The sequence below is a fragment of the Giraffa tippelskirchi genome, chromosome 2, assembly GCF_054371585.1.
Source record: "Giraffa tippelskirchi isolate mGirTip1 chromosome 2, T2T-mGirTip1v1.2.pri, whole genome shotgun sequence".
In the NCBI taxonomy this organism is placed as follows: domain Eukaryota; kingdom Metazoa; phylum Chordata; class Mammalia; order Artiodactyla; family Giraffidae; genus Giraffa; species Giraffa tippelskirchi.
This window is the reverse complement of record NC_137276.1, coordinates 53,936,586-54,077,588: the sequence shown is the minus strand read 5'-3', so window position 1 is coordinate 54,077,588 and position 141,003 is coordinate 53,936,586. Positions and strand designations below refer to the sequence as shown.

At 46.2% G+C, this 141,003-nt stretch overlaps 6 protein-coding genes, 1 long non-coding RNA gene and 1 other non-coding gene across 17 annotated transcripts; 5 read left to right on the top strand and 3 right to left on the bottom strand.

Annotated features, from left to right (window-relative positions):
- Positions 1-17,754: 17,754 nt before the first annotated feature.
- Positions 17,755-20,342, bottom strand: LOC145535107 (uncharacterized). Its single transcript, XR_014075274.1, has 2 exons — positions 20,194-20,342; positions 17,755-18,833 (listed from the first exon to the last, which is right to left on the bottom strand). It is a non-coding gene; the product is annotated as an uncharacterized LOC145535107 (long non-coding RNA).
- Positions 20,343-20,463: 121 nt separating this feature from the next.
- On the top strand, positions 20,464-34,279 carry GHITM (growth hormone inducible transmembrane protein). 5 transcript variants are annotated; one of them, XM_081563514.1, is made up of 9 exons: positions 20,464-20,497; positions 22,151-22,315; positions 23,317-23,416; positions 24,925-25,036; positions 25,453-25,594; positions 28,632-28,740; positions 30,234-30,422; positions 30,858-31,029; positions 32,920-34,279. In XM_081563514.1, the coding sequence occupies exons 2-9, from the start codon at positions 22,187-22,189 to the stop codon at positions 33,002-33,004; spliced, it is 1,038 nt and encodes a 345-aa protein (XP_081419640.1). In that variant the 5' UTR covers positions 20,464-20,497; positions 22,151-22,186; the 3' UTR covers positions 33,005-34,279. The 5 variants fall into 5 exon arrangements, with proteins under 5 accessions (XP_081419640.1, XP_081419637.1, XP_081419641.1 ...); XM_081563511.1 differs by having other exon boundaries at positions 20,490-20,583; XM_081563515.1 differs by having other exon boundaries at positions 20,490-20,606.
- Positions 34,280-43,857: 9,578 nt separating this feature from the next.
- GPR15LG (G protein-coupled receptor 15 ligand) lies at positions 43,858-52,375 on the top strand. Its single transcript, XM_081563510.1, has 3 exons — positions 43,858-43,927; positions 45,746-45,835; positions 51,485-52,375. The coding sequence occupies exons 1-3, from the start codon at positions 43,858-43,860 to the stop codon at positions 51,568-51,570; spliced, it is 246 nt and encodes an 81-aa protein (XP_081419636.1). The 3' UTR covers positions 51,571-52,375.
- Positions 52,376-60,576: 8,201 nt separating this feature from the next.
- CDHR1 (cadherin related family member 1) lies at positions 60,577-83,504 on the top strand. Its single transcript, XM_081573726.1, has 17 exons — positions 60,577-60,631; positions 61,162-61,257; positions 62,030-62,175; positions 62,957-63,007; positions 64,173-64,262; positions 65,624-65,710; positions 67,265-67,381; positions 68,432-68,575; positions 70,305-70,383; positions 71,647-71,747; positions 74,581-74,784; positions 75,411-75,563; positions 77,227-77,391; positions 77,813-77,880; positions 78,420-78,648; positions 80,236-80,493; positions 81,086-83,504. The coding sequence occupies exons 1-17, from the start codon at positions 60,577-60,579 to the stop codon at positions 81,644-81,646; spliced, it is 2,604 nt and encodes an 867-aa protein (XP_081429852.1). The 3' UTR covers positions 81,647-83,504.
- Positions 83,505-90,072: 6,568 nt separating this feature from the next.
- On the bottom strand, positions 90,073-94,460 carry LRIT2 (leucine rich repeat, Ig-like and transmembrane domains 2). Its single transcript, XM_081573622.1, has 3 exons — positions 94,351-94,460; positions 93,277-94,058; positions 90,073-90,866 (listed from the first exon to the last, which is right to left on the bottom strand). Exons 1-3 carry the CDS (start codon positions 94,458-94,460, stop codon positions 90,073-90,075), a joined length of 1,686 nt encoding a protein of 561 aa, XP_081429748.1.
- Positions 94,461-98,635: 4,175 nt separating this feature from the next.
- Positions 98,636-121,291, bottom strand: LRIT1 (leucine rich repeat, Ig-like and transmembrane domains 1). Of its 2 annotated transcripts, none has more exons than XM_081563488.1 (4): positions 121,165-121,291; positions 107,512-107,978; positions 103,771-104,076; positions 98,636-102,309 (listed from the first exon to the last, which is right to left on the bottom strand). In XM_081563488.1, exons 1-4 carry the CDS (start codon positions 121,176-121,178, stop codon positions 101,336-101,338), a joined length of 1,761 nt encoding a protein of 586 aa, XP_081419614.1. In that variant the 5' UTR covers positions 121,179-121,291; the 3' UTR covers positions 98,636-101,335. The 2 variants fall into 2 exon arrangements, with proteins under 2 accessions (XP_081419614.1, XP_081419606.1); XM_081563480.1 differs by lacking the exon at positions 121,165-121,291 and adding an exon at positions 111,473-111,594.
- Positions 101,537-127,621, top strand: RGR (retinal G protein coupled receptor). 5 transcript variants are annotated; one of them, XM_081563508.1, is made up of 9 exons: positions 101,759-101,884; positions 102,802-102,965; positions 108,228-108,350; positions 119,246-119,352; positions 120,358-120,479; positions 121,958-122,111; positions 123,727-123,844; positions 126,383-126,496; positions 126,974-127,621. In XM_081563508.1, the coding sequence occupies exons 3-9, from the start codon at positions 108,252-108,254 to the stop codon at positions 127,103-127,105; spliced, it is 846 nt and encodes a 281-aa protein (XP_081419634.1). In that variant the 5' UTR covers positions 101,759-101,884; positions 102,802-102,965; positions 108,228-108,251; the 3' UTR covers positions 127,106-127,621. The 5 variants fall into 5 exon arrangements, with proteins under 5 accessions (XP_081419630.1, XP_081419634.1, XP_081419633.1 ...); XM_081563504.1 differs by lacking the exon at positions 108,228-108,350 and having other exon boundaries at positions 101,537-101,884; positions 119,196-119,352; XM_081563507.1 differs by lacking the exons at positions 101,759-101,884; positions 102,802-102,965; positions 108,228-108,350 and adding an exon at positions 117,411-117,489 and having other exon boundaries at positions 119,196-119,352.
- A 6,808-nt stretch (positions 127,622-134,429) lies between these two features.
- TRNAG-UCC (transfer RNA glycine (anticodon UCC)) lies at positions 134,430-134,502 on the top strand. Its single transcript has one exon. It is a non-coding gene; the product is annotated as a tRNA-Gly (tRNA).
- Positions 134,503-141,003: the final 6,501 nt, after the last annotated feature.

The window sequence follows — 141,003 nt, the reverse complement described above, 5'->3', positions numbered from 1 at the left end:
CAGAGTGCAGGCTCTAGGCACATGGGCTTCAGTAGTTGTAGTGCAGGGGCTTAGTTGCCTTGTGGCACGTGAGAACTTCCTGGAGCAGGGACTGAACCCATGTCCCCTGCACTGGCAGGTGGGTTCTCAATCACTGGACCACCAGGGAAACCCCAGTGCTTGTTCTCTTTAATGAACTCGTTCTCTACCCAAGGTTTCAGGATGGTGGTTTCCTGTATCCTCATTCCCATAATATAGCCAAGAAAAGTCACTGGTTTTCAGGTTGTCCAGTTTTTCTTGTTGTAAGGATAGGAGTGACAGATTCCAAGCTGTTCACATTTGGAAGCTGAATTGAAAGTCCTTTTTTAAAAAAATATTTGGGCCTCACGCCACAGCATGTGGGACTTTAGTTCCCTGACCAGGGATTGAACCCATGCCCCCTGCATTGGAAGGCAGAGTCTTAACTGCTGGACCACCAGGGAAGTCCCTGGAAATCTTTTCAATGTTAATCTAAACATCATAGTTTCATAAAGGAAACTTATCAACAGAAATAAAAACAGATTCATGTGTCATTTCAAAACCAAAGACCATCCATGCCACTTCCTCAAGCATCTCCCTCAGGACTTCTGTTGAAAAACAGAACTAAGATGAAAACTTGTGTAACCAAGCAGGACCCTATGAGGCCTTCCCAGAATAGGCCCCCACCCATGTCCTCCACCCGCCTTTTGTCTGCAGAAAACTTTAGTCAAAGAATAACCTTAATCAGAGAAGTGAGAAAATGCAAAAACAGTCAAGCAGGACAAAATAATAATACTTTAGCCATTAAACAAAGTTAAGGGCCTTTAGTTCTCCCTCAAGGACTATGCTGTCCTCATTAGTATAGTGATAAGTATCCCCACCTGTCACTCGGGAGGCCAGGGTTTGACTTCCTGACAGGGAGGCAACATGTCCTCTGGGCTTCCCAGGTGGCGCTACTGGTAAAGAACCTGCCTGCCAATGTAGGAGATGTAAGAACCACAGGTTCGATCTCTGGGTTGGGAAGATCCCCTAGAGGAGGGCATTGGCAGCCCACTGCAGTATTCTCGCCTGGAGAATCCCATGGACAGAGGAGTCTGGAGGGCTACTGTGCACAGGGTCGCAAAGTCAGACATGACTGAAGCGACTTAGCACACAGGCATGCAAGAGCTATAGATAATATTCTGAGCCATGTCCTTTGAGCTATTTTACAGATACCAAAACCCCTACCAGGTGAAAGAAGTTAACTGTATGCTGCTCACTAGCACGTAGACCCCAGGCTAGTTGGAACCGGAAAGCTAACGATGCTGACTCCCAATTACCTCACCACCAGCCAATCAGAAGAATGTCCATGAGCTGATCACACCCTGCTCCTCAATACCCTCTGTGGGGCAAGGCACAGTCTTGAGGGCATTAGCCCACTGTGGCACCCTTTGCCTGGCAAACCAATCAATAAAGGCATTTCTTTCTACTTCATCTGAAGCTCTATGGGATTTAATCCAGCACCAGTGTATAGAGACAGAATTTTGGCCACGTTTGGATGTGGTATTTCTGCTCAAGACATCCACAGCCTTCTCGTAGAAGATCCTGGTTTCATCCTTAGTTCACTGCACTCCAAAGACAATTTTTTCTTACCTATGCACAATATAATCCTATGCACAATGTGGCCAGGACACTGGAATAATAAGCCTTAACTGTGTTCCTTTTCATTTCTAAATATGAAACATTTATGATAAATCATAGCCATAATCTAGGACAGTAGTCCCCAACTTTTGGGTACCAGGGACCAAGTTTCGTGGAAAACAATTTTTCCATGGAATGAGAAGGTGGGGGGTGGTTTTGGTATGATTCAAGAGCATTACATGTATTGTGTACTTTATTTCTATTATTATTACATCAGCTCCACCTCAGATTATCAGGCATTAGATCCCAGAGGTTGGGGACCCTTGATCTAGGAAGTTTTGGTGTTAGGCAAACATTCCCGAATTTGAATAGTCGAATGCCATCACTTAGTTTTGTGCTGACTCAGTGTCAATTTAGAATATGCTCACCTCCTTGTCTGTGGCTACTTTTTTCAGATATGTAAGTGACCCTTTTGTTCTCTTTCCAATTCTTTTGTTTTAAATTTTTTTTATTAATTTCAAAGAAAATAGCAATTTTATATCATTTAGAAAATGCCAAAGTGTAGGGTGTAAAGAATTATTCATTTTCTTACCATGTAAAGGCAACTGTTAACATTTCAAAAACTTTCTTCTACCTTTTTATGAAAACCCTTTGACAGTTTAACAGCAGTTGCTGAGTACCATAAAAGTGAAATAAGGGAACTCCCTGGTGGTCCAGTGGTTAAGACTCCACCTTGCAATGCAGGGGGCAGAGGGTCAGTGATCTAAGGTGAACTGGTCAGTGAACTGAGGTCCCATATGCCATAGCATGCAGCCAAAAAAAATTTTTTTTTAAGTGAAATAAAACAATGCTGATGTCCTTCTAGCAGTGGGGATATCAAATGGTTAAATAAATATTATTACTATTACTGTATGAAGTAATCCCTCTTCCCAGTCCTTAAATTACAAGTGTCTTATTCAAATATCGAGCATGACTTGAAACCCAAGAAATATAAATAGAAAGAAGAATGAGGTATATTAATACCCAGAGTGTGTTTATAAAATTTGAAACGTCAGCAGAGTGGACAGCATGGTGGGGCAAAGGAAAAAAGCATTAGATCCCCTGACAGCTGACCACTGTGCCTCTTAGGACAGTCACTGGCCAGCTCACCTCTCAGCCTTGCCATTGTCATCTGAATGGGAACAGTCATACCACGTGTTCATGCTGTTCAGTCAGTTGAGTTCAGTCGCGTCTGACTCTTTGTGGCCCCATGGACTGCACGGCTTCCCTGTCCATCACCAACTCCCATCCAAACTCATGTCCATCGAGTCGGTGATGCCATCCAACCATCTCATCCTCTGCCGTCCCCTTCTCCTCCTGCCTTCAATCTTTCCTAGCATCAGGATCTCTTCCAATGAGTCAGTTCTTCGCATCATGTGGCCAAAGTTCACGCTGTAATGAAAATGAAATGAAACTTAAAGTATCCATTAGACAGTAAAAATCGACTTTTAATTATTGCTGAGTCCAGTGTCGCTGTGTGTGTCTGAAACACTTCCTGTGAGTTGACACATACACAACCAACACAGGCTTCAAACCTTGTACTTTACCCTGCCCACCCCGCCCTCTTGGCTTTTTCTGCCCCACTGCTTCTTCAATCTTTTAAGTCTCCATCAGATTTTTGACCTTTTCTTTTTTTTTTTTAACTTCCTATTTCCTTTTATTCCTCCTACTTACAATTCTACCTCTGACTTGACGTTCACAGCAGAATTTCAGCTTCACTAAGTTTTACTGTCAGCAAATCCCTAGATGGAACTTTCAGTGCCCTGCAATCTCTTTCCACATGGGAGAATCATTCTACCTGACCCTGCTCTAGCCTTTTGGACCATATAATCAAAGCTATGGTTTTTCCAGTAGTCATGTACAGATGTGAGACTTGGACCTTAAAGAAGGTTAAGCACCAAAGAATTGATGCTTTCGAACTGTGGTGCTGGAGAAGGCTCTTGGGAGTCCTTTGGGCTGCAGGGAGATCAAACCAGTCAATCCTAAAGGAAATCAACCCTGAATATTCATTGGAAGGACTGATGCTGGAGCTGAAGCTCCAATACTTTGGCCACATGATGCAAAGAGCAAACTCATTGGAAAAGATCTGATGCTGGGAAAGATTGAGGGCAGGAGAAGTGGGCAACAGAGGATGAGATGGTTGGATGGCATCACCGACTCAATAGAGTTTGAGCAAACTCTGGGAGATAGTGAAAGACAGGGGAACCTGGTGTGCTGCTGTCCATGGGGTTGCAAAAAGTCAGACACAACTGAACAACTGAACAACAACATCAACCCACTTAGCAAACTTTAATTGGTGATGTCATAATCAGTAAGCTCTTTTAAAAGGCAATATGGAAATAAATATGAAGTTTAAATGTTCATCCTCTGTGACGCAGTAATACCACTTTTGAAAATATAACCTACAACACAATACAAAATATAGGGATAAAGTCACACATACAAAATATTTTTCAATACAGCCTTACTTATGACAGTGATAAATTAGAAACAGACTAAATGTCCTATAGTAGAGGAATGTTTAATTAACTTATGGCCTATATATTCCATGGAATATTATGCAATCATTTAAAAAGAATAATTATAAAGGCTACTTAGCAACTTAGAACAATGCTTGAGTCAACCAAAAATTAGTTAATTTATATATAAAACTATATATATATAATCTGTATGATTGTAATTATGCAAAAATATGAGTGCATATAGAAAAAATATAGAAATACTCAAAAAGGATAGTAACTATGCTAATAAGATTAGCAGTGGTTCTCTTTTCTTCTTTTAACTTTGTTATATTATTACATTGTTTTTACAATCAAGAGAAGTTTCTTACAAATGTTAATAAATAGCTACAAGGCCAAACTCAGCTTCCAGAATATCTTGTGCTTTTAGCTTAAATGATTCATATTCCAGGGTTAATTTCTCATGTTCGAAGGCTGTTCTAGAGGCAAATATTTTTCTTTCCAGAGAGAATAAAGGAAGTAATTGAGTTTACTGAGGAAAATTTGACCTCTATGTTGAAGTAATGTTATACAAAGATAATGCTTTTGCTCCTCTGTGAGCAGGGCATACGTTTTGAATTGCTTTTTCCCTCGTGGGGATAGATTTGAGCTGAACCATCCTTTCTCCTTTCACCTTGCTCTCTGTTCAGCTGATGATGACACATTTATAAAGCTGGGGACAGGAGGGCACTCAGGAGCCTGGCCAAGCAAAGCAAATTGACCCATCCACTGAGTACACTGAGACCTTGGCCAAATACTCAATCCAAACACACTGAAATGAGATACAATAATGAAATGCTTGTAGGTAATTCTGTGCCAGTCAAGTGAAGCACAGTCACTCAGTGAAATGATGAATTATCTAGAATGCCACCAGATACTAATGTGTGTGTGTGTGTGTGTGTTTATGTGTATGTGTATTTTAATGTAAAGCACCCAGAGAGGGAATTTTTTGGCAGTCTAGTGGTTTGGAATTGGCGCTTTTACTACCAGCGCCTGGGGTTCGATCTCTGGTGAGGGAATAAAGATCCTGAAAGCTGAGCGGTGAGCCCGTCCTCCCCCCCTCAAAAGCACTCAGAAAAATGAGGGGAATGGCCCATGCTAAAGAATAAAAAATAAATATACTTACGGTCATAACTTACGAGTGTGAGAAGGGCAGAGTATGTAATAATAATCTCTCACCATTGTGCTGAAACTGCTCTGATGAAATGCACTCAGAGCTGCCATGTTGTTTCGGTCTTTTTCTTACTTGACTTCTCTGTAACCCGGATGGTGGCGAAGCATTCCTTCCTCCATGCGACTTTTCCTCACTTGGCCTGCATTTTCCCACTGTGTTGCTTTTCCTCCTACTGTTCTAGGTGCCCAATTTCATTTTGTCTGTGTGAATTCCTTTCCTTCTTCCCGTCTTTACTTTGGTGATCCTTAGCCTGCTAGGATTTTTCTGTTTCCACATTCTTTTCCTAGACAATGTCGTGCATTTCCATGGATTCTCACTCCCAGCAACCTACTGATGACTTTCAGCTCTTTATTTTTGTGCCAGACCTCTCTTCTAAATTCCAGCCTTCTGTATGACCAACTTACTACACAACCCTCTGTGGATGTTTCATAAAGGTTCCTCCACTCTGCATGTCCATACTTAAATATACCTTAGCTCTTTTCTTCTGAAATCACCTTTTCCTCCAATATTCCTTATCTCCAAAAAAGAAACCTGTTGCCATACTTGATGCCTGCCTGCCTTCCTTGCTCACATCTAACAAGTCATGTTCAGACAATAGTTGCCTCTGAAATAGGTCTCATATTAATTACCTACTTGCATTGCACTTGCCTCAGTTCATGCTCTTGTCATCTTTCCTAAATTATTTTAACAGTCTCCTAACTTATAGTCTCCCTGCCTCCAGTCTTTCTTCTTTCCAATCTATCATCCACATACTAGCATCATGGTAATCATTCCTCAAAATAATGCCAAGGCTCTTCTTTACAGGAGATTCCTATTAATAAATGCAGCAGAAATAATGGAAATAGAAAACCACCACTCAAACACTACAATAATACTGGCTCCGTGGATAAATGCCATAATTAGTGGGCAGAAAATTAAGAAGCAGGACATTTGCACTGTGTCAAAGAATGTCCTCCCAAAATATTTAATAATCACAAAGAAAAAAAAATAATTTCACAGTGGATGAACCTGGCATACTTCACCTTAAGCCAAATGAATGATGCTGAAATCACCAATGATAACATATCAACATCAAGTACCATCTGCTATGAGGCACCTAGAAGGGCAACTTCTGCACTATTCTTGCCAAAAAAGCATAACCTCAATCTAATCCTCAGGAAACTTCAGACAAACCTAAATTGAGGGACAGCCACAAATCACCTGCTCAGCACATGGCAGACATGCGAAGGTGCGAAGGTCAGGAAAGACAAAGTCTGCAAAACAATCACAGATAAGAAAAGACTGAAGAGGCATGGCAATCCAATGCAGTGTGGTATTCTGGATTGGATCTTAGAACAGAAGAAAAAAATTAGTGGGAAAACTCATAAAAATCTAAATGAAGTCTATAATTTAGTTATTAGTATTGTACCAATGAAAATGTCTCAGTTTTGTTTCTTTGTTTTAGCAGAAAGAGCAGCGAGGAGGTCAGGCCGCAAGCCAAGCAGCTCGGCTGGGCCACCTGTTCAAAGCTGGTGAAGCACCAAGGGCGGCGGCACAGGAAGTGGGCCCACTGGCCGTCAGTGGCGCCCAGCTGGGCCAGGAGTACCAGCACTGTGGCTGCTGTCAGCGCCACCAGCAGCCACCGAGCCCAGGTCCCAGCCCACGTGGCAGGCACGCCCCTCCCTGCGACCGGCGCGCACCTCGGCCGCAGAGAAGTACAGGGCAAACAGCAACAGGCTCCTCTCAGTTTTGACAAATGAGTCATTGACATTAGAGGAAGCTAGGTAAATAGCATATGGGACTTTGTACTATCTTTGCAACTCTCAAATTATTTCAAATTAAAAAAAAAAAACTCTTTTTAATGTGTTTCCCTAGCATTTATAAAATTCATTTTCTTTAGCATGGTATATAATGTGTCCCTTATGATCTGACCTCCTGGTAAACCTCTATCTTCTACCACTACTCATAACATACCCAATATTTCAGCTATGCTAAATGTCTTAATTTGTACCATTTTTATAAACATACACACAAATCTACATACTCATACACACATTCATACACATTCACACACCCAAAACACACGAGGCCCACTGATAATTGCCTAATTTTATTATAAACGGACATGGGACTAAAATCCAGGTTTCCTGACTCCTAAACTGCTAGTCTTTACTGAATCAATATAATTCCAATCCGTTCACCAGGACACCCAAGTTGTGACATATCACATATCATAACTAAGCCAAGGTAATCAACTTAATTTTACCACCAGCGTAACTGAACTTTTTTGATGGGGAGTAATACCCTATAATGGTGTATGTCACACATAGAATTGAAGACTCTGAACTCATTCATCTTGAATGCAAACACTGCAATCAATTGTCATGAAGACAAAAATGGGCACAATTAACACACATTTCAAAGTGTATAGTTCTGCTTTTATCAGTCCCATTACAATCCTGTCTAAATTCTAAAGTGAAAATGAATGTCACAGTGAAAAAATTACTGGTGCGTATGAAACAGCCTGGTCTAACTTTTTAATATATTCACAAACAGGGATTTGATTCTTTTATTAATAGTTAGAAAAGGCTGCATTAATATTCAGTAGTTAAAATGTACTGTTCTAAATTTTTTATAATTTCCCAAGGGGGAGTAATTTTTTGGAAAATATTCCCAGTAGGTGAATGACTTTAATAACACTGTGTCTGTGAAGATGGCAAATAAAATGGTTCATAGATCTATGCTTTGGCAAACAGTTGAAATAGCTATTCTTTATAGAAAAGTGTTAGCTGTGCTTATTTCAGGTTTATTGAGATTGGTTAGCTTCTGTGTATAAGTATGTTGACAATTCTTTGAGTCCTATTGACTTTTTGGGTCCCAAAATCCTTTCCTGAGAACTTTAAAAGCTAAAGCCTTACTAAAGATAGCAGAGAGTGCAGACAGATGGGCCTAGCCATAAGTAAAGGGTTCTGAAATATAAGAAATGAAGACAGCAACTGGTCTCTATTTCTCAATCTTGCTTTTTCCTTTCTCTCTTGGTTGCAGAGGTACAGGATTACCAATCTATATATATATATATATATTTTTTTTTTTTTTTAAGAATATCAGCTTGAAGTAGCAGAAGGGGAAAGTTCTTATTCAAGTGATGGAAAGAGCTACTAGAAGCCACAGGAGCAGACAAGCAATCATTGTGGGTCAGAAAGGACTGCAGTGCCACTGAAAGCTTTTTTCCCTGGGGTGCTGAAGAGCACTGTGGATCACACTGTAATCCCAGCAGAACCAGACAAAATTGCCTGGACAGAGTGAATCACAGCAACTACGCCCAAGGCTAGTGATGTACTCCACTCTAGAAATTGTTCACAATCAGGTAAATACCACTTTTCAAAACTTGAGAGTGCCATGTCTGAGGATGCCAACCTTTCGAGACAGCAGTTCCTTTTCTGTTGTGCAAAGTTCTGAGGTAGATTTGTAGACATGGATGTCAGGGACTGGCAGTTCCCAAGCAGGCTGACATTCATGGGCAAACACTTCAGACATAGCAGCGAAGGGATGAAGGGAAGATTTGGGCACCCCTGACAAATCTCTCAGTAAAGAATCGGCCTGCAGTGCGGGAGACCCGGGTTCAATCTCTGGGTCGGGAAGATCCCCTGGAGAAGGAAATGGCTACCCACTCCAGTATTCTTGCCTACAGAATTCCATGGACAGAGGAGCCAGGCGAACTACAGTTCATGGAGTCACAAAGAGTTGGACCAGACTGAAGCAACTAATGCTTTCACTTTCAAAAACACTGAATCTCTTCTCTGAGGGAGAGGACAACAGAGCAATCGAAAATAGTTATGTTGCTAAAAGCAGCAAATTGACCTTATAGATATATATATTATCAGTCAGTCAGTTCAGTGGCTCAGTCATGTTTCACTCTTTGCGACCCCTGGACTGCAGCACACCAGGCTTCCCTGTCCATCACCAACTACCGGAACTTGCTCAAATTCATGTCCATTGAGTCAGTGATGTCATCCGACCATCTCATCCTCTGTCATCCCCTTCTCCTCCCACCTTCAATCTTTCCCAGCATCAGGGTCTTTTCCAGTGAGTCAGTTCTTCACATCAGGTGGCCAAAGCATTGGAGTTTCAGCTTCAACATCAGTCTTTCCAATGAATAATTCAGGATTGATTTCCTTCAGGATTGACTGGTTTGATCTCCTTGCAGGCCAAGAGACTCTCAAGAGTCTTCTCCAACACCACAGTTCAAAAGCATCAATTCTTTGGTGTTCAGCTTTCCTTATAGACCAACTCTCACATCCATACATGAGTACTGGAAAAACCATAGCTTTGACTAGATGGACCTTTTTTGGCAAAGTAATGTCTCTGCTTTTTAATATGCTATCTTGGTTGGTCATAGCTTTTCTTCCAAGGAGCAAGCGTCTTCTAATTCATGCCTGCAGTCACCATATGCAGTGATTTTGAAGCCCCCCAAAATAAAGTCTGTCACTGTTTCCATTGTTTCCCCATCTATTTGCCATGAAGTGATGGGACCAGATGCCATGATCTTAGTTTTTGAATGTTGAGTTTTAAGCCAACTTTTTCACTCTCCATGTATACAAATTTTATATATATATATATATATATATATATATATATATATATATATATATATATATATATCCTATGTATACATATATATCCTACATATATAGGTGGATCAGGAAAATATTATAGATCCTTGAAAGAGATAGATGGATACACCAGCAGTGATTACATTCATAGAAAAGGTTCTAGAAGTACATAACTGTTGCATTAACAGTGTTTACAGGGACTTTCCTGGTGATCCAGTGGTTAAGACTGTGCTTTCAATCCCTGGTTGGGGAACTAAGATCCCATGGTGGTGCAGCCAAAAACAAAAACAAAAACAAAAGAGTGTTTACCTCTGACCACTGGGATTATGGGTTGTTTTGTTTTTCTTATGTTTAATCTGTAGAGCACTTGCTTTTTTGTGTGTGGTATAACTGACACCAAAAAATTGCATATATTTTGAAGTATGATTGATGTACAGAAACTGCACAATATTTAAAGTGCACAATCTGGAATTTTTTGATGTATGGACATACATGAAATCATCACCATAATCAAGACAAAAACATAGCTGGTACTCAAGAAGTTTCTTTAGGCCCCTTTGCTGTAATCCCTTCCTCTCACCTCTCCCTGCCTCCACCCTCTCCAGGCAACCACTGATTGGCTTTCTGTCACTTTGGAGTAGTCCACATTTTCTAGAGTTTTATATAAAAGGAATCATATTGTCATGTATATCATAGTTTTGTTGTTGTTTTGCTGGGTATTTACTTTTTACAAGTCTCTAGGATAACCTTGGAGAAGGAAATGGCAACCCACTCCAGTATTCTTGCCTGGAGAATCCCAGGGACGGAGGAGCCTGGTGGGCTGCCATCTATGGGGTCACACAGAGTCGGACACGACTGAAGTACTTAGCATTAGCAGGATAACCTTGGTCATTCATTGGAAGCCCCTGCTCTAGGCAGCATCCTTTCTAGGAAAAAGATTAAGCCAAAATATTCCTCCTGGACCTAGGAATTTGTCACAGAGAACTAAAGAGGGGACAAAGAAAATCAAAGGGATCTGAGTACTTTGATCTGAGTACTTTCTTTTATTGAAAACAATAATAAACTTTAACATATATTTCTATAGAAATGTTGATTTTACCTGACAGCTCTCAAATATTTCCATAGTTCCTTGGAAAATGGAAGACAATAAAAATGAGACTATAAAACTTTCAAATAAATTGCTTTACTATAGGAACAGCATTATATCTTATATTTATAAAACACTAAATTAGGAAGAAAATATTAACCCTAGTTTTTATTTCAGATGCTTGTTAACTTACCCCTGAAATTAACTGTAGTTGACACTTTTTCCAAGTTGCTTTTTCTGATCGCAAACTTTTAAAAATGTATAATAAATATGGAAATGTCTTGCAGAAATGGGAAGATAAAGAACTGCTCTGTGGTAAAATTCTTCAGAAATCTGATTCCTCAGTGTGGGTGTCACTAAGGACTTCTGAACAAAAAGCCCAACTCGACCACTCAGAGGTGCTGACTCTTAGGTAATCACATATTAGCAACAGCAAGCAAACGCTATATCCCCGCTATCTTAATAATTCAAATTTTATGGCAAAGGTGAAAACTGTTTGGCTCGTCTCTGCTATAGGGAACTTGATAGTACTTTTTAAAAAATAATTTTATGCAATTATTTATTTATTTTTGGCTGTGTTGTGTCTTCGTTGCTGTGCAGGCTTTTCTCTAGTTGTAGCAAGCAGGGGCTACTCTTCATTGTGGTGCGTGGGCTTCTCATTGTAGTGGCCCCTCTTGCTGCAGAGCACAGGCTTCAGCAGTTGCGGTTCCTGGGCTCTAGAGCACAAACTCAATAGCTGTGGTGCACAGGCTTAGTTGCTCTGGGGCACATGAGATCCTCCTGGGCCAGGGATCGAACCCATGTCTCCTACACTGGCAGGCAGATTCTTTACCACTGAGACAGCAGGAAAGCCCAGAAACTTGATAGTTCTCTAACATGTGATGATGTCCTTCCTTGAAATTAGCCTCAAAGGAAGTTGTATATTTCAGGTGGACACTAATAAACCTACAGCATTAAACAAATTCTTTTCTTCCTCTGAAAGGGTCATGCTGCTGCTGCTGCTGCTGCTGCTAAGTCGCTTTAGTCGTGTCCAATTCTGTGCGTCCTCATAGATGGCAGCCCACCAGGCTCCCCCGTCCCTGGGATTCTCCAGGCAAGAGTACTCGAATGGGTTGCCAGTGCCTTCTCCAAAGGGCCATGCTAGAAAATGTTAAAACCTCTTTAGCTCCAACTGTCAATGGCCTCAACATTAGAGTCTTTGTCCAGTATAAACCTGCAAGCTTCAAATTCATATTCATTTCTAAATCAAGAACCAAGAATAAATGGTAAATGGAGAATGAATGAATGAGTACATGCTGAACATAAATTCTTCTACATAAAAAAGAATTTGAATCTAAATGTTATTTTAGTTTCTTTTGAAGTCAAGGGTCAGGAACCCCAATATGCTAAATGTTTAGGTGTGTTCTCAGAAACTCTGCTCCCTAGTCCGTGGTGATATGAGTGCTCCCTCCATTTGTCCCTGCTGAAATGTGTACTGCAAAGGCTAGAACAGAGAAGATGCTCTTATTAACTAGATACCATAATATAAATATAAGCAGCTGCAATAAATAAGCCCCTGAAACCCTTTGCAGTGTAAGGAGAATCCAGACCAGGAGGCAAAGCCATGGTATGCTCAGATTTCCCCCCAGATCTAATTTTTAAAACTTCAGTGCAAGCTCACTCCAAGGAGAAATTGTATTAAGCACAGACTCATTTATTTTCTGCATAAGCAAGTGAACAGCTGATAAAAGCCATCTCTTTCTGCAAAAGGATATCAGCACTATAGCTATGAGTTTCAGTTTCAAAGTTCAAAACAACCCTATTTGCTAATGCAAATGTGTCGCCATTGCACTAGACTAAATATATAGGTGACTTAGTTCTGTCTTCTTTTATCGTCTTCCTTAGCAAGATTGGCAAGGAAACATGCTCCATCTACCAGAAAAAAAAAAAACATATTTCAGACATCCATTCAGGAAATGAATGCAATGAGAGATGATAGCAATATTTCTGGAAAAGTATCGAAAATTCTTAATTTAAGAAAGTTCTCAGCATGAGAATGCTGACTGCATGTTTTGAAATCTGGGTAAGGAAGGCTAATTGCAGAGTTTTCAGCTGCCATATGCTTATGGATCCACAGAGACAGCTCCCCCGTAGCCGACTAACAATGACCAGTGCTGGGGCTATTTCTAGGGAATCTTGTTGATTCGCCATTTCATTCAATCTCAAAGCTGTGAAGATAGTCACACAGGTTTATGACGCCTATTACAAATTCTCCTCTCTGACCCTGCAACTGTTTTTAAAGCTATTAAGCCTAAAGACAGGACTGCATCTGTGATGTGGGAGGTCCAAGGCAAGATGTAGTTCTTAATAATTTTTTAATGCTTTCAAGAGAGTAATAGCAGAACATTAAAACAAGCACTGAATTTTTCTAAGCACATAGCTCTGCCTGACTGTACAGATCACAGGCCCATGAAGACATCCTTGCCTACAGAAATGTTATTCACCTTCTCCTGCAATTAGTGCCCTAAAGACTAGCCACACTTCCCTCCATGATTTCATTGTGATTTTCCTGATGTTGCTCCTCTCTCATTAAGCTAGTGTAGTCAACTTTTTACACGCAGACAATGTGTGTTCATGCACATATGTGTGTGTGACTCTCATTAACTCAATCTCAATGAGCTCACTGCTAGATTTCTTCAGACCTTAGAATCATGGGCCAAAGCATAAGATGCTCACCTTTAAATCCTTGCTGTAAATTATTTTTCAAACAGAAAATATTGCTTTCAGCATAATAACATCAAATGCTCACATTCATAATATAAAAAGAATATTGAAAGGAGAAGTGTCAGCATTATTACTTATGGGTATAATAAAAAGGCTGCAGGGAGGTTAGGCATAGAAATATTATCAAGTATGAAATGCTAGGAATATTTCCATTAATGCTAATAAATTAGCATTCTGTATTTAGCTAGGCATGATTAAGTACATGATTTGTTTAAATTAATGCTATAGCATAATAGATTCAGAATCACTATAAATAACTTAGGTTGTTTTTATTATTAATGTTTTCCTTAAAACCTGAATTACCCAAAGGTGTTGAAGATGACCCCAATCTGATTAATGGACCTGGTTTTAATGACCTGTCTGAGAGCAGCATCTCCAGAACATTGCTTATGGAAATTTTCTAAGAGTAAATAAATACAAAGAAGCAAGAAGCTTGGGAGGAAGAATGAAAAGCAAATGGACATTCAGTTATTTCTGAACAAGATTAATTTTCACCCCAGTTTGTGGCTTTAACACACACAGCTAGCGCCACCTATGGAAACAAAAGTGAAAAATTGTGCTGACAGCAAACAGGCTGTTTCTGCAAAAACTGAACTAGATCAAACATCATAAAGGAATGAGTCAGCATTTTAGTGAAAAACAGTGGTCTTTGTGCAGTAAACAAAAAGGCTTTACTCTAATAAGCTTCAGCATGGAGCTACTAAAGGGTTATTAGAAATGGAAAATGTGGTTTATTATCAAGGCTGTTTCTGAGTCTTACCCCAGCCTATTACAAAAGAAAAACAAAAATTGAAACAAGCACAACACAGGGGGAAAGCATTGAGCTTTTTATTTTAACTAAGGTATCACATTGCTCATCCTTTACTTCTCTGACTCGTTAATACACATTCAAAACATTTTCGGAAACATCTACTTTCTGCCAGATACTTGAAAATAAAATACTCTGTCCTCCAGAAGCATCCAACCTAATTGGAAAAATATATACATCTGTACAGAAATAACAGAATACAGCATAGGAAGTATTCAATATTGTAAAATTCTTCACAGCACAAATGAAAACTGTGGTATGCAGAGGAGGTACTTCTAGCTGAAAGATCAGATCAAGTTAAGATAGAAAAGTGGTGTGTGAGCTGGACTTTGAAGAAAAGTTTGATTTGGAAATGAAGAGAAAAAAAGGGAAAAGTGGGAAAACACAGTTTATGTATGAAGAGTAGCAAACAGTTCAAAAAGAAAGTAGAAAGGGAGGCACATTTGAAAGGGTATCATGGAGCCAGATCATAAAGAATCTGTGACAGCAAAGTAATAAAATATAATAGAAAACACTTGAATAGTGTCTGCAGTGTGCCAGGTTCCAGTCCACAAGTTTTCTGTAGATTAACTCATGTCATCCTCAGAACAGTCATGAAGAGGTGGGTCCTATATTTAATATCTCAACTTCACAGGTAAGAAATTGAAGTATAGTAAGGTCATATAACTTGATTGAGATCACATAGCCAGTAAGATTTCAACCATGCTCAGAACCACCACCCACTATTGGCTCTTGGTAATAAGAAGTTTGGGCTTAATTCTCCACAGGATGAAGAAAAGTGGAACACTTGCTTTTTTTTTTTTTAAGTAAACAACTGCTTCCATAGAAAAGTAAATAGAAATCATACAGATAACTCAAAGGATAAAGCAAAAAGAAGGGAGGAAATACAATTTTACTTCCCAGAGATAAATGTTGTTAACTTTTTTCTCTTTCGTGGACGTGTGTGTGCTAAGTCACTTCAGTCATGTACGACTTTTTGCAACCCTATGGACTGCTTGTCCACGGGATTCTCCAGGCAAAAATACTGCAGTAGATTGCCATGCCCTCCTCCAGGGAATCTTCTCCACCCAGGGATCAAACCTGTGTCTCTTATGTCTCCTGCGTTTGCAGGCAGGTTCTTTACCACTAGCCCCACCTGGGAAGCCCTTCTCTTTCATTCCAACATGTTTTAAAACCTCATGGACACAAATTAAAGAATAAAAGAGAGCTGAGGGTGGAAAGCAACATAGCCTGCCCCAATCTACCCCTATAATCCCTGCTCCCAGCCCCCACCCCAGAACAGCCTCTCTTGAGCTGACACCTGGAGGAAGTATTTATAGAAACCAGGTATGCTACTCCTCCATCTCATAACGTCTGACAATTGCAATTCTGCTCATAAGTCTACTATTGGTTTTCTTAATTATTTCAAATTATATAGTCATCCTCTACTTATTCTATCAATTTTAGAATTCTTTCATTCACAAAGTGGGAATATTAATGCCTCGTACTTCCCTTCAATTTTCTTCCCTTGACCTTCTGCAACTGCACTTTTGCTTATAGTACCAAGGTTGTTAACATTTACATTCTCTGCTGCAATCACAGCTGAGTTCTCTATTCTTTGTATTTAGGTTGACTTTAAGAGCTAAAAAAAGCAATAAACAGCATTTACATTAATATGACTCAATATTTTCTACTGCAAAGCCAAATAGAATGCTATGATTATATACCTTTTCTTTACAAGCCCAATGTCACAGCCTCAGGCCATAGCAGGAAGAATGCTCCTTGCATCAAGGTGAAATGAGTTTTCTTATATTCTATCAATTATGCTTAAAATCATTGCATATTTTATTTTGCTTCATGTTTGGATCACACAGCTTGTGGCCTTACATAGATTTTATTTTGGAAATAGATTTGAAATGGCCTTTTTTGGAGCCCTCTGAACTCCTACTTCAAGGTGACGTGTTTGTGCTGTAGGCCTGTGGCACAGTTCTTATCCTGGTTTTCCCTCGCTGCTCTCTAGAACTGGATCCACTGTTTCCTCTTGTCCTCTTGGAGTGGATCCAGCCTCTTTCTTGAATTCTTCCCTTGCTTTTTATCATCATAAAACTTCCTAAGAAGGATTGTGCCAGAGATAAACTTTTCGAATCCATGAATTTTCAAAAGAATAACTTTATATTGCTATTATATCATTTTATTGCACTTTACTGCACTTTGAAGCTATACTACATCTTTTAAAAATTGAAGGTCTGTGGCAACCTTGCAGTGAGCAAGTCTATCAGTGCCATTTTTCCAATGGCATTTGTTTATTTTGTGTGTATGACACATTTTGGTAATTCTCAGAACATTTCCAATTTTTTCAGTAATATTGTATTTGTTATGGTGATCTGTGATCAGTGAACTTTGATGTTACTAGTATGACTGAAGACTCAGATGATGGTTTGTATTTTTTAGCAATAAAACATTTTTTAATTAAGATATATAATTGTTTTTTCAGACATAATGCTATTATTGCACACTTAATAGAGTACAGCATAGCGTAAACATAACTTTTACATGCATTGGGAAATCAAAATATTTGTGCAACTCGCTTTAATGAGACAGTTTATGTTGTAGCCCAGAATCAAACCCACAATATCTCTAAAGTCCGTTCGTGTATAAAGATTTTTTCACCCCTTTAGAACCAGTTTTTACGTTCATTTGGGAATGTACATTGTAGACCCAGATCCACCATTATCTTGTTAGGTTTTCTTAAGCTTACGATCATTTCTGGATCTTAGTTTACTCCTTACAATCTGATCAGGAAGTATGAGACAAATTCTCAGGATTTCTCCAATATTCTGCGCCTCCATGGATACTATTCCATTAATGGTCTTCCCCTTTGACCCATATATAGTATTTGGTTGCATCTCTGTGTGAGGTAGACACTGAAAAGTTGGCAGTAAAATGAGAACGAAAATGAGCTACATTTTCCCTTAGTCTGGCATCAATGTTGCTTTTGAGTCCTCAGTCAGTCTAAAGCAGATCGTTTAGTTTATTCCATTCTGGGTAGCTCAGGATAGTTTGATAATTTGCCAGCCCAGATTTAGAACCCATCATCAACCTTGGAGTTCAAACCATTTTCTCCTCTCCTGGGTCCCATGTGGATTAGAACATCCACATTATTCAGTTCTTCTGCCCATTTTTTAATTGTGTTGCTGTTTTTGTTTTGTTTTTGATGTTGAGTTGTATGAGCTGTTTATATATGTTGAGTATTAATCCCTTGCATCATTTGCATATATTTTTTCCCTTTGAGTAAGTTAGGGCTTCCCTGGTGGCTCAGATGGTAAAGAATCTGCCTGCAATGCAGGAGACCCAGGTTCAATCCCTGGGTCGGGAAGATCCCCTGAATGGCAACCCACTCCAGTATTCTTGCCTGGAGAATTCCACTGACAAAGGAAGGGCCTGGTGGGCTACAGTCCATGGGGTCATAAAGAGCTGGACACTACTGAGCGACTAACACACACCACACATACATTAAGTTACCTGTTTTGTCCATAGTTTCCTTTACTATGCAAAAGCTTTTAAGTTTAATTAGGTCCCACTTTAATATTTTTGCTTTTGTTTCCTTTACTTTAGGAGATAAATCCAAAAAATATTACTGTGATTTATGTCAAATGGTGTTCTGCCTGTTTTCCTCTAGTATCTAGTAGTCTTATATTTAGGTCTTTAATCCATTTTGAGTTCATTTTTGTGTATGGTGTTAGAGAATGTTCTAATTTAATTCTTTTACATGTAGCTGCCCAGTTTCCCCATTTTTCCAGAGGAACTGCAGATGGCCAATAGGCACCTGAAAAGATGCTCAACATTGCTAATCATCAGGGAAAGGCAAAATCAAACCCACAATGAGATGTCACCTCCCACCCGTCAGAGTGTCTATCACTAAAAAGAAGACAAACAACAGATGTTGGCAAGGATGTGGGGAAAAAGTGAACTCTCATACTGTTGGTGGGAATGGAAACTGGTGTAGCCACTGTGGAAAACAGAATGGAGGTTTCTCAAAAAAACTAACAAAGGACTACTATATGACCCAGAATTTTCACTCCTTGGAAGATTTGAAAAACAAAAAAAAACAGAAACGCTGATTTGAAAAGATACATACACCCCAGTGTTCATAGCAGCATTACTTACAATTGCCAAAGTATGGACCCCTCCATCAACAGATGAACGGCAACCCGCTCCAAGTCTTGCCCGGAAAAGTCCATGGACAGAGGAGTCTGGCAGGCTACAGTCTATGGGGCTGCAAAGAGTGGGACACGCTGAGCACAGTGTACCTACATTAGGATTAGTGATTAATGACTCTTCCTGTTACCTGTCCTACAGCACCAAGGTCTTAGAATCAGAGAACTTAAAATGGAACACTTCATACTGAGTTTTATCTACATCCCCCACATTTGTAGCTCTTCCTGTATCCTACCTCTCAATTAATGGTGCAATTATCCAGCCGATCTCACTCCATTCAGTACAGACGGATTATGTTGAGTGCCTCCCTCATTCTTATCAGCTACATTCAATCAGTCATTAAAACATGTAAATTCCTCCTTATTCTTTTACCTCTGTCATAAACCCCCTTTCTGTCGCTCTACTGCCTTAATTCCAACGTTGGGTCACTTTTTGCTTAAACAATTGCAGTAGATTCCTAACTGGTTTCTAAGTCAATGAAACCTCTCCCACTCCACACTAAGCATATCTTCCCAGTGATGTGACAAGGTAACTTGCCTTCCTTAAAACACTTAACATCTGTGGAAACAAACTAGCCTAAAGTAAGCTTAATCATGATCTGTTCACAATCTCAAGTGACAGATTTCTCTACAGTATTTTCCTGCCATTTTCAGAGTAAAGAAACAAGAACGGTGTGTGAGCTGCCAGTTTTATTACCCACATAAAACGCCAATCTTTGTGTCAAGATTTACATGGTTAGAGGATTATCATAAATCACAATTAACAATAGCTTAGACAAGGTTCATGAATCTTACATGTTGTTAATCACCTTTATTGAAATACCGCCCCTCTAGTGTTTTACATAGCTTTATTTTTCTTTTTAGTACTTATCACTAACAAATATTTTGTCAATTTTTCGTCTCCACCAGAGTAAATGCCACAGTATCTTTGTTTTGCCAAAACAACGGTATAACGTTATCTTTTATTTGTATGTATCCTTAGTACAGAGCTTGGTACAAAGTTAGCCTCAGTAAATATTTAATAAGTAAATAAGATAGGAGAAAAAAGTCTTCCTCGCGTAACCAAAAAAAGCTTTTTCAATTTACAAATTATCTGAATAGGAGCAGTTCTCAGAACAACCCTGGGTAAGAGGCAGAGCCTGTTGTATCAACCTATTATTCGCTGAACCTTGAACATATGTCGCGGGTAAGTCACAAAACAATGAAATAAACTTCTAAAAATCTGCCTGTTGGCTCTCCGACCTTGTGTGACTCACACTCTTTTGTAGATTTCACATCTTACCAAAGAAACCGGTTGATTCCGGTCTGAAACTCCCAATTTGGCACGCTATCTCGCAATACGTTCTTGAGAAGGCGCAAAAAGGCAACAAGAAGAAAGAAACGGGGCGAAAGAATAATTTTTAGTTCTCATATTATCACCTTGCAATTTTAAAATAATTTTTGTAATCCCTGCCGTTGAGACAAGAACGAAAGAACGTTCCGTTGTCTTCAGCAAAGACGGCCAAAAATACCTTCTCTGCCACACTCACAATGGACGTTGACTGTGACGCTCTCAACCGTGCTCCACTGGCCCCGCCCCCAACTCGGAACCCCGCCTTTCTACTATGCCCACCCTTCCGTTAGGGCTCCACTCATGATTGGCTGTCCGTCATAGTGTTTGCGGCTTCTCCGGATGTTGCGTCACGCAGTGAGCTAAAGAGACTGCGCGCACAGTCAGTAAGAGGTGGGCGGAGGGAGCGGGAGGTTCGGGTGCTTGAGGTTCACCGGCCCGGAAGGGGAACTGCTCGCTTGAGGTGTCCAGGGACTGAGGTACGGCTCCCCCGGGCCAACCGGTACCGCGATACTCTGTACTACTGACTGTCGGCCCTCTGGGGCCGCTGCCGACGTGTGGGGAAGGTCGGAGGCTGCGGCGCTGCAGACTGCGTCACGGCCTGGCGGTCCGTCAGTTTTCTCCTGCAGGTGACCCTGTGGAGGGGGCGGCGGCTGCGGGACCTGGGGTAGGCGGGCAGGGGCTCGTCCTTTCTGCCCTCTTCTTGGGCAGCGAGGTGCTGATTCATCTCCGCGGCCGGGCGGCCTAGCCGCCGCCCTAGTAGATAAGGGGATGCCGAGTCGGGTGTGTTGTAGAGTGGTGCGAGTTTTGCTGCCTGGCTCTCATCCGAGTCTTGTGATAAAGGTGAACTTTCTCTGAGGACCAAGCGCCTGAGCTCATGAATGTGCACGGAAGCGTAAGGGCTCGGTAGCATCATCCATTCTGTAGCTAAGGCACCTGAGTTTCAGAGAACAAACCTATGCACGAGGCCTCTTTTTTCTTACGGTAGAAGCAGAATTCCCACCTTGGAGGCTGCTGAACTGGCGTTCCTCTGTAGGTGTGTTGAGAACTAAGATGCACAGCAGCTTTAGGCTGAGATGATGTAATGGCGTGAAAGTGCTAGAATGACATGGTATTTTCCCAAAGGATATTTGTCAGTGTTGTGCACCTCGCAGATCCCGTGACAGATCTGGAAATACACTTAGATATTTAAAAGCAAGGATTCTTAGCTTTTGAGGTGCCTGTTAAAATACATATAACTTGTATCTTTCTTCTTGGGGTTAAATCATTAGAACAGGAGTTAGACCTAGAAATCTACATTTTTAAGATATATCCCAGGTGGTTTCAATACCTTGAATATTTTCATGTTTTGTTTTGAAGGGAAGTAATACTTAGCATGGGCTTCCCAGGTGGCTCAGTGATGAAGTATCTGCCTACCAGTGCAGGAACCTCAGGTTCAGTCTCTGGGTGGGGAGGATACTCTGGAGAAGGATATGGCAGCCTACTCCAGTATTCTTGCCTGGGAAATCCAGGACAGAGGAGCCTAGCATGCTGCAGTCCATGGGGTTGAAAAGAGTCCCTCGGACTTAACCAACTAAACAACAACACTTGGCATGTTTGGTTTCCACTGATGTTTTTTATAGCCTTGAAAAGTAATATGACTTTGAAGAGTTAATCATTTCTTGTTTGGATGACATTATTTCCTCTGCTCAAAGTTATTATTAGCCCTCTTTTAAAATTTCCCACTGAATACTGATAAAAATCTTCAGCCAAAACCACGTTTATAAAATCCATCACACACCCTTTTAATACTCTATTAGCCACATAACTCAACCAAGTTATTTCTCTTGTTACTGTTCCGGTTGAGATTTAAGCCCATTTTGGTGATCTATCTCAAACTTTTTGTGGGATGGATTTCTTGAACTAACAAGAGACAAGCAGAGTATTTATTATTATTGTTTTAAAACGTTACTTTACTTGATCTTTTCCACTAGGAAGTGACTGACTTTTATCTCTTATACGTCCTTCCTTCAGTTGGTTAATGGGTTATTTTTTGTCTGTCTCTAGCATTTCAGATCTGCTTGGTAAACCTGGTGCACCACCATGCTGGCCGCAAGACTTGTGTGTCTCCGAGCACTACCTTCCAGGGTTTTCCACCCAACTTTCACCAAGGCCTCCCCTGTTGTGAAGAATTCCATCACCAAGAATCAATGGCTTTTAACACCCAGCAGGGTAAAGATAATATTTTTATATTGTCTCTCTCTATGCTCCTGGGACCTTTTTTTTTTTGACAAAGCATGAAGCTCCCTACTCTTATCATTAGTGATTAACTGCAACAGCCCTGAAAAAGCCCCAAATCAGCACTTTCTCCCTGTTGGTTTCTTATCATTCTGTTCCATCCTTATCACATATGAAAAAGAACTCCTGTAACTTCTCCTTTACTTACAGCTCTTGGAGTTTCTCATTCAGAGAATTTAGAGTAATTTGTGAAGGATTGAGAGCTGTATTCTCAACAAATAAACAAAGAAATTGTGGTTCAACAAAGAAATCATGGATCCTTTTGTCAAAAGCTTAAGACCTTGGAATATTACCAGCTGGTCAGTTGCTAAGCATGTCATTTCAGCTCTTGCTTAGAGAGTGGTAAAATAAAATCTGTCAGGTTAGAGAGAAACCCATTTCCTTTTTATACTAGATTTCTGCTCTAGCATTCAGATTAGGAGTATAAATTTTAAAATGTGAGGTAGACGGAAATGTACAGAAGCTAAAAGACAACTTTTTTCTTCTTAAATTAACTGCTTCACTGTTGAAAAAGCTGAAATACAGGTAGAAGTCCTCTCTCCTTTTGGCTTTGTGTTGAGGGAAGAACTGAGCCCATTTCCCAGAAGAGAAATGTAGTTAATAGTTACTGAATGCATATCTTTTAAAAGTTAGTGTTTAAAATGATAAGTCTAGAGATACAAATAAAATTCATAAGTTTATGAAATGAGTAATTCTGAAACTTGAACTCAGAAGTTAGATTGTAATGAATTAGTGAATCACTTCAAAGCTAGAGTACAGGTAGGGTCTACATTTAATTTTTTAAAGATGGGCTAACCTTCATTCATAGTGAAGTTACATGCATAGAAAGTATCAGGTTACTTTTTACCGAGTTATCTAGAGTGTTGAGATCCTCTGTTTTATTGTTAACATTCTTTTATGTGGGTGGTATGTGTCTTTGTTTTCATTTATGTCAGGAATATGCCACCAAGACAAGAATTGGGATTCGACGTGGAAAAACAACCCAAGAACTCAAGGAGGCAGCTTTGGAACCATCAGTGGAAAAAATATTTAAAAGTAAGTGGCAACCTTTAGTAAACTCTTAAGAGGCCCATGAACAACCTCCTTAAAATGTATGCAAACTTGTATATATGTGCATCTTGTGAGAAGGGCAGTCATTCTCAGGGATCTGATGACCCTGGAAAGATTGCTACTTGGCTCTGGGCTCAGTGATTCCGTCAGATTTCTTCCAGAAAAAAATTTTACTTTCACCATTTTTTTAAAGGATTATTAGTTAGTATGCTATAATCTGAAAGTTATAATCTGTTAATGAAGTTCATTTGAAGTTGTGTAGACTCTTACTCAGACATAATATTTGTATATGTTTCAGGCCAAGAGTAAATCACCAAAACATAGGTGTTAGTGAAAGCCTGGTTGTTCAAGAAGGGCCCATTTAGGGCCTCTCAGGAAGCAATACCTTAATGAAGTCAGCTTAGTTCACAGTTTGGCTTTCAGCTTTGCAACCTCAGAATCTTGAATGGTCATCTACCCAAAGTCAAAGAACACTACTTAACACCCTTTCAAAAGGTTAATACCTATCTTCCCTAACTTAAAATGGGGTTACATCTTGATAAACCCATCATAAGTTGAGGATGTTCTAAAGTTCAGGATACACTTAATATACCTAATCTTCCTAATATCATAGCTTATTGTAGCCTACCTTAAATGTGTTGAGAATACATAACATTTGCCTAAAGTTGGGCAAAACTATTTTATAAAATGTTGACTCCTTCCTGTGATTTGTTGAATCCTGAAGGTGAAAACCAGACTTGTTGGGTGAGTACAGAATGGTTATAAGCATACTGGTTGTTTACCCGCACAATCAACTGGCTGACTGGGCTCTGTGGCTTACTATCACTGCCCTGCATCACATGAAACTATCATATTGCCTATCAGTAACCCAGGAAAAGATCAAGATTAAAAATTTAAAGTGCAGTTTCTACTTGAATGCATATTGTTTTTGCATCTTTGTAAAGTTGAAAAATCTTAAGTTGGGGACCATCTGTATGCAAATGAGAGAGAGAGCCCTACTTGACATTCCTTAGGGCATTTCTATTGGTCAGTTGGCCCTAGAAACCTAATTATATGAGTCATCCCAGCGCATAGTAACATTCTTAGCAGACTTTGACTAAAGGGAGTAAGAGGCTCTTTGTGAATATCACCGTCCAGTTAAGAGTTGATAAATTGTTTCTTTCTCAGTACTCTTGAAAACAAGACCACCCTCTCCCTTGATTCAGCTGCATAAACATTAATTACATTTTTCTTTGGTTCTCTTTTTCTTGATCATCTTTGTTAGTAGCACTGTATAACATTTGACTGAACATGTTCTCATCTTTACTTTCTAAGAGTGCCATGAGAATATACATCTCTTATGAATAAAGTAGCGTGTATCACAGGAGTACCCCTGCATCTGCAGGTAACACTGCGTCCTCAAATTTTGTTAGAGTGAAATTACAGATTAATTAAGTCTGATCATTTTAGTCAAGACAACAGTATTAATGTGCATCTCCTCCTGTGTTCTGCAGTTGATCAGATGGGAAGATGGTTTATTGCTGGAGGGGCTGCAGTTGGTCTTGGCGCTTTGTGCTACTATGGATTGGGAATGTCTAATGAGATCGGAGCTATTGAAAAAGCTGTGTAAGTAAATGTTCCCAAACAATTCTAGCCTTAAAGTTTCCAGTTTTCTTCTCATCTTTATCTTTTGCCACTTTTGCAGTCTTTTATGTCCAGTGTTCCAACTGTGTGGAGATACACATGAATAAAAACAATCTGTTTCCTTGGCACCTATTTATTCAAAGGAAATAGAAATCTTTACCACGGTTATATGTGTTTAAGCAAGGAGAAAATGTGTTGTTTTGTATATGTGCCAAGTGCTTATATGTATTTTGTTACTTTTCATCGTGACTCCAACATACATCGTTATTTCCTTGATAATGGAATAAAATTTAGAGCAATAAAATGCTCTAAATTATCCAGGTCTCCCAGCCAGTAAATGATTCAACCAAGATTCACATTCATAATCCTGTAAATTAATCATGTTGTGTTTCTTACAGAATTTGGCCTCAGTATGTGAAGGATAGAATTCATTCCACTTACATGTACTTAGCAGGAAGTATTGGCTTAACAGCTTTGTCTGCCGTGGCAGTGAGCAGAACTCCTGCTCTCATGAACTTCATGATGAGAGGCTCTTGGATAGTAAGTCGGCTTGTTTTTGTTTTCCTTTCCCACTAAATAGCAAAAGATTAAATGAAAACTATTGGAGGAGGGGTATTAAGTGGAAAGAATACCTTACTATGTTAAATATGTTTTTATTCAGGTAATGTATGAATTGTTGGTGCAGCTGAAACAAAGTAGGATATCCATTCTTAGGCAAGGCAGGTATTATTCCATGTTGAACATGTATTTTAGTAGCAATAAAGGTGTTGGAACTTAAACTTACAGGGAACATCCTACTTATCTAGTAGCAGATTTAAAACAGCTCTATTTTGTAGGAGTTCACTAAAAAATAAGGCAGATGAAAATCCATCTTAGAGATCAAGGAAAACAGCTGTCACAAAAACCCAAGCACTCTATACTTTTAAGAGTAGAATAATACTGTTACTGTTACTCTGAATTCTCCTTGAACCTGTATAAGGCTTTATATTCAATGAGAGTTTCATTGCAGAGGACAGAGTAGTCCAGTTTTGTAGAACAGTTTGGATAGAGGAGAGAAGGTAGTCACTACAAGTGACTTTATAATCCCATTCAAGTGAAGTTTGAGTATTTGAGGTCTGGAGTATAAAGAAGACACAATTAGAAAGGATGTGTTTGATTGCCGAGCTAAGGAGATTGCCTAACAGAGGCCATTGCAGATGCTGGAACAGCAAAAGTATGATGTGTATTTGAGCTTTAAGAGCTAATGTGGAAGAGATGAGAAGCAAGTGTACCAGCTGTGTGTCTCTGAGGTCTGAAACGAGGGATGATGAGAGCACAAACTAAAGCAGTAGTGTGAGACTGGAAAGGAAGGGGAGATGGGAAAGTTTATCTAATATACTTACAGACTTCTCATGGCAAATTCCCACTGATTCTTTCCATTCTTCTCTTGGCAACTCAGATGCCCATGACTTCCAAATCTGTAGTATTTCCACTATACTGTACTTTCCAAAAGGAGAACCATTTGCAGTTATATAGCCATTTGGACGCTTGAGCATTAGGGTCTTGCTTCTCAAATCTGTAGTATTTCCACTATACTGTACTTTCCAAAAGGAGAACCATTTGCAGTTATATAGCCATTTGGACACTTGAGCATTAGGGTCTTGCTTCTCAGATGGGTGTAAGGATCTCCCAGCCTCGAGGTTATTGAAGGCACAGAATCGGCTTGTTGCATTCTCATCAAGTATGTCAGTTTTAATGAAGTAAACAGTTTAAAGCAGTGCTTTTATAATAAAGCAAACATGAAAGATTAAAATGTACAAAAGAGTTTAACCCCTAAAATAAGACATCAAGGAAGTTTTATGCTTGAACCATTTTCTCACCTGCTGTTAGGGCTGCTTAAGTAAAATAGTTTAGAAAGCCAGACACGCTAAAGAGAAGAAGAAGCCTTTGGAAGGTGACAGGCATACACACGATGTCAAAGTACCAAGTACAAAGTTTGTGCTTTTGAAACAGTAGAGACATCTGACACTTTATAACAGCCATGGTACCTACTAAGAAAACTTTCTCAAGGAAGTAATCCTTGAATATGTCAGCCAGATAGGAAGAGAGGTATTTTTTGGCCTAATAAACAGAATTAAAGAGGCATGAAACTGGGATATGTTTGCAGTATACCAGTTCAGTGTAGCTGAAGTGTAGAGTATGGGAAGGTAAAAGGCAAAAAATGGACCTGTGTCATGAAGGATTTTAAAAGAAAAATACACAATTGTGTTAAAATATCCTGAAAATGCAGAGGTCCACGAAGTAACTTTTAGTAGTTGTTTCTCCATTGGAAGATGTTGGGGTAGAATCCAGTGTGCTATTCTGTATTATCAGTGAAAGCTTTCCCATTCTCAGCAAAAATAGCTGTTACGTTTACCTGTAGTTTACCACAGGGGTTGACCATTCAGGTGTCCTTGGTTCAGACAGATAAGGCAGATGAGGGAGGCAGGCCTGGTATGTTACACAGGATTATTGGCATCTAGAGAAAGCCTTCCCAGCTAGATGAGTTCACTTTTGTTTGTTTGAATAGTTGGCCAGACAAAATGTCTGCTGCCTAATCTTGCCAAAGGGCTGCAGGTGTGCAGTTTCTGCCTTAAATTTCCTGAAGATTATCGTCTTTCTTGCATTACAAACATTTCTTTCTTGTGCCCACAGACTGTATAAATTATAACAGTGGAAATCTAACATAGGCAAAGAAGAGGGATGAGGGCCAATTCAGCCAAAAAACTGGGAGGATAGAAACCAAGACTCTTTATTTCTCACCTTTTTTATGTGCTCATATTTTTCAAGTTTTCATTTAGAGAATAGAGTTTAAGGCAGTGTGCCATATATGTTCTAATTGGTATATCATGACTAACTGTTTTTAATGTTAGTGCTATGCCAAAATAAATAAAATCTAAAATAATTGTTCTGGGATTTTTAAAGTGGTTTTGTTGCACCTCTGTCTAACAAGAATAAAATTTTTTAAAGATTTATTTTTACATATTTATTTATTTGACTGTGGTGGGTCCTCGTTGCTGCCCATGGGCTCTCTAGTTGCATGGCTCTCTAATTGCGGCATGGAGCCCACTCTCCAGTTGTGGTGTGTGACCTCTCATTGCTATGGCTTTTCTTGTTCTGGAGCACAGGCTCTAGGCATGTGGGTTCAGTGGTTGTGGCTCCTGGGCCCTAGAACACAGGCACAGCAGTTGTGGTGCACAGGCCTAGTTACCTCGTGGCATGTGGAATACTCCCGGTCCAGGGATCAAATAGGTGTCCCCTAGCATTGCAGGGTGGATTCCTAACCACTGGACCACCAGGGAAGCCCAGAATAAAAACTTATTTAGTTAAAGTTGTCTGCAAAACTTTATGTATGACAGTAGGGGGCGCTCTTGCTAATTTGATCAAACTGAAGTAAGCACAAGGCCTTTTAATGTGCTAAAAAAATAAAGGATTCTGTTTATTATTCTTCATCTTTTTAAGCATAGTCTATTGGAAGGACTAACTGAACTTGGAACGTGTGGGTTCTACTTTGTTGTTGTGTAAGGATCAGTTTTTTTTAGTAATACATGTCTTTCAGACCATTGGTGCAACCTTTGCGGCCATGATTGGAGCTGGAATTCTGGTACAGTCAATATCATATGAGCAGAGTCCAGGCCCAAAGCACCTTGCTTGGTTACTACATTCTGGTATGTTGTTTTAAAATTGTTATTGAATAGTCTAAAATACTACCTTTTTTGGTGGCTCTTCACAGTCGTAAATGATACACGCACAATTTAATTAAGCCTTATGTCTACTAAACACTTCGAGTTTCCTGCACTTATTCCTGGTTGTATTATTGCCAGAGCTCCATTCTGAGAAATTAATGTTTCTGATACTAAGACCGTGGACAGCCGCAGTGTTACACTAGTCTCTGGTAATAGCCTAGATAGGCAGAGGTTTCTTTTTATGTATTTTGTCTAATACCAGGAGGATTTCAGATCTAGTACACATCACTTGAGAATTGTTCTTACTGTGTATCTTTCGGAAAATAAGAAACTGAAGATCTCCACCAGGGAAAGAGGAGGTAAAGATAAGAGCAGAGGTTTTTGCAGTGGAATATAGGGAAGAAAGCAATCAAAAAGATCTTTGAAAATGTACTTCTAATTAGCTGTACTTCTGTACAGCTAATGTGACACCATTAGCTGGATTGATATTTAGATAGTTCTTGACACAAAGTTACTGTGGGCAAGGCAGAGGCTGTCCAACACTGGTATTCTGAAACAGTTTTAATATTCTTTGAGGTATTTGTAATAGTCTCCTTAATTATGGAATGACACATGCTTGTTTGCATAAAGTATTTTCCATGGCAAGTATCTGCCTCTAGGTTGAGTAAAGAGCCAGCCAGGTGCAAACAAAAATGCTTCTTAGATGTATGTTCCCTACCACAAAATAAGACAAATTCTATAAGTATTTCTGTGAAACTTTCAGGGAGAGAGACTGAAATGTTTTTAACATGGGTTAGTACATGGAAATTAGGCTTTGGGCACCCAGTATGATGAATTTCCAATGTGAAATACATCATTTATATTCATGTGCTGTCTTTGTTTGGGTGAATATGAGACAGCATGACTTCCCAACCGTGGCTTTCAAGTCGCTCTCCCGTTAGGTCTTAGATAATTCAACCATAGGTATTTTCCATGGACCTTTACAGGACAGAACTTTAGTGGATGGGAGAGCAGTGATCCCAGTATTTTCTTTTAATACCAGTATCCTGCTTTTAAGAAGAAAATTATTTATAACATAGTTTGCATTTGCTTTTTTAAAAAAGTTATTTTGAGCCTTTTCTTCATCTCATATCTTCCAAATGTGAATGTTATTATAAAGACTTGGTAGACTCAGATCCAAATAATGAGCTACATTGAATTTGACAAAGTTACTTAAAAATCTAGACTAGTGTTTATACTTGTGAGTGTTGACTATTTGGCTAGAAATGGTGTTACTGTTGTGATTTAGAATTTGGATAGTTATAAGTTTTAGCTTAGGAGTTTTGGGGCTACTGTTAGCTAAATAAGGAGAAGACGTTGTACTCCTATTGTTTAACAGTAAGCTCTAATATGTTCAAAAGACAGGTTAGTTAGAAGCATTTTCCTTTTGGTTGTTTTGTAGTAAATGCTTAAGTGCCTATTTGCTCTTTCTCCAGGTGTGATGGGTGCTGTGGTGGCTCCTCTCACGATATTAGGGGGGCCTCTTCTTGTCAGAGCTGCATGGTACACAGCTGGCATTGTGGGAGGTCTCTCCACCGTGGCCATGTGTGCGCCCAGTGAGAAGTTTCTGAACATGGGGGCACCCCTGGGTGTGGGCCTCGGTGTCGTCTTTGTGTCCTCACTAGGTAAGCCACTATGCTTTGACATTTGGTTCTTGATGTCCTGAAATCATCTAACATACCCTGGTATTCTAATGGAGAGAATGTAATAACTGTCATTTTTTAAAGTTGATTAAAAGATATATGCCAGTTTGACTGGATTTACTCATCTGGCATAATGGCAAACCATTATTACTGATTTTACCAAATACATCTAAAATGAGAAAGTTGGTCTGGAGAACATGAAAATTGCTCTGATGCAGGACCCTTCCTATTATGTGGGCAAGTGACCCATTGCAGGAATGAGTATAATGGGTTTTGAACTAAATGTATGTAAAGTTAGACAGTGCGCTTACTCAGATGTGTCCTTACCTGTGCAGTGTACCAAAGAAAAAGTTCTGTGAGTAATCTCAGTTACAGAAAAATCCTTGCAAAAAAATTTTTTTCCCATTTTGATTTCAGGATCAATGTTTCTTCCACCTTCCACTGTGGCTGGTGCCACTCTGTACTCAGTGGCAGTTTATGGTGGATTAGTTCTTTTCAGCATGTTTCTTCTGTATGATACACAGAAAGTAATCAAACGTGCAGAAGTAGTACCAATGTATGGAGTTCAGAAATTTGATCCCATCAATTCGTAAGTACCCTTGAATGTCTTTTCTTTGTTGCATAAGGACGTTTGTGTTGGTTTGGCCTATTTTGTTTTATGACTATTAGTTTCCAAGGTCTGCTGTAGCAAAGTATATAAACTGGGTGATTCACAACAACAGAAGTTTATTCTGTTCCAGAGTCCAGAAGTGTGACATCAGGGCTGGTACCTTCTGAGGGTTCCAGGGGAGCATCTGGTCCATGCCTCTCTCCTAGCTTCTTGTCGTGACCAGCCATTCTTGGCATTCTTTAGCTTCTGTCGCTCTGACCTCTGCTCCTGTGTTCATGTGATGTTCTCCCTATATCTCTCTCTCTCATCAGTTCAGTTCAGTCACTCAGTCGTGTCCAACTCTTTGCAACCCCATGGACGGCAACACGCCAGGCTTCCCTGTCCATCACCAACTCCCGGAGCTTGTTCAAACTCATGTCCATTGAGTCGGTGATGCCATGCAACCACCTCATCCTCTGTCATCCCCTTCTCCTCCTGCCTTCAATCTTTCCCAGCATATTATGTCTCTCATAATGATGCCATATTAGACTAAGGTTCACCCTTCTCCAGTATTACCTCTTCTTAATTCACATCTTAACTACGTTCACAAAGACCCGAAAATAAGGTCACATTCACAGATAACATAGGTTAGGACTTGAGCATTTCTTTTGAGTTCAGCCTGCAACAGTGACTTTGTTGAATTTTAGTATTTTATCGCTATTATTGTTTGGTCTGGTCTCTCTCCTTAGTAAGCTATATGTACACAGAACATTTGATTATATTGCAACTAAGTGTGATAATTAGGTGTGTATTCAGTTGATTCAGAGTATTGTGCCTATTTTTGTTAATTAGCCTTATAAAACTCTTGTCAGTAAATTATTTTTGTAGTTTATATTTAACAGAGTTTAAAAGTGAACAAAAGATGTATTAGTCAAGTGTTGTTTTTGGAAAGTGTACATAATTGACTTAATTTTTGATAGAAAAACCTATTTTATTAAAAATTGAGAACACTTCAGTTTTTAATTTTTTATTAAAAGTTGAAAATTCCATTCAACTGTGTAGCTGATGTTAAGTGTTGTATAATGATGGTGTTTCCTTTCCTTGGTGTCTCCACCAAAGTAAGTTATTTTATTTAAGTAATTTCCGTGAGTTTCGTAGTGTCTATGACATTTCTAAAAGTAACTTATTTTTCTTTAAAACTTAATATAATGATTTTTTTTAAGTGTTCCTATAATGCTTACAGATTTGTAGCAAGTTTCTCTGGAGGTGATGCGGGGAGGCAATGAGGAAATATATTATATTTTAAAATGCCAGACTTGTGTCTAACACATTTTTGTAAAGGTGTTTCTTTGGTCTTGTTTAGATTAGTTCATTGTCTATCACCCTTTGTTTTCTTCTCTTTTTTTTTTTAACAAAATAACTATACTCAGAGTACCAGAAAATATAAAGATTTTTTTTAAACTGCCCTTCAACAAAGATTAATCTGCCAAGAGAAAATCCTGACAGTTTTCTAGTCTAGGACTTCCTTTTTGTTTAGTCACTAGGTAGTATCCCTACTCTTTTGCAGCCCCACCAACTATAGCCTGCCAGGCTCCTCTCTCACTGGGATATCCCAGGCAAGAATACTAGAGTGGGTTGCCATTTCCTTCTCTAGGGAATCTTCCAGACCCAAGGATCAAACCCACATCTCCTGCATTAGCAGACAGATTCTTTACCATTGAGCCACCAGGGAAGCCCAGGACTTCGTTAGTTGACATCTTTTTTTAAATTTCCATTTCATATACCTAGGACATACAATCAGTATTGCTCTTTCTCTGCTTCATTAAGGAATAGTTTTTGTCATTGTTATAAGAACTACATCATATTTAATGGACATAATTTCTTTTCTAGGATGCTGGGAATCTACATGGATACATTAAACATATTTATGCGTGTTGCCAGTATTCTAGCAACTGGAGGCAACAGGAAGAAGTGAAGTGACTCAGCTTCTGACTTCCTTAATACATCAGATATCTGGCTTGTTTAATAGGGGCAGATATTCATTAAATAGTTTGTACAAGCAGCTTTTGTTGAAGTTTAGAAGATAAGAACTTGTCATCATGTTTCAAACGTTCCAGTAATGTGATGCTTCAGGTCTGCTTTTCTCCTGGAGAATAAATTCAGTAGTTCTCTTCCAGATAGTACATGCAGTTTCAATTCTCATGTCTGAATAATTCTAAAATGTTCTAATGATTGTGAAAACCAAGGTTTATTTTGCAGGAATTTGAGTGTTTTATCTATTTTAAAATTTATTTGGTTTAGTGAAAGTTCACAAACTTGTGTACCTGCAATTTTCTTTTTGGAATGTGGAATATTAACAAGTAATGTCGTAAGGGATGAAAGGATTTGGTAAAGGGACCAGAGAGAAGTAAAGGGTCACCTGCAGTTTTTCTTTGAATACTCAGTGCTTAGGTAATGGTGGTGGGTAAGTAAGGGAGTCTGGTCATTTGGAAACAAGTCATGGCTGTATCTCTGCTGAACCTACCAGACACATTGAGCATATAACAAAGACAGATGATTCTCCAGGCTCTCCTTACAATACAGATAGGATCATGTTTGACTTCCTATTGTCTCACACTGTTAGGAGAGTTCAAAATGCTAACCACATGGAGGATTCCTGTTGTAACCTGTATGTTGTAAGTCTTACTTTTGAATCACCTGGAACAAATAAAAACGTCAAACACTCAGGAAAAAATACTCAAAGCATGAATGTTATTGCATTTTAAGTATACAAACAATATGTGCATAATTGCTGAAAATTTTTGCAAGTTTATTGAGATGCTTAAAGGAATGCATGCTTGCCTTTCTCATTTCTTCAAGCTTGAAAGCTTTTATCAGAAAAACCTGTTTGATTTATACTTGAGATTATGAAAGTTATTCTCTTTGCTTTGATTTCTTGCATTCAAAAAGGAGGGCAAAGTGAGGCTTTTTTCATGAACTATATCAATCAAAGATGTAATGGAGAAAATACTTCATTAGAGTTTCCCCCGCCAGAATTTTCCTTCTCCATAGACCATTATCTTGTTCCGTTTGTAAGTTTTTTGATACAGAAAAGTTATTTTTGGAAGTTCTTAGGAATGAAATAAGTGTATGATTATTGAGGTGATGTATCGGCAAATATTTATTGCAGTAATCCAGAGAAAAACTATTCTAACCACCTCACTTCAGGATGTTTATTTCTGAAATAATAAAGGTTCTAGTCAGATGGTGATTGGTCTATAATTTTTCCAACTGAACCATATGCATACCACTGAATAGGGGTTTTGTTCGAGAAAGCAACTGACTCTCTTACTGACGTAGAAAATAGAGTAGTAGTTGTTGTTTAGTTGCTGAATCATGTCCAACTCTTTGTGGCCCCATAGACTGTTGGTCACCAGGCTCCCCCATCCCTGGGATTCTCCAGGCAAGAACACTGGAGTGGGTTGCCATTTCCTTCTCCAAAGCATGAAAGTGAAAAGTGAAAGTGAAGTCGATGAGTCGTGTCTGACTCAGCGACCCCATGGACTGAAGCCTACCAGGCTACTCCATCCATGGGATTTTCAAGGCAAAAGAGGACTAGAGTGGGGTGCCATTCCCTTCTCCATTTGAACCCTAGCTCTTCTATTTATTCCTTTTGTGACTGCAGACAAATTATTTCACCTCTCCCCTCGTTTCCTCATCTGTAAAATGAAGATGACAACAGAATTACCTCATAGGGTTAAGGTGAAATGTACGGGCACTTAGTAAACACTGTCTAAGCTTTACCTGCTGTTGCTGGCTGGTTTTGAAGGGTTTTTTTCCCTTAAGAAAGATCTGTGAAACATCTGTATTTGTTTTCCCTTGTCTACCTTAGTCTTGGTCTTAAAGTGTAATCTTACAGGTCCTGTTGTCAGTCATGTTTTAGAATTCAGTTTATATCCTTATGTTTGCATGGTATCATACACAATGCAAAATGATTGCAAAATGATGTAATCTCAACACTGGGTATCAGGCAAAGGCTTATCTAGAAAATCAGGGAGGGGGTTCATTTTATTGTCGATAAGACAGTGAAGACTTTTCATTATAAAGTGAGTGATATAAAATATGAATACTTACAAATTAAAATATTATAGTAGGTCTAAATAGAAAATCTGTAGTTCTCTGGCTCCTGTTAACATAGCATTGGGTTTTTGGGTTTTTTTCCCCTTCACATGACTCACAGGGAAGAATGGAGACCTACTGATTGATAGGCTTTAGGGGAGAAAAAATCTGTTTCTCATTTTCTAAAACATCTGAAGTGTTAAAGGATAACTGAGATATGTGATTTTAAAAAAATCACACAATAAAGGCCTGTTTGGTTTGCTTAGAATGGTATCTAATGAACATTCAGAGGGCATGAGTATAGCAGACACCATGCTAACTGGACCCAGGGGAGACAAGAATGAGTAGAAATTGCCTTCTAAAGCACAGGAACCTTGTGTAAACACAACCATAGTCTATTGTGATGAGTGTCATAAGAGAAATGAACAAAGTGTGTTTCTAAGATGTCCAAGGAGGAAGTAACATACAGCACATAAAAAAGGTAGGGCATTTTACACAGCAGCAATACAATGGAGTCAGGGCAGAGACATGGGGGAAGATGGTAAGATGTGAAGCCCAATTTCCTGCTCACAGCTGGTGGTGTGTGCTGGGCCAAGAGCCCTGGACTTCTGAGTATTCTATGTGCATTTTAATTGTTAGGCTCTGGGAAGAAAAGCAGGCATGTTTTCCTTAAAATTGTTCATCTGTGTAGGATGTGTCCCATTTAAAGTCCCTGAAATTGAATACACCCAAGATCTGTATCATTCGAATAGGGTAGGAGGATCCAGGTATGTTGTTAATAGCTAATGACTGAATTGAAATTTTTCCATGTTGTATGCTATCCTTTGTGTGATTATAACATTCCTTTGAGCCAAGCACTGCTTGCCCCATTTTGTGGAGGGGTAAACCAAAGCCCACAGGTTCAGTCTTTGCACAAGGTCATAGCTGGGAAAAATAAAGTGGTAGAGTTAACCAGTTATACTGGTAAGTTTGTGATGAATGCCATAGAGCTGAAGTCCTATTTGAGAATCAAAAACTCTGTACTAATTAAATAGGTTGAGGTTTAGCTGAAAAGACTAATACTTGCTGCTGCTGCTAAGTCGCTTCAGTCGTGTCCGACTCTGTGCAACCCCATAGACGGCAGCCCACCAGGCTCCCCCATCCCTGGGATTCTCCAGGCAAGGATACTGGAGTGGGATGCCATTTCCTTCTCCGATGCATGGAAGTGAAAAGTGAAAGTGAAGTTCAGTCATGTCTGACTCTTATCGACCCCATGGACTGCAGCCTACCAGGCTCCTCCGTCCATGGGATTTTCCAGGCAAGAGTAGTGGAGTGGGTTACATTGCCTTCTCTGAACGTTAGAATTTTAGTGTTTATCAAAAGGCATTGATATCATTGAAGGGTAAATGGATGTTAATCAATGTTTTACTTCCTAGATCCTATTATATAGAGGACCAGAAACTCTTTTGTATTGCCCAGTCCACTTGGAGCTACAAAGCAAGCCGTTTATTTAAGATTGATGTAATCAGTAAGATGAAATCCTCCTTAAATGTACTCAGTTTAGCTAGCACTCAAAATGGAAGCCATTTTCAGGAAAAGATGAAAGTTATGGTCTTGAGGAGTTTGTGTTTTTTGAAACAGTTTAGGAAGATGGAGAAAGTTCTCTCAGTATTACTAACACTTGAAAATAGCAAAAGGAACGTTTTGTGTCTGTAGCAAAGATGAACTAAGTGAAAAGTCTGATGGGGGAAGGAGGTTGATACTCTTAGCTGATACTACACAGGGCGGCTGCCAGTTAGCACAATGGCAGGGCCAGCACAGTGTCTTTCCTTCAGCCTCAGCATTCCACTCCGCGGTGCTCATAGCTTGTGTTGCTTCCTCCCCTTATGGAATATCAGCCCTCCAAAGGGGCCTCTCAGTCCTCTGCCTTCAACTGAGAAGTTGTGTTGCAACCTTGCAAGCTACAGTTGGAAGTCTTTGGCTGGGGGAGGGGAGGGTCTCTGTAACTACACCCAGAAATAGAGGATTGATTTTTTTCTGGCAGGACCAACCTGACACAACTGGGCAAATTCAGACAATTTTTAAATATTTAAAACAAATGCTTTCCACTAAGCACTTGTTAAAATCTGACTAATCACCAGTAAATGTGGTGTCAGGTAACCATCCTTCCGGCCTAACCTTCCGTGTGCCTGGAAAAGGTGGACTGCGCACCTGTGCACCCCAGGGCAGTTTTACATAGCATCACAGGGCTTGGTAACCAGAGGTTCTAATGATGATCTCCTAGGAAGGGTGTCACGTCTTGATACGTTAGCTTGTTAGTCATGCTACCTGTTCTCAGATGCAGTATTTTTCACACTTCATTTCTGAAACATGTATTTGATTTTGTAACTTTTTCCCCCACAAAACCAAACAGCTTATCATTAAATCAGTGGCATCTTAGAATTGAAGAAATAATGGTAGTTCTCAATGATTTGTTTTCTATTTCTCATAGTTCATTGTCCTGTAAGAACAGGGATCTGATGATTCAGAGGGAATCTTCCACAAGAAAAGAACAACCTAGCCCCACCCAGTCATGTACTTAACACAGGCTGAATGGACTGATTTCCCAGCAAAGCAGAATGACTTCTGAACAGAAAGGCCAGTGGTGGCTGAGAAAGAAAGCTTTTGTGCTTTGGTATGATCTGTTCATAAGGAGAGTAGGGAATTAACAAGTTGGTTCAGTTTGGTACTCCTTGAAGGAACGAACTCCTAGCACCAACTGTGGAAACGAACCAGGATGAAGGAGACCCTTTTGTGCCCTCCTGTCAAAGTCTGGCTGGAAACTTGTCAGCTAGAAGACAGCACCAGATGGGCAGAGGCAATGGGTGGTGGCCAGAAGAGCTCCCGAAGTGAGAGACAGCCGCTGGCCCTGGCCCTGGTGACCTTTGAGCAGGGAATGCTGGAGACAAACCTTTACCATTGGTGGGAAATTTCGGGGCTGTACACAACAGCATTACACGTCACTTTTTTAAGAAGTCAGGTGAAGAGATAGTCACTCTATTTGGTAGCAAGTTGTTAAAATAGAAATGGCAACAAACATCCAAGGTAATTGTGAAGTAATTATTAAGAAACTACAGAAGCATCCAGACTAATCCCTCCAGGAGTTCAGAGAAAGGGAGCAATTATGTAAGTGCTCACAGAAACACAGATGTCCTGCGTACCACAGAAGGGTTGGTAGCTGGAGGGGACTTCCAGCTTTGATGGGAAGGGGTATGTCTGGGGCAGCCTCCACACAAGGAATCATGGCAAGTATCCTAATCTACTTTACAGAGAACCCAGCCTCTGCCTGCAAACCAAATGTGTTTGTGCCTAATTGTGTGCTCACCTGTTATGTCACCATTGTACTGGGTGCTTTAGAAAAGACAGAAGTGTGATCACCTACCTCATTTAAGTAGAAGAAGCATTTAAAAAGAAGTTAGGGTCTTCTCTGGCAGTGTAGTGATTAGGACTGTGAGCTTCCACTGCATGGGGCATAGGTTTAATCCCTGGTTAGGGAACTAAGATCCTGCATGCCCTGAGGCATAACAAAAAAAAGTTGGAGAAATTATGACAAGATTTTTATTCTTGTTAATCGAGTGGCAGAAAAATGGGCATTTGGAAGGGAAATGGGGTGTTCAGTATCTTTTTCATTATATTATATCTGCCCCTAAATAGTTTTGGGGGGGCTTCCCTGGTGGCTCAGTGGTAAAGAATCCGCCTGCCAATGGAGGAGACATGGGTTTGATCCCTGGGTCGGGTAGATTCCCTTGATAAAGTGCCAACCGACTCCAGTATTCTTGCCTGGGAAATCCCATGGACAGAGGAGCCTGGAGGGCTACAGTCCATGGGGTCACCAATAGTCGGATGTGACTTAGCAACTAAATATCACAACAAATAGTTTTTTAGAAAGGAAAAGTCCATAGGGAGAGAAAATACATTGAAACACTTAAGCTTTTCAGATTTTAGAACCTCTCTCCACCCTGTGGCCTTTGGCACCATCTTGCCTGAGTGGGACTGAACCCAGAGCCTTCAAGGCCCTTGAAGTGCCGATGTGCTGTGTCTGCAGTGATGTCAGGGTTGAAGTTTAGCCCAGGGCACAGAGCTCTTGCCGCACCTTACGCATCCACCTGGTCCTGGTGATGCTAGGTGTGGGGGTGAGAGTAAGAGAAGATGACACCTCTCTTCTGGGAAGCCTGCTGCCAAACTTGCAAAGCACAGAAGAGATGCTGACAAACAGGATCCATCCCAACCCTACCTGCAATTCTCCAGCTCTGAGCGCTGGCAAAAGTGGAAAATCTTAGCATCCTCCTCCTCCCTACTGCCCAAGTTAATGGCACTTGTTCTGCTGGTCCTTTCACCCTTCTCCATTAAGGTCCTTATTCGTGAGTGGGTCTGCTATCATTCATTTTGACCTGAATTTCAGTGTGCTTATTTTTTCTTTGCCCTGAATCATGGCAAGAAAAGACAGTCATTGTTTCGCATTGAAGCATAGTACATTCTTGAACACAAGTGGGAGGTTGGTATTTCTTCGAGACAGGTTGCTATTGAAAAAGGAAGGGAAAGCTTTTCACTCCACTGCTGGGAGCTGACTGCCTAATGGAACAAAAACTTCTTTTCATATAACACGATGCTTTACCATCCCACTTTCATCAAAGAGATCTCTTCCTCTCCAACTTCAACTACTGTTTTACAGAGGAGCAGAGAAACTGAGGAGTTGAGCAACTTGTCCAGAGTCATACAGCTTAAACACGGCAGGGCTCCCCTTAGAGCCTGGATCACGCGGCTGTACAGCCTGGGCTTTTCACAAGTGTAGGGGAAGGCAGGGAGACAGCGATGGCAAGTGTCCTGAGTCCCCTACTCCACACTAAACCCATGTGCTGGGTGTGAAGGGGTGGAGGCGAGAGGTCAGGAACTCCAGTTAGAAAGCAGAAAGCCAAGGGACTAGTCCCATTAGAGACTCAAGATGGTGGCTTCACAGGTGCTACAGCACCAGCATGGAGTGGCCATAGGATAGAAAAGACAGTGCCTTCTAGTCTCCTCAGGTGGCTTCATAGTGTGGGAAAAGAGATCATTTTCTGGCATGTGCCCATGGAGGAGCCCACAGGTCTGCTAGCAGCCACCATGGTGAGGCAGGGTAGCCCACAGCCGTGACTGTGGTTAGGCAGCGGGAGGGAGGCAAGAGTAGTAGTGGGAGGATTCACAGCACCATTGAGAACCGAGGGGACCAGTGAGGGCAAAGGTGGAGGCGGCAGACCCTGGATTTACCAGTCTTGACCCCAGCAGCAGAACAACCCAGAGGCAGGCAAGATCTGGTGGGTTAGAGGCTCATGAGGAAGTTCAGGTTAGCTGTAAAAAATAGAGAAAGTATCAGGTTTGGGTGCAGTTTGAGGATGGCATGTAAGCTAAACATTAACATTGTGGATTATTTCCAACTAACGAGTTCTTGTGGAACCAAGTCAGGAAAGAACCTCAGCTTTGGAGGCACAAGACCTGGTTCCAAGTGAGAAGTTACCATAACATGTTTGGGTGAAAGAAAACTTCCCTTTCCCTTGTTGCAAGATGGAAATGAAATGCCTGCATCCCTAAGGTGGGAAGAGAATTAAATTAGAAGACAATTGAAGGACCACACCAGATGCTGACCCCTCCCTGTATTATAAGCTGACCTGCAATTTGCTGGGCAAATAAAAGAGGGAGAGTCATTTCTGATCAATCACGGGGTCCATAAAGTATCCTTGAAGAAAAGCGTGATGGCCAAGAGTGAAGTGAGGGACATGAGCCAGAATGTTCTTACCATAAAGGGCTTCAGGCATTTTCCTAATTGACCTCAGAAATCACAGACTTAACTTGAAAATATTTTCTTCCTTGTAAATTCCCCTGTGTGTTAGGTGTGTCTCCGGAGACTTATTTCTCAGGAAGGCTGCCAAGTGTTCCAATTCATTTTTGGAAAGGATTCAAAGCCTCAAATTTGATTATTTTTGTACCCAAACTTCATGTGCTTAAAAACTAACAGGTGTTCCTGTTAAAATGCTTCTCATTTTCACCTCTCTCAGTCCGACATGAGATTTCAGATATTCTAAAGAGCCAGAGGTGTTTCTTCCTTTTTTAAAGAAGTTGACAGCTATCTTTGAAATGTTAAAAAAGCAGGTGAAAAATCTGTGAACAGGAATTGTCTCTGGGGAGTGGGATTTCAGATGGTATTTATACTTAATACCCTGTGTTATTCAAATGAATGCATCAGAGATTGCCTCAGTAATTTTTTAGAAGCATTTAAAAAGGAGGTGGAATTCTGACTTCTGAATCTACTCTTCTCTTTAAACATATGGTCTGTGAATCGTATGTGTGAGTGTGTAAGTAACAGTCTCCTGAGATTGCCAGTTCTTGCTCTTAACTGTTCAGTGCCCCCATGGCTCTGTTCTATGGTGACAGAAAAGCCATACTGAAAACCTAATGTCTATTTCTGACTCTCTGGCTGAGTGGCTGAGGGTTCTGGAAAAATTACCCAAGTCCTAGCTTTAGTAGAGTGTGAATCTCAACAAATCTCTTCACTAGCCTGGGTTGTTGTCCAGTCGCTCAGTCACGTCTGACTCTCTGCGACCCCATGGACTGCTGCACGCTAGGCTTCCCTATCCTCCACTATCTCCCAAAGTTGCTCAGATTCATATCCATTGAGTCGGTGATACTATCTAACCATCTCATCCTCTGTTGCCCCCTTCTCCTTTTGCCTTCACTCTTTCCCAGCACCAGAGTTGTTTCCAGTGAGTTGGCTCTTCCCATCAGGTGGCCAAAGTATTGGAGCCTCAGCTTCAGCATCAGTTCTTCCAATGAATATTCAGGGTTGACTCTCTCCTAACTTCTGCCCCACTGCTAAGCAGTGAGAGTTCAGCTTGGCCAGGCTCTACTCCCTCTGCCAAGTAGCTGGTTCCTTTCTCCTCTGATGATGGCCTGCCAAAAGGAAAAAGGAACCATGCCAATGCAGAGAGTGCCTGTTTCAACAGGTAACGGGTGGGTGGCAGCCAAAGGTATGCTGTTGCCCAGAGAACTCAGTGACACTCCAAGTAACCCCAGATAAAAATTAGATAAAATAGTGGTAAAGTGCTTGACATGGGTCATGGATGTAATCTCAATCTTAGGAAGCATCTTCAGGAAACTTCGCTGAGTTTAGGAACCTATAACAAGCAATCTAAGAGAGAACAATGTGCAGGCTGATGGATGCAGCCTCAAGGCCAGCCCCATCCTCTTTTGGACTCTCCTCCCTACAATGGCTCTCCTGGGCACCAGCTCTGAAGCCACCCTTGGTAGACCCCTTGGGTCTTTCTGATCACACCCTCTGCCACTGCCCACCCAGCACAGCCAGCAGGATTCAGAACACAAGCTGGAAAGGGAATCAGGCAGGGGCTAGGCAAGTGACTAACATAGTATGACATTTGGCCCTTAAGCCCAGTGGCTAGTTTCCTTGTGTGGACTGGTTTTAAAGGTTTTGAAAACACATCAAAGCATACAGGCTGACTGTCAGAAATCCCCTGGCCAATTTGTTCAGGAAGCTGTCTGAGAATGTGATCTAAATTGAATCTCTAATCTCTAGCAAGAGAAGAGGGCCAGTCCCAGGCAATGGGGATTGTCTGAACTGACTGCCAGAAACCAAGGCGATCCTAGCGAGTTGAACCTGATACTACCATCTCTCCACATGCCCTTCAACGCTGGGAACCAGAGCCAGCTCTTTGGTTAGAAGGGCACACTTATTAAGGCAAAGGACAGATAGACATGACATCACAAGGGCAAATGCAAATTCTGTGTGTCTGCATGACTGCCTCCACCAACAGAAGCTCCCTGAGACCAGCCAGGCACAGTGTCTTCTGTGTCCCTGGGCCCAGGTACACAGCCGAGCCCATGATACGTATCCAATGAGTAGGTGACTCTCAAGCCACCTGTACCATTGACCAACTTTCCCCCATGCTTCCTGTCATAGGATGTTCTTTCTTCACCTCTTTTCTCACACTGATCCTTAACCTGCAAGTTCTTTTGTTTCATTACTATCTTAAATACCTGTCAAGGTGCAGCCACCAATCCGTCTCCTTTCCAGCCGTACAAGCATCTCCCGTGTTTCAGGTGGCTCCTCACACATGTCCTTGTTCAGGTTTGTGGGAAAGAGAGCACTGTACCCATTTCACAGGTAGGAAGCAGACTCAAAGACATTTGATGGCAAGTTCAAGGACACACCATGGATATGTGGCAGACCAAGGACTCAAACCCAGGCTGTCTGATTCCTCGCCCTGTGCTCCCTATCTTTCACTTACTGCTCAAGACTCTTCCCCTGAGATTTTGCAAAGGGTTTTATGGTCCTCCCTGCCACATCTAAGGAATAAACAGGAAAATCTGTGTTTGATAGAATGATTACTGACACTAAAAGTTAATGTTCAACCCTGGGAAATGACTCTTCCCTCCCAGGAGCTCTCTGAAGCCAGGGCTGGGAGCTCCCTCCTGGGGCTGGGCATTTATAGCTTTGCGTGTTACAGTTCATGAAATGCTCTCAACTTCTCGAAAAGCTGGTTTGGGTTTTTTTTTCCTCTTGGGAGGTGCTGACTCTACCCTTTATGAGAATTCCAAGGCTGCTGGTGCCCTGCCCACTGGGAAACACCTCTGTCTCTGCTGCTCTATAAAGTTCCCAGGTGGCCCTAAGGGAGGACTTCTGCAGCACAGCAGCCTCTCCAGGGCGTGAGTTCCTGCCCCGCCACCATGAGGTTTCTAGCCCTCACCAGCCTGCTCTGCATCCTGCTTCTCTGCTTGTCTGTCTTCTCCGCAGAAGGTAGGACTCTCCCCTGTCCCCGCCCAGGGTGCCAGTCCCTGAGCAGGGATTCCCTGGTCCGGGATGGTGGGAATCAGGAAATGTTGGAGGACAGGCAGTCCTGGGCCCTGAAAGACGTCACCCCTGAACCCATATGGCACCTCTATTCACAGCAGCAGCACCAGAGGGAGGCTCAGAAACCTTATACCCTGCAGTCAGTCCACAGCCCCAGCTCCCCAAACACACACACACTAAGTAGAAGGAAAAGGTTTTGTGTCTGTGTGGTAAGCACACTGCTTTTACTGCACCTAATTCCTACCTCACTGGAAGTTTTGGAACCACTCTGATACACATGCATAATACAGTCAATTTGTGTTGAAGGAGTGAATAAATTAATTAGTAGACCATCTGGGTCTGAACACCCCCAGATCTCATGCACAGGAAACACCTGTGGCAGCTGGGATTAGAACGTGGTGGGGAGGCATGTTCATTTAGAACTGGGGCACATGGTCCTTGCACCTTTATGGATATGAGTGTTTAGCTCTCCTGTCTTTCTCAATTCAGATTGCTGAATATTTTGAACTTTTTCTCTTGCCTAACCCTCTAAAACCTGCTTACTGTCTTTTTTTTTTTTTAACAGTTATGGTTATTTTAACATTTATCTGAATTTGAGGATATAGAAATAAATACCAGGGTGAAAAACACCCATAATTTCATTACTCAAGAATGGCCATGTTCAACATTTTGTTTATTTCTTTTCAGTATGCTTAAAAGCATCTTTGTAATGAATATCTCTCTGTATGTTTGATCTTATATCTGTTTTTATTTATCACTGTATTATTATAGTCACAAAAAATATTTACGATTGAAATCTGGAAGCATTTACACCAGAATGTCAACAGCAACCATCTCTGTCTGAGCAATAGGATTATCGAAAGTATTCACTTTCTAAAGTTTCTGCAATGAACATTGCCACATATACAACATGGAAAACAGTGATTAGAGTTCCTCATAAACACAGCCCATAGCAACATGATTTATCAGACCTCTTCTGCTGGACATGTTAGAGATTACCAATGCTACGTTAATGACAATTCAGTGAAGGTGAATGTCTTTGCTAATTAAGTTTCCTATCCTAGGAGTGTCTCTACCAGATTCCCCAAAATGATGTTGTTTAACTAATAATTTTAGGTATAACTTGCCACTACGTGAATGTACTGTGATGAGTTTACATATTTAAATGTTTCACAACTTTGAGCTATTTTAAGTATACAGTAAAAAGCATGGGTCTACATAAAACATTTCCTATATTTTGGCTAATTTTCCTAGATTGCTGAGAGGAGAGAATTACTATGTCAAAGGGCATAGACAATTCTTAAAAAAACATTTACTTTTTTAGTTTGGCTGCACCAGGTCTTAGTTGCCACCTGCAAACTCTTAGCTGCAACATGAGGGGTCTCGTTCTTTGACCAGCGATGGAACCTGGGCCCTCTACATTGAGAGCACAGAATCTTAGTCACTGGACCACCAAGGAAGTCCCAGGGGCATAGATACTTCTGAGTTGTGGTGCTGAATTGTTTCTTGGGCAGGAAGATGAGGAAGACATATTCTGAGGGCAGAGCATCTCCCCACATTGTCTTTGTTATTTATGGGAAAGAGATAGCCTGAAGGCCCACTCTTTCCCTGGATCCTCCTGTAGCCTGACCCATCCTGAGTTTCCCTGAATAAATATTCCCAAACTTGGGGGCTGAAGTTCGCTCCTGTCACCCTGCACAGACCCTTTCCCCAGTGTCCCCAAGCATGCTAAGGGAGGGACTCTGTTCCTGTGTCCCCTCTCAGGGAGAAGGCACCCAAGGCATCATGCCAAGCCCGGGAAAGGCAAGCCCTGCTGTCCCCGAATTCCTGGCCCTGACCTGATGAACCAGAAAGGTAAGCACCGCACAACTGCCCGGGTGTAAGGAAAGGCTCTGGGGAGGCCGTGGGACAGGCTGTGTACGCGTCCCCTGCCCTCCCGCCCTCCATTCCTGGCATCGGGCCCTTTTGTGGAGAAGCCATGAGCAGACGTGATCTTGGCCTCATGGATCTTTCTAGTCTAGTGGGGGAAGCTGACCTGCACTCCACCCCCCCCCCAAAAGTCAACAGATTAATCACCTTGAACTGAATACATTTCCTCAAGAGAAAGAACAGGATGCAATTAGAAAATGGGATGGAGAAGGTCCTTACCCTGGGTGGGAGGCATCAGAAGGGCCAACCTTTGTGAGACACTAAAGAAGACCAAGTAACTGGCAGGAGGAATGTGGAAGGGACGGTGCCGGAGGGGAAACAGCAGGTGTGAATGCAGAGCAGGTGGGGAGTCGTGAGGTGCTCAGAGAAGCTACGAACCAAGGCAGGGCTGGCCTGGTGAGTGAGTTGGCCCACGAGGTGGGGTGACCAGAGGGGATAGGGCGCACAGGTCCAAGGAGTCCCGAACTGCAGGCAGGCAGCTCCTGTCCCAGGCGTTAGGCTAGGGGTGTAGAGCTGGACTCCTTGCCAGGGTGAGGCCTTGAAGAGCAAGGCTGCCCTCTCCTACAAGGCCTGGGGGGGGCAGGAGGATTGAGGGGTGAGGGAGACAGGCCAACAGAGGGCTACAGGCACCCAGCTCCCAGTACTGGGCCACCAGGCCAGGGCAGGCTGATGCATGGGAGTTGCCTAACCCAGGATGCAAGGTTGGGACCGCTGAACCTTGGCTGGCCTTTGGTAGAAGGTCCTAGGGCCTGGGGCAGGCAAAGTCTCCCGGGGAAAAGCCAGCCAAGTCTAACACAAACCCAGGGTTCCTGTCCCCCATCCCCCACTTAGTCTCTGCAGCCTAAGGAAGGCCCCATCTCAGGGGTCTAAGAAAGCCCAGCTCTGGTGACTCCTCTGGGGCCATAGCTCAGGGAGGCTGTGACCAGAGCTGGAGCCTCCACAAGCCTCCTGGTTATCAAGAGTTCTGTGTGCCAAGGGGAGGCCTGGGTGTGAAGCAGAGGGAGGGGGCAGGCTGCACAGCTCAGCCTCGGGCCACTTCTCTGGAGAAGCTGACAGCCCCCCTTTCCAGAGTGGCATCACATCCCACTGGGGCTGTGTAAAAATAACCAGTTCTCACACCCTGAACCCAAGTGTAAGGCCCCCACCCGGGCTGGCTGGCTGGCTGCAGCCCGGCTCTCCCTGGAGGTCCCAGCCTGGCAGAGGAGGGCTGTTTCCCTGAGTCCCTCCCCACCGGGAGGCCAAGCTGGGCTCGGACCCTGCAACACCCTCCCCAGGATGGACTTGCTCAGGAGCACTTATCAATGAAAATAATTAATAAGCAATCAAGAGCAAGAATAGAAAAGAGTTGTATTTGAGCCAAACTGAAGACTAGCCAGAAGCCTGCTTCCCAGTTGACTCTGAGAAACTGCCCAAGAGAAGCAGAGTTTTCACCAGTTTCATATCTTGTCAGAATAAGACCATTAAACAAGTCAGGGTCACATTTCTTCAAGGTTTTTTTTAGGGGAAAAAAAAGAAAAACAGACCAACCTGTACACAGCAAGTCAATATGGCCTTGGTACCTGGGAAGTGAGTCTTATCATCTGAGGATTAGCATTGGTGTCCTAGGAAGGGGAACATTTAATCTACACTTTAAACATGGACATTCTTTACTTCTGGTCAATGTGCCCTTTTTTAAAATATTCAAAACAGATGTACAATGTACGTTTGATAGGCACACAAAGACTATTTAGCGTAAAATTTAAGTTAACTCATGTATAAACCAGAATGACTTCCCTCAACACTGAAAGCCCAGAATCCTAACCACTAAGCCACCAGGGAATTCCCTGTGAAAATGTTTTTTATTACAATAAAGAAAAGAGAAGTTGAAGATGTATGTGCATACACGCACACACAATTGATAGGAAACACAGCAGGGTTAAGTCCTTGTGCACAGTACAAGGGCAGCTCTTTGTTTTTTAGCCACAAAATACTTCAGAATAATCTAAGTGTGTGGCTCCCATGCTGAGTCTGGATTTCTATTAGTGTACATAGCTTTTAAATTCCATTGCAGGGATTTGCAAACAACTTAGAACAAGAAGGGCAAAGCAAGCAATTTTACTAGGTCCCTATCATGCAGTCTTATTTAAATCCTTGGAACCACCTCAGGGCAGCATGGTCCATTTTACAGATCTGAAACTGAGGCTCAGAAAGGTTATGAGGCAGAGCCAGAAACCTGGGTCTGTCCATCTCTTTCCATCGCAACAACTGCCTCCTGCAAAGAAAGGAGTTTCCTCATCACATTCATGAAGACACACACACACAGGTGCCCAAGGGAGACTGTAGACTTCCTGGAAGTGAAGCTCTGTCTGGGTTGCTCAGCTCCACCCCCAGCTAGATATGCGTCCTTGAGCAGGTCCTTCAGCTCTGCTAAGCCTCAGTCTTCTCCCCTGTGAATGGGTATAACAATAGACTCTATGAACATAGTCTATTACCCCATAGTGAGGTTGTGACTCACCAGGCATTGACTGTGACTAAAGCCAGGCATTGGCTTGGCACCGGCTATCTGGTAAACTTGCTCTGCTGTGGCTGCAGAGGAAGTCTGAGCATGCCCAGGTGTAGTGGTTCCACCCCCCTTACACCGTCTTCTGGGGCTGACCCTGGGGCTCACGCAGCACTGTGGAATAAACAGCAGGGGCGCCGGGTGTGCCAAGCTCTGGGAATTTGGCCTCTGTACCCTGGTTCACTGACATAGGAGTGCCTGTGCACTGTCTGCCGAAAGAGAAAGTTGCCTAGGGCTGCCTGGAGGATGTCCCTGAGCTGATGTCACCAGCTGTGACACACACAGGCCAATATCGCCTACTGTCCAATCTAAGATGTCTTTCCGGAGCATGGCTTTGCCTAAGTGCTATGCTAGGCCCGTGGCAGTGACATGAAGTGGCAAGCATGGGACTCTGGGTTAATTCTACAAAACCATCATCAAAAATCAATATGTTGAGTGGCCAGTTTGCTGAACTTACCACAATTGGTAAATTGTTTACCAATTTACTTAAAAAAGGGGCTTTCTCTAAAGCATTTGAAAAGTTGGTAACCATCTAAACGGCAGCATTGTTTTAAAGGAATGTTCAATTCTGTTGGGACCTGAGGGGTCTCATGTTTAGGCTGTGGTCAGACAGACAGCTGTCTATGCCTCACCAGCTGGGAAAATCTGTGACACTGAGCCTCTGTCAGGCTGCCTTCCTTCCATAGATCCTGAGGCTGTAGGCGAGGGGACTCCTGGGGAGGGTTGGAGAGGCCTTATGGGAGGGTCTTTGGGGTCTGAGAAAGTGCCTGTCCATCCTGCAGGCTTCCTAGGGCCTGAGAGCTCCATGCCACCTTCCCCACTTTGAAGCCCCACAAAATGACTTGAACTATAGTGGGAGACAGGAGCTGAAAGGGACATAGATATTCCTCCCCACCATGGGGTTGTCCCTGTCTTCAGAAAGGAGCCTAGACTACAGGGACAAAGATTATCCACTGAGGACCTTGAGTGTGATGACGTGAGGGTTTTGGCAACTTTGGAAGGTAGCAAGGTGGACACCAGGGCTCAGTGCAACAGATGCAGGAGGTGGAGAGGGTACCCATCCTGCCCAGTGGACCCATCAGAGGGGCTCAGAGGCTCAGATTAACGGTCTTGTTCCTTGTAATTATACCTGTCAGCCACGGCTGCATAATAAAACACCTCCAGCTTCAGTGGCCGAAAACAATACGTAGTTATCATTTGCTATGAGTCTACAGGTCAGCTGAACTGTTCTTCCAGTCTTGGATGGGCTCATTCATTTTTCCAAGGGTTTGGATAGGTACTTCTGCTGAGCCTAGCCGGGCTCTCTCACATGTTTGGGGGGTCAGTGGGATGAAGCTAGGATGATGTCAGGTGAGCAACTGAACTCTCTTCCACATGGTGTGGAACAGTCATCCTCTGATGGGCTAACTCAGGTTTATTCACCTAGGGACTGCAGGGCTCCACCTACAGAGCGGAAGTACCGAAGGCCTCTTTAGGCCTCAGAACTGGTCCACCTTCATTTCCACTTCATTCTCTGGGCTAAAGCAAGTCACCAGACCAGATTCAAGGAGCAGGGAAATAGACCCCTTGTTGTGATGGGAGAAGATGCAAAGTCACACTGCAAAGGAAGGGTGGAGAACTCTATCCTTACTTGCACTCAGTTAACCACATTATTTATTGTAGGAACCAGAGAAGAGAGTCTTGGGGCCAGAGGGTGGGGACTGGGGGTAGAGGGGAAGCAGTGGTCAGGAAATCATGGTTCTCCATCAGAAATGCTAGTAGAAAACTCTCACAATACAATATTATCAGAAAGGAGTAGTTAACACTGTATATTACTATGATTATCACTATGGGAAGGCAAAGGCACTTTCAAATAGGAAAAAAAGAAAATTACACCAGTATTAGCACTTAATTATGATTAAGACATGAAGCTATGGAAGAATTATGATAATTAAATTTATTTTTTGTATAGCTAGTAATTATATAGCAACTACTGTGCAGCACTTACATCTGCTAACTCATTTAACCCTCACAGTAATCCAAAGAGTTAAATACTATTGCTATTCTTATTATTACAGACAAGGCACCAAAGTACAGAGAAGTTTAGTCAGCTGTTGAAGGTCACCCAGCTAGTAAGTAAGGGATAGAGCTGGGTTTTGAATCCAAGTAATCTGGCTCCAGATTCTATGTTCTTAACTAGCATACCACCTTGCATGTAGTAATAATCCAGAAACTAAAACAGAAAAAAGAACCTTATTACAATAATTTAATAACCATCTTCATTCATATTTCCTTTTTTCATGCAAACATGTTTACCTAGCTTTATTTTTACTATACCTTTTTTTTTTAATTTTTAAAATTAACATGTCATTGTATGCATTTTTCTTCAAGGCACTGTACAGTCTTCATAGCCACAGGGCTTTATCACTGTTAAATATTTTTTTCATCATGACATACCATTTAGTAATTAACCATTTCTCTACCAAGGATATTCAGACTGTTTCCAGAATTTTTTTCTGCTGCTAAAAACAAAACTGTGAAAACTAGCTTAAGGCATGCAGGTTTTTCTTTCCTTATGGATTATGCCTCCCACAAATGGGACTGGTTCATCAAAAGATACAAACCAAGCTTTGAGACACACATTACCTGAGACAGAGGAGACAGCTGAGGGTTCAAGGGTCTGCAAGTAGGTGTGGGTGAACCCTCTCACTACCACCATCAAAAACAGACCTTCCAGACCCCTCAATTTTAGTGGACTCTGCTCTTGACAGAGACGGTTGAACAGATAAATTACCTTCCCTCCATCTTCCGGTAATAAATCAGATTTCTCCCCGATGGGATAGAAATAGCCTGGGCTGGTCATGTTTACAATGAAAGACCCCCTCTGGGCATCCCAGAAGGAGGGTAAGATCTGACACTTGCCTTGATTTTTTTAAAACATATCTTCATATCTAAAAATTAATTGTATTTCTCCTTTTCCCCCACCTTGACTCTGTCTGCCTCTCTGCCTCTTGTCTGATCTTGTCTGTTCTTGTCTGCCCACTGCTCCTTCCTAGGACACCATATGAGAAACTGCAGACCGTGCAAACTCAAGCCAAAGCCCCGCTTTTGGGTGGTGCCTGGGGCACTCCCACAGGTGTAGGAGCCCCCAAACAGGCTCCATACCACTGAGACTCTCACGCTTAATTCTTGAGGCACCCAGAAGCCTTAGCTTCCCCCAGGATGCTCCCCTCAAAGTCAGGACTGATGACAAAGCCTCTGCCCATGAACCTGAGCTTCCTTTCTTAAAGACACACCATTGCTTGCCTACCATATTGGACTGTGCTCATGATTTTTTTAGAAAAGCCTGAACCAGAATCTTCTGAAAACCACAACGTGAATTCAAAAGTTCAAGCTCTGGAATGCCTGTTTCTTGCTGTATGCTCTTGGGCAAGTAACTGGGCTCACGCTGGCTTCAGAGATACAAACTCCAGTGAGAGAAGACATCTAAGGAAGGCACCAACGAGCTTCACTTACCCCTTTCAAGCCTCATGGCAGTGAGCTAGGGTGTTGGAGGGCTTCATCTCAGGCAGCAAAGTCCCTGGCATAGTTCCAGAACTCCAAATCCTCCAAATCAATCATGCCACCAGCCTTCAGAGTCATTGTGAGCCAGGTTCAGCCCACCCAGCCTCAGTCTCCATCTGGCCCCTTGCGCACAGATAGTCAAGACTCCATCATGACCTGAAGAGTTACAAATCCAGAGACTTCTCAGCATGCTAGGGTGAAGGGTAACAGGGACCCAAGAATGGCCAATGTAGAGGCTCAGCTGACCCGAGACACACCTAAGCTCCTAACTGTCCCACATCCCATGGCCCCTGCAGGAACCCCTGCCTGATTTTCTGATGTGAGTCTGCTATAAAGAGCATGCAATGAAACAAACTGTAAATAAATAAACAAAACACATGGCACATGGTTGTTTGAGAAAACCGGAGGTAGGACCTTCGGTAGGACCTTGGGCTTCCCTGGTAGCTCAGATGATAAAGAATCTGCCTGCAATGTGGGAGACCTGGGTTCAACCCCTGGTTTGGGAAGATCCCCTGGAGGAGGGCATTGCAACTCACTCCAGTCTTCTTGCCTGGAGAATTCCATGGACAGAGGAGCCTGGCGGGCTACAGTCTGTGGGGTCACAAAGAGTCGGACACGACTGAGCGACTAAGCACAGAACAGCACAGGAAGTAGGACCTGAGTCACAGCTGTCTGCTACAGGAAACCCACTCCCTGAGGCCTCTCCTGCAGGCAACACCTTCATCACAGCACAATGTAACCATGAAAGGGGGCGGGGTGGGGGTGGGGAGTGAGGAACAGCAACGGGAGCAAGGGTCTCGGTCTGACACACCAGCACTCCCCAGGATTTTCATGTGATCTGGTCAAGTCAGTTCCCGTTTCTGTAAAATGGAGAGTCCAAGACCTATTCAGAGAAGCTAACGTGAGACCCGACAAGTAAACAGACGTAAAGTGCCCACAAGGGGCCTGGCACAAACAGAGGAGTTTGGTTCCAGAAAGCCCCTGCCTTCCCTGCCCCCATCCTGGAGAGAATGTTTATGTTTCCAAGTGAACACACAACTGTGGAGAGGAGGCTCAGAGGGAACAGATGGCCCATGTCTAAGAGGCTTATCCCTCAATAAATTTCCTTCTAATCTGCTTCTCCCAGCAAGGTGAGAAGCCCCTCCCTACGTCATCCTACAGCTGTCTTGAGAACGCCAGACCCACCAGGTGTGAGGCTGATGAGCACATGTTCCCTGGCACCCGGCAATGGGGACAGTGGTCCCAGGGCAAGCCCAAGGTTCTCACCTTGTCCTAGGCCAGACCTTTCCGTTCCTTCCAGAAACTTCATTTGCAAGCTCATCCACTCACTCACTCAGTCTCCCATCCCTGGGGTAGGTAATGGTCAGAATGTGCTAGTTCCAAGGCTCAGAGATGAGCAGATACAGTCCTTGCGGGCTGAGAAGTCATCATTGCTCTGCACAGTCGTGAGGTAAGAACAGAGGACTGGGCACAGGAGTGGACATGAAAAGAGGAAGAGCTGAGGCTCGTGCTGAGTTTTGGGAGAGTTCTAGCTGGAGAAGAAACGGATATATGTGTGTATGTGTGTGTGTGTGTGTGTGTGCTGGGGTAAAGCAGGTGTGAGACTTGAGTGTTTGAGAGGAATCCAGCAACTGGACAGCAAAATGGGGAACAATGGGGAGGTTTCAGTCTGGGACCATAAGAGCACCCAAAAGTTATCAGGTATTTAGAGCTTATCCTGAGGACAATGGAGCAGGAGAAAACGCAGGTAGGAAGAACCATTAGGAGGAGATGGAATGAGGTAGAACTAAGGCAGGGCAGCGGAGGAAGATACAGAGGCGAAGGATTCAAGGTATTGAGTGGACAGGGAGAGTCTTATGAATAACGCTATTCAAGGCTCTCAGGGGACTTCCCTGGTGGTCCAGTGGTTAAGATTCCATGCTTCTAATGCAGACAGTGTGTGTTTGATCCCTGCTCAGGGAACGAAGATCCCACATACCACAGGCATGGCCAAAAAAGTGGAAAAAAAAAAAGGCTCTTGGGGACCTAAGAGGATACAAAGAAAACCAAACATCTGGAAGTGACTTTGCATTACAGAACTGGAATTCTTTTATCTCCTTAATGATCTCCTTGAAGAATCTTAACATATTGGCGGGTTACAGTAGTGTCACTAGAGAGAGTGTGCAATCTCCATGGCAACCAAAGGGGCCCACGTGCCCTGACTGGGTAGGGCCCCACTGCAATTGATAAGGCACAGATTTCTCAGACAGATTTGGGTTCAAATGATGACTCTGTCATGTGTCCTCCGTCATGTGACATCAGGAAGTTCAGACGACCTCTCAGAGTCTCAGGTTTCCCATCTGGAAATGAGGCTAAGGCTGCCTATCACAGAGGCCCATGAGGGAGAGGAAATCAAGAAGTAAAGAATGTCTGGCTCTGAAATAGTAGCCTCACTTGCTTCCACTAAACTGAACTCATCCAGAACTCTCCACCTCTCCACCTCCACCCAAGACTAGGTCCTCTGGGACCAATTCCATCCCCAGCTATGGCAGAATGTCCTGTTGGAAACCACACACACTTTACAGCCCTGTGTGCCCACTCACTCTGCTGATTCACCTGAGCTTATCTCTGGGCAGAACCACTTTCTGGAGTCCCGGCTGGTTAATGTTCACGCTGGACCCCACATGTGACTCCCCTGACTGTGCAGCCACTTGCTCAGTCATGGAAGCATCATAAAACTTCTAGAATCTGGGTGTGTCTAGGTATATAGTCTGGTCTCCCAAGTGGTGGCTGGACCTTGCCTGTTTACAAGCAGTCTAGTAACGTGTGGCCAGCTCCAGAGACAGGCTTGTTATCAACAGCTCCATCTCTGCATAAGGTCTTTGGCTTATCTGCTGTTCAATCTGTCCAATTGCTCTGCCCCTCAGGATTTTCAAAGTATGAGCCAGAGAGTGGCAATTATCAAATTACAAGCTGTCAGACTGAACAGTTCCTTACGCACATCAAAATGCAACTCTTTCACTTGTTCAACTCAGGGCTTAAATATGCTCTGGATATGGGCGCTTATATGTGTGCAATAGTCCCCTACAAGTGTTTCCCTCAACTATTTCACACTTTTCCATGTCCCGCCTGGCTCAGCAGCCATTTCATTGTATCCCCTTTGGTTACTCCACTCTACCAGTTTATGGATGCATGGAGGGGTCGGAGCATTTCAAAGGCCTGCAGAGTGTCAGCTGTTGACTAGGACCAGGAACCAAGACTTAAGATACTCTCAAGTGTCTCTTCATTGATTCATGTACTCAGTCATCAGTCAACAACTGCTCACTGAGGACCTACTGAGGGACAGGTCCTGTGTGGATACTAAAGCAACCTATGCATAAAACATGGTTGCTCCCCTAAATGATTCATGGCACCCTGGGGAAGACACCAAAGCAGACAGATTACACACTGGCTTCTTTTAAGGGCCCTGTCAAGGTCCTAAGGAGGGACCAGTTCTGTCTGGGGGCAGAAGCATACCAGGGGAAGAAAAAGAAAGCTTTCTGGAGGAGAAGACATTCTTGGGAGTGTCCCTCCCAGGCTCAGCCACATGGCAGGCTGAGAGAACAATGGAGACTGCTATAAGGTGAAAGCAGGTGACGTCAGGGCTGGAGCTTCTGCCCACCTGTGTGGATGCCACAGTGACCAAGAGCCAGCATTACAACACAGGATCCCAGCCAGTGGGTACTAGTTCCAGCTAAATGGGGACCGGGGATCTGGGCATCCCCAGATTCCTGCCCCCTAGAGAAGGAAATGGCAACCTACTCCAGTACTCTTGCCTGGAGAACCCCATGGACGGAGGAGTCTGGTGCAGGCTACAGTTCATGCGGTTGCAAAGAGTTGGACACAACTGAGCGACTTCACCTTCACTTTCACTTTCACTTTCTTTCCAGATTCCTGCAGAGTCTCTCCGTTAGGGGAACAAGTCAGGCTTTAGACAGATAAGAGGAGGAATGCCGTCTCCATGTCAGAAGAAACTGAGGCAGCCACCCTATACCTGGCCTAGACACAGCAAGGGGACAGAGGGTGGCCACATTTCAGAGCAAATATTCAGAACTCCCCAGCCCTGCAGAACCCACTACTGTGGGAAGCAACTCCCCAGTTTCAGCCAGGTGAGTACACCTGGTCCAGACCTTAGAGGACTGTCCTCAGGACTTCACCTGAGCTGAGATAGGTGGAGCCTCACAGTCATGTTCAAAGCAGGTTCATCCCCTGATTCTATGTCTTCATCCTCAGGACCAAATCCTACCTTGGACCACAGCTTCCCGGTCATGAGCGGTCATTTTGTTGGAACTCAGCAACTGGACAGAAGAGCTCAGGATGCCAAGTACCAAGGGCAGATGTCCGTCTCTAGATGGTCTCATACCAGACAGCTGGGGTAGTAGCAGGGTGCTGGAGACCTACCCTTCCCCCTTCTAGAGCAGGGTCATTAGGAAGATGAGCCTGGAAGCAGGCATCTGCTTCTCACCACAGCGTCAACATCAGAAGCTGGGAGAGGTTTTTAACCAACATCTCCTGGTGCACGTGTGCATGTATGACCTGGGCATGCATGCTTACATGAGGAGACATGAGCGATGCACTGGTGTATGGGTGTGCACATGTGGGTGTGCACATATGTGTGCACAAATGGGACTAGAACTCACATGTGTTTGGGGGAAGCTGTGTGAATATGTGTGAGTACGGGGGAAGGCACTCAGACCAGATATGAGCAAAGAGGTCATAAAAGCCTAACCTGGCATATTGGCAGACAGGGCTACAACACACATGCGTGCCCAGGCTGGCAGCTGGCACTCAAATTCCCACTAACTAACAGCTGGACCAACTGTTGTACATCTACCTGAGGAAGAGCTCTTGGAACCTGCCCTAGAGATGACTGATGAGGTATTTCACAGCAAGTGTCGTGGCGGGGAGGCCCAGAGGAGAGGGAACATGTCACCCTGCATGGGGTGACGGGCGTGTAGAGGACAAGGTGACGGGTGTGCCGAGACTGCCCAGGGTATTTGGGTGAGCACCAAGCCACCTGTCTCAGGGCAGGTGGGACCTTTCTTCCCAGCTATGAGAAACTGAGCTCTCCAGGCCGTTCCCAGACCCTCGGTACCACAAGATCAAGATCAGAGTCCAGGGTGAGAATCTCCATCAAGAGCTGCTGTTTTCCTTGGTTCTCAGGAGCTTTGTTTGAGGACAGGGGCCAGCCCAGAGTGACCAACTCTTTCCAGTTTACCTTAAATCTTACTGGTTCTAGCACTGAAAACCCCATATCCCTGGAAATCCCTTCAGTCCCAGGCAAACCAGGCTGCTATTCACTCTAGCAGATCTAAACAGGTACAACTGAAGGGGGACAGTCTTTTTAAGAAAAGGAATACAAATTACAAATACAAAGTTGGGCTATGGAAGGACCAAGTGTGAGCAAGGGGCTCAAGAACTGAAGCGTCAGGAGCTTCATGGCGATTGTCCTCTGCCATGGAAAGAGTTTCAACTATTTTTGCAGCCAGGCTAAACTGGGCATGGATCCACACTCTTTCTCTCACTGGCTGTGTGAGCCTGGGCAAGTGACTTACCCTCTCTGTGCTTTAACTTCTTCCATTTAAAAGCAGGGACACTCATACTACACACACACACAGCATGTGGAGTATTCCTCTATCCCTCTCTAGTACAAGTCTGTTGACTGGCATTGTCCCAGCATTTTGTAACACAAAAGTTGCAGAATGTCTGTGCAATTTAAAGTGCATCTTTTCAGCAGACTCACAGATATAGAGAATAAATTAGTAGTTACCAGTGGGGAAAGAGGAGGGGGTAGGCAATGTAGCATCAGGAAATTAAGAGGTATAAACTATTACATATAAAATAAGCTACAAGGATATATTGTACAACACAAGGAAAATAGCCAATATTTTCTAATAACTATAAATAACTTTAAAAATTGTGACTCACTATATTGTACACCTATCAGTTCAGTTCAGTCAGTTGTGTCGGACTCTTTGCAACCCCATGAACTGCAGCACGCCAGACTTCCCTGTCCATTGCCAATTCCCGGAGTTTATTCAAACTCATGTCCATCCAGTCAGTGATGCCATCCAACCATCTCATCCTCTGTTGTACCCTTCTCCTGCCTTCAATCTTTCCCAGCATCAGGGTCTTTTCAAATGAGTCAGTTCTTCGCATCAGGTGGCCAAAGTATTGGAGTTTCAGCTTTAGCATCAGTCCTTCCAATGAATATTCAGGACTGATTTCCTTTAGGATGGACTGGTTGGATCTCCTTGCAGTCCAAGGGACTCTCAAGAGTCTTCTCCACACAGTTCAAAAGCATCAATTCTTTGGCACTCAGCTTTCTTTATAGTCCAATTCTTATATCCAAACATGACTACTGGAAAAACCACAGCTTTGACTAGATGGACCTTTGTTGGCAAAGTAATGTCTCTGCTTTTTATATCCTGTCTAGGTTTGTCTTAGCTTCTCTTCCAAGGAGCAAGCGTCTTTTAATTTCATGGCTGCAGTCACCATCTGCAGTGATTTTAGAGGCCAAAAAAATAAAGTTAGCCACTGTTTCCACTGTTTCCCCATCTATTTCCCATGAAGTGATGGGACCAGATGCCATGATCTTAGCTTTCTGAATGTTGAGTTTTAAGCCAACTTTTTCACTCTCCTCTTTCACTTTCATCAAGTGGGTCTTTAGTTCTTCTTCACTTTCTGCCATAAGGGTCGTGTCATCTCATATCTGAGGTTATTGAAATTTCTCCCAGCAATCTTGATTCCAGCTTGTGCTTCTTCCAGCCCAGCATTTCTCATGATGTACTCTGCATATAAGTTAAATAAGCAGGGTAACAATATACAGCCTTGAAGTACTCCTTTCCCTATTTGGAGCCAGTACACCTATACCTTATATAATATTATATATCAACTATATGTCAATAAAATAAAAATAACTGTTATAACTTTTCAAAAAATAAATAAAGTGCATCTTTCCAGCCAAAGGGCCAAGCTTGAAGGGGTTGAACAAAACCTTTCGGTTTTGGTTAATGGGGCCTAAAAATTGCCCAACACTCTAGGACTGCTCATTAACCTTTTCCTTGGCCTGAATCCCTAACTCTTGCTAACAGTAGGTGGAGGAGGGCTGCTACAGGGGGATGGAGGAGGGATGGTCTGCTCCTGTGAAGGCCCTCAAGGAAGAACTGTTGAGACCCCAGCCAGGAGGCCTTACCAGCGAGGACACAAAGTGGTCTCTTCTGTCTGTGGACACACCCCTCCAAGGGCATCCTGGAGAGTGACCAAGCCTGGGACTGAAGTGTCCGCCCTGCATACCCTGTGAATGTAAGGGAAACAGGCTGCTTCTTCAACCAGAGTCTACTGTCAGAGCAAGAAAAAAAGTGTCCATCCCAAGGAAACTTATCAGCAACCAGGAAGGCTCCTGAGAGTGTTTCTCCCAGTCGTCAGCATCCAGGGCCCCCACAGCAGTGCCTTGCTTTGCCCAAACATCTTCCAGGGACAGAGAGCTCACCCCTCCTGGGACAGTCCACACCTGTGCTGGCCAACTCTGTTAGCAAGTCTGTCCCAGAGTGGGGTTCCAACCTGCCTTCAAACAGTTCACCCCTCCTTGCAAGGCTTTCCTGGCTTTGCTGCTTCTGCTATGACTGAGCACAGGGGATGGGGAGGGAGGCTAGACTGTTGCCTGGCAATATCTGCCTCCCAGCTTAGTAGAGATTTGAAGGCCCTCTCTGCCGTCCACCACACATGCGGACCCCTGCTAGTGACCAGACCAGTAATCAGACCCTCGGGAGAGCTGGCCTGGCTTGGGGGGCAGAACAGGAATGGGTTGAGATCTCAGAGAGGTGGTCCTGATAACCCCTCACCATCTCCCCCCTTTTCCTACCACAACCCTCCTCTTTGTCTTTTAATCTCCTCCCCCTTCCCCACCCAAGACTTCAGAGACACATCCTTGGAATCTATTTGGGTTTTTAAGGCCATGCCCTTCACAAGTCCATGCACCCCTTTGTCTCCCCTGCTCTCATTTCTTTTAGAGTCTAGCGGGCAGCATCCTTCCATGCTGAGGGTGGGCTATTTCCCTGCCATTGTTTGACAGTCGGGCTCCAAGAAAATGACAAACTCCCTGAAAGTCACAGAGGAAGTTCATAAAAAAGGAAAACTCCAGTGGAGCTCGGCCCTGCCAGGACTTGGCGACCCAGGAAAAAGCCCCCCGTTTTCCACTGCCCTGCGGTCCTGGGGTCCCCTCGGCTCCCGCGCTGCAGACGTGGGGACAGAGGTAGCAATAGCAGAGAGGAGCACTCCCCCCCCCTTCCCCGTTTGCCGTCCCCCTACCCTCGCCCCCTGCTGGGAGCCGGTTCCCCTCAGCTCTGCACCCACTAATTGGTCTCATTAGGAGGCGGGCGGGAGGCTCCAGCGGAGCGGATCCGAGCGGTGTCATCCGCTTAGCGCCCTCGCACTCCCGCCCGCGCCCCCTCCCGCCGCCGCCGCCCCCATCGTCAGCTCTGCACTCTTCGTGAGCCCAGGGCATGCTCCGCGCTCCGGAGCCCAGCCTCGGCTGCGGGGAGCCGCACCACCAGCCCGCAGAGACATGGGGCGCGGCCCGCCGGCCGTCCTGGCCCTGTGGATGCTGTTCCTCAGTCTGGGTGAGTGGCCGCAGGGTCCTGCGGGCCCCGATGGGGACGAAGAATGGGTGCCAGCTCCATCCGAGTGGATCCAGGGACAGTGCTGGACGGTTCGCTTCCAGAGCTGGGCTGGGGACGGGGGACGTGGACAGGGACTGGGCAGGGGGAACAGGGAACCCTCGCTGTTCTTTGCTTCTTCAGAAGCAGCTTTGGCGGCTGCACTGGGGGCTGTGGGAGGGTGTCCCCACTCCCCGTGTGACCTTGGCCAGGGCCCTGTCCCTCTCTTGGTCGCGGTTTCCCAGTCTACCCACCGATGAGGCTGAAATCGGCCGCTGCCTAGGTCCCAAGCACCCTAGATGGTGCGTGTTCCTGACAAGTCCAGCCCAGTCCGAGCCCACGGGAAGCGGTAGCCGCGGGACCTAGTGGGTGCGCTGGGATCGGGGAGCGGAGTACCCGCCTGCCCGCTTGTGGGGCCAGACAGCGGGATTACGCGGGTGCGAAGCTGTCCCTCCGCGTTTCCAGCTGTCCTCTGTTCTGTGTTCTCTCCCTAGCTCAGGCCAACTTCGCCCCCCACTTCTTCGACAACGGGGCGGGCAGCACCAACGGAAACATGGCCCTGTTCAGCCTCCCGGAGGACACCCCGGTGGGTGAGTAGCCCGGCGCCTGCCCCGCATAGTCTCCCAGAGGAGCGGCCCACGTTCCCCTGGACACAGGGACCGAACCCGTGACTCCTCCGAACCTATCGAGAGGCCAAGCCCCAGGCGGCAGGCGTTCCCGCGGCGCCCTGTTTGCGCTCTGAATCCCCCAGGGCTGTAGCGGGAAAGGTCTCCACGCGGAGACCCGAGCCCGGGCAGTTCTAGAGATCCAGCCGCAAGCCCAGAGACACGACCAGCCCCAAGAGGCAGGAGGAGGTCCCCAGATCCGGGGCTCCCGACCCTCGGTATTTATGACCTTGAGCAAAGCACTTACTCCCAGAGCCCTAGGGCTCTAGGCTTTCAAATGGCCCAAGAACAATGAATTCACTGGGATCTGCAGAGATGGGGGAGGAGGAGGGAGATTCGCACTTCGTCTCCTTCACTGGATGGGCAGAACCCTGAGAATAAGGACAAGGGCCGCGAAAAAGGAGCACCTGCTGAGAATTCTCTGAAGAACTAGTCCTAGCATGTGGAGCAGTGCTGCAGCTGGCTCTCCCCTCTACCTTAATGACTCCTCCCTTTTCCTTCCTCCCCCATCTCCAGTCTTGACTCCAGGCAGAGACCCTAGAGTTAAACCCAGCAGCCCTGAACCCCTCTGTAATCTATATTCTAGATTACAACCTGTAAAGTGGTGGATACTAACTGCTAACTCATAGTCGCGAAGAATAAAGAGGAAGAGAGGGAAGTAGCCAGTGCTCAGCGTGTCCCCTCTGTCTTCTTCCAGGCTCTCATGTGTACACCCTGAATGGAACAGACCCCGAGGGAGACCCTGTCTCCTACCACATCAGCTTTAACCCTAGCGCTAGAAGAGTCTTTTCAGTTGACGCCAATTTGGGAAACGTCACCCTGATTGAAGAGTTGGACAGAGAGGTATGGGAACCTGGGAGGAGCATTGCCTGCCAGGTGTGCAGACGGACCTCTGTGGGCTGGAAGTTTCCCTCAAGAGCACCCTTGGAGAGGTCTCATAAGCCACAGAAAATTCAGCCAGCAGATCAGGGCTGGAAAGACTGGTTTTAAGGGCAGGTCTGACTTGGGTAAAACTACATCCCTCTGTGCCCTCTGTGACAGGCTGTGTTTCCCTTGTGAGACCCCATACCAGGCTGGTGAACCAGCTACCCGGACCCCAGCTGTGGGGTGCTGCCAGCAGACTCCACCAGCCCAGAGAAAGGAAACGGTGGGTCTCAGATGCAGCTGTGGGGACACAGCAAAGGAGGTGTGACTGTGCTGCCCCTGCCTGTCAACCCAGGGGAGGACCGAGGGACCTTGACACCCTTCCTCACTGAGGTCCCACCATGTCCTGGAGAGGGTTTGAGACACCACAGACCTGGATCTCTGAGGAACCGTAGGGAGAAAGGGAAATTTTTTAAAAGGATGAAAAACCTCTTCCTGCGTCCTCCAGCACACCAGTTAGCATCTCTCCTCATTCTAGCAGGAGGGTGCATATTCTGTTGGCACCCAAGCCCTCTGAGTTTATGAGAACTCCTGATGGGTTCAACCCCAAACCAGGTCTCAAGCATGAGCGTGGCCAGAGGTAGCGGAGGAAGGTTTTGGCCACCCTGCCCTGTTCCAGGGCCCCTCTGATGTGTCCAGCTTCAAGGGTCCTCAGGGCACTCCGACTCCCAGACCCTCACTCTGCCCTTGTGCTTCACAGAGGGAAGATGAGATTGAAGCCATTATCAGCATTTCCGATGGGCTGAACCTGGTGAGTGCACACTGCAGCCAGCGCCCCCAGCCTCTCCCTGGGTCTGAGCACTATTCCCTCCCCCAGGGGCTGGGGGTGGGGGCTCCCAGCTGAAGTCCAACAAGTTCGGCCCCAGTGAGCTCATAGGAGAGAGGGGACAGAAGGGAGAGAGCGGGAAGAGACAAGACCTGTCCGCTGCCCTTCTGACGGAGCACCCCCACATTGCTCAAGCAGCATCTCCTCGATCCCGCCCTCCCCTCCCTCTCCTCCGACCTGGCTCTTGGCTCCAGCCTCATCACACAAGCTGAATACCTGGGCACGCATCCCTGCTCTCTCGCCTCTTCCTACACAGCCTCCACTTTCACCAATCCCTCTTCAGTGCGTCTCAGATAATCCCAGGGGCTCCCCTCCCTCCAAGGCTCCCAGACCCCAATCTGGAGCTATCACTGTGCAACACAATCCTGCCTGGCCACAGTCCCCCAGCTCAGAAGATGCTACCAGCTGCTCCCCACTACCCTCAGGATGGAATCTTAGTTTCAGACTGGCATTCAGAACACCCTCAGCCTCACCCACCTTCTCTCCCACATTCACCCTACTAGCTATCTAGCCCTAAATCTGCTTCCATTCTGTTCTCTGAACTCACCAGGCCTTTTACTTTGCCTTTGCCCGTGCTGCTGCTTCTTCCGGACATACCTTCCACACCCTTTTCCCTCTCACCCGACAAATGGCTTACTTCCCAGGCCTTCCTGGTGTCCTCCACCAGGCTGGGTCAGATGCCTCTCCTCCGGGCCTCTGGATGCAGCCACCTAGACTGGTGCCTTTACCTAGTTGGGGTGCACAGTGCCCCCAGAGTCGTGCAGTGCAAGCCCTTGCCCTCAGCACCCAGCATGTTGCTGTTGTCAGGCTGAATGATAACATACTTGTACATGCTGACCTTTGCCCACCACTCCACCCTGCAAAGTTCACACCATCAGACAGAACACAGGGCTTGGCATCAAGTAGTTGCTTAATAATAATATGTGCTTCATGAATGACCAAAAGAGGGAAGGAAGAAGGGAGGAAGGGAAGGAAGGAGGGAAGGGGAGAAGGGGGCAGAAGACTACACCTGGGGTGTTAGAGGACATTGTTCGTTTATCACCCAGAAGGTCTCACTGTCCCAACTCCTGTCCCCTTTGCCTCTTTTCAGGTGGCAGAAAAAGTCATAATCCTAGTTACTGATGCCAATGATGAGGCGCCCAGGTTTATCCAGGAGCCCTACATTGTCCAGGTTCCCGAGGTGAGCGAGGGGCCCCCAAGCATTGTTGATGCACTCCCATCCAGACCTGTGGCCTGTCCTCTGGACTGACCTGTGACCTGGCCAAGGGCGACTGGGCACTGGAGTGAAGAGCCCCCTCCATCACTCACTAACCTCTGGAGAACCCTCCCCTCTGTGTCCTCCCCCCCACCTCCATTTCCATCCCCTCATACATTCATTATTATTCCAAAGGAATGTTTATTTACCATTTTCCATTAGAATTTTAGTGTACTCTTATCGTGGAAGTGTGAAATATACAGAAAAGTAGAATAAAGAGTTTAAAAAGCCACTCTTAATCCCTCCAGCTTGAGACAACATTGTTAAATTTGGGGATATTTCCTTCTCATCAGCTTTGTGATTATAGGTTCTTGTTTTCTGTTTGTTTTACATAGTTGTGACTACTAAACATATGCTTTCTGTAGTCTCTTTTTGACTGAAGTTATAACATAAGCGTGAAGTTGTAACCGTGAAGTTGGGGTAACTAACATTTTAATAGCTTCCCTTTAATAGCACATTCCAGCATTTACTGAACTGTTCCTTTATGTATGGATATTAAAGGTGCTTTAAATTGTTGTCATCGTAAGAAACATCAAACTCTGAACTTAAAAGTTCCTTTTCTCTAATGGGAATGATTTGAAATTTGCTAGGTCAAAGCATGGGTACATGTGAGGCGTTGTCAAATTGATTTTCCAGAATGGCACCTGTTTGCCTTTACCCTGGAATGTGGGAAAGGATATGTCTCCTGGTTCCGGGCCCACACTGGGGATTCTTGCAGTTTTGCTGCTAAGTGCTGCTAAGTCGCTTCAGTCGTGTCTGACTCTGTGCGACTCGATAGACGGCAGCCCACTAGGCTCCACTGTCCCTGGGATTCTCCAGGCAAGAACACTGGAGTGGGTTGCCATTTTCTTCTCCAATGCATGACAGTGAAATTAAATGTCTGCTAATTCAGTAGGAGAAAGCTATTCTTTTTGGCTCTAAGCTGCACATGTGTGATCCCTGGTGATACTAAATATGCCCTTGTTTATTAACTGTTTCCAATCATTTCATATTTAAACCCTTTGTTGGGAGCCCTAGATTTTTCTTTGCTCTTTCCCTGAAGCTGTTTTTAGAAGGAAGATGTCTGTTTGTTCCCCCTTTCCTCTCCCTTTCCTGATTCACTTTGACTACAGTGTCTCCTCTATCAAGGCCCCTCCTCCTGTTCATGCTCCCTGGGTCAATGACCACCTTTCACCTCTTTTTAGCCCTCACTCCCCTGACCCCACCTTTCCATGCCCCCACACCCCAGCTCCCTGAGCACCTGTCGCTGCTCCTGGGACTGACCCTCTGTGGCTGTGACCCCTCAGGACACACCTTCTGGGACCAGTATCGCCAGGGTCCATGCAGTCGACAAGGACACAGGTTCTGGAGGGAGCGTCACCTACTTCCTGAAGGTAAGGTGGGGCGCTCAGGAAATAACCAGGGGCCTGGGCTGGGGGGGATACCTGGATGGCCTCTACCTACCTCCCTAAGGCCCTCAGGTCAGTGCCTCAGCGATTCCCAGAGATTATCAGAGATGGTGCGTCCGATTCCAACGAGGTCTCAGTAAACTCAGATGTGGGACCAACAAGTGGGGACATGAGACTGGAATGAGCAGAAGCCATCTTCTGCTGACTGGCACATCCTGGCTCCCACTAAGTTGACCTGCCTACCTTTCCCCAGATTTCAGGACCCTCACCTCACCACCAGCCAATCCCTTCCCCAGGAGATGACCTGGGCATTTGGTATCCACACAGAATAAAAGAAACCTGTCTGGGCCTAGAATTGTCAAGAGGAAAAAGGGAAGGGGAGGCAGCTCTCAGGAGGAGCAGAGCTGTGACACCCCCTCCCCGCCCTTGTCCATTCAATCCACTCTGTTAAAGGCAGAGACCCCACCCCATATCTCCTGCCTCTCCTCCAGCTCCTCCAGAACATACTGCCCTCCCTCCCACGGCTGCTGTTTCCACAGCTCCTCCTCTTCTCTCCACATTTAATCTCTTGCTTTCACAATTTTCAAGGCAGTACAGTTCAATGGTTAGAAACCCTGGAAACACCCCTGGGCTCCACTGGTTCTAGAGAGATCCCACCACTTTCCCCGCACAGGGGTGCAACCGTTATGTGACTTTCCCTGCTCAGTTTTCTCATGCATCGAGTGGGAAAGATGAAAGCACATCCTCATTGGATTGTGAGGGTTGTATGTGTACGTGCTAAGTCGCTTCAGTTGTGTCCGACTCTGTGCAATCCCGTGGGCTGTAGCCCGCCAGGATCCTCTGTCCATGGGATTCCCCAGACAAGAATACTGGAGTGGGTTGCCATGCCCTCCTCCAGGGGATCTTCCTGAGCCAAGGATCGAACCTGTGTCTCTCATATCTCCTGCATTGGCAGGTGGATTTTTTAGCACTAGTGCCACCTGCGAAGCCCATTGTGAGGATTAAACCCATGAAAAGCTCCAGCAACAGCTCTTGACCCACAGTGACCCCTCTTCAAACCAAAGATCATCTCCTGTCCCCACCTGACCTCCCCCACTCCCACCCAGATGCGGCCCGACTGACCCACAGTCACTTAATGGTGGGGTTGGAAGACCCTGAAGGTTCTCTTTGTCTCCATGGCTTTCAGTCCACACCTCCTCTAGGTTAGAGCATGCTGCTGACATTTCCACCTAGGAACTCTGGGCCAGAGTTTAGCCCCGAGCTGGGCCCTGTTGTTTTCTCACTGAGGCCTAGAGAAAAGCTGAAGCCCTGCTGGAAGGGAACATCTTGATTGGATTGAGGGCCGGGGGAGCCCTGAACTGCAGGAAGGGGGACTCTGGAGACAGGAAAGCCTGAGTGCCCTGAAGTTGCACCTCAGCCCCTAGGTCGGAGTTCCTGTGACAAAGGATGGTGAAGACTCCCTTTCAGTAAGCAGAGCGGGTGTTTCTGGGGCCGGCCTGAGTCCCGCCCCAAGGCCCAGCCTGCCCCTCGCTCTTACAGAATCCGCACTCCTCCAAGTTCTCCATGGACCGCCACAGCGGTGTGCTGCGGCTCCAGGCCGGGGCCACCCTGGACTATGAGAAGGCCCGGGCCCACTTCGTCACTGTGGTTGCCAAGGTAACAGAGAGGGAGGAATGGGAGCATCCAAGCTGTCCTCAGCGTCCATCGGGGGAAGCTTCCCTTGGATGGGAGCAGTTAGGTTCTACGATGGAGGGGACAGAAGGCACCATGGGGGCGGGAATGGGGCTGCCGCAGCTCGGGATCTGTGTTGAGTGGACCCTGCCAGACACGGACATATTCTTCAAGGGTGCTGGTGTCTGTGGGCCAGAGAGGACATATTCCCTCCTGGGAGAGGGCGTCCGCCCCCTCAGGACTGACAGGCCAGCTTCCCCTCTGCAGGCCCAGGGTCCATGCCCTCACATCCCACACAGCCTGGCCTCTGGGCACCTCCGTTTCTCTGCCCAGGCTTTCCCATCCTGCCTCTTCCTCTCTGTGTGACCAGTTACCCACTCTGAGCCTTAGTTTCCTCATATTTCTAAAGTTTGTGGTGTAGGGTTTGCCTCTCAGCAAGTGCTCAAATGAAGTGACTGCTCTTGCCCTCGAGGGCAGGAAACCCCAGCCTTCCTTCTAAGCCCCCGGTTTTCTTTTCCAGGAAAGTCCCTGCTGGTCACATAGGCCACAGGGCACCCCCCTCAGTCTATGTCGGGAGGCCTGAGCCAACCCTGCCTGCCAGTTACCTCGTGAGGGCTGGCTTGGTGGGTGCACGCTTCCATGATGTACCCTCAGGTGTGGGTCCACCTCACATTCTTTGAAGAGTCTCAGGAGACTTTGTGGCTGGGCTCCTGGCTGGGAGGAGAGATTTTGGCTCTGACCCCCTCCTCCTCTGCTACTCTTCAGAGATGATTTCCCTGGAGAGAAACCTAACCTTCTTTCCAAAGGAACGCTTTTGAGCACCTACTGTGCACTGGCTGAAGACCTTCATGCATTATCTCATGTAATTTTCCTAATACCCGTAGGAGGGGGGAAATTATCTCTAAGTGGCATAGAAGCAAACAGAAACAGGGCAGGCAGCTGGCCTCAAGGCCAGTCAGTGGCAGGAGGCAGATTCCACAGGAGTCTGCTCGATTCTGGAGCCCAGTGTCTCTTCTCTCTCTGATTCTTCTGCAGGATGGCGGGGGAAAGCTGCGAGGGGCCGACGTGGTGCTCTCGGCCACCACCATGGTCACGGTCAATGTGGAGGATGTGCAGGACATGGCCCCTGTCTTCGTGGGCACGCCCTACTATGGCTATGTGTATGAGGACACACTTCCGGTGGGTGGCTGCACCCCTCAACCCATGTCACCTCCAGACACCTCCTGCCCTGTCCTTTGCGCTGCCCGAGGGTACTCCTGGTAGAGATGGTTAGGTCAGCCGGGGCTCGCTCGCCTCACATGGAGGCCAGTTTTGGATTCACTGACTCAGGCACACACGGGTCATTTTGCATTGGGAAGTAAAAGGGGGAAGAAGAAGCTGCTCATGTGTGGAGCACCTATTGGGTGCCAGGGCTGTGCCAGGCATGTCTTCACTCATCCACACTTACCCCAGCCTGGCTACAAGTGTTAGGCCTTCAAAAGGGCTGCGAAGAGAGGCTGGGAGGAGAGCTGATGGCTTGGTTTAGAGGGGGCCTTTCCTACACTTACAGGAGGTGAGGTGCCAAAATTTTGCTTCCTTTCCGCCAAGCCTGTAGCCTGAGGCCCCTCAGGCCAGTAGTTCCCCCACAGTCTGCTGCTGAATCACCATGACCCTTGTCAGACATCACACAGGCCCAGCACAAAGGCTGTCTTCAGCCTCTGCCCCCTTTTGGCCTCTCAATTTCCAGTCCTGGGCCTGGCATCCGAGGGCTGGCCTACCCTCCACCCAGGAGTCGGCACTATCCTTTACTAAGCCCAGTCCGTCTCCCCACCGCACCCTTTCCCCTTTGCCTGACATGTGCCCATGGGCATAATGCCCCTCGTCTTTCTCAACTCAGCCCAGGTGCCACTTTCCCCTCATGGTGCACCCATGTATTACTATGCCCCCCAACCAGACTATGAGCTCCCAGCCAGCAGGGGCCAGGCTGGAGTCAACCTTTACATGGCTGGCCACAGTTCCAGAACTCTCCGTGGAATGGAATTGCATTCTCTAGTCTCACTCCCCCAGTTTCTGATTATTACCAACTTTGTAAAGCAATGAAAACACTTGCTGAGCACCACTCATGTGCTAGGCCCAAGTTGAGAAACTACCTTTCCAGAAGTTGGCAGTTGAGTGGTGGAGATGGACAAAGAGTGAGGGAGAGAGAAAGGCCGGGCTTCCCCCATGGGGGCCATAGGGCAGAGCAAGGGGAGGCCCAGATGGTCCTGAGGAGCTAAGGGGGAAAGAGGTGCCGGGAATGGGGGGAGAGGACAGTCAGGAAGCAGCCATGAGGACGGACGGGTAGGCCTCTGGGGTGAAGGATCTGCATAGGGAGGTCAGGAGAGGGTGGCAGGCAGGGCTTGCGCAGGGCTTGTCAGTTGGGGCAGCTTCCCAAACCCTTTGAGCAGCCCCTGCAGCCACAGGACAAAATCCTAGTTCCTGGACTTTGTATTGGACCCCCTCTGTCTGGCCCCTCTCCCTCCTCTCCCTTCAGGCACCTTTGAAGGCCAAAGACAGATGAGGGAGCAGGTGTGAGGCTGGAGGGTAGGCAGGAGAGGCAAGGCTTGAGGGTGGTGTGTGGGGATGGAGGCACGTAAGAGGTGTGAAGAGGAGACCCGTGCAGGAGCCCTGAGTGTCCCTGTGCAGCTATGTGCCAACCCACGTGGGGTGCAAGCAGCAGGGCTCAGGCCGTCCCTCCAGCCCCGGGAGGCCAGTGGGCTGTGAGCTCCCTGTGGAGCAAGGATGGGGCCTCGCAGAGGCTTGACTCTCGGGTGGGGCGGCACCCCCCCTCTGTGATGGGGGCAGTATCTGGGGAAGGGAGAACCCCAGCACCCGCCCCCCCCCCGCCCCCTCCACATTGGCCTCAGGCAGCTGCTCCTGTTCCTCCCAGGGCTCAGAGGTCTTGATGGTGGTTGCCATGGATGGAGATCGGGGCAAACCCAACCGTGTTCTCTACAGTCTGGTGAATGGTGAGTCTGGTGCTCATTACTGGGCTGTAGGTACAAATCCCTGGGTGAGCAGAGTGAGATCCCCAGTTTCTCTGGGTCCCAGTTTCCTCACCTATAGGCCAGAAGTACAAGGTGCATGGAAAGAAAAGGCTGGGTCCCTCCAGGAGGTGGCACGTCTCCTTGAGCATCTGCTCTGGGCCCTGCTTGTCATTATGTCCAGTAACAGGGAGAGACGCATTGAGTGGGGAGGGGCAGTGGCGTTACTGAGAGCAGCACAGATGGTGTCAGTTCATGTTCCTACACGCTCGTGGGCATATGCTCATTGATAGGAAGGGGTGGCAAGCTTTCTTACACTCTTCAAATTGCTATGGTTTTTTCTCATTCCTTTAAATGTTTTGGCTTAGAGCATATAATTGAATTAAGTGAGTTAAATACAGTGATGATTCAGGGTGTCCCTAATACTCACTCAGTGTATGGATGAGAAAACTGAGGCTCAGAGAAGTGAAATCATCCCAAGTTCCCATTGGGTTTGAGTCTGCTGCCTCCTTCCACAATTGGGCAACAACTGAGCAGGAGGAGCCAGCTCAGGGAGGGCTCTTTAGCCCTCAATAGCTGGTCCCCTCCAGGGGCCACCACACCTGTTGCCTGGTCCCACACACATGCACACGTCTCCATGCTCTCACTCAGATACCATCACTTCCTCTGACCCTGTCCCTGGGACATGTCTGGTGCACACTCCCCTTCCAGCAGCTCACACACGTGCAAACGTGCCCACTGTCACAGACAGGCTTCTCTCCCAGACACGCAGACCCCTGACTGCCTTCCCTCCCCTCCACAGCTGCAAGCCTTCACACACCTACCAAGCACCCAGCACACCCCGTCTCCTCTCCCATCTTCTTGCCTCTCCCTCTACTCCTTCTCCTCCTCCAGTCTTTTTCTTCCTTCTTTCCATTATTTTGTCTCCTCCCTCCCCCTTTTCTTATCTCCCTCCCTTTGTACCTCTTTATTTCTTCTTTCTCTTTCCATCACACCTACGCACACACCACACATGCATGCATGAGAGAAGCAAAAATACTAGGGAACCTAGGAGCCGGAAAGTAGTGACTTGAAGTCCCAGCTCTGCACTCACTGTGTAACCTAAGACAAGTTACTGAGCCCCTCTGAGTTCAGCTTCCTCACTGGCAAGACCCAGGAGACTTGAATGAAATACCCTGTGAAGCTTGGCACAACTCCCCTGCGCCACCGTGTGGCCCTGTCCATAACTGCAGGGCACATCTCTCACAGGGAGTGATGGAGCCTTTGAAATTAATGAGACGTCTGGAGCCATCTCCGTGATGCAGAGCCCTTCCCAGCTCCGGAAAGAGGTGTATGAGCTGCATGTACAGGTACCTGCCTCGATCTTGGCCTTCTCCACCAAAGGTGATGAGACCCTAGCCGCCCCCCCTTACCCCTCAGGGCCCACAGTCAGGGGGAGGATCTAGGTGTAGGGAACACCTACAAGGGGTGGCACCTGGTGTGGGGAGCTGAGACAAGGCAGAGAAGGTAGGATGGGAGCAGCAATGCCTTGAACATGGGTAAGACCCGAGAAGCAGAGAGGTGTGGGGAGCATTGGTTGGTTGGGGCAGGTGGAGGCATTGAAAGCGAGAGAAGCCTAGTGAGCCAAGGCTGGGAGTGAAAGCACATGATATACCAGGGGGACAATGGGGAACAAGTGGGACTTGAGCCAAGAATCCACATCAGCCTGTAATGGAAAACGAGTTGGACCCCAAGTTGGGGAACAGAGGAGCAAAGGCTCTGAATACAAGGTATGGATTTTTCCTGCAACAGGGCCAGCTTTGTGGCCATGCGACCTGTGTGATTACATAGGGACCACAATTAGAAGCGTCCCGTGCTGGGCTTAATGCTTTGCTCTTGCTGTCTTGAAATTCTTAGCAATTTTCTAACAAGGGGCCAGCTATTTTCATTTTTCACTGAGCCTGCAAACTACGTAGCTAGTCCTGCCCAAGAGCAGTGAAGAGCCATGGAAAGGTTTTGAACAGGTTTGGAGTCTTGTAAAAACTCACTCTGACTGCTCACTAAACTAGAGGAATTCTCAGATTCAGAGAGCTTGGCAAACAAAGATTTCCAGGGCCCACTCCTGGGGATAGGAATATAGTGTGTCTGGGGGAAACCCAGGACTCTGCATGTTTCAAGCTCCCAGGTGATTCTGGCACTAGTCTCAGCCTGGCATCTGAAAACCCTGGTCCCAAATCAAGTTTGAAGGGAATCAGATGAGGGGCAGGGCAGCAGAGCCATCAGCCCAGGTTATAGATGGTGAGGGCCCATGGGGGTGAGGGGAGGTGGGATGGGAAAAATGGACAGGCTGCAAACTATGAAGGAGGCGGACACCACAGAACGTGGCTGTGAGGGGTCAGGGAGAGGAGAGGGAGGGAAGAAGCCAGTGTGGATTCACACCCTCAGAAACACAGGAGGGGAGGCAAGTTGAATAGGACAGGCATGATGCGTTTTGGTGCCTTGGGGACATTCAAGTTGAAACATCCAAACCTGAGTGTACAGGTTTAGGCTTCAGGGGAGACAACGTCCACATGCAGGTAGCTGTGAAAGGCTAGGAGGGAACGAGACCACTCAGAGGAGGGCTGGGGGACAGAGGAGCCACTAGCTGAGAGCACCACTGCTGGAGCATCCCGACTAAGAGGGGCGGAAGGGGAGGAGCAGGTGAAGGAGATCGGGGTCAACGCCAACCTGCAATGTGGAGTCACATTAGCTGAGGGGACAGAGCACTCTGGAGGGTGAGGGAGAGTGGCCGTGCCACACGCAGTGTGGGAATCGGCGTGAAGCGTCTGAGTTGGGGACAGGTCGACAGTTGAGTGGGAGGAAAGACAAGGAGGCAGAGAATATAAGTTCTAGAAAAGAAGAGTGGGGCTTCCCTGCTGGTCCAGTGGTTGGGACTCCACCCTTCGCGTGCAGGGGTCATGGGTTCCATCCCTGGTCAGGGAAGTTCTGAATGCCTTGGGATGTGGCCAAAAATAAATAAATAAATAAATCAAAAGTTTTAAAAATCAAAAAGAAGAGTTATGAAGCAGCTAGTGTATGACAGAGTGGAATCCAGGAGGGTAATTAGAGGACAGTAATTTGAAGACCAGAGCCTGCTTATAGGAAAGGGGGAGGAAGCCCTTCCAGGGCCTCACGTGATATTTGCCACATGTCCATGGGGTGCCTGTGGACACTCAGGCTGTATTAGTCATCCACTGCTGCATCACCACACCTGCCCTCCCTGCAGCCTCCCCCTGGCAAGGGGACACAAGAGCAGAATACGGCAAAGCTAGGGTTTGAACCTATGTCTGGCTACAAGAAGAGGGCGGTATGATGCAGTGGACAGAGCACTGACTAAAGAATCAGACACATCTTCCTTCTTCTAGTCCAACTGTGTGACCCCGGTGACCACCTCTCACCTCATCTGTAAAACAGGACTAGTAATAGCACTATACTAGTTTCCTAGGACTGTTGTAACATATTACCACAAACTTATTGTCTTAAAACAACACACATTTAAACATTGCAGTTGCTGTGGGCAGGAGTCTAGGGTCAGCTTAGCTGGGTCCTCAGTTTCAAGGTCTCTCACATGGCTGCCAACAGATACTCAGCCAAGACCGGGTTCTCATCTGAAGGCACAACTAGGAAGGATGAGCTTCTGGGCTTATATGGTTATTGGCGGGATTTACTTCCTCTCCGGCTGTTGGACTAAGAACCGCGGTTCCTCTCCAGCTGTTGACTGGAGATCACCATTAGTTCCTTGAAACATCAGAGAAGCTGTCAACAGAGCTGTCTGCTTTGCTAGAAGACAGAAGTTATGATCTAATCTAATCACAAAATGATATTTCATCACCTCTGCTATATTCTATCAATTTGAAGCAGGTCCCTAGGCCAAGCCACACTCAAAAAGAGGAGATTACAGGGACTTCCCTGCTGGTCCAGTGGCTAAGAGTCCATGCTCCCAATGCAGGGGGCCCAGGGTTCAATCGCTGGTCAGGGAACTAGATCCCACATGCATTGACTGTGGGGTACAACTGTGGGGTACAAGACCTGGTACAACCAAATAAATTTTCTTTTTTTAAGAAAAGAGATTACATAAGGGCATAGATACTAAGAAGCAGGGATCACTGGGGCCCTGTTGGAGTCAGCCTGCCACACAGCCATAGCCACCTGTCCCCCATCCAGGTGACTGAGGTCAGCTCTGCAGGGACTCTAGCCGCCCAGGCCATGGTGCCAGTCACCATCCGGATCGTGGACCTCAACAACCATCCACCAACTTTCTATGGGGAGAGTGGACCCCAGAACAGATTTGAGCTGTCCATGTATGAGCACCCGCCCCAGGGGGAGATCCTTCGGGGCCTCAAGATCACCGTCAATGACTCAGACCAGGTATGTAGTCCTGCCCTCCACCTGTCTTCCTGCAAACCGCTGAGGACCAAGGCCCAAAGCTGTCTGCCTGAGCCTTTCCTGCTGATGTCACTGGGGCTGGAGGGTCACAAAATGAGTGAGGCACGAGAGGGTAACCAAGAGAGAGAGGAAGGAAGGTAGATAATCAGAGACTAGCTGCATGGCCTAAAGACATTCACGATCAATTAAAAAGAAAAAGCCAGTTGGAAAAAAAACACCTCTGGAAATTTCCGGATAGCCTAGTGGTTAGGATTCCCGACTTTCAGTGCCATCGCCCAGGATTCAACCCCTGGCTGGGCGATGAAATCCTGCAAGCCATGCATGAGGCCTTAAAAACTGAAAAATAAAAGCACCTCTGTGTCTGACCCTCCAGACCCTGAATGTGTCCTGTTGCTTCCTGTGCCCAGCGCGGGGCTGGGCTTTCTCAGCTTGTTTTTTCCGCTTAGTCCTCATAGTTCACTCAACTTTTCTGATTCTTGATCACCTCTGCTAATAATACTTACCTCCCAGGGTCAAGGGCATGCGAAGTCTCCTTGCGCAGCACGACTCTGTAATGAGGTCCATTCTCATTCATCTTCCCTGTTTCTTCTCTCCAAACGGTTGCCCAGGGAGCCAATGCCAAGTTCAACCTGCAGCTGGTGGGACCCGGGGGCATCTTCCGAGTGGTTCCACAGACGGTCCTGAATGAAGCTCAAGTCACGATCATTGTGGAGAACTCAGCCGCCATTGACTTTGAAAAGTTCAAAGTGTTGACCTTTAAGGTAAGTGATGCTGCGCACTACCTTGAACAGGGGGAGGGGTGTCGCAGTAGTACATAGATTCATCCTTGAGCGGTCTCTTGTCACCCCCTACCCCTCCTAGCCCTACTCTTTTCCTCTGTTCCTCCTTCTGACTTGGGGAGCAGTGAGGAGAGGAGAAGTATGATACGAGAACTCTCCTCTACTCCACAGCCTCACTGAGCTCCAGTGTCTAACTACAACTCTCCCCAGGAATGCAAGGAGGAGGGTGGTCCAAAGAAAAACCACCCATGTAATGTGCCATGTGAATAGACTGAGAGAAAAAACACTTTGATCATCAGGAGAGATGTATTCTTGTTTGCACTCGACGTGCCAATTGTTCTGTTAAAAACTTTAGCAAAGGATGAGAAAAGTTCCTTTGTATTTGGAATTATTCAAAATGATAAACACATAAAAATAATGTATATTTACATAAATATGTAAATAAATATGGGGGTTGACCCAAAAGTTCATTTGGAATTTTCCATAAGATGTTGGATGTTGTGGAAAAATGCAAACAAACTTTTAGACCAACCCAATATTAATAAAAAGAAAAAATACTTTGCAGATATTAATTTAAATTGTTATAATTATTTATAATGAATTATATATGCATACATACTGACAGCTAGCATCATACTTAAAAGTGAAATTCTATACAACATTGTTAATCAACTATACTTCAATCAATCAACCAATGAAAGTGAAATTTTAAAAGCATTCTTTGAAGTCATGAACAAAACGTAGATACCTGCTCTTACCAATATTGTTTAACACTGTTCCTAGAATTAAACATTATTCCTAAATAAGAAAGGAAATAAAAGGTACAATCATTAGAAAGGAAGAGATAAAGTTATTATTTTTAGAAGATGTGATTGCTTGCTTAGAAAAATCTAAAAGAAATGATCAAAACGTTGTTAGATACTGCAAAGTTGCTAACATGATGGATTACAAAGTTAGTACACAAAATCTAATAATTTTCCTGCATACAAAAAAATAGCAATGAGTATAATGGAATTAGAGATCACTTTTATAATAACAACTAATAGATAAAATTCCTAAGAGTTACCATAACAAGATTGGAGCATATAAATAACAAAAAATGTACAAATTTAACAAAAAGATAAAAGAAGGTGAGAAATATAAAGACAAACCCTGTTCAAAAATGCAAATTCTCATCAGGTTAACAAAGAATCCAATGCCACTTCAATTAAGTCTTACCCAAAATTTCCTTAGGGGAGGATGTAGGGAACTTGACACAATTATATTGGCTTTTATCTGGAGAAACAAACCGATAATAGGGAATTTGGGAAAAAAAAGAGTATGAGGCAAGAATTTCCTCTAACGGATATTAAATTATATTATGAAGCAAAGTTGTTTTAAATTGGAAGCAAAAAAGAAAGTAATATGCAAACCAATGGAGCAAAAGAAACCGGTCCCAATGCAAATGCCAACTATAAGGAACCAGGCATTGTGGTCAGTTGCAAGGGGATGATTTGCCTTAGAGGTGCCCCCTTCAGGTGGCGGCAGGAATAGCTGGCTGGAGACAAGGCAGGTGGGTGCAGGGGTGATACTGAGACAGGATGTGACAGACTCTCTACAGAGCGACTGCCATCCAGACACATCTTCCTTTTCCTTCCTTCCCCAGCTCCTGGCCATTGAAGTGAACACCCCAGAGAAGTTCAGCTCCACGGCAGATGTCATGATCCAGCTCCTGGATACCAACGACAACGTCCCCAAGTTCACCTCCCACTACTACATTGCCAGGATCCCTGAGAATGCCCCTGGGGGCTCCAACGTGTTGGCTGTTACAGTGGGTTGGGGGCTGCCCTAGGGACTGGGGTTGGGGTTGGGAGCCCCACTGAAGGGGGGCCTTGTGAAGTCAGACAAACCTGGGCTCCTGTTTGAATCGATAAACCCACATTCACTGGCTGTGTCCTTGGACAACCTATGTGCCCTCTCTGAGCCTCAGTTTTCCTTCTGTACAATGGGCATAACAGCACCTCACAGCATGATAATGAGGACATGTAATGAGAAGTAGAAGGCTTTCCAGATCTGGTTCCTCCAACGCTTGAGACCTGAAGTGAAACTAGGGCTCCAGAGCAGGCCTCCAGCTCTCCCCAGCTGGGCAATCCTCCCACCCCAACCAAACCCTTGTGTGGCCATTGAAAGCAAGAGCTGCCAACGTGCCCCAACAAAGGGACTGGGGCCACTGGGAGCTTTCTCTCTTCCAGGCCGTGGATCCAGACACAGGTCCCTGGGGTGAAGTCAAATACTCCATTTATGGATCTGGGGCAGACCTGTGAGTAGATCCAGAAACCCAGTCAGGGCCTTGGGCAAGGGATTTGGGAGGCTGAGGGTGGAGGAGGATCTGTGCTGAAGGCAGGAGGAGCCTGGGCTGAACAGGACCTGGGCTGGGGAGGTGAGCCTGGGAGTCGGGAATGAAGGGCAGCTGTAGAGAGCCTGATGCAGAGGTGTAGGGACACACCTGATGAGGTGAGTCTGAGAGAAGTAAGGTCATCACCACAACCTGGAGCTGGGGCTCGTGGCCTCCGGGGCCAGGCAAGCAGTGCTGGGCTAGGGAGAGGCAGGTCATCGGAGGATAGGGAAGGGCTATGACTCAGGTGAAGTTCAACATTGATAGTAAGTAGATGAGTGGTCCTTCCTCTCTGAGTGAGACCGTGAGGATGTGGAGAGGAAAAGGCGAGATGCTCAGAGAAGCTGCCCAGTGCATCGCCGCTTCTTCTTGGAGGCGGCTCCTTACTGCAGGCACATGTGTGCACATGTGTGTACGTGTGCGTGCTTCTGCACACCCTTGCCTGCACTTTCTGTGCCCGGCAGCTTCCTGATCCACCCATCCTCTGGGATCATCTACACTCAGCCCTGGGCCAGCTTGGATGCTGAGGCCACTGCCAGGTACAACTTCTATGTGAAGGCGGAGGACATGGAGGGCAAGTACAGCCTGGCCGAGGTGTTCATCACGCTGCTGGATGTCAATGACCACTACCCTCAGTTTGGAAAGAGCGTTCAGGAGAAGACAATGGTGCTGGGGACCCCGGTGAAAATTGAGGTGAGCTTCAAAGGTATCCGAGCTGTCTTCATGGCTTGGTCACTGTGTACTTAGCCAACTCAAGGGCCCATGGAGCCTGTCCTCTCCCTGCCCTGCCCTAGTGGGCTTAGGTAGCTTCCTGCCTTAGTATCTCGGGCCCATTGCAGGAGCCAGCCACCCGTCCAGTATTGTCCGAGAGGATCTGTGGCCCTGATGCTGGCAGCTTGTGTGTGCTTCTGGCTAGAGCCCCCTGGGGACCCTCCCTTTAGGCTTTGCAGGAGTGACTGGCCTGGGGAAGCAGGGTCCCATGGCGTTTCCCCATGTGAGGATCCAACAGGCTAGAAGCCACGACTTAGCTCTGCAGGCGGCCCAGCGTCCAGCTGTTGTATCCAGGAGCTGCTAGCCAGATGCCCAGAATCTGGCTGGAGATGCTGCTGCCTGCCGGGCCCCTCCACCCTCTCACCACGGACTGAAGGCTGGCCTCGCCCCTCTGTGGGCACCAACCACATGACGATGACAGGCTCTGTGTGAGCCCCTGACTGGTCGTCCTGGACCTGGCACTTTTGGAGTCACTGTGGCTAACTCTTCCCTGCTCCCCCAAGCAGCCACCAGCAACCCCTACACCAGCAGCCTGGCTGGTGCCCCTGCAATGCCCACTCCCTTCCTCTCTGTCCTTGCTCTGCCCACCCCTGGTATGGCACTAGCCAGGTGTGAGCCTTGCGCCAGTGTCTAAATGTCCATCATTCTTAGACCAAAAAAAAGTTTTGTTCCTGCAGCTGCAAGTGGCGCTATGGCTTAAGAATTTCTTTTCAAATATCTTGGACTCCTGAAATAGGCAATGATTTTTAATATATTTTATATACCCCTAGTGGCTCAGATAGTAAAGAATTTGCCTGCAGTGGAGGAGATCTGGGTTTGATCCCTGGGTTAAGAAGATCCCCTGGAGAAGGGAATGGCACCCCACTCCACTATTCTTGCCTGGAGAATTCTATGGACAGAGGAGCCTGGCAGGCTACAGTCCATGGGACCGCAAAGAATGGACATGGATCACAAAGAATTGGACACGACTTAGAGATTAACACTTTCACTTTTCACTGTATACCCCCATCCCCACCTCTGCCCAGAATTAACCTCTGAGAAAGAAGATATTATTGTCACTTTACAGATTAAAAAATGGAGGCTCAGGCAGGTTGCATGTTTGATTGGCCTGAGTTCACACAGCTGTCTGCCTGCTTTCACAGCACTGCTTCTCCACTGCTCTGCCTTCCCAATATGGGAAAAGCATGAACCCCGAAACCCAACAGGCTTGACTCTGGACCCCAGCTCCCCTCCTACCTCTCCATCCTCAGGCAAGACACTCAGCCTCCAGACTCTTCGCTTCTTACCAGCACTGACTTGACTAGGCTTGTTCTGAGATTGACAGCATACGTAAATAGCCAAGCACAGACCTCGGCTCATTCAGTTCCTCTCTCCCAGCTCCATTCACTCAAAATAGGATTAGGACCATTTCCCATCAACCCAGCAAGTTACATATGACCTGTTGGTTTAGCCAGGGCACACAAATATGACCCTCAAAGTCCAGCTCCGCCTATCCCTCCCTGTACACAGGCCACAGACCAGGACGCAGAAGAGCCCAACAACCTGCTGGACTATTCCATCACCCACGCAGAGCCGGCCAACGTGTTCGACATTGACGCACACACGGGGGAGATCTGGCTCAAGAACTCCATCCGATCCCTGGATGCCCTGCACAACATCACACACAACAGGGACCGCACGTGGTCCCTAGAGGTGCAGGCCAGGGACCGTGGTTCCCCGTCCTTCAGCACCACGGCCTTGCTCAAGATTGACATTGTAGACACTGAGGTGAGTATGAAGCCCACGTGGAGGGTTGGTCAGAAGCCAGCTCAGGCCTCCCTGCAACATGGCCAGAGAAAGACCACCTTCCTCCAAAGACACCCACCCAGTGCTCACAGAGACTACCTGTGCCATCCAATGCACAGGATTTGACATCAGGTTGAAATACCAGTTTCAATACTTTGTAGTAGTGTGACTTTGCTAAGTCTTTCCCCTTCCTGTGAAATGGTACTCATGATGCCTCCTTCACATGCGTGTTGAAAGGCAGAAGTAAAATCATGTGTGGTTCTCAGTTCAGTGTCTGGCAGGAAGTCATCCCTTAAGAGGTTCCTGGTACACTTGGGCAGATATGACCCCCACCCCCACCCCCATCAAAGGAAAGCAGTGCCAGCTAATACAGGAGTTCTTCATCCAATCCAGCCTGCATTGTATTTTTTCTGTGTGTTTTTTTTTCTGGAATGAAGCCCATAGTTCTCATCAGATTCTCTAGGGGATGACTGACCCCAGAAAGCTTAAAAACCACCTGGCCTAAGGGAGCTCAGAGCCCCTGCTCTGTCCTCTGGGGACCAGGCAGGAGCGGCTGAATGCACGTCTCTTCCAGATGCTGTCCCGAAGCCCCATGGCTGCCTTCCTGATGCAGACCAAAGACAACCCCATGAAGGCTGTGGGCGTGCTGGCTGGCATCATGGCCATCATTGTGGCCATAACCGTCCTCATCTCCACCGCCACCTTCTGGCGCAACAAGAAGTCCAACAAGGTCCAGCCAGTGCGGCGAGTTCTCCGCAAGCGGCCCAGCCCTGCACCCCGCAGCATCCGCATCGAGTGGCTTAAGTTCCGAAGGACCAAGGCTGCTGACAAGTTTGTGCTCAAAGAGGCTCCTCCCAATGAGAACTGCAACAACAACAGCCGGGGAAGCACACACCCCCCTCAAGCCCCCGCTCCCCCTCCACCCCCCAGCACGGCACCCATCATGGGCCAGGCCCCCTGGACGGTGCCTACCATCTCTGGCTCGCTTGCCCCTCAGCAACCCCAACAACCATCACCAAAACCCAGGGCCGTGGCAAAACGCAAGGCCGTGGGAAGCCCCATCCAGTCAGCTCTGGTCTCTGAGCTCAGGCAAAAGTTCGAGAAGAAGAATGTACATAGCAAAGCTTACTTCTAGAGTGTGTCCTGTGGCCCTTCTCTCCCCACTCCAGTTGCCCTGATGCCTGGGCCACGCTCCTCAACTCTGCTCCTTAGGATCACCCCTGTTTTGTACAATGGTGTAACCCCCATAACCAGGGCTCTGGACAATGCCTTGGGGATTTATTCCTCTGGTTACGACTGTAATTGGGAAATACTTCCCCGTCACCCAGCTCCTCGGCACATGTGCAACACTCCCCGTGCAGCAGAGGCTGGGCAGTAACAAGAAGCCAGATTGATGTCTTCTACTCTCCAACTCCAGACCTCACAGTGTTGCTTGGGTCCTGCTGCGGCCCCAGCTTTCTTAGTTTGGGAGCAGAGCCCTGGCCACATGTGACAAGGTTGACTAGCACCTGGATCCTGAAGCCTCCAGCTAAGAGCAGGAGCAGAAAAAGGAGGTTCAGGGGCTGACTAAGGCTGAGAATCAGCGAACCTTGCAGGCGGTATGAAACCAAACGCAGCTAGAGAGGGCGAGGATGCACTGAAAACTCTTGCCGACTGTGGGCCTGTGCCTAAAAGCCATTGGAAGGTGGAGGATGGGATCTGGGCAGAGACTGTGAGCCCCTGCTGTGCCCACTCGGGACCAGGGACACAGAGGTATAAGATGGACTCTGTGAGAGTGAGAGCAGCTGCCCCAGCCAGGGCTGCCCTGGGCCCAGAGATGGCTGGGGCATGCTGGTTGCCCCAGAGACATCCGCAGGAGCAACAGGTACCCTTAGGAGCTGTCCCACAAGAAGTCCTTGAGGAGACCGAGCAGGGCTGAGATCTGGGGAGACTTCTGTTTTTATCCAGCTTTCTGCTCATGTGTGATAACCTTGGGAAAGCTCATCCTCTTTCTCATCGGGAAAATGAAGAAAGTGAAACAGCCTTATTCACAGGTCTGGGGTGAGGATCAAAACAAGTAGTAGTGATGAAGGCTTTAACCAAGTGCAAAACAGCACTAATAGGAAGTATTTTTCCCCTGGCCAGTTCTCCAGGGTGCAGCTCTTCCACCAAGTTATTAGGAGCCTCCCAGCTGTTCTGCCAAGCACCCCCAGGAGGCGCTGTGCTAGGGGTAGGGTGCTGCCACTGATCCAAGATGGCTGGAGCAGGACCATGGCATAGCTTCCCTTCCATGTCTCCTCCCCACCCCCACCTCCCCCCAACTACATCCCCCATGCAGCCCAAGCCAGCCATTGTCAGAAAGGACCAGAGCTGGGCCTCACAGCCAGCCGAAGCTCCATCTTGCCAAGATGACAAAAATGAGTTCCCAAGAAGGGGAGTGATCGCCAGAGGTCACAGCAGTTTGACGGCAGGAACCTGGTTTGAGGGCTCTGGGCTCTTTAGCATGTCTCTTTAGTCGGGCCACACCTCCTCGGCTTGTGACCACCGCCCCCAGCAGAGACGACTACGTGCAAGCTTCTATTAATGCAAAGAAGTTCCATCTGACTTTAAGGACACTTGCCAAGAAGAAATACAGATATGTACCTAGACAGAGAAACAGAACAGTTCTTTGCATTTCACTCCACTCACTAATAACCCCCTCTAGGATATGTCTGTGAATTTAACCACAGATTGTATGCATATGTGGTTTTCTTGATTTCTGAGTTGGTGTTTGGAGGTGTTACTCAGAGGTGCTGGTGTGCAGGCTCCTTGCTTGGGTTTCTGTGGTCCACAACCCAGGGTGTATTAACAGCTGGGCTCTAACAAATTAGGAGTCCAGGCTGAACAAATGGGTATGGGTTTCAAGACTAGGTTGGATCATGTTTGCCCTTCACAGGGAATGCAGCATCCTTACAACTTGCATGCAGTCAACCTTTTTTGTAAATGATCAATAAAATCTGTTAACCAAAAGCCAACCTGACCTTCAGCTCCCTGCCTTCTTAAAAAAAATTCTGCCACTCTTGCAGCATGCAGGATTTTAGTTTCCCAACCAGAGATCAAACTTGTGCCCCCTGCATGAGAGCACAGAGGCTCTAGGCTTAAACACTAGACCACCAGGGAAGTCCCTCTGGATCCCTGCTCAACATCACTGTTAGCTGACTTGTAGAGGCCAATCTTCCTGACAGCCAAGATCAGCCTGCCGCCTGGTTCGTTTAACGGATCCATCCCCCAACCCCCAGATCTGACTGTGGGAGGCTGCAAAAGTTTGTCCAAATTATCGTGCATACATCTCCAATGACAACACATTTGTGGGGCTTGTCTACCTGAGTAGATCATGGCCTGGGTGGGGCTTTTCTCCCAAGCAGAACAATCCCCAGCATGGCTGCCTGGGGAGGAATAGGGTCTGGCTGCTGCTGCTAAGTCGCTTCAGTCGTGTCCGACTCTGTGCGACCCCAGAGACAGCAGCCCACCAGGCTCCCCCATCCCTGGGATTCTCCAGGCAAGAACACTGGAGTGGGTTGCCATTTCCTTCTCCAATGCATGAAAGTGAAAAGTGAAAGTGAAGTTGCTCAGTCGTGTCCGACTCTTAGCGACCCCACGGACTGCAGCCCACCAGGCTCCTCCGTCCATGGGATTTTCCAGGCAAGAGTACTGGAGTGGGGTGCCATTGCCTTCTCTGATAGGGTCTGGAGCTAGAACTAATTATCCCAGCCCAGCCCAGAGAGGGCAGATGTGGGCATAGAAGCCCAAAACATGGAATCAGTGTTGTCTCTGGGACGGTGGCACTGGGTTGGAAGCTCAGGAGAGCATCAGGGCCCAAGGGTGGACATTGAGAGCTCCAGGACAAGCCCAGGAATTTGAGCCAGGGTGGAGACAATCTTGGAAACTAAGCACATGAGCAACTCTTGTGCTGGGAAGAATGGGGAGAGTGCCTCATTGCCAGCACAAGTCATGTTGAGAAAGAGGAAAAAGATATGGCAGACCCTAAGGGACCAGCGTAGGTGGTGGCACTGGAGGAGACCACAGGCCAGTGGGGTGAGCCTGTGCCAAGTGCCACTGAAGGGAATGGGGTGGGGGCAGGGGCAAGGGAGTGCCTGACCAGTCACACTGGGACAAGCACAATGTTACACCTCAAGGTAAAGAGCTGGGAGGCAGGGGTGACAGATGGGGCAGGCTGTCCCACTCCTGGGTCTCCAAGGAGTCTGTAGAACAGTGTGTATTTTTTCCTCTGGTTGAGCTCAGATTTTCCAATTATATGAAATAACATTGTGCTTTACAGTCTGACAGCCCTGAGTCTGAATCCTGGTTCTGCCACCTAAGTGTGACTTGGGGCCAGACACTAAAGCCTCCATGGACCTCATTTTCCTCATCAATACATGGTGCAAAAAATCACTGCTATGAGGATGACAAGAGATAATCTATGCAAAGCACCTGCCACCAGCTTTGTTTCTGCTGATGCGAGCTCAGGATGCAGGTGCTATTCTTAGCTGTGCATGAGGGCATTTGAGGACGGCTGACAGTCCCCATGCTAGAGCATCATACCCGGAGGAGAGGGCTCCTTCTACTCATCCTTACTTCCAGGATGTTTCTACCCTCTGATGGGCCTGGAAGCCTCTCCTGGGTACTAGGAGAAGAGAGCAGAGTGGACCAGGAGGAAGTGGGGGAGGGTGGGGCAGACTCCACAACATCTGTGACATTTTCAGCCCTGCAGCCTGCATTTGAGCATCTACCTTCCCAGGGAGTTAGGAATTGATGAGAATGCCCCTAAGAGAACCTGTGGGACTCTGTACTCAATGGCTGCCCCCAGAGTCCAACTGGTCAAGCATGGCAAGAACTAGGGAAGAGTCACAGTCCCTCAGTTCTCTGGGGGCTGCAGGAATTCTGTTACTCTGAGGAATGGAAGCTTTTTTTAAAAATTATTATTAATTTTTATTGGAGTATAGTTGATTTACACTGCTGTGTTAGGTTCTGCTATACAGCAAAGTGAGTCAGTTATACACATACATAAATGCATGTATGTGTATGTATAATTTTTTTTTTTAGATTCTTTTCCCATATGGGTCGTTATTGAGTATTGATTAGAGTTCTCTTGTGCTATATGGTAGATCCTTATGAGTTACTTACTTTATATATAGTAGTGTGTATATGTCAACACCGATCTCCCAGTTTATCCCTCCCCCACCATGAAGACTAGAAGCTTTAAGAAAATTCAGGTCAGGTCAGCCCACCCAGCATGAATGTTGGCAGGCAGTCATGCTTCCCCAACAGTCTTCCAAGGCCCCGAGCACAGGAGGATGGACAGGGAGGACGGGGAGGATGCCATGTGAAGACTAAGGCTAATCACTGCCAAGTGGACCCAGGGAGGATCCCTTAGAAGATTCATAGAAATAACTGGGGAGGGGCAGTGCTCAGAAGGTCTTAGTTTCTAGAATGAAGTAGCAATGGCTTAAGTAACCATAAATTAAACAATAAAGTAAGTGACCTTACTTTATATCAATAGTCTAGTGATGTTGGTGATATTATAAAATTGTACAACTGCACCTCTTTGGCTTAGTGAGGTCCAGTCATTCATTTATTAATCAATAATTTACTGAATCCTTCTTTTAGTAACACAGTGTCTGAATATACATATTATCTGTCTCAGGCCCTCTTCTAGGTGTTAGGGATACAGGCTCTAACAAGCAAAAATAAAAGAGAAAAAGGACAAAACACTTCTCTCAGGTTGCTAACTACATATACCTAAGACTAGCAATGGCTTCACTCTAAAAGCAAGTAGACCTGCTTACAAATGTCTCCTGAATCAAAGGCACTTACCTTAAAATGACACGTCTAAGCTCTAAACAAATTCCCAAGAGCGTGACAACTGAGTCTAAAACTGCATCTTTGAAACATTATTTATACAGAACACTAATTAAACATTCATTAAACAGAATGTGAATTAAATTAAAAGATGCTTACTCCTGGGAAGGAAAGCTATGACAAACCTAGACAGCATATTAAGAAGCATAGATGTCACTTTGCCAACGGAGGTCCATATAGTCAAAGTTATGGTTTTTCCAGTAGTCATGTACAGATGTGAGAGTTTGACCATAAAGAAAGCTGAGTGCTGAAGAATTGATGCTTTTGAACTGTGGTGCTGGAGAAGACTCTTGAGAGTCACTTGGACTGTAAGGAGATCAAACCAGTCAATCCTAAGGGAAATCAGTCCTGAATATTCATTGAAAGGACTGTTGCTGAAGCTGAAACTCCAATACTTTGGCCACCTGATGAGAAGAGCTGACTGGTCAGAAAACATCTGGATGCTGGGGAAGATGGAAGGCAAAAGGAGAAGGGGACGACAGAGGATGAGATGGCTAGATAGCATCACCAACTCAATGGACATGAGTTTAATCAAACTTCATGAAACACTGGAAGTCAGAGGAGCCCGGCGTGCTGCAGTCCACGGGGTCACAAAGAATTGAACGTGACTTATTGACGGAACAACAGAATGTGAAGGATATTCGCATAGATATTCTGTCATTATGTGTATACCAGTACAGTTCTGCCGCTCAGTCGTGTTTGACTCTGCGACCCCATGGACTGCAGCACGCCATGCTTCCCTGTCCATCACCAACTCCTGGAGACTACTCAAACTAATGTCCATCGTGTCGGTGATGCCATCCAATCATCTCATCCTCTGTCATCCCCCTCTCCTCCTGCCTTCAATCTTTCCCAGCATCAGGGTCTTTTCCAATGAGTCAGTTCTTCACATCAGCTGGCCAAAGTATTGGAGTTTCAGCTTTAGCATCAGTCCTTCCAATGAATATTCAGGACTGAATATATATACTGTGTATCTATATGTATCTCTATATATGTGTATTTCTACATATACACACATATGTAAACCTAGTAAGATCTGATGTTCCTAATGACGAATGTCTGCTGAGTCAGTTAAAGAAAGCACAAATGGACATGGATGCCTTAAATGGTGATAACATTTATTGGGGCTTACTATGTGCCAGACATTGTTCTGAGAGCTTTACATGTAAAAATTCATATAATCATCAGGACAACTCTATGCAGTAGTTACTATTATTATCTCCATTTTACAGATGAGGAAATTAAGGCACAAGGAAATAGAGTCACAAAGCCAGTAAGAAGCAAAGCCAAAATTTAAGCCCAGGAAACTGGGCTGCAGGGTCAAGGCTATTGACTAACCGTATTGCCTAATCAGTCTGAGTAACATGCATCTTTACTCTAGATGGGGAAAGTTTAAGGGACAGATTCTCAGAACTCCTCCTTGGATTGTGTTCCCTTGCCCTAAATTTCCAAGTTCACAGATGCAGCTGAACATGACCCCTGCTCAGGACATGCTCCTGATTCTCCCTTCCTACACTTCTCTTCTACTCCCCCTTCCCTCCTCCTGCCCCTCTGTCCACACCCACCACGAAGTTTTCATTGCCAGAAATGGAGGCCACAGCATCCACTCCTGCCTTCACTTTAGCCCCAGGCCCCTTCATGAAGGCTACAACAGCCACCCACCAAGAACTGTGGATGACCTTTGATCCTATGGAATGAAGTACCTGGAGGCCAGTGGAAGTACATTCTTGTCCTGCTCCAACCACTTTATCATGGGAAATTTCTCATAATCAAATTCTCTGTTATATGACATACATGTGCATGTTGTTTGTATACATATGTGCATATATATATACATATATATATAAAACTATATACATATCATTCAAAAATGGATGTTCTTTGGTGTGATAATGGCATTGTGATTGTGTCTTTTTGAAACTTCTTTATTGGTTAGAGATAAAACTAAAATATTCACAGGTAAGCTGTGAAGCTTTGTATCTGCCACAAACACTCCAGTTTAAAAAAACTGTTGAGGGTCGTCCCTGGTGGTCCAGTGGTTAAGACTTCACCTTCCAATGCAGGGGGTGCGGGTTCGATCCGTGGTTAGGGAGCTAAGATCCCACATGCCTTGTGGCCAAAAAAAACAAAACAAAACCCAAAACATAAAACAGAAGCAATATTGTAACAAATTCAATAAAGATTTTTAAAATGGTCCACATCCAAAACAACAGCAACTGTTGAGAGCAAGGACTAGATGAATTAAGACTGGAAAATGTTTTTAAAAAAAATTGGTAGCTTACTGAAGGGGAGGAACAAGAATATCTCTACTTTTGGTATGACTGAAATTTTCCATCAAAAACTTCTTGCTCAGAAGAAAGTCAATGAGAATTAATGGAACAATTTGTTTGATATGAGAGCTGTCTTCAATTTCTAAAAATTCATTACAACCAATATTGATTATCAACACAGTCCAGGGGTTGGATGCATCCAGTAGGTTCAGCAAGAAAGGTCAGTCTCTGCCTCAAGGGCTTGCAAGCAACAAAAACATCGCACATTCTGTTCTATTCCTTATTTCTTTTCCATTGAAATGGAAAGTCCAAGAAGGCTACTTGGAGGAAGGACATGATACATGAGATGGATCTGGAAGGAACTGGGAAGGAAGGTGGGAAGGAGGGAGGGAGAAAATATTTCTGGAGAAGTCACAAGAAGGCCAGCTTACCCTTGAACCTTCAGGTTTTCCTGTGGCAAGTCGGAGAAGCTGTGAAGACACAGACGTGGGTTTAAAGCCTGGGAAAGACCTCCATCAATAGAGCTGCTTAGAGGGACAGAGAGCCATCCCTGGGTTTCATGGGGACCCCCACTCCATGTGAGCATAGATAAGAGGAAGCAGTCACCTCTCAGGAGTTTAATAGGAAGGCTTGAAACATTAACTGGAAACAGGAGTAGGCATTATATCCTTATTCGTGTGAAAAACATTTGTCATACTCAGCACTGAGATACTAGGAAGACAGGGCTGAACAAATAAGCCTGAATCTCACAGTCTCAAGAAAATAGGTGGGAATCAGGATCATGTAATAGTAACAACAATAATAATAGTCATATGATTTTATAGAGATTCTTTTCCTTCCGGATATGGCTCCCGGAAGCCATATGACTCCGGTTTCCAACAATCACTAGACATGAGCCCCGGGCTGCAGCCGGTCCCCTGTTTCTTAGTGCTGGCGATGCCAGGCTCTCAGGAGCATCAAGGACTGCTCTGCGGGACACAGACACCCACACATGGAGACTCACATCACCCACCAGCTCTCATTTCACCCCAAAAGGCAGCTTTTTCAGAACATCAGACTCAGGTGGTTATAACTTCCTGAACTTCTGCTTCTTCACCTGTAACAAGGGGTAGAAGCCTACCTTTCTCCAGTGGGATAACATATGTGAAAGGTATTATGTGTTAATGTTCCATGTAAACATATAAATGTTATACAGTTAATTACATAGAAAATAACATGTATTAATCTCCAGTCACCATGGATAATAAAATGATTAATTGGACGAAGCTCCTTTGGCATCAGTTCCACGAAGGTAAGAAAGACTGTGTCTCCAGGACCGTTGTGTGAAGTTCAGAGCCTGGAACTGAGTCGGTGCTCAATAAATACTTGCTGAACAAATGCGTCGAGCCAAGTTAAGCCGCCACAGAGAATTAGTTTAAGGGCTGGAGGTCCACACCAGTCCTCCCCGGTGGTCGTCTCCCTCTCCGGCTCTCTGCTCCTCCGCCTCCCGCTCACCACCTCCGGGCCCCAGGCCGTCCTCACAGACGACTGTGTGGTCTCTGTAGGAGTCGTCCCTGTGCTCTGGGACCGCCAGGGGGCACCTGGGGGCTTTCCTGCGGTGCAGACACCAGCGCTGGCCCCACCGCCGGCAGCTGCAGGGGGCCTGGGCCGCCCAGGCGTAGGCGCCCACAGGCACCGCCAGCAGCACCGCGCACAGGATCACCGTGGTGTGCAGCAGGCGCTCTCGTCCCTCCAGCCCGCCGTCGTCTCGGCCGGTCACAAAGACCACACACCGGCCCTGGCGTGGGGGCTGGCTCCCCAGGCTAAGGCAAACTTCGTATTTTGTGCCAGGGAGGAGATCATCCACGGTGTACGTGTTGATTCCCGGGCCGACGTGGACCACCTCCTTCCTGAGGGCTTCATCCGACGCGATATAGAGCGTGAACCACTTCTCAGGAGTGTCCGCCGCAGCAAACCACTCCAGCAGGATCCCGTGCACCGTCTGCTTGACCACCCGCAGGTCAACATAGGCACTGCTCTCCGAGGGGGAGAGAAGAGAATGGGGTGCCAGCAGGGCCTGGGCGGGCTGGACGCGGAGGGAGATGACCACGGTACTCATGCCAATGGAGTTGGAGGCAACGCAGGTATAATTGCCTCTGTCTACCAGGTGGGCAGCAGGTATGACCAGCTCAGACAGAGTAGCATCTTCTGTAGTAAACGAGGTCAACACTGGGCGGAGAGAGAACAAAACAACTCCGGTAGACATTTCTCTGATAAACAGTCAGCTGGAGAGTGTCCAGCAATGCTAGTTTCTTTTTGGGGGACGGTGTTGTTGTTTTTAAAGTGGTGGTGACCATTTATTAAGCATGTGTTTGGTGCAGGTTTTTGCCTCTTGGGCTTCCTTTGTGGCTCAGTGGGTAAAGAATCTGCCTGCAATGCAGGAGACCTGGGTTTAATTCCTGGTTTGGGAAGATCCCCTGGAGAAGGGAAAGGTTACCCACTCTATCCTAGAGAATTCTAGCCTAGAGAATTCCATGGACTGTGTAGTCCATGGGGTCGTAAAGAGTCAGACACAACTGAGCGGCTTTCACTCACTCACTCTTTTGCCTCTCAGCAACCCTGTAAGGTAAGTATCCAATTTTTACACATGGGAAGTTGAGGACTAGAGTGATTAAGCAAGTTGTCCATAATTAGAATTGTTCAGAGTCATCAATTGTTCTGGAACCTTGTTCTTCTGTCTATGAAGACCACACTGTTTCAGCTTCACTAGCTCCTCCTACCAACCGACTTTAGCCTTGCCAAGCTATCCCCTGGTTTCTAGATCTCTAACAGCAGTGTGTTTGTACAATATCATGAGCTTCAGAAAATGCCTTTTTTACTTTGCAGAGGTAGAGTGGCTCAGAGCCTGGAGCCAAATGCCTGGAATCTATCCCTTACTAAGTAAGGTCTTGCATTTACTTAGTAAATTAGTAAAATCCATATACTAAGTAAGTAGAGTTGCTTAGATTTTCTTGACTTCAATTTCCTCACCAGTAAAATGGGATGATAATAGTACTCACTCCGTAAGTTTGACAGTAAGTGCTCAGTAAGTGTTAGCTGTTACTATTATTGAGAGAATGGATTGAACATGATACCAAAGAGACTGATAATAAAGCATCACAAAGACAACATCTGGATGTACCTCACCATTCTCAAAGAAGCTACAACAACAAATGTTATATTTCTTCTTCACTGGTATTTAACCTTGAGCCAATAAGATGTAATCAAAATGATAGGACAAAGTCAAAATTTCAGTTAATTAGGTATTTTTTCTAGAGTTTTGCCACCATGTATAATATCTGAGTGACTGTATTTCTCTGGTTTTACTTAGATATTCCCAGCTGTCTTCTAGATAGTGTCAAGATGCTTCTAGAAAGGCCATTCCTGGCTTCGTGATGTGCTTCAAACCTGTAGCTGCTGCTGCTGCTGCTGCTAAGTCGCTTCAGTTGTGTCCGACTCTGTGCGACCCCATAGACAGCAGCCCACCAGGCTCCGCCGTCCCTAGGATTCTCCAGGCAAGAATACTGGAATGGGTTGCCATTTCCTTCTCCAGTGCATGAAAGGGAAAAGTGAAAGTGAAGTCGCTCAGTTGTGTCCGACTCTCAGCGACCTCATGGACTGTAGCCTACCAGGCTCCTCCATCCATGGGATTTTCCAGGCAAGAGTACTGGAGTGGGGTGCCATTGTCTTCTCTGCCAAACCTGTAGGGTCAACATTAAAGATGACTTCTGCTGAGGTATGAAAGCAGAGGCTGAACTTCAGGAAATGAAAGACAGGTTCAAATCCCAGCAGTGGGACCCCTGGAGGTCTCTCCCTGGGTCCCAGTATTGCAACTTCAAGCCAATAAGTTCTGATCAACATAGTTGTAGGAAGTGTAAAATTCACTCAATATCTAGGACTTGCCAACTTTGCCTGGTAAAAGCTAGCTGGAGGTTAGGGAATGGGAGAGTGAGGAAACACTTGTTAAAATAAATGCTCTCAGGGTCTCCCCTGGTCTAACTGAATCAAATCTCCAAGGAGAGGTCTGAAAATTTTATTTCAAACAAGAACCTCAGGTGAGTTTGCTCAGAAAAGTTTAAGAAATAAGTAATAAGTTATCTCTAGACTCAGTTCTAGGCAGAAATTCTATGATTTAAAAATAGTATAGTATTTTGCATCTAGAAGGCTTTCAAGGAATATATGTGTTCATATACAATACTATTATATTTATACAGTGTGTTAAGTCAACTAATATATATTTACGTCTTATGTACTATATGCAACATATATATATGTAAGCAACAAATACATATGTAATATATATATATTTACACCTTACATCTCATAGAGATCTATATGCAACAAATATATAAATATATTAGTATATAGTATTTATATCATACGTCCTATAGAGATCTGTATGCAACCATTTAAAATAATGCCAATAGTGGGGCACTATCTTGGCATGCTTTCTGTCATGGTGAGTATACTTCAGGCCTGTCCCAATCTTACTTGCACCTCTCCTTCATGATTGACCCAGTTTAGAACTTCTCTTCTGAGAACAGGGTTGCTACAGAACTCCCCAGCCCCCCAGATATATGGAGAGGGTGCTTGCACTTACCATCAAATTCCCTCCATGTGCTCAGAGGATAAGTCCAGGCAATAGTTGGTGAGGGGCTAGCCTGTACCAAGCATCGCAGGGTCACATTCTGTCCCACCTGGACGCTGACATTGGCACTGGGGGTTGAGATCTGAGGCTTCGTGCAAACACTGAGCTCTGTTTCATGAAAAAGTTGCCCTGCCTTGAAGAGAGGACCTCGGCACATGAGATAGGGATTCACCAGGATGACTGGAAGGCTGATGGACTTGATAAACTGGACAAGTCCCCTTAGGCGACAATCACACAACCAAGGATTGTCGTGTAGTGCCAGCACCATGCTGGAGAGAATCTCGGTCTCATGGCCAGTCTGCTGGTGTTTCTGGTAGGCTGGCCAGTTCAAGAAGACATTCTTGGATACAACTGTCAGTCTATTGGAGGATAGGTCAAGGTAGGTCAGGTTGACCAAGAACTGAAGAGCCAGTTCAGGGAATGCATCAATCCTGTTGTGTTTGAGGTCCAAGACCCTCAGGAGCGGGGTGGCACGGAATGCTGTCCACGGTACTGAACAGAGTTTGTTCCCCTCCAGTCTCAGCTCTTTCAGTTCTGACAGGTGCTCCAGGGCTCCTAGATGGATCACAGTGACATTGTTAAAATTGAGCCAAAGGTACTCCAAAGTGCTCATGTTGATGAAAAACCCTCGGGGCAGTTCAAATATGGGTGAGTTTTCAATTCTCACTTGCTTGAACTCTTCAGGAAGGTTCCTTGGAATCTCTCCCCAAGAGGTAGATATGCACTTCAGAGTCCTGTACAAAAAAAACAGAACAGCTTTGAGATGAACATCAAGAAACTGGGAAGTAGGATCAGGGTCCTCCTGGTATTAGACGTATGAATTAGAAGGAAAAAAAATGCAGTTCACTTGAGTTAGACCCATTCTGGTAAAAATGCAGAGTTTATCAAACTTCAGCACCAACTAGAGTGAGTTTCAGAGAGATTTTGCTGATTTCCTGCCAAATCTTGGCCTGTTCCCACACCACATCATCCCCAAAGAAAACCCACTCCCCTACAACCTTCTGAGATCTTGCTAGCCCAGCGCACCTGCCGAAACTCTCCTCTGAGCAGGCACATCCTGGCAGACAGGATGGCTGAGCCGCATGTGAATCCAGAAAGACCAGAACTAGCAGGAAATAGTGAAGAACTGAAGCCATAGCCTTCTGTAAGAAACTACCTTATGAGTTTTTAAAATAAGTACAGTCCAAGCCTCCAAGTGGCAAATCCTATTATTGGTAATCCATAATGATGTAGGTCAGCACAGCAACAGCAAAGGCCTTGGATGCCCTGAGGTCTGTTATGGCCCAGATCACAAGCTCAGTAAGTGTCAGGAAACATTTAACAGGAAGCTTCCTGTGTGCTGTTTTCGATCTTGCATAAATCCTATGTTCCTTATCAGCCCCTGAATGCAGGTGTGAGAGGGGCTGGCAAGCCAGCTCCCAGGAATAATAGGAATTTATATATCTCATTCGTATGGAAAGTAGCCTTTCTATACGGTGAAAAGTAGCCATTTACAACTCTCTTCCCTTCTGATATGGAAAGCAACTTTTGCAATCCCCTCTCTAGAGAATGACTCTATCCTCAGGCTTCCTGGATAACTTATAAGATTTTTTGATCCCTATCTCTGCTGAAAAAGCAATCTTGTAAGACAGTATATATATGCCCACAATATGTTGAATAAACGCCCTGTTCCATCAGAACATCGGCCCCCGTGTCTTTCTTCATTTCTCTCTCTCTCTCTCTCTCTCTCTCTCTCTCTCTCTCCCCCTTTCAGGCTGCTTCCATGGAGCGCAGGTGTCCACTGTGTCTATTTACTTGCCCGGGCTTTCAAGACCTCCTCGAGAGGGCGCCCTGTGCCTACGTAGACAGTGCTAACTCTTTGTCTAGAGTTATATTGACATACGGTGTAAACCAGGGAATATCAGCCTCTTTTTTCTTGCTTCTTTCTTTCTGATCATCGACTCTGTACCACCAGGTTCCGGTCCATTAAAAGACTCCAACAAGTAAGAACCCAGAAGAGGGAGCTATTTCTCCTAACTCGATCGAAAATTCACTCTTTTTCTGGCTCTTGAGTCCAGAGATTGAACTATCAGGCAGATGTCTGATTCAATCCTGATACTGCCTCCCCTCAGTCTCATATGTAAAGATCAGAGAAACAAGCAAGTAATGCTGTTCCGAGCACCATGGTTCAGGTAATTTGGCCAGAATCCATCTAATACTTCATCAGTCACAATTGGCTCCTGAAACCCAGAACTTTCAACCAGTCTCTAAATGCAAATTCAGATGATGGTTGACAAAGTAATTTTAGAACCACTCTTATCAGTGGCAATATCTCCAGCATGTGGTGGATTCATTTTTCTTCTGAGTTAAGACAGCTTCACCTGCTGCTTGGATGACCAAAATCAGAGAAGCATCATGGTACAGAGGTTAAACCACAAGATTGTGCTTTCTGATTAAATCAAAGTACGTTTCTTATCCTGAATCACATAACTTATCCTGAATGCAGTGTATCTCACATGTTAAATTTTTTTAAGTGAGATTCTATGTGATTCTGGATACTTTGCCATTCTTCTATAAAGTGGTCATCTGCTCTAAGCCACACCCTTGCTAGATGCAAGGAATATTGTGGCTAGCAAGACTGCTATGAATCTGGTCTCATGAGTCTTCTCTCTAGCTTATGCTTCCTAATAAAAAATCTTTGAAAAGTGAATTTCTCTGTGCAAAGTGAGAAAATTAATACTTTATAGTGTTTCTAGGAAATACTAAGATTATGCAATATAAAGTATCTAACATATAGTCGGTGCCCAATAATTCACCTCCCACACCAACAGACTCTTGAAGACAGTCACTTTCTATTACTTGGGGTACTATTACTTCTGATTACTATTGAAATTCCACAGGTTCCCCTAAGATTCATGATATATATTATACCCTATAAAAGACCTCAGGGAAGAAAATCCGCTTAGTAGCTAACCAGTGATGGGGAAATGGGTCATCGACTAAGCTGATTACACCCCAGACTTTCCATCCAAGCCAAATATATTTGCTGGAGTTTCCAGACAACCTAACTCTACAATATGGCTAGATATCTGGACTTCCTCTCCAGGTAAAAAAAAAAATTAGAAAGGAAGGAGAATGCCATGGGCACAAATCTGTGGCCAACAAGGAGAGGTGCTGCCTAGACACCCTTTGAGGAATGAGTCAGTGCTTGCATGCCCTTCCCAAGGCAGCCCCATGCAGAGACTGATGGTGGTGAGGGCACAAAGACCTGGCCAATTTGGCATCATGGGGGACAATTCTGATGGGTGGTTCTCACTCCAGAGTTCCCTACCAGGCTGGCCAAGATTTTGTCAGGCTTGCTTTGTGGGAAAAATGTGATTCCATCCATGGGTATCACAAATGACCAGTGAGTTCTTTTCTCATCCCCAAATAAAAATGCCGAAAGAGCCCTATATCCCCTACAACTTCTTCTCTGTTCATCCCATCTAGCCTTCTTAAATGAATCCTGCTCAACTCGGCCTTCCAGTGGTCTGCTGGAAACTTGAGAAGAACACGCACTGGCATGTCCTCTCTGAAATCAGCCAGGTCACCTCTGCACTGCTACTTCTCCTCTCCTGGACTCCCTCATCCTCTGGTTTCCTTATCTGATATTTGGCCATAGGGAGTAGCTGTGCTATTGGCTAGAAGACTAAACTCAAGAGATGGAAGAACAAAGGGAAGGGATCTAAGAATACTACACTTCCATCTCCCTTCTGGCAGGATGCTCTTAGGAACTTGGCTCTTAGGATTCTTAGTAGAGACAGATTCATGGGAGAGGAGTTACTCTATGTTTGTGAAATAATTAGATAAAAATGGCTTCGGGGCAGCAGCAGATTTCCTATCTATTCAATTGGAAAAACGTCACTCCAACATGACCACAACTTTTTTTTTTTTAATATTTATTTATTTGGCTCTGCTGCATCTTAGTTCTGGCATGCAGAATCTTTAGTTTTGGCATGTGAACTCTTAATTTCAGCATGTGGGATCTAGTTTCCTGACCAGGGATCCAACCTGGGCCCCCTTCATTGAGAGCATGAAGTGTTAGTCACTGGACCACCAGGGAAGTCTCATGACCAGAACTTTGGGAGAGCTCAGACTGAGAACTGGAGGAGGCAATGGCAACCCACTCCAGTACTCTTGCCTGGAAAATCCCATGGACAGGGGAGCCTGGTAGGCTGCAGTCCATGGAGTCGTGAAGAGTCTGACACGACCGAGCAACTTCACTTTCACTTTTCACTTTCACACATTGGAGAAGGAAATGGAGACCTACTCCAGTGTTCTTGCCTGGAGAATCCCAGGGATGGCGGATCCTGGTGGGCTGCCGTCTCCGGGGTTGCACAGAGTTGGACACGACTGAAGCAACTTAGCAGCAGCAGCAGACTGAGAACTAGGCAACCAACTAGGGAGCAGATGTGTTCTCATTTCTCTTTCTCAAGCTGGTTTTTCCTTCATTCCTCCCCCTGCTCCAACCACGTCTGAGATGGTCCCCTAGGTTACCCTTGTTCTGGGGCATGCCTATAATAGACACACAGAAGACTATGTCCCTAGGCCCTCTTGAAATAGGTGGGCTACGTGACCAATATTCACGCTAATGAAATGTTGGAGGAAATAATGTTTCAAAAGCCCCTCCATGATTCTCCAAGTTCTCTTTTCTCTTGTTGGAGCAAGTGTTGCCATTTCAGGTGGTAGAGCCTTCATCAACCTGTGCCCCTGGGTGAACAAGAGAGCAGGACCCTTTCTCCATCCTTATTTCCCACTCACTCAAGTAGACTCCATGAGAGCAGGAATGTTTCTATGTTAAGCCACTGATATCTGGGAGCTGACTACAATGCCCTTATAATCAAATAAAATATGCTCAAATACTTGTAAGTTGATTTCTGTCTCTCTTGGATTATATGACAGTTAAAAGTTTTCAGCTCTAGTCTTCTAAACACACTGCTGAGTCTCTTGATTAATTAATTAGTTTAATAGCCCCTTCCACTTCCCAGGATTAAATTTCGCTTGCCTGCCTTTTAGTACCCTGTAAGGTTGCAAGTCTACATCAAGTGACCTTCTATGTAGATTAGGAGGAATATAACCATGTTGCATTAAAAAAAAAAAGACATCATGGAGATGTCATGATTCCAGCCAAGCTCCAAACAAAGCTTCCTAGGGCCACATGCTGTGGGATCACCATAGTACAGGCTGGTCATCAGCATCTGGGAGATTAGAAATTCTTTTCCCAAGACTCTAAGAAGACATTAGGTTTTCAGGGACTGACTTATACTAACCAGACTCATGTACCAACAGAGTAATATACAAACATGACATCATTTTATTTTTTACAATGTGAATGTGTTTTTTCCAGTGACTTGAATATTCATGAGCACAATCCAGGATGATTTTTCTCTATAAGAGCAAACCAAGGAAGACAGAACACACAAAGGGAGGCTGACAGAAGGGTACTGGGAGGCTGACCATCTTGGGAGCCATTCCATCCAGACCACTAAGGTAGGTCTTCATGAATCATTGGGGAAGTCGAATTTTTTTCGCTCTTTTTCACACACACACAAACACGGGCACATACACACATAATATTGGATAAATACTAACACATTTTTGCTTTCAAGTTCCTGATTTTTCTTCAAACAGGGTTCAATAAAACTGACTACATGTTAGTTGGGCCAGTAATTGTTCAATCTTGATTGGCTCAGTCAGTCATTTAGAGAAAACATCTTTATCATTTCAACAGATGGCTGCTTTAATCCACCGCACTTACATTTGTTCTGATTTGGGGAGTGCCTGTCAGTTTCATATATCGAACAATCAGATTTGAGTCTTGAGTCTCACAAGGCATTGCAGAATACCTTTACTCATCTAGATTGAGGGGGAGCCAAATTCACCCTGCCACCTGTTTTTGTAAATAACATTTTCTTTGAACTCATCCGTGCTCATTAACTTGCATATTGTCTGAGACTGCTTTCACACTCAAGAGATGAGTAGCAGCAACAGAGCTTAAAGTATCTCTTATCTGGCTTTCTTTACAGAAAAAAAAAGTTTGCTGACCTATGATATAGACAGTGGCTTCATCTTCTAACCAAATAATTTCTCTAGCCAATAGCAATGGTTCTCAAATTATAGTCAGTTGTACCCTCCAGGTGATGGGCAGGAAATATACATGTATGAAAATCCCATGTTCATGTGCACGGGTGCTCTCATGGTTCTGACCCCAGGTTTCACTTAGCTGGAAAAAAAACCCATTTCCATAGTAAACCTGCTATGGGTCACACTGCAGAGATCAACACTGAATAAAGACCCTCAGCCTGGCTGGAATATTATCAAAGATTCAGATCTTCCAAGAACATTTATCACTGTCCTCTATAAATTATTCAGCTTTTGGGGCTTCAGTTTTCTTATCTGTTAAGTCAAATAGCCCAGGCTTCAAAACAGGTCATTTTGAAGATCAAAATGAGAGGAAACAAGAAAATAAGTTGTAAGGTCATCCATTGTAAGGTCTTCTGTAAATGTCACAGGAAGTAGTTTAGAAATGATTGCATCACATTGGTTTTTATATTCAGCAAATATTAAAGACAATACAGAGTCTCAAATGACACTAACAAAATAGCTTCCTTGCATCACTTGCTGTTCCCAGTTTCAAAAAGCTGTCCCATCACTTGCTTTCCTCTGCTGTTACCCAAAGGCCTTGGCACCAAACACCTTGGATGTTCTCTTCATTAGAAGACAGTCCTACAGATAAGACAGAACGCTGGTCCTTCTGTTGGGAACATTTGCCTTCTCCTGTGCACAGAGACCACATCTCAGAGGTTTCCCACCTTTAAGCAAACTCAACAGGAATCCTCCTTTGAGGTGGCTTATGGAGTGACTCAGGAGGCTCTGAAACACCCTCAGGAACTCAGGTAAGTTTCAGTTAGAATCACAAAGAGTGCTACATGGGGACAGAAGTGAGCTGTGTGCCACAGTGTTGGGTGTACCATGCCACCTGCCTCAGAGGATCTCTCAGATCCCTTCAGCCTCACATTCTGAGCAAATGAGCAGTAATCTCATGAGCATCATCCAAACCTCTAGAATTTACTAAAAATCAGATGATTAGAATCCATGAGTGTCCACAGTGAGGACATGGTGTTTGTCTCTGTATGTGTATGTGTGTGACTGTACAAATGTGGAAAATGGATAAAGAGATTAAATGTGAGTGCCTACGAGTTAGCATAAATGTAGTCAAAATGCAGTATAGGAAGTAGTAAGGACTAGCAACGCTGGAAGCAAGTGTGTGGTCCGAATGCTAGAGCTGCCACTTCCTAGCTGTGTACTTGTGAGCAACATAGGTTATAGCACTGCTCAGCAAAGTTTGTCCTGCCCCACCATTACCTCTATGGGAGAACTGTCCCTTTCTGCCCTGTTAAAAGCTTAGTTTTGGCCATGAGACTCACTTTGGCAGATAGAATATGGGCAGAAATGGCAGTGTTAAGGAGCTTAAGAGGAATTGTATGTTTTTGCTCATTTCTCTATCCTCTGACATCATAAAAGAAGCCTCCCCCAGGTAGCCACTGACTCTCCATCCTGGGCCCCAACTGGACACATGGAGCAGAGCCACCCCAATCAACCCACCAGTCTGTAGACTGTGTGAAAATAAGTGCTTGTTGCCTTGTACCACTATGATTTTGCCTTTATTTGTTATGCAGCAAAAAGTGATACAGGCAAGTTACTTACTCCCCCTGTTCCTTCTCCAGGTAAGCTAGGAGAAGGGCGGTGCCTGCTGCAAAGGACTGTCATAAGAATTAAATGCATTGATATATATAAAGCACTTAGAACACTTCCTGGCACAAAGTAAGTGCTTTTGTAAGTGTTAACTGTTGTAGTTGTGTGTAAATGTAAGAGGAAGCAGGTACCCGGGTAGGTAAGAGTCGGTGACACTCAGGTGTCCGAGTGAGCGTGTGGGAAGAGAGTGGGCGCAGGTGTGTAGGCAGCTGTGTGCAGGGAGGGGAAAGCACGGCCCTCAGCAGAAGTACTCGTTGATCCGTCTGCTGGCCCTGATGCCCACAGCCTGAGAGTCCAGGCTGGAGCGAGCAGAGAGGAGTCTGTCGGCCTCACTGAGGCTGTGTTGGGACAGATCCTCCGAGCCGTCCTCGCTGTGGCCCAGCCTCTCCAGGTTGACGTAGGCACCTGTGGCCTCGGCGGAGCCCCCGGCGCGGCACTTGCGCCAGCGCCTCCGGACGGCCCCGCAGCAGACGAGCAGCGTGAGCGGCAGGGCGATGACGGCGGCCACGCTGATCACCACCACGTTGATGAGCCGCTGAGTGGCCTCGGCGTCCACCACCTCGTCGGTGGAGAAGATGACGCACTGCTCCTTCCGGGGCACCAGGCCCCGCACGCAGACGCATGCCACGTACTTGATCTTGGGCACCAGCCCGCGGATGGTGACGCTGGTCTTTCCGGGCTGCACCACCACCCGCCGCATGGCGCGCTGCCCAAAGACCGCGTAGAGGACGCTGAAGGCAGTTGTGTTCCCAGCCTGGGGTGCCTTCCACACCAAGGTCACGCTCTGGTAAGTGTCCCCCAGCACCTTGAGGGAGCTCACCGTCTGGGCCTCCTGGGGGCCGGCCGGCACGTCCAGGTGCTCTTCTGGGGCCCTCATCTGGAAGTGCTGGAGGAACAGCTGCTCCTTCGTGTTGGGCACGGGGGGCCCGGTGGCCGAGACGGCAGGCTCAGGGACGTGGGGGACGTGTCTGGCCACCATCTTGTTATAGGCGGCAGCTTCCGCCCCCTCACCCGCCCTTGCCCACCGCGCCCCGGGGCCCCCACTGCGTTCCGTGGATGTCTGTGGCTCCGTGACGACCAGGGAGATAACAGTCTCAGAGGCTCCCAGGAAGTTCTTGGCCTGACAGATGTAGTCTCCTGAGTCCAGGTGGGACACGGCAGGCAGGCCCAGTAGGGCCCAGCTCGTGCCGTCACTGGAGACTTCCTGGTGCACTGCAAGGGGGAAGAGAGACACATGAGGCAGAATGAACAGCCCCATCTGCCCCAAGCTTATTTCCAGCCAAGTTCACAGCGCCTGGATTGTGTACATTCTCCCCACCACCCGAGAAAAGACTGGGCCTTATTGAACTTTTCTTAGATTGGCCAAGGGAATGGAGATCAGCTGGGATTAAATTTTGGGAGACCCAGACTGGGGCATGGACTTCCCTGGTGGCTCAGATGGTAAAAGCGTCTGCCTACAATGCAGGAGACCTGGGTTCGATCTCTGGGTCGGGAAGATCCCCCTGGAGAAGGAAATGGCAATCCACTCCAGTACTCTAGCCTGGAAAATCCCATGGACGGACGGAGGAGCCTGGTAGGCTACAGTCCATGGAGTCCCAAAGAGTCAGACAAGACTGAGCGACTTCACTTTCACTTTTCAGACTGGGGCAGAGTGTAAGAATGATTGGCCATCTAGATCTGAGATGTTCCAATGCTGTCTTTCAGGGTCCCGAGTTCTGCAGAGCTGACCCCTCAGGGGCAGTGGGCTGATGCACTGGGGATGGGGGTTTGCGTGCACCTGAGGCAGAGGCCCAGCTGCAAGTATTCTGCACACCCCTGCCCGGGCCCACTGCCACTTCCACCAGTGCATCTCCAATGTTCTGTTTTAGGTGAGTGGAACTCCTCCGCAGTTTTGTTGGTACATTGATTTCAAACCCACAGTCCTAGAGCAACACTTGCCAACCTAGTTGAGGGAAACAGAGAACTGGGAGGGATGGGAGGTGTTCTGGTCAGAGGCCAAAAAATGCCTCCTCCATCCTCTTTCTGCATGTAGGTGGGCTGTGACTCCTGCAACCCCCCTCCCCCCACTCAGTGCCAGGGATGAACCATCTCTGTCTACACAGCAAAAAGGGCACAGGCTAAGGAGTCACAGTTCCTCCTTGTATGAGCTATGTGGTGTAGACCAAGCATTTAGCCCCTCAGGGCCTCAATTTACTTATCTGCAAAATAGAAGGATAATCAGGTTGTTCTTTAAAGTTCAGTGACATTATGTACATAATACATTTAACACATGAAGAACTCAGTAGATGGTAACTCCTAGTATTGATTACTCCTAGTGATACTGGCTTCATATTTACAACTTAGAAACTCATTGTGAATAGTAAATACACTAAGAGAGCACTTTCTACCCCAGAGCCAGTGTTTTGTTCCTCTCGGGTGGGCCCCGAGAATCCACTCGTCTGTGGCTGGGGGAATATGACAGAACAGGTTGAGTGCCACTAGCATCGTTGAAGCCACTGCCCCCATGTCCACCTCTGGGTGGAGCCCTCCAACTCCATTCAGACAGGACGGGAGTAAAGAGCCTTCCTTAGACCTCCTCCTGGCAAACCTGAACCCCCTCCCTACCTGTGTGGGATGTTGACCCCCCCACCCTAGTCTGGGATCTCAGCACAGTGGTCCTTGTAGGTCACACACCTGTACCATTGAGTGGGTGCCTGTTGGCCCTACTCCAGCTCATCTCCGGCCCAGGGACCCCAGTGGCCCCACAACGTAGCAATACTGTGCTGCCCAAAGGGGACCTGATGCTGGTCATCCCCGGACGGAGCTCCGGACTCTGGCACTTCCTGAGTTCCAGCTGGCTGAAGACCACTCCAGCCAGGCTACGTGGGCTGGCACACCTCAGCCTGGCCTCTATGAAAGCCAGGTTTGGAGCCCAGCCTTCTAGGAAATGGACCAGGTCGTAGAGTCGGCAGTCACACACCCAGGGGTTGTCCTGCAGCCCTGCAAGGGTGAGAGGAAAGGCAAGAGGTAAGCCCAAGGTATTCAGAGCCCCAGGTCCAGTGCCCCTTTCTCCCCAAGGAGGACAAGGTATGTCATGAGCTCAGAGTCAGCAGAACTGACCTCCAGGCCCAGCTCCTTGTCTCACTAGCAATACAACCTTAAGTCTGGTTCTTCATCTAGAATGACAGCATTGGGAATTCCCTGGCAGTCCAGTGGTTAAGACTCCATGCTTTCAATGCAGGGGACATGGGTTCAATCCCTGGTGGGGAACTAAGGTCCCACATGCCACACAGTGTGGCTGAAAATTTTTTATAATAAATAAAACAGAATGATAGCATTACTCCCTTTTCTGGGTGGCTATAAATATAAATAAAGGTAAATCATATTAAGCACTGGGTGAGTGGGACAGCATCATGCATGGACACAGGAGCCTGGCAGGCTACAGTTCATAGCATCCCAAAGAGTCAGACACAACTGAAGTGACTTAGCACACACGCACAAGCAGGACAGCATATGGACAAAACTGGCAGTTACCACTGCCACTGTTGGACTGATCCCCTCAGGCTACTCGCCAGGCAGTGAGTATTTCCGCAAAACCTGCAATATGCAAAAACCTATTTCTAGAAATGCTTCATGACCCCGACCCTGGACACCTGTCCCCCCAGTATAAGTGTACTTTCAGCATCACTCCGGCAAAGAGGGTGGATGTTCTGAGCCATGGTCCCTTTGACACAGGCTCAAAAAGGCAAGAGTGAGGATGACAGGAAATCAAATCCTATGTTATATCCTCAGCCCTCTTTACTTTAAATTGAACATGTTTATACAGCGGAGAAGGCAATGGCACCCCACTCCAGTACTCTTGCCTGGAAACTCCCATGGACGGAGGAGCCTGGTAGGCTGCAGTCCATGGGGTCGCTGAGAGTCGGACACGACTGAGCAACTTCACTTCCACTTTTCCCTTTCATGCATTGGAGAAGGAAATGGCAACCCACTCCAGTGTTCTTGCCTGGAGAATCCCAAGGACAGGGGAGCCTGGTGGGCTGCCGTCTCTGGGGTCGCTCAGAGTCGGACACGACTGAAGTGACTTAGCAGCAGCAGCATACAGCTGAAGGCAGGTCACTGCACCCACCCTATCAAAGAACCTTCAATATATAGAGAGGTATCATGTGTCCTCAATCCTAAAACACAATTCATTTTCATATGTTTGCATTTCTCAAATACAAAATGAATCATTTAGTGTGATGTCCTTCTGTCCTCCCCAGATTGTTGTTAAACTTGATAGTGTCTAACCAATAGCATATAATATATTTACATAGATGTATTTGATATATTTGGAGGGGAAAATGTCAAGGGTTGGGGACAGTGGATTCAGACCTGCATGTATATCCATGTCTCTGGGGTCCTCTAGAGCACTGGTTGGAAGGCACTAGTTTGTTTCCCACCCCCAGCCCCATTCCATCCTGGTGACTGCTACCCTGTATCACTGGTTAAATGCATTTTATGATACATCTGCATCCCAAGAGTCATCACTGCCCAGCTCTGGTAGTCAGCTCTCTGACTTCACTTGTTACAATAGAGTCCCCAAAGAATAAATACAAATGGCAAAGAGAAAGGACAATGAAACTTTCACCAGTCAGATTGACAAAAGTTAAACATTCTGACCACTTTGATTGTTAGCCTCATGCAGGAAAAGATGTTCATCCATCTTGTTCACTGCTGTATCCCCAGCACCTAGAATGGAGCCCACACATTGGCTGGCTGAGTTACTCAAATAACCTTGCTGAGTAAACATGCACATGGGTGGGGGCGGGTAAGAACTGGCACTTTAGAGACCGTGGTTAATATTAAAACATCTAACTTGTGCACTCCATGGACCCAGAAATTCCACTTCTCTGTTCCTCTTCTAGAGAAACATTTGTCTCCATGCACAAGGATGCATTGTCAAGAATGCTCTCTGCAGCACCACAGGTGTTAACAAAATAAGGGAAACAATCTAAAGGCCCATAAAAGGAGGAATGGCTAAATAAACTGTAGTGTAACTGTTTGATGGGGCTTCCTCTGTGGCTCAATGGTAAGGAATCCGCCTGCAATACAGGAGACTTGGCAGGAGCCTTGGGTTTGATACCTGAGTCAGAAGATCCCCTGGAGAAGGAAATGGCAACTTGTCTGGAGAATTCCATGGACAGAGGAGCCTGGTGGGCTACAGTCCACAGGGTGGCAGAGAGTTGGACACGACTAGCGACTAAACAACAATAATAACTGTATGATGGAATATTATGCCAAAGTTTAAAAAAAAATGAAGTTGATCCATTTGTGGTAACTTACAAAGACCTCCAAGACTTATTGCTGGGCGGAAAAGTGCTGTTTTTTATGTATAACATGATGAAATATTCCTAAAGTTTCTATGTGCATGTATGTATGTTTATGCATGTGTATGTAAATGTAGAAGAGAAGGAACATGCAAATAAACATAACAGTGGCTACCTTTTAGGAGAGGGAGAAGGAATTATAATCCGAAGAGGGCACTATACACACACACACACACACACACACACATATTCAGTTCAGTTCAGTTGCTCAGTTGTGTCTGACTCTTTGCGACCCCATGAACTGCAGCACGCCAGGCCTCCCTGTCCATTACCAACTCCTGGAGCCTACCCAAACTCATGTCTATTGAGTCGGTGATGCCATCCAACCATCTCATGCTCTGTCGTCCCCTTCTCCTTCTGCCTTCAACCTTTCCCAGCATCAGGGTCTTTTCAAATAAGTCAGTTCTTCGCATCAAGTGGCCAAAGTATTGGAGTTTCAGCTTCAGCATCAGTCCTTCCAATGAATATTCAGGACTGATTTCCTTTAGGATGGACTGGTTGGTTCCGCTTACAGTCCAGGGGCCTCTCAAGATTGTCTTCTCCAGCACCACAGTTCAAAAGCATCAATTCTTCAGTGCTCAGCTTTCTTTATATATTTAAAGGGCATTCAAATTTGATTTTCAAGTAAACAATTTCTTTCCATGTAAGTAGTACCCTATACAGTGTTCTTTACTAGGTAAGAAAGTCTGTAAAGTACATAGAGTTGGAATGGGGTTTGCTGTTCCCTGCCCCACTTCCAGGGAAGTGAGGTGTCTAAATTTTCCCTGTTTGAGAGACATTCCCTGGCCTCAGGGCGGGAGCTGCCCTGAACCACTCTAAGATTGCTCCAGCCCCCAATGCTGGACCCCACCTGAGCCAAAGCATGTTTAGGGGCATCTGTCTCTCTGATAATACTCCACACCCACTCCCCACCACCCACTCTCCAAGACTCCACCAGGGTTCCCCAGCCCTCCTGGGACAAGGGCAAAGTTCAGAGCTGGGGTGTGAACTGCAGCAGTCTGGCTGGGAGCTTGAGCTCCTGACCCTACCTGTCAACGTGCGCCTCTTAAGATATGCCATTTCTTACCTAGGACCAACCGGGCACGGTGGCCGGGAAGGAAGGGCCCGGTGTGCAGGTGAATCCAAGCGGCGAGCAGCTCCTGCGGGAGTCTCAGCAGCTGGTTGCTGGAGAGGTCGAGGAAAGTGAGGTTCCCCAGGAAGCGGGCGGCCTCGGGCGGCACAGCGGAGAGGCGGTTCGCCTGCAGGTCCAGCAGCCGCAGCTGGGGGGCGTCCCTGAGCGCCGCCCAGGGGAAGGCGGCCAGGCGGTTCCCGGGCATGCGCAGCTCGCGCAGGCGGCGCAGGCCCCTGAGCATCAGGGCGCTGAGCTCGCAGAGGGCGTTGTAGGGCAGCCACAGCTGCTCCAGGCGGCCCAGAGTCTTGAAGGCTTCTCCCGGCACCCTGCGAATGGCCGTCCGCTCCAGGCGCAGTTTGGAGGTGTCCGGAGGGACAGATGGTGGGGGCAGAGTCATGTCAGGGTCGTTGCACACCACTGTCCTGAACACAGAAATGGGAGTATTTGAGCAAAAGTTCTGTGGAGTGGGCCCGGCCACCTGCCTGAAGGATCTCAAGCTTGAATTGCTATGTCCTCTTACAGCCCATACCTCCTGCAGCGCACAAAGAAGGAATAGTATTTAGAAATCCTGAGACCATCTTGTGTACTGTCACATTGCATCTATGAATTGAAAGGGTTTCTTTGTTAAATTATAGCTCGGTTTGTGACTGCATTGCCTTTTTTTCATTAAGATATATATATAGCAATGGCATCAGATGTGGAAGCCATGCAAGAGATGCCTCAAGCCCCTCCTGACTCTGAGGGACCTTGAGATGATCAAGGTGTTTAAAAGCTGGAACTTTGAAGTCTCACAGGTAGATTCACCTCTGGGCTCTTTGCTTGCTGGCTATGTGCCCCTGAGTATGTTATGTCACCTCTCTTTTCCTCAGTTTCCCCAGAATAATAGACTCTTCCTCAGAGGGTAGTTTTGGGGGTTTAAATGAGGTCATATGTGTACAACCTCTGCAATATCTTACCTGTAGAAACCCAATTACTGTTGACTGGTGGTGTAAGTTTCTGCATCTAGCACTGCAAGTACATCAGGTCAGTCTGACCAGCTCCTTCCCATGCGCCTTCTGCCAGACAGTGACTTAAACCTCATTCTATCAAGTTTGACAGAGGATAAAGCAGAGGATAGAGAGAGCAGGAGGCAGTCCCCACTCTCGAGGAGCCTCCAATGCAGGACTCCATTATACAGTGTCACTGACAGCAGCACACCCACATATGGTGAAAGGGAAGGATTCTTAAGAGAATAAAACTTGGAGGCTGGGCCTGAGGGACCCAGCCCTTGTGCAGCCCCAGTTTCATCTGGAGGACGTCTCTGCTCACCCTGCAGGAGGGGGGTGCGGGCGGTATTGTTAGTTTTACTGAGAGAGGTTGTACTCTTGTCATAAGACATTGCTCATATCATCCTTCCCGGCACCACACAGACACACAGGCTCCACCAGCATCCTTCAGCTTAACATCCATACAGTACTTAAAAGTCAGCTGGGCGTGGCTAGTTATGGTCAATATGCCCACAAAAGGCCCACTTCCACCCACTCATATTCATTCTTCAGATGTACATGGAACTCCTACTGAGGGATGAGTATAGTGGAAATTCAGAAGAACATCAGACTTACAGCCCCTGTCCCCATACAGCTTATAATTTAGCAAAGAAAGAAAAAAAGCATTGGAGGCAATGATATCTTCAGGGATAATGGAAGCTTGGATGTTGCAGGGAGGTAGGTCTGGATGTAGGTGGAAGGAAGGGAGTTGATGGGAAAACATGTGCTGGAGGGGGAAGAAAACAGTCAAGGAAGGGATGAAAGAAACCAATAAGAGCCCAGTATAGGCCAACAGAATGGCTCCTGGTGGGGTGGAAAGGCACAAAGGACATAGGGCCACATTTTTCCAGTTGCCCAAACTCACCCTTTCCCCAGGAGACCACAGGGACCCATAAGTACACACAATCTTTTCGTGATCAGGGAGCATGGAGCACAGGGAGGCCCACCAGCTGCTCAGATGTAAACAAAGCTGGGCCCTCCAAGAGGCCCAAAGGCATCTGAGATGCCAAAGGAGCCTTGGTCTGACTGTACCATCTGTGCCTGTGGCCACTGGGGACCTCAGGATCCTCTACAGCCTTTCATGGCCTCTTGTCCCCTCATAAGACACTATGCAGATGGCCTGGTGCCTATTAGATATGGGACTTCTGGGCAGGTAGAATCAATGGTGAGAGCTCTGGCTTTAGAGGAGGGATGACCACTGGCTCACTTTAGGGGCCCTGGAAACTGCCCTTGGAATTTCATTTTCCATCCTAAAGCCAACTTAGTATCAGAAGCCTTCCTTGGTCCCTGCCCATGGCAGCATCACCAGGTAAGGAGAGTTCTAGAAGTAAAACTGAAGCTCTGGGTTCTAGGACCAGCTCTGATGCTGTGTTACTTTGAGCCCTGTGCTCTCTGTAGGTTGCAAGGGAGGCTCTTTGTCACCCTGGTCACACTGTTCTTATGTGCTAAGTCGCTTCAGTCGTGTCTGACCCTTTGCAATCCCATGGACCGTAGCTGCCAGGCCCCTCTGTCCTAGAGATTTTCCAGGCAAGAATACTGGAGTGGGTTACCATGCCCTCCTCCAGGGGATCTTCCTGACCCAGAGATCAAACCCACATCTCTTATGTCTCCTGCATTGGCAGGCAGGTTCTTTATCACTAGTGTCACCTGGGAAACCCCTGTCCTTGGCCACAGGGTATTTCCTGGCCTGCTCAGGGTTCAGCCCTGACTTCCCTTGGGGAGAAGAGCCTTACCTCTGATGATCCATTTGAGTTGGAGCATCACAGACTTGGGCTGAATTTGTAGCTCTTCCTGTTCTTCAGACCACATGGGGTGTCCTTTCTCGGGGGTGCCTCTCCATTCTCTACCTCCTATCACACCGAATCAGCCTGACACCCACTGGTAAGATCATTGAAAGAGTTGTACTGATAACATTGCTGCCCTGATCAGAAACCATCAGTGGCTCCCCAGCTCTCATCTAAGACAAGGGAGATAGGGAGGATGAAATTCCAAAAGGTTAGAAAGATGGTAATAAAGGCCCTAAGCCAAGGACTGAAATCCTTGAGCAAATTTGGAAATGCATCAGTCATTAATGGAGTGCTGAAGAGGTTAGAGAAAAGATAGTTTAAAGATTGCCAAAAAGAGGGAATGAGCCATGGGAGAAGAGCAAGGGTCCACAAACCATGGGGGCCTTGGGAACATTCCAGGAGGGGGCTGAGGAGAGGATGGAAGTGCTCTCCAGGCTCAGATGGAAGATGGGGAAAGTCAAAGAAGAGGCTGAGGATGGAAGGGTCCTTTCTTGCAATGGATTGGGCACTCCTGGCCTTTCCGAGAGCCCATAGAATGGGGTCAAGGCTGAGATTTCTGGAGACTGGGCCAGAGGGGACCCTAAGTGGGAAAAGCATGAGGAAGCAGGTGGTCCCATCATGGGTGGGGTGGTAAATACCTGGGATATGATTGGGTACCCCTAGAAAGTGAGGAAAGAGAATGTAAGAGTCCTGGGGAAGAAGGAGCTGGGGAGATAGTGAGGGGCTAGTCGGGGGCAGGAAGGAAGGAGAGGAAACAATTAATGGGGGAGGTCTCCTGTGCCCTGAAGGAGGGTTCCTCTCTCAGGATCCTGGCAGAAGACTCAGGAAGGATTTCCTGGAACTGGCACCCCTGTGCCCCACCCCTGCCCCCTGTGTATAGGTACCTGGTACCCTCACCCTATCCCCAGGGTAGAGGCACAACCTGCTGACTGGAAGAAAATGCAGCACAGACTAGCTCATAAGACCCTTGGATCTTGGTGACCAGGGAGATGGAGGATTCACCCAGCCGTGGTCCTAGGGCCCTGCATCCAACCCCTCTCAGCCCAGACTAGCTAGGAGAGCCTCTGGGGCTGAGCTACCCACCCTGCACACCTGCTGCCATACCTGGCTTTGCTGCCATCGCTCAGGACATGGAGGCTGCAGCTGCACTGAGAGGGGCAGGCACCCTGGGCCTGTGGGGGCCCTCCGAGGGCCAGGAGCCAGAGCATGCCCACTGCCACCCTCATGGCTCCGGGCTCCTCTGTAGCCCAGGCAGGGGCCTGTCCCTCACTGCTCTGTCCTCCCGGCCCAGCAAACCCAGCAGCTGCCCACTGCTCATCATCTGTCCACACCCCCACTTGAAGCCATCGGATAAGCACAGACAGGCTGGGGATTAGGGAGGGGAGCCCTGGCCACAGCACTCAGCGGCTTATTGCTTCCTGGAATCACCCAGTCCTGAAGATGGGGGTGGGGGATCCCCTTTCATGGCAGCAACCACAGGCCCAGAGCAAGCAGGGCATGAACAGAGGTGGGCGGTCACCCAGAGGGGCAGGCAGCTGCTGAACTGACCAGCAGGGCTGCCCAGCTGCAAAGCCACTGCATGCCAGCCAAGCTGTGACTTTACAGATCCCGCAGGGTGCCTGGACTCAAAGGAGATGGAGACAGAACCCGAGATGGAGACAGAACCCGGCCTCTAATAAGGGCCCCTGGAAATTCTCTCAGTGATACTATCTTATAGTGAAAAGGCAATGAGATGAAGGCGGTGAAGGCATTAGAAAGAGCTCAAGCTCTAGGCCAGGTCAGCCAAGTTCAAATCTCAGCTCTTCCATTCATAGGCTGTGATCTTGGACAAGTTACATGGCCTCTCGCGGCCTCTGTGTCCTCATCTATCAATGGGAAGTAACGTTACTCTGCTCAGGGTGCTTACGAAAATTAAACAAGCCACGTTTCTCAGACCTTGACAGCCTGTGGGAACAGAGGCTTCTTGGGAGTAGTAAGTACCCTGTTCCACTGGTGCGTCCAAGGACGAGCTGGGTAGATTCGGATATCTGGGGGTGACCGCAGAGGTGTCTCCCATGGGCTCATGAACTCTCCCAGTCCACCACCCTGAACACCCCGTGGACATCGTCTCAGATCACTGCCGTCTGAGCCTTATGGGCATTACCACCAATGGCAAAGGCACGAGATGTCTTGGCCTGAGGGCAGAGAGTGCCCCTCACCTCTAGTTATCTCACTCTGAGGAGGGTTCCAGAGCAGGACCTCCAGAGCTTTTAGAGAAGGATCGGTCAATTTTTACTTATTGGCCCTACCCTCAACCTCATCCCACCATCGACACTGCCTTTCCCTCATCCATTCTTCACATTTGACTCCAAGGCTTTGCTCTCTGGCCAGGCATGCCCTACTTGGCTCTGATGGCTTTTCCAGAAGGTTCCTCAGCCCCCTTGCCCATGGGCCTAGACAGACCTCTGCCAGTGAGGTGTGACCAAGAGAGATACCTGGGACCCCAGTACACACACAAAATGCACCTGTTTTGACAACATTGGCTTCCAGGAACTATTGGTTCCCATTCCTTCCTCTCTTCCAATTCAGCCAATATGATTTTCTCAGTGCTTTCCACCTGTAACTCCTCCTCCCCAAACCAAAAAGCCAACCCTGCCCATTACCACGTCTCTGGCTTTTCCTTCTGTTGGGGATGCCTTTCCTTCTCTCTTTTGCCTACCCAAACTCTACCCTTGATTCCTGGCCCTGTTCTGCTTTCTCTTCTCCCCTGAAGTCTTTTGTGATCTTGTAGGCATGAAAAAAAAAATATGATCTGTGTTTCTGGTTACAGTAATGCAAGATAGAAATCAGGAAGGGCAGGGAGGACTCTGTGGTAACAGGGTTATCAAGGAAGGCTTCCAGAAAGATGTAGAGGGTCAGCTCAGCCCTGAGTGTTGTTAGGCTTGGATACAAGTGAGGATCAACAAGAGGAAGGACATGGGGAATGAACTGCTTGACAGGGAGCTGTAGGGATAGGAGATTGGGCTTCTGTTCCTGCTCCATCCATGAATCGGTATATGACTTCAGGCCAATTCTTGACTGCATTGAGCCTCAGTTACCTCGCATGAAACTAAAAGGATGATGGTATCTAATTCTTGGAGATGTAAGAATCATCGTAAGATCATTTAGCACAGTACCAGGCCCTTGGCGAGCACTCAATAAACCTTAGCTATATTGCTAGTGTCATAGGGAAGAACAAACCTGACTCCATGTTTGTAATAGATCTGTTTCTTTTACTTTAACCTTTGTTATTCTTGTGCTTTGGCTTTGAGTTAAGAATGTTGCCTATAGGGGGATCCCTGGTACTTAGTAGTTAGGATTCCAGGCTTTCACTGCTATAGTCTCAGTTCAAACCCTGATGAGGGAGCTGAGCCATGCAGTGCAGAAAAAAAATAAAAGAATGTTGCTTATAGCCTGAAATACACAGGATAGCCCAGTTCTCAAGGCTCTGACCTTTAAGAGTTAACACATTTCAGTTTGTATAGAGATGAAAAGTTGTATAAAGACAGTAACATTTGCAACCACACCCCCTCTTCACCTTGCCTTTAAAAATTCTTTGCTGATTCAGAGCAGAAAAAGAAATAAAAGGAATACAGATAGGAAAAGAAGAAGTAAAACTCTCACTGTTTGCAGATGACATGATCCTCTACATAGAAAACCCTAAAGATTCTACCAGAAAATTATTAGAGCTAATCAATGAATATAGTAAAGCTGCAGGATATAAAATTAACACACAGAAATCCCTTGCATTCCTATACTCCAATAATGAAAAAACAGAGAAATTAAGGAAACAATACCATTCACCATTGCAACAAAAATAATAAAATACTTAGGAATATATCTACCTAAAGAAACAAAAGACTTATATATAGAAAACTATAAAACACTGATGAAAGAAATCAAAGAGGACACAAACAGATGGAGAAATATACCGTGTTCATGGATTGGAAGAATTAATATAGTGAAAATGAGTATACTACCCAAAGCAATTTATAGATTCAATGCAATCCCTATCAAGCTACCAATGGTATTTTTCACAGAACTAGAACAAATCATTTCACAATTTGTATGGAAATATAAGAAACCTCGAATAGCCAAAGCAATCTTGAGAAAGAAGAATGAAACTGGAGGAATCAACCTGCTTGACTTCAGGCTCTACTACAAAGCCACAGTCATCAAGACAGTATGGTACTGGCACAAAGATAGAAATATAGATCAATGGAACAAAATAGAAAGCCCAGAGATAAACCCACGCACCTATGGACCCCTTGTCTTTGACAAAGGAGGCAAGAATATACAATGGAGAAAAGACAATCTCTTTAACAAGTGGTGCTGGGAAAACTGGTCAACCACTTGTAAAAGAATGAAACTAGAACACTTCCTAACACCATACACAAAAATAAACTCAAAATGGATTAAAGATCTAAACGTAAGACCAGAAACTATAAAACTCCTAGAGGAAAACATAGGCAAAACACTCTCCGACATAAATCACAGCAGGATCCTCCATGACCAACCTCCCAGAATATTGGAAATAAAAGCAAAAATAAACAAATGGGACCTAATTAAAATTAAAAGCTTTTGCACAACAAAGGAAACTATAAGCAAGGTGAAAAGACAGTCTTCAGAATGGGAGAAAATAATAGCAAACGAAGCAACAGGCAAACAATTAATCTCAAAAATATACAAGCAACTCCTGCAGCTGAATTCCAGAAAAATAAACGACCCAATCAAAAAATGGGTCAAAGAACTAAACAGACATTTCTCCAAAGAAGACATACAGATGGCTAACAAACACATGAAAAGACGCTCAACATCACTCATTATTAGAGAAATGCAAATCAAAACCACAATGAGGTACCATTTCACGCCAGTCAGAATGGCTGCTATCCAAAAGTCTACAAGCAATAAATGTTGGAGAGGGTGTGGAGAAAAGGGAACCCTCTTACACTGTTGGTGTGAATGCAAACTAGTATAGCCACTATGGAGAATAGTGTGGAGATTCCTTAAAAAACTGGGAATAGAACTGCCATATGACCCAGCAATCCCACTGCTGGGCATACACACCGAGGAAACCAGAATTGAAAGAGACGCGTGTACCCCAATGTTCATCGCAGCACTGTTTACAATAGCCAGGACATGGAAGCAACCTAGATGTCCATCAGCAGACGAATGGATAAGGAAGCTGTGGTACATAAACACAATGGAATATTACTCAGCCATTAAAAAAAATACATTTGAATCGGTTCTATTGAGATGGATGAAACTGGAGCCCATAATACAGAGAGAAGTAAGCCAGAAAGAAAAACACCAATACAGTATACTAATGCATATATATGGAATTTGAAAGATGGTAACGATAACCCTATATGCGAGACAGAATAAGAGACACAGATGCATAGAACAGTCTTATGGACTCTGAGGGAGAAGGTGAGGGTGGGACGTTCTGGGAGAATAGCATTGAAACATGTATATTATCGTTATGTGAAACAGAACACCATTCCATGTTCGATGCATGAGACAAATGCTCAGGGCTGGGGCAATGGGATGACCCAGAGGGATGGGATGGAGAGGGAGGTGGGAGGGGGATCCAGGAAGGGGAACACATGTAAACCCATGGCTGATTCATGTCAATGTATGGCAAAAACTACTACAATATTGTAAAGTAATTAGCCCCCAACTAAAATAAATAAATTTATTTAAAAAAAAATAATAAAGGAGAAAAAAAAAGAATCTCAAAAAAAAAAATGCTTTGCTGAAACTCTTTGGGGAGTTTGGGGTGTTTGGGGCAAGAGTCACACGTTCTTCTTGCATGACCCTGCAATAAACCTTTCTCTACTCCAAACTCTGACGTTTCAATTTATGAATTGGGTGAACCCAATACTGGATTCAGTAATATTAATAGCAGCACTCTGGGCCTTGGTTTCTTTATATGAAAATGAGTTAAGTTGTTCTGGAGTAGTGTTTCTTTCTTTCTTTCTTTTTTGGCTGTGCTGTACAGCTTGTAGGATCTTAGTTTTTCAACCAGGGATTGAACCTGGGCCTTGGCAGTGAAAGCGCAGAATCCTAACCTCTGGACCACCAGGGACTTACTCCCTAGAGTTAGTGTTTCTTAATGTAAATGTCACTATAAGCCAGTGTGTAACTTGTACCAGGACCTCATTTATAGAAGGCAAAGTTCTTAGTGGGTCATGGGCCACTTACAGCAGCAGCTCCTCTGTCTCAAGCCAGTGCCTTGGGAGATGTTTATGCTTGCATAGGTTAAGTGCTCTATGGGACACAGGAAATGAAGCCCCAAAGGCTATATCCATGATGTATTCTTCTGACCAGGACTGACACAGGCCAGGGTGGGTGGAGAGGAGTGGGGAGTGGGGTGGGAGATGCTTACTTTGCAAAAGAGACAACTGAGATGACCTCAGTGAGTCCACCCCAGGGACATAGGCAGTTAATGGTTAATTCAGAACCAGAAGCAGTCTCTAGTGCCAGTTGGAGCTCTTTCCATGACAGCAAATGACTTCCAACCATCATTCTTTCCCCATGGCTTGTGAGCATACACGTGAGCTCAGGTGGACACACACACACGTGTACATACATGCACACAGGTGCTCAGCTTGTCAGCACCTGCAAACATGGAAGGGCCTGGCTCCTGACCCATTCTCAGGCTTGGCTGCAGCTCAGATCCCCCCTTCTGCTCCCCATCCTGGCCCTGTTATGCAACTCTTTTCTAATTCAGCTTTTGGCTATGCACCATTTGGATTCTGGGTCCTTAATCTGATGGAGCTGAAATGAATGAGGCCGGACTCCGTGCTGGCATCACAAAGGCTACACTGTCTAACTGATGAATGGGTTCCTTCTGTCTGGGCCAAGAAGATGATTTGGAGGGCCAGGGGGCAGCAAAAAAGGAACCCAACGTCTAGCATAATACCCTGCATATGCCAGCACGTGGAATGGCCCTTTATAACAGAGGAGCCTGGGTTGGGGGAGCCAGAGAAGAGCTGGATCAGCTGGGAGAAAGGCAGAGAGGATGGCAGAGTCCGGGACCCTGCCCGCTGGCTTCGGGGAGCTGGAGGTGCTGGCCGTGGGGACGGTGATGCTGCTGGAAGGTGAGCCAGGCAGGAGCTGGGGTGGAGCGGAACTCAGCAGGCCCCCAGAATGCAGGTCACACCTGCAAAGCTGGCAAGGAGAAGTCCCCAAACCATACTCCTCTGTGTTTAAATGCATAGGGTCTTCTGATGGCTGCACCTGCGGACTGCAGCCTGTAGCCTGGGAGCCAAGAGAGAGAAGCCAGGCATGGGACAGGGAGGGAGGGATTTTGAGAAGGGGATGTCTGCCCAGGGCATGACCAAGAACCAGGCCTTTCCATGTTCCTGCTCCCAAGAGAAAGTTGAATCCACTCCCTGGAAATCCTGCTAAGAATCTCGTATAAGATCAGGCCCCCAGTAGGCTGTGAAGACAGTCAGCTCTGCCACCTGCTGTCTGAGTCACTGAAACCAAGACACCTGAGTTCTCTGACCCTCAGCACCCTGACATTCCAAATGGGTGGTGGTGAAGGTTAGATGTGATCAAGGTATAGAGTGCCCGCCTAGACAAACCCAAGTATTCAAGTTCATTCACTCCCTTCCAGCCCCACATTACTTTCACCATCTTCTTGCCCTCAGCCCTAAGCACTTCCGCTTTAAGGGCGACCTGGGTCCAAGAGATGCGAGCTTCAACCCAAAATCCCTAAGATGCTCACTGAGGCCAGGGCTGGACCGATAGCCCCTAGAGTTGGGCGAGCCCAAGTCTAGGTCAGTGGGGGATGTAGCCTTTGTTCAAAGCAGATTCAGAGACAAAATCAACACATCTGAGAGTTGACAGTAGAGAGGGAGCAGCAGCTACCAGGCTGGCCCTGAAGCCCTGGACCCCATCATCCGGTTCGTCTCCTCTGGGAACCCTGCAATCTAGCATCACTCTAGGTCCACAAACGTGCCTTGAAAGTTTACAGCTTTATGGTTTTGCACGTGCTCGTCCCTCTTTCTAGAATGCTCTTCCACACCTCTCCTCGTCCTCATCCTCCCTGTGAATGCTCTTCCTCGTCCTCCCTGTGAATGCTCACAGTTTGAAGGCAGGATCCACCCCCATTTCTCACTTCACATAGGAGAAGCTGAGGTTCAGGGAGCCTAGAGGAGCAGCAAATGCGTGACAAAGCTGACATTCAAGGTTGGGTCTGTCTGCCACTGGACACCACCCACTTGAAGCTCACCTCACTGCCTGGGGTCCTGGGAAGCTCCCAGTTCTATGTTGCCTCCTCCTCTCTGAGGTTCTCCCTAACATTGTTCCAGAGTCCTTGGAAAGGGCATTTTGGAATTTGAAAAAACTGAGTTCAAGTCCCAGCCCTACCCCCTTACTAGCTGTGCACTTAGGCCAACATCTCTGAGCCTTGGCGTCTCCGTGGCAAGTCAGGAGGACAGTGTGCAGGTGAAGACTGACTGGGAGGATCCATGTCAAGTGCTCAGCCGGGCACGTGATAGGTGCTTAGTGGCTGTCCATAACGGTGATTGTGCTGGCAGAAACTGTGCTGCACTGGACTGATTTTCTTCCGCGTCCATCTTTCTATCAGACTGTGCATTGGTAGAGGGCAGGGTGTACATTTCATGGCTTTCAGTATCTGAGGGCCAGCCCACCTCACAGGCGCTTGATGAGCTGCAAGGAGATGGGTGCTGAGTGTGAGGGGGGTGGGGGGATGGGGTACCCCATCCATTCCGTGGGCCCTCATTCTGACCCCAGGAGGGCCTCACAGCCCCAGTGCCAGCTCTCCCCTTCTTTTCAGCTCTTTCTGGCCTCAGCCTAAACATCCTGACCATCCTCTCTTTCTGCAAGACCCCGGAGCTGCGGACCCCCAGCCACCTGCTGGTGTTGAGCTTGGCACTGGCCGACAGTGGGATCAGCCTCAATGCCCTCGTTGCAGCCACGTCCAGCCTCCTCCGGTACCTGCCCCACCCTAGTCCCTGGGCTCTGGGGCCTGACCGCAGGGCACTGGGCAGCATGCCATAGACATGCTTCCTACCTGTAGAAAGCTATAGGGGAGAGGGTGGGCAGACCAAACTAGGGTAAATCCGAATTCCAGACTGTGCCTGCAGAACCACAGCTGGTTTCTGGAACACAGGAGTTCCTTGGACTTGACCATCAGAGCTGGATGATTGTGGCGACTAAGAGCCTGGGCCCTGCAATCAGGCTGCCTAGGTTGTAATCCTGACTTCATATTTCTGTCTCTCTGTAAACTGCATAATATTACCTAACTCACATGGTTGTTGGAGGTGTTATTTGTAACTAATTTAAAACAATGCTTGGCACCTAGGAAGCCTTAAATAAGTATTTGTGAAAGCAAATAGGATTTTGACAAGTGTCTAAGACCTTACGTGACCGGGGTCTTCCAATGTGGTCTAAGAAGGTGTTTATAGGATTGTTTTCTTAAGCAGATGGATCATTCCTGTGGAAGCTAGAGCCACCCCTGTGTACAAAGGCTCAGGGCTGACTCTGTAGGGTCTGAATCAGTGAGGATTCCTTGCCCTGTTGTCCTCCTGCACCTTCCTAGGGTGGAGGATGGGCAACTGAAGCTTCCGCCCTGCTTGACTTGTGGGGCCAGAAGTTGGGAGGCCTGGGGTCTACCCTCTGACTTTGCCTTCGTGTGCTGTGTAACACTGGCTCAGTACCTCTTCCTCTCTGAGCCTCAGGCACTAGCTCTCCTCCCATCTTGTTGCTCCATTTTCTGTGATATAGGCAGCTGGTCACCAGGGAGACTCTTTGGTCCAACCGAGGTGCCCCTTCACCCCAGTGGCTCGATCTCTAAGGCCTCAGTTTCCTCATAGCAAAACAGATACTAAAGCCCTTTTCTAAGGAGCTGAAGGCACCCTCCAAGCTGCTGACAAGCAGGTGAGGGAGGAGGATGGGGCAAGGGGGGAGGGGTCACTGGTGCCCCATGTCTCCCACAGGCGCTGGCCCTATGGCTCAGAAGGCTGCCAGGCTCACGGCTTCCAGGGCTTTGCCACGGCATTGGCCAGCATCTGCAGCAGCGCAGCCATCGCCTGGGGGCGCTATCACCACTACTGCACCCGTAGGTCTCTGGGTTCCACATATTGAGGGAGGTCAGAGCGAAGGTCTGCTCAGCATTTCCCAGTTCAGGGAGGTGTGGGTGGGTGTAAGTGTGCCTGAGTGTGGGGTATGGGCCCCTAAGAAAGGGAGGAGGGTGGGAGAGCGCAGGAGAGATGTTGAGGCACCTGCTGGGAAGGTTCCCTGTGCCTTCACTGCAGCCTCAGGCAAGTCAGGGGTCCTCCGTGAACCTTGGTCTCCTCCTCTGCAAGGATGAGTTTTGTAACCAACGTCACAGTTTTATTTGGAAAATCAAATGAGATTCTGGATACAGTAGATGCCCTTGAAGACAGGCACTGTTGGGAGACAGCAGAGAGGTGGTGTGTGTGAGAGAGACTGGGCACGTGGCTTTGCACCTCACACTTCCATGGAACCTCTGCCACGTGAAGGCTTCATGAAAATGAGTCTAGTTCAAGATTTCCCAAGGTGTATTGTCAAATTCCCTCTTCATAATTAGACATATAAGTGTACCACCTGCTTTGTGATTTACCTGAATGTTTTTCTTAAGTGATTCATTTTTTAAAATTTAAACAACTGCTTTAGTCTCATTATAAAAAGTATCTGTGAAATCACAAAGTTAATGTCATAATTTTAATACACATAAAGGTAAGAAACACATTCACCCATAGACCATGTAGAATCTCACTCACCTTGGGAGAAACATAAACTTTCTCTGGGCTCTGTGGCTCAGTCACCCCTCACGCAAACCCCCAGCTTGCAGACTGGGAAACACAGGTTCAGAGAAGTCAAGTAGCTTGCCCTGAGTCACATGGCTACAGGAGCCAAGCTGGGATTGTGCACGGCCTAGATGCCTTAGAGGGTGCCTCCCCTTTGTCTCCTGGGCTCTGAGTCCTAATTCCCTGGCACAAGGTTACTCTAGGGTTCACAGCTAACATGGCCTTGAGCCATGAGCATCAGTCCTTTGGAATTGCAGATTTGCCCCGTGCACACACAGGCTTACTGCCCTCAACAATGTCACATGCTTCTCTCCAGGGCCAAAACACAACAGCCTTTGTTCTCCGCTAATGCTGACTCCTATCTGCCTCATCTGACCTTGGAGCTCCTCTTCCACTATTTCTATCCCAGCCCTGTCCCCAAACCTCCCGTGGACCATCACTCACGTGTGCACGCACACCTATCTCTTTGCCATCTCCCTCTTTCCCTCTGTTCTCTAAAGAAGATGGTACAGAGTGTCTCTAGGAGACTTCCACATCCATTGTCTCTTTTATTCTTCATAACAATCATCGGAGGCAAGGATTATCATTCCCAGTTTATGAAGGAGAAAACTGAGGCTCAGAGAAACTTAACTTGCCTGAGGCACTGCGCTGTTAAGCATCAGAGCCAGCATTTAAGGACATTCTGCATGACTGCCAAGTCCATTATTTTTTCACTCTGCCAAGCTACCGCCTCCCCTCCACCATCCTCCTCCTGTGTCCCACGCAGGCAGCCGACTGGATTGGAACACGGCCGTCTCCCTGGTGTTCTTCGTATGGCTATCTTCTGCCTTCTGGGCGGCACTGCCCCTCCTGGGCTGGGGCCACTATGACTATGAGCCACTTGGGACCTGCTGCACTCTGGACTATTCCAGGGGGGACAGGTGAGGTGTGGGCAGCAGCTTTGAGGCTTCTTTCCATGGGAATCTGGGCTTTGAGCCTGTGGGACAACAGTGTCAGCTGAAAATCCAAATGGGGATGTGCCAACATCTGCCAGACAGTCTCAACTCCTTAGCCATGATCTCTGTGTATAAGTTGACAGTGGGACTAAGGAAAGCCCATTCTGAAGATTGGCCAAGGGATGGGAATGTTATGCAAGTTGGGGTGCAGAGTTGGGCCCCAGAGGGGTCCTGTCCAGGGAGCTGCGTTGGTTATAACAATGCTGAGACCCTGTGTTGGTTTTAATAGTCACTGAGCCCCATGACCACTATGCCACCTTCAGCACAGTCAGATCCTAGCTCTGATTTATTGACTCCTACAGGGAGCTGTATCCTTCGTTCTATAGTGTCAAAGAATGTTAAGATCTTTGCATTGGGAGGGACCTCTTTGGCATTGAGAACAGTTCTCTGGATTCTCTGAGCATTTTCTGTGGGCCAGACCCTGGGGAGACAGCAGTAAATGCATGATGGCACCCACCATCAGGAAGCACTCATCTAGTACTGCCAGGTCCACTGGGCTCTGGGGAGAACAGGGCTCCCTCTAGGGGCTGCCTTGGGGAGGGACCACATGGGCTCCAGCCCTGATCTTGCTTCTGCTAGAGGCACACTGCATTCACCTGCTTGACATGTTTATTCATGTTTACTCATTTATTTGGCCGTGTTGTGTTTTAGTTGCAACAGGATCTTTCATTGTAGCACACAGGCTTAGTTGCCCCGTGGCACGTGGGATCTTAGTGCCTGGACCAGGAATTGAACCCACATCCCCTCCATTGCAAGGTGGTTTCTTAACCAGTGGACTGCCAGGGAAGTTCCTGTTCATGTTTATTCATAATGCACCTGCCTTGATGACAGGCTTCTCAGGTCAAACCCACTGGAGAACACAAGATCTGGTCTAATGCCTTCCAGGGAGTTCCCTGCAGGTATTTCCCCCGCTGGTGTCCAGTTCTTCTGGCAGCCCTCCCTCCCACCCCTCCTTAGTGGACAGCAGCCAGATGATGTGGTCTCTGCTGCACAGAATGGCAGTCTGCCTCCCTATGACTCCCACCTGCTCCTGGTCAGCCCTTGTGCCTCCCCATGACCACTACCTGGGACCCCTGGTTCTTCTCTGGTCCCTTCAATGATTTCTTTAGTGATACAGTGTCCAGTCTCATCCGCAGGGTCCTTCCAAACCCATGCCAGAAAACCCCTTGAATGATCTTTCCTCCTGGTCAGCTGACATCTCCATTTGGTAAACACATTTCCCAAACAAATTGTCCTGTTCTCCGTGTTTGGGGCACATACAGAGAGCAGGGCTGAGCCCCTGAACTGCCCAGCAGCAAATCGAAGCCGGACTGTCCTTTGTCCCAGCTCCCTTGCCTAAAAGTAGGTTCTAGGAGGACCTCATAGCTCCTGGTTCCCAAGAGAGTTCAGCTGGGACCTGGGAGCACCCATACTCTGAATACTTACCTGATGGGAGGAGTTCCCTGCATCTGACTGTCTAGCCCGAGTCTGATGGGCCTTCTTGGGCAACTGATCATCTCTGAGAGGCAATTCTTGACTTCTCCATCCCCTTTGCCTGCAGAAACTTCACCAGCTACCTCTTCACCATGGCCTTTTTCAACTTCCTCCTGCCCCTCTTCATCACAGTTGTATCCTATCGGCTCATGGAGCAGAAACTCGGGAAAACCAGCCGTCCCCCGGTAAGGATCAGCTCCTAGAGGAGGAGAAACACCAGGGAACATGAACGATGTGACTGCAATTAGGGGTTCTCTGTGATTTCAATGATCAGGAGAGAAATCTAGCTTTGTATGTAGAGCATGGGGTGTTAGGGCAGAAACACACCCTCCCTTCCCGTTGCTGGAGATCACCAAGTCCTGGGAGGAAGAATCCGAACTGCTCAGATTTACCCAGACCCCATAATACTGAGAAGCGGGGTGTCCTAGTGGACATCATCCTTGCTGTTACCCTTGCTTCTTTCCAAGAATATGAAGATTGACACAAAATTACATGCATTTTAAATGGCTTCAGGATGTTTCATTTAACCGCAGGCACAGACTGTTACCCACAAAGTAAAATCACACCTGCAAGCGCATTTGTCCAAGAGAAACGATTCAGAATAAGCCCTCCTGGCCATTGCTCAATTCTGCGTTAATATCCTCTTGCCAGGATTTTTTTTTTATCACCTGAACAGTCTCTAGTAGATGAGTCATTGCTCTAAAGATTCAAAAAACAAAAACAAGCTAAAAAGCTCAGGTATTAATGCGACTGTATGTGCATTATATCATTTCAATTTTGCACCCACGCTCTGAGGAAGGAAGGCTTTATTGTCCCTATGTCACAGATTAGAAAATTGAGACTGAAAGGGGTTATTAGCTAAGCAACTGGTCAAAAGCAGCACCATTAGTAGTAGCAGCATTGGATCAAACCCAGGTCTGGGGCTCTATCACTCAAGTGAGCAATCCTAGTGCATAAAAGAAGCACTCTCTTTGTTGAAACACTTCATCTGCCACATTTTTTCCCCTTGTGAATTGGAAAAACACTGTACCAGTTGATTATAGCTGTGGACCCAGGTTCTCCTGGTCACAGAAGGAGGGGGAGGGCTGTACAGGTGTTTTCCTGTTCATCACCGCTTCCACGGTTGCCTGCCTCCAGGCTGCGCCCGCCCCACCCCTGCCTGGGTGCTCCAAGTCGCCACATTTATCGGAGGTTCAGTGGGCCAGCAGACAAGGCTGCCACACGGATTTTCCCATTTTCCCCAGTTGACTTTACACCATCCGTTTCACTAGCATCAGCAGGGGTCGTCACGCACTGTCCCAGGGACCTCAGCTGCGAGCTTAAGTTACCTTCTTTGTTAAAGGGCGACATGGCTGGTTAGAAAATAGGCACTGATTTTTAGCGTTAGAATTTTAACCTCTGAGTGTATATGGGGAATCATTATTTCGCAAATTCCATCCAGAAATTAATACGGAAATCGTGCGCCCTCCTGTGGCCACTTGTGGTACCACGTCGCCTGCTGCCTGGTTGTTTTAGTATCTCACAGGGTGGAAAGCGGCTGCTTTGAACCCAGGACAGCTTGAGCCGCCAGTGAATGCAGCTGCTGATTGCGAGGTAGTTCTGGGACAGAGGTGTGAGGGCAGCTCAGCCTGGGGACCTTTATACACACAGTCACATTCATGGAGCCCCGGGTTTCTCAGAGCACAAACTGAGAAGGAAGTGAATCCTCTACTCCAGTCGCTACCTCCAGGCAAGTCAGGCATTATCAGGTCACTTTATGGACAAGGCCACTGAGGTCAAGAAAGCTTGAATGAGAGGCCTAGGGTCAAGCATCTTAAACAGAAGAGAGATTCAACTGGTCCCAGTTTCCTCCACAGGCTCAGCACCTTCCCACAGCCCTGCCAAGCTGGTCCTGGGACCTCACGGGGCTGCTGGCCACCTGAGCCAGTCAATACCACCCTTCTTTTTTAAAAAAAAAAATTAGAGAATAATTGCTTTATAATGTTCTGTGGTTTCTGCCACACAATAACGTGAATCAGCTATAAGTATACACATGTCCCTACCTCTTGAACTTCTCTCCCACGCCCTAACCCATCCCGGCCCTCTAAGTTGTCACAGAGCTCCGGGCTGAGCTCCCTGTGTTATACAGAAACTTCCCTCAGTCATCTGTTTTACATATGGCACTGTATATGTTTCAGTGCTATTTTCTTGATTCTTCCCACCATTTCTTTCCCCTGCTGTGACCACAAATCTGTTCTCTATGTCTGCATCTCTATTTCTACCCTGCAGATAAGTTCATCAGTACCATTTTTCTAGATTCCATATATATATGCATTAATATAGGATATTTGTTTTTCTTTTTCTGACTTACTTAACTCTGCATAACAGGCTTTAGGTTCATCTACTTCACTGGAACTGACTCAAATCTGCTCCTTTTTATAGCTGAGTAATATTCCATTGTATATACATACCACAACTTCTTTATCCATTCATCTGTCATTGAGCATCTAGGTTGCATCCATGTCCTGGCTATTGTAAATAGTACTTCAGCGAACACTGGGGTACATGTGTCTTTTAGAATTGTAGTTTCCTTGGGGTATATGCCCTGTAGTGGGATTGCTGGATCACACGGTAGTTTTATCCCTAGTTTTTAAAGAACTCTCCATCCTGTCCTCCATAGTGGCTGTATCAGTTTACGTTCCCACCATCTGTGATGCCACCCTCCTTTACCCATGTCTCCCCAGGTGAACACCGTCCTGCCAGCCAGGACGCTGCTGCTCGGCTGGGGCCCCTACGCTCTCCTGTATCTGTACGCCACCATTGCGGATGCAACCTCCATCTCTCCCAAGCTGCAGATGGTACAGACACCTCCAGTACTCCAGTACCCTCTCCCCATCTGTGTACCTCTGTTTCACCCCATCTCTCTCTCTGGCTTTACAGCCTCCATGATAGGCGCACTCTTTCTCTTTTCCCCTGAACGCTCATAACTCACTGGGTGTTTGCTTGTCTCCCTGGTCACATGGGGCCACTGCTTGACATTGCCCGGGTCTCACGTGAGATAACAGGGACAGCCAGCCAGATGGTGATGCACGCACTCTGGGACCAGGGGCTGAGAGTGGTGTCTGGGGAGGAGCAAGATTCCACACACCATCCGGCAACTAGTCCGAGAAGGCTTAGAGGCTGCAGAGTCAAGCCAAGGGCAGATGCTTGGCAGCTGAGGCGGGGTGGGGTGGGGGGATGTTGGGTTGGGGAGAGGGGATGGTGGTCACCCGTTGGGACCAGGGGGAGGGGCAGAGGCTCTGAAACTTCTTTCCTGGATTTCTCCATCACAACAGGTGCCTGCTCTCATTGCCAAGACAGTGCCCACAGTCAACGCCATGAACTATGCCCTGGGCAGTGAGATGGTGCACGGGGGAATCTGGCAGTGCCTCTCGCCGCAGAGGAGAGAGCACAGCCGAGAACAGTGAGCCTCTCTGGGGGGCTGCCCAGACCCAGGCCCACCCAGGCCTTCCTGGACTGAGCCCCTGCCTGGGGAGTCCTGTCCAGCAGCCTCAGGAGCCAAGCTCCAGACACTCACCCTTCATCCCCAATGACCCTTTGAGCCCGGCCCAAGGCCAGACACAGGGGATTCAGAGAAAAACCAGGCTGCATGGAAGGAGCCGGGACTTTGGAGCCACATGGACCTGTGTTGGCCATAGCTCTCCACATAGAGACTGAGAGACCTTGGAAAAGTCACACTCTCTGAACTCAGCTCCCTGGCCCCTTTACATAAGAATGTTAATATGGACTTTGGGTCTGTCGTGAGGCTTGTATGTGATAGCATATACTCATATGCACATAGAAGCTGCTGCTCATTAGTACAGAGCTGTTAGGATTCAGAGACTTACATAGAAAGGGGTGAAAGCCCCAGGTTTGTCTGTGGTAGCTCAACCCAGGCTGCCAGCGTTCAAACACCTCTTATTAAATTGTGATCTTCTACAGGTGACTTACACTTCTTGGGTTTGTATTTCCAATTTGTGAGGCATGATGACAGGAATGAAGTGCACATATGAAGTGCTCATCAACAGTCGCCATCACCACCCTCCAGTTAAGACAGCTGGCTGCACGTTGCTTAGTTGCCAACATTAAAAAAATCAGGACAATTTGTTTAGAACTCCAGACATCTGAAGGTGAGGCCCCACCAGCCTGGAGGAGGCTCCATGGTGACAGTTTGAGGCACAGAGTGGCTCTGCCCTCTGCCCGGGGCATGTGCTCTCCCATCAGCTGCAGCTTGTGTGTTCCCTTCGGAGCCCGTGGCATCTGAGTCTGAGACACTCATGCTGGGGCCCCACCCTTGGATGCACCTCTGCACCTCCCATGGGCTCAGCCCCTCAGGGACAAGGCATAGCAAGTACACAGGCCTGGGTGGCACCTGTGGTTCTAGGGGGAAGTGGAGATGGGTGGAGGATGGTTGAGGGTGCTGCAGAAGGTCTGACAGTGGAGGGGCAGCTGCCCCAGGCACCACCTAGGCAGGGAGTCTGAGAGCCAATCTGGTGGAGCTGGGGAAGGAGGTGCCAAGTCCCAGGGGTGGGGGTGGGGGAAGGTCATGAGAACAGCATCTGAGAACCCTGCAGACCAGAACCTGCCTCTTGGTTTTGCAGATGTAGAAAATCAGGCCACAGAAACACCAGACCAGAAGTCTGCACAAAACAGAGGCTGGTTCAGTCATTTTGTAGAACCTTGTTGGGTGGGGAGAGGACAAGTCTTTGTGCAGCACTGTTTCCAGGCACTGGGAGACAAGATACCAGTTGGCCTCACTCCAGCACCCACGGCAGGGTTCTTGCCTTGGCCCTGGAGTGGAGCCAGGGTGGGGAAACCCTGGAGCTTGAGCCAGGTTCACATACAGACTGAAAACGCAGGAAAGCAATGGATTCTGGGGCCCAGAGATGCTGACACTGCCCCCACAGCCCATGGATCTTAGAAGCACAAAGTCCCTAGGGAGGGATGAGGGGACACAATGAGAAGAGAGGGGAGATGTGCCCCAGACTCCAAGAGAGAAGGGCTGGAAGGTAAGGGGGGCTGAAGACTCCAGCAAGAGTGGCCCATGTCCCTAAGCAGATCACACCCCTGCCTGTGCTCAGAGAGGAGGGCAGGAAGGCAGGTTGAATGGGCGTGGCCAAGGAAGACATCACCTTGAGCCCTATGTCCACAAGTTGTATCTGTCCAGAGCTGGGGTGGTGGGCTTGGGACATCTCCACGCTGAGCTGGGTCAGCCGGAGATGCAAGGGACTGTCAGCATCTGGTGGGGAATGACCAGAGCCCCACCTGAAACTATCAATTCAGAAGCCCCAAGTCCACCCACACGCCTGCATCTCACCCATGAGCTGGATTTAGGGAGCCTCGTCACCTTTAGGTGCCACACCTGGGATTATATAAAGCCCAACTTAAAACCCACAGAATTTATGTCCTAACAGTGACCATTTTAAGATCCATTGATTCCAGAGGTTATTTAAGCTGTTTTTAAAAGAAGTATAAATTAGGAGATTGGGATTGACATACAAACACTATCGATACTAGGCATAAAATAGATAACTAGTAAGAACACACTGTATAGCACAAGGACCTCTACTCAGTGCTCTCCCTGTGATCTAAATGGGAAGGAATTAAAAAAAAACAGGGAATATATGTATACATAGAGCCGATTCACCTTGCTGTGCATTAGAAATTAACATAACATTGCGAAGCAATTATACTCCAATAAAATTTTTTAAAAAAATAAATATAAGTACAGTGGAATAACATGCCCCCATCTCACCCCATCTTCTTGCTGGGAAAGATGACTCTGCCTATTGACAAATGGACTTGAATTAAAGTTACAAATACAGTAGCAAGTTGTTTCTGAGTTAAAGGAATATATAATCTCTGGCCTCCTCCCCAATATCCCCCAATGAACAAGTTTCCTGGGGAGAGAAGGACTTCGTACCTGATTGATTAGCAAAAAAGAAAGGCCACAAATTACTTATGGCCTAAACTATGTCTATATTTTCTCCTAAAGGGCTTTTGCAAATTTTCCACATGGATAAATTTAACAGCTAGATAGTTGGCCTAATTTATTTACATCTTTCCCCTTGCCACAAAATTGAAAGGATTTCTGCTGTTTTCCCTGTTAGAGATAGTCCTAGTACAATTTTTTCAAATACAAGCTCACTCTCCCACTGTCTCCTGAATTGTTTTTCCCATCTCAGTAAATATCATTAGTATTTGTCCTGTCATAAGTTTAAACGAGGAGAAAAGGGGGGTGAGGACGGGAGAGCCTTGTGATAGGCGGAAGTCCTTACCTCAAAGATAAGGATGATGAAGTGCCTAGTTTCTACCACAGGGTGGCAGTGCTAACTCAATGATCGATTAATTCAACCTGGGAGATGTCTCTTGAAGAGCCGGGAGGTGTCTCACAAGGCCACTTGGGTGAATCATTGATTTCTGCAGGATCCCAGACAGGCTTTCTTTTCTGCTCTTGTTATAGAAGCGTGATGCCTACTTGCTTTCTCCTCCAAGTAATGTTATGATTCCACATCTCTCCTTGAAGGGCACAGAATTGCATGCCCACTGTCCACAGGACTCCCAGAGGGCACTAGCCAGCTCCCCTTTTCTCTGCCTACAGAACAGTCATTGACAGTGCAGCCAGATGTCAACTTTCCAGGTCTTTCCTTGCATGGGATGAGGTTAGGAGGTCCGGTCTGGCTTCTGCCTCTAAATTGAGAAGTTGGGGCAGTGCCTGAATTTTTCTTACTTGGATTGCTTGTCTAGAAAGCGGAGGTGATATACCTTATGCCGGTATTACATGTGGAAACACACTGTAAACTACAGTCATTACAAGGACTGTACACAGAGAAGCAGCTCGAGCCTCAGCCAAGGTGCCATAAGTGGCACTGGGTGATGGGAAAGGGCTCTGGAAAAGCCGCGAGTGAAGGCCAAAACCACACTCCTTAAGTCTTCCCTGTCCTCTTGGTTGAAGTAACTTGCTGCTCCTCTCTTAGGACTTGCTCCCTGATTACCTAAAGGAAATCAGCTCTGAATATTCATTGGAAGGACTGATGTTGAAGCTGAAACCCCAATACTTTGGCCACCTGATGTGAAGAACGGACTCATTGGAAAAGACCCTGATGCTGGGAAAGATTGAAGGCGGGAGGATGAGTGGTTGGATAGCATCACCGACTTGATGGACATGAGTCTGAGCAAGCTCCGGGAGTTGGCGAAGGACGGGAAAGCCTGGCGTACTGCAGTCCATGGGGTCACCGTCAGACACGACTGACCGACTGAACTGAACTGAGCTGAACTGGCCGGGACACCGCACACCTGTTCCCTCCCCCGCTCCCTGCAGCTGCTGCCACAGTGGCCTCCATTGTCTCCCTGCGAGGCCTCCTCCATCCAGCTGCCCTTCCTTTTGCAGCTGTCAAGACACCTGCAAGTCCTTCTCTGTCTAGGTGAGAGGCAGCATGGCAGCTTAGAAAGCACTTAGGTGTGGGTATCAGAAAGACCTGGCATGAATCCAGGATGGGCCTTTTATTCAATGTGTGACCAAGGTTGAGCAAGTTCCTTATCTCTGACTTTGTTCTGCTCCCACCAAACTGACCTTGTTGGGGTGGCATATTTTAAAGCACATAGTATGTAGTGGGTGTTCAATAAATATTAGAGTCCCACCTTATCAATGACTCCCTGATGTTTACTATTACTCAAGAAGGGGGCATACGAAAAAAAAGAAAGAGGTGTACAGGAGAATTATGATTGAGTGATGGTTATATGCAACATGTGTCACCTTTACAACTTTATTTAGTTCCCCCACCATATCCTCAAACTCATTGGCACCATTGAGCCATCTTGAGACCCGGCAATTTGAAGTGGTCCCTGGACCAGAAACATCTGAATGCTTGTTAGAAATGCGGGTTCCCAGGGCCCACCCCAGACCTCTCGAATCCAAATATGCTTTTGAAATAACCCCCAGGACCTCTGTGTACATCTTAAAGCTTGAGAAGCACAGTGGAGCTTTACAGACAGTGATGTCTGGTTTCCTCCCGTGGAGACTCTGATGTAATTGGTCTGAAGGGCTGGCTGGGCTTGAGGCTTTTAAAAGCTCCCAGATGATTCTGTTGTGCAGCCAGGATTAAGAACCATTGATTAGGGGTGGGGGTGGGGGTTATAGACACTCATTTTATGAAGAGTGATTTAGCTGAGATTTACTCTGAGTCAGCTCTGAGGCCATTCTTTGCTGTTTTATATGAATATATTATATATATACGCACACATATATGTATCTCCATACACATATGCATATACTTTTCTCTCTAGACGTCTATTTCTTTGTTACTCACCCCCATCTTACCCTATGGCTTGCTCTCATCTTTCTTGTATTAATCCCCAAATCCCAAAGATCATGAACCCAGCAGCAGCGTTTCAGCCTAAATAAGACTTTTCGTTTTATCACCATGATATCATTTACAAGAGAATAGGGTCAGGTCTTATAATCAATGGAGAGACAAAGTCATAAAGAGGTTAAACATACTGCTTAAGGCCATATAGTACGTGGGGAAGCCTGGCTTCTGAGTCCCAGTCCAGGGATTCTGGGGTATCAGAGCTGGCAGTTCAGATGCCAGCTGGTAGAGAGCTGGACTTCTGAAGCCGTAAGGTGCACACGAACCATTGTTAAGGGCACATTCTGATTCAGTAAGTCTGAGGTGGGGCTGATTCTACATTTCTAACAAACTCCTGAGTGAAGCCGATGCTGTTGAAGCTGTGGTGTATTTGCCCAGGGCAGCACACTATGATCCCTAGTCCCAATGCCTGGCTTTCCTTTCCCAGTAGCTGACCAGGCTGTTCATTCAGCCTCCCTTGCCTGCCAGACAATTCATACCAAAGTTTCAAGGTGTGTCATCAGGCTATGGACATCTGCTGATCGCCGTGCTGTACCCCAACCCATCACTGGGTGACTCTCTGGGAACACCTCCCTGCAGGATTTCACGTTGTTGAGCAACTCCTTGGTGTTGGTTCAACAAATATTTATTTATCCTAATTATATCAGGATACCATTTAAACAAGACAAGTCAAGGTCCTCATGAGCGGTTTACATTCTAAGACAGTAAACAACTGTATAAAATAGATCATTATGAACCGTGCTAAGCAAGAAGATAAGAGAGAAAGTGACTAGAAGAGGTGGTGAGGAAAGACAGCACCAAGGTGGTGATATTTAAGCTGAGATTTAAAGGATGAGAATGAGGCAGTCAGGTGGAGAGCAGGGGGAAAGCAGTCCAGGCAGAGGGAACAGCAAGTGGGAATGGGCTTGGCTGTTCAAGGAACATAAAGGTTCATGATGCTGGAACAGATGAAGTCAGGAGAAGCAAGAGGAGATTCAGGGGCCACGTTCAGCAGGGCTGCAGGATGGGGAAGAAGGGGTGAGTAGGCTATTTTAAGAGCAAATGAAAGTCTTTGAAAGGTTTTAATCAGGGGGGTGACAAGATCTGATTTCTAATTCTAACTGGTCGAACTGACTGCTGTGTAGAGGCTACCGTGCAGGGGCCAAGGGTGGGGGTAGGAAAGTAAAATAGGGTTGTTGCATTAGTTCAGGCTGGAGCCACTCTTGCCTTAACATGGAATGGTGATGATGGTGGTGGTGGTGGTACTGGTGAGAAGCAAACAAATATAGTACATAGTTTTGGAAGCAGATGGAACAGGACTTGCTGGTAGGTTGAATAAGTTATTCAGTTTGGATGCTTTTGATTTCAGGAAACAGAAAACACAATGTTAGCCAACTTTTCTTCAGAATATAAGGTCAATTTAGAGACTCACACAAATAGAAAGTGTGATGAAGATAGGCTTCAGGGCAACTTTGATGGAGGCTCTAACCTTATGTTTCTATCATTTTCAGTCTCTCCACAGCTCTTTATGTGTTGGTTTATTCTTAAGCTGACTTCATACATAGTTGCAAGAGGCCTTCAAGAGCAAGTTATATGCATGCTTGCAGGATGGCTCCATTTGCATGGAGGAGGAACAAGCATAATTTGTGACAACCGTGAAACAAAAATCTTGATCTTGGGATTGACTGACCCATATTTAAACCAATCCTTATTGCCAAGAGCATGGATCAGATAGTTGGCTTAATACTCCTACTATACCTCCACTGCCAGTGGACTGATTCACTTTGATGAAGTTACTGGAAAGAATCACCATGTGAAATGGAATTAAATTATCTTAGTTGTCTTGGATCAGTGACGGTATAGGTGTGGTCTGTCCTACCCAAATGACATAGGTGCTACGTCGTAGGGGAGAACAGCATGGATGTTGAGGAGATTACAGTTTCTGTTGTGGGAACTATATGAGATTTGAAGACATGGGAGAACGTAAAGATGACTCCCAAGTATTTTGGGGGTGTGATATCCAAGATGGGGGAAGATACACAGGTTTGGAGGGGAATAAACAGATTTCTCTTAGAGACTCAGGTATCTGAGTCCAGTGAGCATTTGGAAACATGAGTAGGAGCTAAAGGGAGTTGTCCTGGGTGGAGTCACCCACATCGCATGACATCCTCTAGGTGTGGGACAGAGTGACCAATTCCCAGTCTTGGCACAGTCTCTCTGACAGCCCAGGAATTAGCATGGTGATAGGAGTGCCCTAGGATTCTGATGCAAGATTTAGGGCCAGTGATTCTCCAGACCAACTGAAGCCATCAGTATTAGTATTCTGCTACTAGGGGACTAAGTGGAGGATCTTAGTGAATATGTGGATTGGGAAAATTTAGAATTAAAAACCTCTTTCGGGACTTCCCTGGTGGTTCAGTGGTTAAGACTCTGTACTTCCACTACAGGGGACGCAGGTTCAATCCCTGGTCAGGGAACTAAGATCCCACATACTACATGACGTGGCCAGAAAAATCACAAACATACAAAAAAAAAGACAAAATCCAAATCTCTTTTTTAAGTCTTTTCTTTCTGTGATTCTTAGAACAAACAAAAGAGGAAAGCAGGAAGGGGATGTGGAGCCCCCTTTTTTGTGAAAAACTGAGATTCACACAGGTTAACTGATGACACCAGAGCCTGCACGAACCCCTTCCTCTTGATTCTAAATTAAGCCTCCAAACCCTGCAGATCCAAGTACCAGATAAATTATTCTTGGAGAATATGTCCATGACTCAAGACAGCACATACTCAGATGTTTTTTTCAGTGGTGACTTAACAGGGTGGCAACAGGTAAGGTGGAAAGAACCCTGGGCTCCCAGTCAAAACAACACCAACCCTGGAATTCCAGCTTTGCTGCTCCCTTTCTGTCTGACCTTGGGTGGGTCACTGAATTTTTCTGGCCTGTATTTTCATCTAATAAGGGACTTGGATTTTATAACTTGTTTTCAAAGTTTAAAAAAATGAAAGTATTTGTTTGTCTGTTTTTGGAGAAAAGCCATACCAGGATGTAAATAAATCAGAGAGATCCCAGCATAGCTTGTCCCAGTCCTCTTCTCTGAGAACCATCATCCTGGAAGTTCTGATGACTCTCTTTTTGCATTCTGGGAGACAGTGTGTTGCTTCCCTTTCTACATAAGTCCTGGAGCTGCCCACCTGCCCCCAGCTTTAAAGCCCCCTGTGCCCAAGAATACAGCCTCACAGCCCCTGTCTTCACAGCTGGCAGCCCCATGAGGCAGCAGGTGCTCTCTGTTCATAGCCCTGTCAGGGCATGAGCCCCACAGATGGAGCACCTTGGTTGTTCTGCCTGCCTGGGTTTCAGAGAAAGCCTTTGTAGAAGCTCCGGCATCAGAGAGCTAAAGACACTATAATTCATCAGTTTCTGTTGGCAGGTACATTGGCCCAATCCTTGCTTAAGTTAAACAGGAAATGATTAAAGAGCTCCCTGGAGTTAGAAAAGGCAAGAAGAATAAACCCTGATAATTATGAGCAGCATTGCCTGACACCGTGCTGTGTGTCATCTCATGCAATCCTCTGAGCCACACTACGATCATAATATTATGATCTCAGGTATTACTATCCACATCACATATATGAGAAAACGGAGGCTCTAAATGATTATAAAAACTGCCTTAGGACACTTTTAATAAGTGACACAATTGGGAGAGAAGCCGCCGGAACTATCTAGATACAAATAGTTTTTCTAAGATTCTCTGGAATTAAGGAATAAAACCAGACAATCACAAGAAAACACACAAACTTATCCTCAATGGTTACCTTCTTGGGACTTCCCTGGTGATCCAGTGGTTAAGACTCAGCTCTTCCAATGCAGAGAGTGCTGGCTCCATCCCTGATGGGGAAACTAATATCCTGCATATCACGTGAAACAGCCAAAAAAAAAAAAAAAAAATGGTTATCTTCTTTGGAATTCAGTCACTCATTCCCTCAATAACAGCTTGCTATTTACCAAGCTCCTGGCTTCATTCTGGAGGTGGAGATAAGGAGATGAATAAGACATAATCCTTTCCTTCTAGGTGTTCACAGTCTAGCAGGAAAATAAAGTCATACATTATTATTTGTTACAAGTGCTTTAGATGAAGTTGATTAAAAATGCTATGGGGTGTCAGCAGGAAGGATGGAACAATATATCTCACCATATAGCTCAGTTTTAGAGTGAAGTGAAGTGAAGTTGCTCAGTGTCTCTTTGTGACCCCATGGATTGTAGCCTACCAGGCTCCTCTGTCCATGGGATTTTCCAGGCAAGAATACTGGAGTGGGTTGTCATTTCCTTCTCCAGGAGATCTTCCCAACCCAGGGATTGAACCCAGGTCTCCCACATTGTAGGCAGATGCTTTACCATCTGAGCCACCAGAGAAGTCACCAAGGAAGTCACCAGGGAAGTTTTAAAGTATGTACATTAAAAGAGCTACAGGAGCTCAGAGAAAAGTTAAAAGGTACAGGGAGATCCAGGAAGGCTTCCCTGAGGAGGTGAAATAAGTTCCCTTTCTATTCCCTCTCAAGTCTCTGAAATATAGTTGGCTTGCAATCATGTTCAAAGCAACGCCTCGCTAGAGCACTGAGGTCCCAGTTCATGCTGATGGTCCTTCCTAGTGCCTTCCTTTCCTCTGTAAAGGCTTTCCGTCACCTTGACAAAATTCTCCAAGCTCTACCTGTTCATCCTTTCTTCAGTGGAAATTTCTTCTACATCCAAATATATTTTTTGCAATCTTTTTAAAATCATTATTTAATAGACATCTTTTTTTTTTTTTTTTTTGCCACACCACATGGCGTGAAGGATCTTCCCTACCAAGGATGAAACTTGGGCCCTCTACAGTGGAAGTACAGTGTTAACCACTGGGCTGCCAGGGAAGTCCTTTAATAGACATCTTGCATGAGAATTTTCACATCTTCCCCATGTTTAAAGCTGGGCTAGGGTGGGGGAGAGTCAGTCCATGGGGATGTAAAGGAAGAGATGTGCTAGGGGCTGAGTGTCAGGGTGCAAGGGGCATTATCCTGTGACTTGTAGCATGGTTTTGCAACACACTGTGCTTGTACCAGAGTCACATGCTATAAAAGCAATGCTGATAAGGAAACCATAGCCCAATGCCAGGATCCATTGGGTTGTGTTATTGATCAGAATGGGTTCAGAACAACAAATAGTGGTGGAAGCATCCAAGGGGTACCATGGAAGGAGCATAGATTTGGAGATGGGCTGGGAGGAACAAAGTCCTAACTCTAGGTCCTGGAGGAAGGAGCATTCATCTTTAGAACAGGAATTGCCCTCTTGCCATGCCCCTCCCTGCCCCGCACCATTCTCTGGATCTTGATATCATTGAGATTTGAGAAAGTCATACTATTTTAACTGGAGTGTTTTTGAGATGTGAAAGGAGCCATTGCTCTAAGGCCATTAGGGTTGAAATAACAAATGGAAAGAAAGAAATCCTGTAAGCTGAGGCAGGACGCACTGATCAGACCACACAGGTCTGTTTACAGATTTTGGACTTCACGCTAATTGGAAAGTGCCAGGAGCCAGCTCACGAGATCCCACCCATGACAGAGTCATGAGAAAGAGGAATGATTGAGCACGGCTTCTCAGGCCTCAGGGATTCTCGGAAGGCTGCCTCAGCACTCACCTTAAAGATGGTATCTGTCTTTCTGATGTTTGCTACAATAAACCTGTTCTTATTTTCTGTGACTTAGACAAAAGGCCTTTTCCTGATTCTCTTCTAAAATAGATCAATCTGAAACCTCAGTTGACAAGGCCCCTGAATGGTAACACCCTAATAAAATTATCTAGGATATAGAGTATACTAATCCAAATTCCTCTTGCTGGCATATTGGTTTGTTTAATAAATATACCTGTGTCTTTAGAGCTAATGTGCATAACTGCTCCTTAATAATAAAACAGCATTGAGAGCCTCTGCACAAAAAGCCCCTATGGGCACAAAACCCTTCGCAGGAAAAAAGGCTTGTTAGGAAATATAAGAAATATTGCTTTATGAAACTGTTACTTAGTCTATATTTACTCACTATGTTTTTACTCTTAACGTATTTAGCCTATATAATGAAAGCATAATAGTTAGAGATTTATATAAATAGGAGTTTAGCTTTAATACAAATAATAAGACAATTGTTGATTTAACTGATGATTCTTACTTAGAGCTGACCTTCAGCTTGCTGTTCTATGACTTTATGGAACCACATTCTTTTCTGTTAAGCTCAAGGGGTAGGATAGATTACTGAAAACAGGTTTTACCTTAAAACTTTCCATTGATGAATTCTTTCCTGCTGTGCCTGATACAAAAGTGTTCTGACTGATCAACCCCTATCAATAGGAGAGTCACAAGATGTTAGCAGGCCCCCAGGGCCAGGAGATGATGTAAACAAAATGAACTAAGATATGCAAACGATGTCGGTAAAGGTCAACACTGTTGACCCATTAAGCTGATTTGGTATGACTCTATACTTTATATTTGTTTCTATGTACCACTAAAAATATAAAAGCTGTCTTAAAAACAATAAAGTCAGGAGACACTTGAAAACACCGAGACTCGCTGTGTCTTCTCATTCGCATCACCCACGCCGTCCATCCTGAGGGAACCCCTGGACCTGCTGGAGCTAGACTCCGGCAGGAAAGCATAGAAGGGGGTTAAGCATAGGTCAATATGATACAATTTATAGTTTGACATTCTGCCACAGAGAAGAGTTTTTGTTAGGAAGAGTGGATGCAGGGGATCAGTTAAAGCCTATTTATGGACATCCATGGAGAAGGCAATGGCACCCCACTCCAGTACTCTTGCCTGGAAAATCCCATGGATGGAGGAGCCTGGTGGGCTGCAGTCCATGGGGTCGCGAAGAGTCGGACACGACTGAGCGACTTTACTTTCACTTTTCACTTTCGTGCATTGGAGAAGGAAATGGCAACCCACTCCAGTATTCTTGCCTGGAGAATCCCAGGGACGGGGGAGCCTGGTGGGCTGCCGTCTATGGGGTTGCACAGAGTTGGACATGACTGAAGTGACTTAGCATGGACATCCAGGGAAAAAATGTTGGAAACTTGGACTGTAATGAGGGCAATGCAAGTGGAGAAAAGAACTGGAGGGTGGATGGGTTTTCAGATGAAGATTGTACACTTGGCCTCAGATTGTTGTGGTGAAATGTCTATGTGAGGCTAAGCGGAGATGAAGAGAGGGTGATTAAATATAAGGATTTGGAACTCAGAGATGTCAGGATAAGGATGCAGATGTGTAAAACTTTACCTACAGAATTGATAATTTGAGCTGCAGTCCTAGATGAGATTTCCCAGGAAACGGTTATACATAGAGAAGAGGAAAGAGCCTCAACTGAGCCTTCAGGAACTCCAAGATATTTAGTAGCCTGATAGAGGAGGAAAAGTCTTAAAAGGAGACAGAATGAATATCCAGAGTAACAGGGAGAAAAGAATCTGGAGTGGGAGTGTCCAGAAGTAGAGTGAAGTGAGTGTGTTAGGAAGGAATGTGTGAAGTCAAGTAAGGATGGAAAAACGTGTGTTGGATTTTGTGACATGATAGCGATCAATGACCTGATTAAAAACTGTCCCAGTGAAGGGAAAATGGAAGCCAGACTGGAAATATAGGAGATTATTTCAAGAATTTTGACTGTGAGGTAAAAAAAGAGAAATAAGGTAGTGTGGAGGAGAGAGGGAGTTCTGTGAACTCTTGTTTAAGAAGATTAAGATTTGGGAATTCTCTAGTGGTCCAGTGGTTAGGAATGTGCCATTCAATGTAGGAGACACAGGTTGGATTCTGGTAGGGAAATTAAGGTCCCACTTGTTGTAGAGCAACTAAGCCTGCACTCTGCAAGCACCAAGCCTGTGTGCCCCTTGAAAGACCCACATGATGCAACGAAGATCTGAAGCAGCCAAATAAATAAAATAAATATTTTTAAAAAATAAAGATGAGACTTGAGCAAACTTAAATGTGAAGGAAGCCTTGGATGTGTTTGTGGGTACACTGGCAACATTTATAAGGAAGCTCCCATTGGATGACTTCAATTTTCTTTGTGAAAGAGGAAATCTGCTATTAGCAAGGGAGGAAGTAAGAAGGTCAAAAGATTGGGAAAAATGATAAGAATGAAGAAGATTTAAAATAAATGTTGAATTTTACCAAAGAGGATTACAAATAAGCACATGAAAAGATGTTTAACATCATCAGGCATCATGGAAATGAAAATTAAAACCATGAGAAGTGACAAAAAAATAAAACCCAAAACCCATGAGAGAATTCTTGTTTCCAGGAAATTGAAATAGACATACGATTCCTTGTTCTTCTTGCCAAGTATAACTAAAAACCCCAGACACTATGTATAAAACAAACGAGAGAAATCAGCAAAAAGATGAAGAGAAGGAAGACTGCTTAGAGACCTCAAGACCAAGAAATGACACAGCTGTAAGTTCCCTGGGTTTTCTTTCTTTTTTTTTTAAATATGGAGGAAATGAGGGTGCATGATTGGGTCTTGTGTGTGTGTGTGTGTGTGTGTGTGTGTGTGTGTGTGTGTGTGTGTGTGTGACTGCTCTGGGTCTTTGCTGCTGCGCGGCCTTTCCTCTAGTTGCTGTGAGCAGGGGCTAGTCTCTAGTTACAGTACACAGGCTTCTCATTTCGGTGGCTTCTCTTGTTGCCGAGCGTGGACTGTAGGGCATACAGGCTTCAGTATTTGCAGTTCCCGGGCTTTAGGACACAGGCTCAATAGTTGTGGTGCATGGGCTTAGTTGCTCTGCGGCATGTGGAGTCTTCCTGGATCAGGGATAGAACCCATGTCTCCTGCACTGATTGGCAGGCAGATTCTTTACCACTGAACCACCAGGGAAGCCCTCCCTGGGTTTTCTTTTTGCCTCCTGTATCACAGATTTGAAGCTGAAGAAGCTAGCAGCCTAGTCATGACAATTAGTGAAGGAAAAATAGAGC

Excerpts from the sequence above, each read along its gene's own strand:
- GHITM (XM_081563514.1), top strand. The coding sequence starts at position 22,187 with ATGCTGGCCGCAAGACTTGTGTGTCTCCGAGCACTACCTTCCAGGGTT. Across the intron at positions 25,595-28,631 it reads TGATGAGAGGCTCTTGGATA|ACCATTGGTGCAACCTTTGC; the intron begins GTAAGTCGGCTT and ends CATGTCTTTCAG. Across the intron at positions 28,741-30,233 it reads TGCTTGGTTACTACATTCTG|GTGTGATGGGTGCTGTGGTG; the intron begins GTATGTTGTTTT and ends CTCTTTCTCCAG.
- GPR15LG (XM_081563510.1), top strand. The coding sequence starts at position 43,858 with ATGAGGTTTCTAGCCCTCACCAGCCTGCTCTGCATCCTGCTTCTCTGC. Across the intron at positions 43,928-45,745 it reads GTCTGTCTTCTCCGCAGAAG|GGAGAAGGCACCCAAGGCAT; the intron begins GTAGGACTCTCC and ends GTCCCCTCTCAG. Across the intron at positions 45,836-51,484 it reads TGACCTGATGAACCAGAAAG|GACACCATATGAGAAACTGC; the intron begins GTAAGCACCGCA and ends GCTCCTTCCTAG.
- CDHR1 (XM_081573726.1), top strand. The coding sequence starts at position 60,577 with ATGGGGCGCGGCCCGCCGGCCGTCCTGGCCCTGTGGATGCTGTTCCTC. Across the intron at positions 65,711-67,264 it reads GCGTCACCTACTTCCTGAAG|AATCCGCACTCCTCCAAGTT; the intron begins GTAAGGTGGGGC and ends TCGCTCTTACAG. Across the intron at positions 71,748-74,580 it reads TGTATGAGCTGCATGTACAG|GTGACTGAGGTCAGCTCTGC; the intron begins GTACCTGCCTCG and ends TCCCCCATCCAG.
- LRIT2 (XM_081573622.1), bottom strand. The coding sequence starts at position 94,460 with ATGGCTTCAGTTCTTCACTATTTCCTGCTAGTTCTGGTCTTTCTGGAT. Across the intron at positions 94,059-94,350 it reads TCAGAGGAGAGTTTCGGCAG|GACTCTGAAGTGCATATCTA; the intron begins GTGCGCTGGGCT and ends TTTTTTGTACAG. Across the intron at positions 90,867-93,276 it reads CACATGGAGGGAATTTGATG|TGTTGACCTCGTTTACTACA; the intron begins GTAAGTGCAAGC and ends CTCTCCGCCCAG.
- LRIT1 (XM_081563480.1), bottom strand. The coding sequence starts at position 111,594 with ATGAGGGTGGCAGTGGGCATGCTCTGGCTCCTGGCCCTCGGAGGGCCC. Across the intron at positions 107,979-111,472 it reads AGCGATGGCAGCAAAGCCAG|GACAGTGGTGTGCAACGACC; the intron begins GTATGGCAGCAG and ends TTCTGTGTTCAG. Across the intron at positions 104,077-107,511 it reads CCGTGCCCGGTTGGTCCTAG|GGCTGCAGGACAACCCCTGG; the intron begins GTAAGAAATGGC and ends TCACCCTTGCAG.
- RGR (XM_081563506.1), top strand. The coding sequence starts at position 117,411 with ATGGCAGAGTCCGGGACCCTGCCCGCTGGCTTCGGGGAGCTGGAGGTG. Across the intron at positions 120,480-121,957 it reads CTATCACCACTACTGCACCC|GCAGCCGACTGGATTGGAAC; the intron begins GTAGGTCTCTGG and ends TGTCCCACGCAG. Across the intron at positions 126,497-126,973 it reads TCTCTCCCAAGCTGCAGATG|GTGCCTGCTCTCATTGCCAA; the intron begins GTACAGACACCT and ends CCATCACAACAG.